Source organism: Oncorhynchus masou, chromosome 1, assembly GCF_036934945.1.
Source record: "Oncorhynchus masou masou isolate Uvic2021 chromosome 1, UVic_Omas_1.1, whole genome shotgun sequence".
In the NCBI taxonomy this organism is placed as follows: domain Eukaryota; kingdom Metazoa; phylum Chordata; class Actinopteri; order Salmoniformes; family Salmonidae; genus Oncorhynchus; species Oncorhynchus masou.
The window spans coordinates 41,522,530-41,652,734 of record NC_088212.1 but is presented as its reverse complement, the minus strand read 5'-3'; the positions used below and the strand labels follow the sequence as shown (position 1 = coordinate 41,652,734).

Genomic DNA, 130,205 nt, shown 5'->3' with positions numbered 1-130,205 from the left:
CATTTCGCTACACTTGCATTAACATCTGCTAACCATGTGTATGTGACAAATAAAATTTGATTTGATTTGATTTATATAGCTATGACTGTAAAGATAGCTGATGTGTGGTGAGCTTCGTAGCACAGAGTCCTCGTCCAGTTGGGTGTTACACATATTAGTTGAGATCCATTGCTTTAGGATCTGGAAAAGCTCAAATCATTCTTATGTGAAGTCTCTTGAATTCAGACTGTCACTCTCTACCTGCTCCTACCTTACTAAGGCAATACAATGTATAGTGCCAGACTCTCAGGCTTTGGCAACTGAAATGTATTTGACGGGTGAAGTTACAGGCAGGTTGCGTCAGTCAGCCCTAAAAGTAAACAGTGAAAGTCCACTGTGGACTTAGTTGAGCTGATACATGACTAATAGTTAGTGGTACTTGATGTGGCTCTATGATCTTCAGGTGAGTCTGGATTTTGTTTTCCTCTTCCTCCTCATCGCTGACATCAATAACTTTCGACATGAGTTGGCTCTGGTAATTAAATATGAATGCTGTTTGTCAACCTTGTATTTCCAAGTTTCAACCACAGACAGCAGTAGCAGTGAGCGGACGTTTACTTTTTATTACAATCGCCCTTCTCCTTCTACCCAGGTGAGGCTTTTGGCCCTGTGTCTCTCCTGAACTATTGCTATGTCTAATATCAGCTGGAGTTTGGGAGGCGCAGTGACTACAGCGACCACAGCTTCCAGACCCTGCTAAACTACCTATCTGGGGCCATGCTGATAGTGGGATCCCTATGGACACAGGTTGGGCATGAGCAGTAAAACACCAGCAGTAGAGCACAAACAGTAGGACACTAGCAGTAGGACCTGACCAGGTAGGACCCCAACAGGTTGGACACCATCAGTAGAACAGTAACAGTAGGACACTAGCAGGTAGGTCCCCACCAGGTAGGACACCAGCAGTAGAACACTAACAGTAGGACACTAGCAGTAGGACCTGATCAGATAGGACCCCAACAGGTTGGACACCAACAGTAGAACAGTAACAGTAGGACACTAGCAGGTAGGTCCCCACCAGTTAGGACACCAGCAGTAGAACACTAACAGTAGGACACTAACAGTAGGACACTAGCAGTAGGACCTGATGAGATAGGACCCCAACAGGTTGGACACCAACAGTAGAACAGTAACAGTAGAACAGTAACAGTAGGACCCGACCAGGTAGGACCCCAAAAGGTAGGACACCAGCAGCAGAACAGTAAAAGTAGGACACTAGCAGTAGGACCTGACCAAGTAGGACACCAGCAGTAGAACAGTAACAGTAGCACACGAGCAGGTAGGACCCCACCAGGTAGGACCCCACCAGGTTTCAGGGGCAGTTCCCACTCAGAAGAGTCTATTTCTGCCCGTAAAGTTTACTGACAGATTACACCTTTAATGAAGGTGGTGTCCCTCCTCAGTGAGACAAACAATCCCACTGAAGCTCCATGTTTTATCCCTGTAGCTGTACGAGGCATTCCCTGGCATGATGAAGCACCTCCCACGACCTCACAATGCCATCTCCAGCCATCGCAAGGCCATGGAGGCTTTCATCGGGGAGGAGGTGGAGAGACACAGGCGGGACCTGGATCCCTGCGCACCGCGAGAACACATAGACACCCCCCTCATAGAGATGGCGAAGGTAAGGCTGTTACTCTGATGCTATTTCCTTCCAATTATTACATTTGGGTCTTTTAGCAGGCCCTCTAAAACAGGAGGCTACTGAGGGGGGGCTCATAATGATGGCTGGAATAGATCGAATGGAATGGCATCAAACCCACGTGTGTGATGTATTTGACACCATTCCACTAATTCAGGCACTAAATTCACACATAAAACAAAAGATAAACAGTACATCATATAACATTATTACACCACTACATGTCTACAATACAGAATGTACAATACAAAATGTATAATGCCACCATACAACAATATTACAACGTACATGTGTGTAGAGTGCGTATGCGTGTGTCTGTAACTGTGTGTGTCTCTTCACAGTCCCCGCTGTTCCATAAGGTGTATTTGTATCTGTTTTTTAAAATCTATTTCTACTGCTTGCATCAGTTACTTGATGTGGAATAGAGTTCCATGTCGTCATGGCTCTATGTAGTACTGTGTGCCTCCCATAGTCTGTTCTCACGTCTGGTGAAATGTCTTGTGGGGTATGCATGGGTGTCCGAGTTGTGTGCAAGTAGTTTAAACAGACATTCAGCTTGTCAACTCTTCTTACAAAAACAAGTAGTGATGAAGACAATCTCTCTTCCACTTTGAGCCATGAGAGATTGACATGCATATCATTAATGTTGGCTCTACGTGTACTTTTAAGGGCCAGCCGTACTGCCCTGTTCTGAGCCAATTGTAATTTTCCTAAGTACCTCTTTGTGGCACCTGACCACACAACTGAACAGTAGTCCAGGTATGACAAAACTAGGGCCACTAGGGCCTGCCTTGTTGATAGTGTTGTTAAAATCTCTTAAGGTTCCACCCCTTTTTTCCATTTTCGCCTAAAATGACATACCCAAATGTATCTGCCTGTAGCAAGGAAATGCATATTATTGATACCATTTGAAAAGAAACACTTTGAAGTTTGTGTAAATGTTTAAGGAATGTAGGAGAATATAACACATTAGTCTGGTAAAAGATAATACATAGAAATAAACAACCTTTCTTTCTATTTTTTTGTACCATCATCTTTGAAATGCAAGAGAAAGGCCATAATGTATTATTCCAGCCCAGTTGCAATTTAAATTTTGGACACTAGATGGCAGCAGTGTATGTGCAGTGTATGAACATTTCTGTTCAAAATGTTGCATCAAGACTGCCCAAATGTGCCTAATTATTTTATTAATAACTTTTCAAGTTCAAAATTGTGCACTCTCCTCAAACAATAGCATAGTATTATTTTACTGTAATAGCTACTGTAAATTGGACAGTTGCAGTTAGAGTAACAATAATTTAAGCTTTCTGCCAATATCAGATATGTCTATGTCCTGGGAAATGTTCTTGTTACTTACCTCATGCTAATCACATTAGCCTACGTTAGCTCACCAATCCTGAATTAAGGTAGAGCAGCGCTTTATTACAGACAGACCTCTCCCCATTTTAGCTACTGTTGTATCATTTTGTTTTGAACATGACAAATTACAATCCAGAGTTAGTCCAAGCAGTTTAATCCCCTCAATTTGCTCAATTTCCAAATTATTCATTACGAGATGTTGCTTCTAGGGCACGATGTTGATGACCAACCTGAACTCAGTGCAGTTTGATCAGACTGAATGGGAGACACCTTCAACCCACAAAACTTCCTGGATGCTGAGGGACACTTTAGAAGGCAGGACTCATTCATGATCTTCTCTGCATGTAACAATCCTAAGGTATGCATGTCTCCTCCTCGGGTACGTGTGTGTGTCTGGGGGAGGGTCTGGCCAGTACAGAACTCTTCCTATTCTTCGTCAGCCTGTTCCAGACGTTTAGTTTATCTTCACTGGATGGAGTGGAGCCGAGTCTGGAAGGAGCCACAAGAACACCACACCCCTTTAAGATCCACACCAGACCAAGATAAACTTCCCACTGTCCTGTAGGAACCCCTCTCCCCAGACACTGTGCACCCACACTGTGCTAAACACAGCTGAGACCAAATATTGACAACAGTCCTCTTTTGTGGTCTTTGAGGCACATGCTCCTTTAATTATAACAAGACAGTTTGAAGAGGACATGTACAAGTATTAGTATTTGACAGAGCAAATTTGGAGCTGATCTGATTCACTTCAAACTCTCCTTTCCTAGCACTGTTGGGTAATTTGCATGGTTGTCAATCAGTAAATGTACAATCATCACAACCTTAAATAGTCTCTCTGGTGCAATTTTTCCAACTGTTAATGACGATGTCGTGCAAAGCACTTTATATCCGTGGCAAATCATTTGAAAGATTCATATATCCTCCTACTTACAGCACTAGGAGTTAGGCATTTGTTAAGTTTTTAAATGTTGCCTTTTTAAAATTTATTTTATATATTTTTTATTTTACCCCTTTTCTCCCCAATTTCGTGGTATCCAATTGTTAGTAGTTACCAACTTGTCTCATCGCTACAACTCCCGTACGGGCTCGGGAGAGATGAAGGTCGAAAGCCATGCGTCCTCCGAAACACAACCCAACCAAGCCACACTGCTTCACAGTGCGCATCCAACCCGGAAGCCAGCCGCACCAATGTGTCGGTGTTCCGTGCACCTGGCGACCTGGTTAGTGTGCACTGCGCCTGGCCCACCACAGGAGTCGCTATTGCGCGATAAGACAAGGATATCCCTACCAGCCAAACCCTCCCTAACCCGGACGACGCTAGGCCACTTGCGAGTCGCCCCACGGACCTCCCGGTTGCGGCCGAATGTTGCCTTTTTGATAATGATCGGGACCTGTTAGTGGTTGTTTTGTGATAACTGTACTGTGATTAAAATGTTGTAAAAAGAGTATGTTTTTTTCTAAACGTTAATGATCCCAAACGTCACCACTAACAGGAATATTTATATTGGTTAAATTATATATATATATATTAATTATATTATACATACTGACTTATTCCACATTTTGTTGTGTTACAGCCTGAATTCAAAATGTATTACATATATTATCTCACCCATCTACACACAATACCCTAATGAGAAAGTGAAAACATGTTGTTTTTTGCACATTTATTGAAAAAGAAATACAGAAATCTACATAATTTACATAAGTATTCACACCCCTGAGTCAATACATGTTAGAATCACATTTGGCAGCAATTACAGATGTGACTTTTTCTAGGTAAGTCTAAGAGCTTTGCACAGCTGGATTGTACAGTATTTGCCCATTAGTCTTTAAAAATTCTTCAAGCTCTGTCAAGTTGGTTGTTGATCATCTAGACAACCATTTTCATGTCTTGCCATAGACTTTCAAGCAGATTGAGGTCAAAACTGGCCGGTCAAAACTGTAAGTGCCATTCACTGTCTTCTAAGCAACTCCAATGTAAATTTAGCCTTGTGTTTTAGGTTATTGTTCTGCTGAAAGGTGAATTAATCTCAGAGTGTCTGGTGGAACCCAGACTGAACCGTTTTAGCCTGTGCTTGGGTCCAATCAAGCTAATTGATTGCACCCAAATTGGCCATTTCAATTTGTTGAATTTGTATGACATTTAATAAATATAGTATCCAACATCCAATTTGGACAATGATTAAGACATGAAGATTCAAAATAAAGGGTCAAAGCCACTCATTGATGCACGAAACCCCACACCAAGACCAACCCAAAGACCAGTATACACTGAGTGAACAAACATTTGGAACACCTACTCTTTCCATGACAGACTGATGAGGTGAATCCAGGTGAAAGCTATGATCCCTTATTTATGTCACCTGTTAAATCCATTTCATTGTAGATGAAGGGAGACAAGTTAAAGACAGACTTTTAAGCCTTGAGACAGATTATTTATGTGTGCCATTCAGAAGGTGAATGGGCAAGACAAAATATTTAAGTGCCTTTGAACAGGGTTTGGTAGTAGTTGCCAGGCACATCGGTTTGTGTCAAGAACTGCAATGCTGCTGTATTTTTATGCTCAACCGTTTCCTGGGGGTTGCAACTCAATATTAGGAAAGTGTACTCTCAGTGTACAGTATCAATTCTCCATGTTTGACAAGTAGTATGAAGCTGCAGCTTGGACTATTGTTTATTCATACTATGTAATGTGTTCCCAGTGAATTTAGTGATGGGGTTTATCTCCTGTTCGGAGAAATTAGCTTTCTAAGTTGCTAGCATTTTCCCCCACGAATGAATGTTAAACCGTCAGGTTTTGTCCTCACAATTCAAGCCAGTCCTCCATGAAAACAATCCAGTTTGTCATTCCCTTAGGCTTAATCTGTGTCCAGGAAACGGCCAATGTGTGTGTGGTTTATTCACTTCAAAAAAGGTCTGGAATAGTTGGACCATTCCTGGTGAACATTGAACATGCAAACCATTAGGCTACAGCAGGTATAATGGTTTCAATGATATGGTCTCTTACGGTCTAACTAATCCGGACATATGCAGTTGAAGTTGGAAGTTTACATACACCTTAGCCAAATAAATTCAAACTCAGTTTTTCACAATTCCTGACATTTTATCCAAGAAAAATTCCCTGTTTTAGGTCAGTTAATGTGAAATGTCAGAATAATAGTAGAGAGAATGATTTATTTCAGCTTTTATTTCTTTCATCACATTACCAGTAGGTCAGAAGTAGGCCCATTCCTCCTGACAGAGCTGGTGTAACTGAGTCAGGTTTCTAGGCCTCCTTACTCGCACACGCTTTTTCAGTTCTGACCACAAATTTTCTATAGGATTTAGGTCAGGGCTTTGTGACGGCCCCTCCAATACCTTGACTTTGTTGTCCTTAAGCCATTTTAACACAACTTTGAAAGTATTCTTGGAGTCATTGTCCATTTGGAAGACCCATTTGCGAGCAAGCTTTAACTTCCTGACTGATGTCTTGAGACGTTGCTTCAATATATATTATTGTTTTGCTCCATGTGTAACTCTGTGTCGTTGTATGTGTCAAACTGCTTTGCTTTATCTTGGCCAGGTCGCAATTGTAAATGAGAACTTGTTCTCAACTTGCCTACCTGGTTAAATAAAGGTGAAATAAATAAAATAAAATAAATATCCACATAATTTTGCTTCCTCGTGATGCCATCTATTTTGTGAAGTGCACCAGTCCCTCCTGTAGCAAAGCACCCACACAACATGATGCTGACACCCCCTTGCTCCACGTTTGGGATTGTGTTCTTCGGCTTGCAAGCCTCCCCTTTTTCCTCAAAACATAACAATGGTCATTATGGCCAAACAGTTCTATTTTTGTTTCATCAGACCAGAGGACATTTCTCCAAAAAGTACGATCTTTGTCCCAATGTGCAGTTACAAACTGTAGTCTGGCTTTTTATGGCGTTTTTGGAGCAGTGGCTTCTTCCTTGCTGAGCGGCCTTTCAGGTTATGTCGATATAGGACTCGTTTTTACTGTTGTTCTGGGATTGATTTGCACTTTTCGCACCACAGTATGTTCATCTCGAGGAGACAGAATGCGTCTCCTTCCTGAGCGGTATGACGGCTATGTGGTCTCATGGTGTTTATACTTGCGTAGAGACAGAAAGTGTGAGAGAGGCAAACTGAGCTATGGCTGACAGATCAATGCACCAATGAAACTGTTATCTTCGTCTCACATAGGCAACACAGACATGTCGTTGTCAATGCAAACAAGTGATAAGTGTGTGTCACCTGGGATGATGCCACTGCCTCTGGCCGGTGAGTCATCTGTGTTCGAGGGACGAGGAAGGGCCGTTGAACTTTGAGAATCTGAAAAAATACATACTTGAATAAGATTTAGACGCATATATGCTGTGTGCAGGGCCGGTCCTTGCTGTTCTGTCGCCCTAGGCGAGACCAAAAAATGCTGCCCCACAAAACTAAGCAAAATGACGTTGAAAAGATGTCTAAAGAGCATATTTTTCAGACGTGGAAATTCAGTTTGATTTAGGTTCTGAATGAAAGGTGAAGAGACGTATTTTCCGTAAGTTTGAAATACATATTTTCCTGGACGTTGAAAATATATATTTTGCGGGTGTTGAAAAATAAGTATTTTCCAGACGATGATATCAGGTTCATTTTCGGGTTCTGCATGAAAGTGGAACAAATACTTATTCTCCAGATGTTGAAAAATATTTATTTTCCAGATGTTGAAATCAGGCTCATTTCTGGTTCTGAATGAAAGTTGAAAATACGAAATTTATAGACGTCTATGTTTGGGACAAATCAAGGCTGGTCCAGACTGGACAAAAGCTGAATCAAACATACAGTAGATGACTATGATTGATTGAGATCCGCACTAGACCAAAAATCTATGACGTTGAAATCAAGGCCTGCCTAAAACCAATGTCCATGGATGTGGAAATCAAGGCCGGTCTGGACTGCACCAAAAAAATATGTCCAAAAGGTGCAGTCGTTCAGTGCTTACTACAGTGTTGCCTGAATTGAAATTTTATGAATGCCCATCTACAGTATGAGGTAATCCTACCATTTGTAAAACACACAAAAAAAGACGTCCGGTCTGGACAGGACCAAAAAAAGACGTTGGCTCGTACTTACTGGGGTGTAGCCTACCATGTCAGCCCTCAACGGAATTTTATGAATGCCCATCCATGTTGTAGGCCCACCATTTGTAGAACAGGCAGTTGCATTGGCTTTATTAGTCCTGATTCCTGTGACTAATGAATTTGGCTATTTAAGCTCTGAATATCAGCTACCCAACTTTATCATAAGTTATCGTGAGCCTTGCAATGTGATTACACAGTGATTGAGAAAGCATATAGGACACACAAACACAATCCCACACACACACACACACACACACACACACACACAAGTTCCTGGAAAAATCACACCAGAGGCGTTCAGTAGCATCTTCTTGTTTGTGCATTTCATAGACTTATCCTCGACCTACACCACTCTGATTCAACTCGAAAATATGCTTACTTTATCTCCACCGACCCTTACCTGCCATATGTTTTTTGTTTAGAAGGGATACAGCTATTGTCAAAATTTACTTTTCATAGCAGGTTTAAGAAAACCTACGCAGCAGGTTAGTATAATTAACATAGCTGATTATGATCATTAAGATAAGGTTTGGAGAAGGGTTAGGGTTAGCTAAAATGTTTTAAAAAAGAAGAAAGTTTTATGTCAATTTGACAAAAGCTGTACCCCATCTAGACATGACCTGCCATATTGGCAGTCAGAAGAAGCAGTCCTCCTTATGAATTAATGGAATTCTACAGTATTTAAATTAAATGTTTCAAAGATAAAATTGCATGTATATAAATATTTTTGTCGTGGGGACAGTAACACTATAATACTTTCAAAAACATTCTACTTCAAGAATTTTATTTTTACATATGATGTTGAGTTCATAATATATACTGAACAAAAACATAAACGCAACAATTTCAAAGATTTTTACCCAGTTACAGTTCATATAAGGAAATCAGTCAATTGAAATAAATTCATTAGGCCCTAATCTATGGACTTCATGACTGGGCAGGGGTGCAGCCATGAGTTGGCCTGGGAGGGCATAGGCCTACCAACTGGGGAGCCAGGCACAGCCAATCAGAATTCGTTTTCCCCCAAAAAAGGGCTTTATTACAGACATAAATACTCTGTTTTATCAGCTGTCCAGTCTTAGACGATCCCGCAGGTGAAGAAGCCGGATGTGGAGTAGTTACACATGGTCTGCAGTTGTGAGGCCGGTTGGATGTACTGTCAAATTCTCTAAAATGACGGAGGCGGCTTATGGTAAGGAAATTAACAATTAATCATCTGACAACAGCTATGGTGGACATTCCTGCAGTCAGCATGCCAATTTGGTACGCTCCCTCAAAACCTGAGACATCTGTGGCATTGTTGTGACAAAACAGCACATTTTAGTGGCCTTTTATTGTCCACAGCACAAGGTGCACCTGTGTAATGATCATGCTGTTTAATCAGCTTCTTAATCAATTACCAGACAAGTGTGGCATGTCATCTTGGCAAAGGAGAAATGCTCACAAACAGTGATGTAAACAAGTTTGTACACGACATTTAAAAGAAATTAGCTTTTTGTGCATATGGAAACTGTGTGAGATCTTTTATTTCAGCTGATGAAACATGGGACCAACACTTTACATGTTGCGGTTTTTATTTTTTGTTCAGTATAATTTTAAAGTATGCATTAAGGCAGGGATGGGCAACTCCAGTCCTCAGGGGCCTTATTGGTGTCATACTTAACACTCCTGACTCAAATAATGAACTAATCATGATCTTCAGTTTAAAACGCAACTAGCTAAATCAGCTGTGTTTTGTAAGGCTGGGGGAAAAGTGTGACATCACTCGGCCCCTGCAGACTGGAGTTGCCCATCCCTGCATTTAAGGGGACTGTAATAGAATAAAGGTGGCAAAAACAAATGTAGACATTCTATAGCTTAAAAACAATTTTTTACAATAGTGGGGGAGTGCCAAGATGGAGGCACGGTGGTGTCAAAACTGTGCTCCATCAGTCATCTAATGTAGCCTATATAAATCGTTGGTTAACACCAAAAAGCAGGTTTAACAAAAACATTTGAGGAAATTAAAGTAGGACTGTGCTGCAGGGCGCGACTGTTTCGCCAAGATAAGAACTGGGCCAGCCAAGACCGATGTTCCAAAACATCTGTGGTGTCTTCTGCAGCACGAGTGAACAAAATAGTCTACGACTGGTCTACAAACTGCCTATGATTAATCTATTAACATTTCAATCTATGCAGCGAGTAGGAGACTTGTAGAAGAATTGCCTGACATTTGTAGTTCTTTATGATAGCCACATTAGCAGCTAATTAGCATTTAATTATGAAGGGGTAAATACAGGCGATTGTATGTCACCTTGCTCAAGAGATTTACACGGTTCTCAAGATGCTATGCCAGGATAAGCCTACACTAAACACAGCCTAATGCTGCGTTTCTAAAATCCCCAATGGGGAAAAATGATTGGTGGAAAAACAATTGGAACCATTGCCTTATTTGACCACTAGGTTTTATGGGTATTATGACTCATACTGCGGTACTCTATGGCAAATGTGTTTTTTTCCACCCATAGTTTATGCATCCTTTAGGTGCAAATTGAAACTCTGAAGTTTCCAACTTGCTAACTTATACACGTGCCATGTTCAACTAGTTAGCAAATCGGACATTTTAGATTTCAGATTAGCACATGATAATTTGGAGATTAGAGAGTTTGACATCATAAGCATGTACAAGGGTCGTAGAAGTATCTTTCATTGGAAACACTGGGGTCAAATGAACTGTTTCCCTACTCAAATGAGAAACAGGTTTCAAAATACAACATTATCTGGAGAGAATATATAGTCAACCTGCGATTGCACAGAAGTTGTGACATAAAGCAAGAAGAGCAGTTAGTCTGACTAATTATGCCTTTGCACACAGTCACAAACAATTACACATACACACAACTAGGTCATACACACAAAATAAAGCAGCAAGATATACTACAGCTAAAATATCAAAGGCCTCTCTTTATCTCACATATCCGCTGGGGTCTGGAAACACAATTACAACCTGAAGCCATTTCTGCTAAACAAAAGAAAATCAAATGGGTATGTTTAATACTGATCACAACAAATGAGTGATCTGTGAGTGTGTTGTGTTGTGCACGCAAAGCTGAGGCTGTTAAATGAAACAGAATACATTGAAAGAAATATTTGTAAAACACACATGATTCAGTGTTATGCTGAAAAGGGAATCTTGTCTGTTCTATACATTACATTTCTACCTGCAACATTACAAGCATTGCTCACCATGAAATAATAACCTCAGGTAGTAATTTCCTTGTTCCAAAATGAAGTTAGAGTTGAAATCCAATCCAGATGTATGTTCACACTGCCAACAGGGGGCAGAGCTGCAGACATAAGGCTGCAGTAGAACACCTAATGGTGGAGCAAAACCCATTGGTGGGTGGGTTGTGGCTGATTCATTGTGTGCCATGTCTTAAGCCTTTGTCCAGACGAGAAACACAACAGCTTTAGAAGGATTACAAAGTCAGAGTTCCCCTCCAATAGGACACTTTCCAAACACATACTCATGCGTAGGGGGACTTCAATCTAACCCCATATTTTAATAAGGCTTTGTCTATCAATGAGAATCTGTAGACATCTACACAATGCTCTATAAGTACAGGCCACCCCATTTTAGTTCAACATAAGCTCCCCATTTTAGTTCAACATAAGTTCACCCGCTTGTGCTGCAATACCAATCAACTTTTATGAATTTGAAAAACCTGGGAATGTTTCAAAGATTTCACGTCTTCATAGAGAACAAAACATCAATGGGTTACATATTGTTGTTTTGATTAGGTTACATAATCAAAACACTAATCCAATTAATGTCCTGTAGAAATTAGCTTTGAAAACAAACTCAGAGGATTTCATCATGAAGTTCTGTTGTCTCAGGCCCTGAACCACGAATGTGAGGAAACCGTGTCATCCACGGGGCAGAGGAAATAAAATGTCACTACCAGACCTTAATGAGATCACCAGCAGATCCTGTGAGTTACTGCATTGAGTACAGAGGGAGATTATGCTTGGCGAAACCCTGACAAAGATAAACTCCCAGAAAGCTGAGTTCAAACTCAGATTAAGACTCTGATACAGTCTGAATTCAGGAAACGGTTTAAGACATTTTGAAAAACAAACACATCCTGGCTGGCTATGAACCTCCTCAAAACACCCTTTGAACCGTTACAATGAAGCCAATACGTATGATATCTTCCTGATGAAACCCCACAAGTCCTGCAGCCCCACCTCCTCTCCTCTTCCCCAGTAAGCATGTAAAGAGATTCCAGAGATCCCACCTCCTCCCCCCCTGCGCCCTCCCAGAGACTGAGTGGAGGCCATTCGGTCTCCTGGAGTGCTGGGGCACGATGGAAGTTGTAGAATGAGCAGAAAGGCCAAGAGAGATATATCCAAGAGGACAATCCGCAACATCACATGACCTCACAGCATGAGTTCTGCTTCCGTGCCTGTTGGATAGAAAACACAGACAAAGTGACTGATCAGCGATTACAATATCAATTTCACACTGGGAAGGATACATATGTAATGGAAATTTGTCTTAATAAAAAAGTTTTGATGAATTGTAGCAAATTAAATTGGGATAAAAGTAGCCCAGGTTTAATCTAAGATGCTGTGAAAATTTGAACTGGAGAGCGCAGTTCAGTCACCACTCACAGTCTTATAAAAGGCTTTAGACTGGTTCCCCAGGTGTTCAGACTTCTGCACCAGGTCATCCAGCTTCTCCCCTCTCTCCAACAGAGACTCCATGGTGTTGTGCTGCAGAGACAATCACAGCCCAGTCCACTTCATATACAGCATCCTACCAACCACAGGCACTAACAGTGTCAGACATACAGTAGTGCAAGCTTCCTACACAAGGGGAAAATGTTCTTCTCTTATCTAAAGTTTCCTCATTATGGGAGATGTTTTGGAGTTGTACGCGAGTGTCGACTAAAGTGTCTCACCAAAATGATTTTTGTCTCGTCTAGCTCAGCCTGCACTTTGGTCATCGCATCTGCCTCTCTGGGGTTCTGAGGAGAGAACACAAATTCTGTCAAACTTACACAATCATCCAAGAAGAAACATGAAGGACTCAAAGTAGGGTTGGTTATTCAAGTGTTATTTTATTAATCTATGTGCAATGTACACTACTGTTCAAAAGTTAGGGTCACTTAAATGTCCTTGTTTTTGAAAGAAAAGCATTTTTTTTTGTTCATTAAAATAACATCAAATTGATCAGTAACACAGTGTAGACATTGTTAATGTTGTAAATGACCATTGTAGCTGGAAACGGCTGATAAAAAATAAAACAAATGGAATATCTACATAGGTGTACAGAGGCCCATTATCAGTAACCATCACTCCTGTGTTCCTATGACACACTGTTAATCATTTTAAAAGGCTAATTGATCATTAGAAAACCCTTTTGCAATTGTGTTAGAACAGCTGAAAACTGTTGTTCTGATTAAAGAAGAAATAAAACTGGCCTTCTGACTAGTTGAGTATCTGGAGCAGCAGCATTTGTGGGTTCGATTACAAGCTCAAAATGGCCAGAAACACAGAACTTTCTGAGGAAACTCATGTCTATTCTTGTTCAGAGAAATAAAGGCTATTCCATGAGAGAAATTGCCAAGAAGCTGAAGATCTCGTACAACGCTGTGTAAAACTCCCTTCACAGAACAGCGCAAACTGGCCCTAACCGGAATAGAAAAAGGAATGGGAGGCCCCGGTGCACAACTGAGCAAGAGGACAAGTACATTAGAGTGTCTAGTTTGAGAAACAGACGCCTCACAAGTCCTCAACTGGCAGCTTCTTTAAATAGTGCCCGCATGACACCAATCTCAACGTCAACAGTGAAGAGGCGACTCCGGGATGCTGAGTTACAAAGAAAAAGCCATATCTGACTGGCCAATAAAAAGAAAAGATTAAGATGGGCAAAAGAACAGACACTGGACAAAAGAACTCTGCCTAGAAGGCCAGCATGCCGGAGTCGCCTCCTCACTGCTGATGTTGAGACTGGTGTTTTGCGGGTAAGATTAACAATGTCTACACGGTATTTCTGATCAATTTGATATTTTAATGAACAAAACATTTTCTTTCAAAAACAAGGACATTTCTAAGTGACCCCAAACATTTGAATGGTAGTGCATTTTATGTGTCTATTTCAGAGACAGGATGCCATGTGTACCTGGTATTTGGCCAGGTGGATGTCCAGGGCTTTGTAGTTGATAGTGTCTGGGTTTCCAGATGGCCAGTCTATACTTTCCACTTGCCTGGAGAACTCCTCTAACACCTACATGATCAAACAACAATCTAGAACAGCTGAAAACATAAAAAATAAAGCCGAAAGGGCCTGGCGAGGAGCAATAACTTTGGAAGAAACCTTGAGAGGAACAAGACCCAGAACAGAGAGTAATATTCTTCACTTGTTGCTAAGGAGGTAATGCACCTCTTGGCAGTGTACCCACTTTGTCTAGTAGTGTGAAGGCGACTCTTTGGGGGTACTCGCTGTCTGCTATCACCACCGCACTCAGACTGTCATTCCTCACATACACATGGCACAGGTACTCTGGAGGGAGGAAAGGGTAGAAATTATAGGTGTCCTCACATAACAAATAAACTCCCATATGCTATAGCCCAAAGTATCAGGGCTTAACCTTGTTCTTTGACTGAGGCTCGGCTGCCGTGTGCAGAACGCTCCACAATCAAGGCGCTGGTGAAGGTCATGAACTCTTGGACACTGCCAAAACCAAACACAAACAATGATGAAAACATTGTTGGTGTTCTTGTAAATTCTAATGAAGTCCAAACCCATGACAGGTTTAAGATGGGCTATTATTAATGGCAGGGGTGTTAACTTCTTCATCTGCCCAGATGTACAAGTTCAAATCAGTGAAGATGGAGGGAAGGAACCCCCTTAGACTATTGAGATGCACCTCAACCCATGTGCCAAGAGGAAGACCCACCTGGAGCGCTGGAAGAAACTGAAGGAGGAGAGGTCATATGCGGATTTGAGGAGATTGGATTTAGTCGCTCCTTTGTGGAGAACGCTTAGGCTGTACAGCTTCATGATGACGCAGACAGTCCCAGGGCTATGACTGGCGTGTCCCAGCGCAGCAGCCTAGAGGTCTCAATGCCTACATGTCAAGAAAGTGACACTAATTCAAATCACATGAGCCAAACCATCCGTACAGCCACACAATACATAAACTGCAAGGTAGCTTACTGTCTACTACACACACACTCTACAATCCAAACGATTGCCGAACTAACTAACGCTACCACGATAGACTAACGTTTATCGACATGTAGCTACCGTTCTCGCCATATTTTTGTGCTGCTTGCGAGCTAACGTTAGCACAATTGTTGTTGTTAGCTAAACTAAGTGCCAAGAACGATGGAGCTAGCTCAAGTTCCCTTGTCGTACTTACTTACCAGAGAAGACTGCACTAAATGGTTTGTTAACTGTTGAGAATAAAATACCAACTGAATTATTCCATAATAACTTAATGAACGATCTGTAGGAAGTTATCAGTATTATGACCAGTTCGTCTCTTTCTAGCCACACCAACCACGTCACGATCGAAGCAATGTCCCACAGGGTAATTGTTCCGGAATGCAACACGGCCTCATTACAATACTGTGTACAGTTCCTACTTCGCTTGTGCTTGAGGTGTGAAAAAGTAAGCATAGGAAAATGTTGTGTTGCGTGTAGGCTTACTATCAGCACTTTTTTACGTCTATTTGCTGAGCGGTTCTAATAAAATAAAATAAATACATGGGACACAATGTATATTTTGTTTTTATAACTGATTTATGCATAGGCCTAGTTTTCAGCCAGCAACTGGTAGACTATTCTTATTTCCCATATTATCTACAATCCCAGCCACACAACCAAATGTACAGATCTATTTGTGACTATATAATAAATAGTTTACTATAGGTACTGGCCTAAATTATGATGCCTAATGTTTTCATGTATATCTTTTCTATAGGCCTACTGTAACATGTCAACAACATAGGCTGCGGGTAGCCTCAAGGTTAGAGCATTGGACCAGTAACCGAAAGGTAGCTGATAATGGGTACCCTGGCTGTGACCCCACTCCCTGCTGGTGTCACAGGCATAGCTCTGGGAAGTAGGGATTCTGAGGGTACCCCCCATTGGTAATGAAGGTTAGCATAAAGGTTAGCATGTTTTGGATATATTATCTTTGAGCCTCTATAACTTTCTCACTCATCATTATTCACGATTTATTAATTCATGATTATCTGTAATCATGGCAGCATCCACATTAATGTACTAGTGTTCAGAAACATATTCTATTCTTATTTAGAATTAAAAGTGACTCCAAAATGCCACGTGATTTACCATTCATTTCTATTGGACACAATATAATCCGGAACACAACCAAAACAAACTGCAAATCCATCCAAGAAGTTTGGAGATGTATGTAATGATTGCGTGCTAGGAATTTGGGACCATACTCAACTTTTGTCTGCTTTAATACACTATAAGTGAATTGGTCCAAATACTTATAACACCTTCAAAAGGGAGGGACTAGATACAAAAATAACTTTAATTTCTAAACGGTAAAACAGACATATATGAAAATACCCTCAAATAAAAGGTGACATTCTGTACTGTTGCCTCATATTACACATTTGGGCTTCTATTTTGACAATCTTAATGCAATGGTAAATCTAAGCACTGGCGGTAGAGCTATAAATCAGGGGGGGTGTCTGAAATATTTTTTTGCTATTTGTACAGCCGGAATTATTAGCGCAATAGCTGCCGTTGGCTCAATGGCCAATCAAAGTGTTCCATGGCTTACAGCTGCATGTATTTGTCTCATGTTCTCTAGGTTATTGACAGTCTTTGCATTATCATCAACTCCAATTCACCTGGGGGCAAGGAATATTCTCGTCCTAGTCCATTGCGGATTAATACTACAGTTTATTAAATAGCATAGGCAACAGTAACGACTTGTAGAATGGCGCCAGAATGGATAGTTGATGTTTTATGTGCTCCCAACCAACTGTGTTATTTTGTTTATATTTTGTGTTGTTTGTAACTTATTTTTAACATATTTTTAAACTTATTTTGTACATTATGTTGCTGCTAACATCTCTTATGACCAAAAATAACTTCGGATTACAGTGATACCCACCACGAACTGGAGCAGCTTTTTCCTTTAACAAGTCTGAAGGGTCCGACGTGAAGGAAAAACTGCTTTTCCGAGAACAGGCCCAAATCCTCATCATTTGCGTGAAGAGAAGACAATGAAAAAGGGGGTGGAGGTCGGGCTGCCTTCTGAGAATTTGTAGGCGACTGAGTAAGCCCCCACTGCCATATGTTCTATTGGCAAACATGCAATCATTGGACAATAACATTGATGACCTACGAGCAAGCTTAAACTACCAACGGGACATTTAAAACAGTAATATTTTTTGTTTCACCGAGTTGTGGCTAAACAACGACATGAACAAAATACAGTTGGCAGGTTTTACACTGTATCACCATCATAGAACAGTAACCTCTGGTAAGACAAGGGGTGGCGGTTTATGTATATTTGTAAACAACAGCTGGTGCACGATATCTAAGGAAGTCACAAGGTTTTGCTCACCTGAGGTAGAGTATCTCATGATGAGCTGTAGACCACACTATCTACCTAGAGAGTTTTCATTGAAAAAAATTGGAGCTGTTTACATACCACCACAGACCGATGCTGGCACTAAGACCGCACTCAATGAGCTGTATACCGCCATAAGCAAACAGTAAAACGCTCTTCCAGAGGTGGCGCTCTTAGTGGCCGGGGACTTTAATGCAGGGAAACTTAAATCTGTCTACCAAATTACTATCAGCATGTAAATGTGCAACCAGAGAGAAAACAACTCTAGACCACATTTACTCCACACACAGAGATGCGTACAAAGCTCTCCCTTGCCCTCCATTTGGCATATCTGACCATAATTCTATCCTCCTGATTCCTGCTAACAAGCAAAAATTAAGGAGGAAGCACCAGTGACTAGATCAATAAAAAAGTGATCAGTTTAAGCAGATGTTAAGCTACAAGACTGTTTCGCTAGCACAGACAGGAATATGTTCCGGGATTCTTCTGATGGCATTGAGGAGTACACCACATCTGTCGCTGCTGCTACTCACTGTTATTATCTATGCATAGTCACTTTAATAACTCTTTATTATTACCTCGAGTAACCGGTGCCCCCGCACATTAACTCTGTACAGGTACCTGTCACGCCCTGGTCGAAGTATTTTGTGTTTGTCTTCATTTATTTGGTCAGGCCAGGGTGTGGCATGGGTTTTTTGTATGTGGTTTGTTTGTATTGGGATTGTAGCTTAGTGGGGTGTTCTAGTTAAGTCTATGGCTGTCTGAAGTGGTTCTCAATCAGAGGCAGGTGTTTATTGTTGTCTCTGATTGGGAACCATATTTAGGCAGCCATATTCTTTGAGTGTTTTGTGGGTGATTGTCCTTAGTGTCCTGATGTCCTTGTTATGTGTTTATTTACACCAGTATAGGCTGTTTTCGTTACGTTTTGTAGTGTTTGTAATTGATTCGTGTTTTATGTTTGTTTATTAAACATGGATCGCAATCTACACGCCGCATTTTGGTCCGACTCTCCTTCCCACCTAGAAAGCCTTAACAGTACCCCTGTATATAGCCTCTCTATTCTTATTTTACTGCTGCTCTTTAATTATTTGTAATTTTTTATTTATATTTTGTATTTGTTAATTTTTTTTAAACTGTGTTTTTGGTTAGGGCTTTTACTGTAAGTAAGTATTTCACTGTAAGGTCTACAGCTGTTGTATTCAGGGCATGTGACAAATGAAATTTGATTTGACTTGACTGATAGCAAAAACAATCCCTGATCTCAAATCCAAAATGCTGGAGTATATATCCAGATTAAACGTTTTAGCTTCACTGTCCAAATAAATAAGTATAAATAAGTAATGGAGTGTATAAAACCCTCACAAATTATTATTATTAGGCTTATTAGGACAGGTAGTGAGTAGACAGTGACCTTTCGATCGAGTATAGGCCTTGCCACTTCTGATTTCTCACCACTCTCATTTGTTGTTTTCCTAAGTAATTTTGCTTAATTTAACAATTTCCTCCTGGCCACTTAACTCGGTGCTAAGTGCTTTCCATACGAGAAGTGTGCAGATAAATTATTGACTCCCAGGGCAGCGAATTGAAAACGTTGGGCATGGAGACAGTGAAAGAAAGCTATTGTGAGCATATGTTGGCAGGATAAGGGGTGTTTCCCCCCCTTTAATCTGACAGTTTTGGTTGCCATAGATTTTGAGAAAAAAATAGCAGCCTAGTTAATGAGATGTAGGCTAAGAGCTTTGGAGGTGTATGTGAGATGGTTTTCTCAAACGGAAAAGCAATACAACATTTATTTTGGGGTATACATTGAGGTTACTTGGATGGAGATTATTTGAATGTTACTGCTACATTTTGGGATCTGAGGACCATGGTGAGAAGGACTTGATTTTATCTGAGGTTGAATCTGGGTTTTTTGGCCAGTGCACTTCTGTTATTGATGGCTGCAGTGGGATGCGTCATGAACTACAAAAGCGCACAAATGAATAAAATAAGGTTTATTTTAGGACTAGCCTATACAGACTCTTCCAGGCAGTTGAGTGAACACTTTGAACTAAAATAGTGTTTGTTTATTTATACAGGCCTTTAGTGTGTATTATTTGACAGAATAACTAGCCTAACATCAGACAATGTTGTCCACTGAGGAACTGGTTGGACATAAATAATTTGGACACTCCTCAAACACATGTTCAATAGGCCTGTATTCATAGATGAAGATTCAAGACCAACTGCTACTTTCCAACCTGCTCTCGTAGCCCAACTGAACAACACGCTTACTGTTCCACAGCAGACAGCACCCATGACCGGGCAGGACATGTATGATATGGATCCTCATACGATGGATGAGGTATAAAATATTGGGATAATCTTATCCATTTAATGGAAGATTCCCCGAAGGGCCGCTTTAAGTTATCCTATTTAGAAAGTCTCATTCCAGGGCAATGGAAAATCCTACTTTCTAGCAAACTGAGTTTTAGAAGCATAAAAATAAATCACTGCCAAAGTCCATGAAAGCATGAAACAGGGTATCAGATAAGGTGTATATGAAAACTGAATTATCAGGCTATTTAGATTACTTGCCTACAGAATTTAACATTCTAAATGTGGCATTGTACAAGTAGTACTATTTGTGCTTTATTTTTGAAAGATGACTTTCGCAATTTTTGGTTTTTAAGGAGGTGGATGTGTTAGCTCAATGACTGTAGACAGTTGTTATGAATAAAAAGTGGGTGGTTTTATGTGGTCTCATCTGAGGAGTGAGGCAGGTGAATGGAAGCCTTGCCCATCAGGCCATCTCAGCAAACAGCCCAGTAGGAGAGCTCTAACTGGGTTAAATTAGCCGTCAAAGTCAGCTATGGAGAACTTACTTGGCACACATTCAAGTTCCATCCATAAAAGGACCTGACACCAATCAAACATGGAGGGATTTGTCAAACAGCAGCATGTGTGTGTGCCTGTGTGCCTGTGTGTGTGTGTGTGTGTGTGTGTGTGTGTGTGTGTGTGTGTGTGTGTGTGTGTGTGTGTGTGTGTGTGTGTGTGTGTGTGTGTGTGTGTGTGTGTGTGTGTGTTACAGTAACACCTATAGCATCATTGCCCAGGGTTATACTGGAAGGTTCAATTAAGATCCTCACCTCTTTTCTGATTTATGTTGCACATGTGCATGTTGGGGGGTGGCTATTCAATCAAACTTTACACACAATAAAACATATTCTTCAGGTTTGAATTCATAATACAGTACAATGATTTATTACACATGATTATACTGATAAATAATAAAGAATATGGAATGTTTAAATTAACTCAATCTCTTATTATTGTGGAAACAGGCCGAGTCAAATATAATCTGGATTTGTGCCAGCCTCTACTGAAGATCTTTGTTCATGCAGTTTTGTACATGCATGAGCTACCAATTAATTTAGCTAATTCAGATTCTATCTTTGAGATTCTCCCTGTAAGTACTATATAAATTAAAGTGCTATTTGAATTAAATCCATGATTAATCTCCTGATAAGGCAAGTTGTAGTTGACAAAGTGTGTGTCAGCCTGTTGGTAAGAGTTACTGTTGCATTTATTCTGAAATCAGGAGATTTCGGGGCACTCGGGAAAGGGTCACCACAGCTATTTTTGGAGTTGTTTTTGACAGCACCATTGGTCATGTCTAAAATTAAACCTTTTTGGGTGATAAGCACAGGAGACCTTTGCCTACAACGCTTCATTATTGATTTTATCGGTCATTCAACTTTGCAGTGCGCTAAATTTAGATGCTTTGACATCTAATATTGAGCTAGTTAAACAATGACTAAGACTTTGAATACAGCAATATTACACTCTTTATACCAGTGTCTGATCTGCCTCACTATGTGAAGATATCTTAGTACTGTAGGTACATATATACAGACCTACTGTAAATCATGTTCCTGTGAGAGGCTTCTGTTGAACCCAATGAAATAGGTCTCACCTTTGTCACGTTTTCTAAGCAAACACAGTCATCTATAAATGTCAACTATTTCTATGTCAATGACTAAGCTCAAATGACCATGTTACCTGTTCTACTAAACAGACAAACTTCCAAGTCTGGTGATTCATGCCATCAAATGGGATACAGAGTGGAAATTAATGTAGGTTACTTGTACTAGAAAGTTGGTTAAATAGCAACAGTAATAGTTAGCTGTATGTCTTTTCAAAGGTTTTAGTTTAGATCAACCTTACCCTGTCTGATTAAATGTAATTTTTTTGCCTGCTTTTGGGTTTGTCATTACGCATATTAAAGATTTTCTCACTGCAATACTTTGCTGTTCAAATTGACCTGTGGTGATAATTCACATTCTATAGCGTAGCAAGCTACAGTGCCTTCAGGAAGTATTCACACCCCTTGACTTTTTCCACATTTTCTTGTGTTATAAAATGGGATTGAAATGGTTTGAATTTTTTATTTTTTTTGTCAACAATCTACATAAAATACTATGTAATGTCAAAGTGGACAATTAAAAAATAAAACATTTCTAAAAAATGTATGAAAAATCAAAGACTAATACATCTTGATTAGATACTGTAAGTATTCAACCCCCTGAGTCAATACATGTTAGAATCACCTTTGGCAGTGATTAGAGCTGTGAGCTTTTCTGGGTAAGTCTAAGAGCTTTCCAAACCTGTATTGTTCAACATTTGCCCATTATTCTTTAAAAATTCTTCAAGCTCTGTCATATTGGTTGTTGATAATTGCTAGACAACCATTTTCAGGTCTTGCCATAGATTTTCAAGCAGATTTAAGTCAACTCCGTAACTAGGCCACGCAGGAACATTCACTGTCTTCTTGGTAAAACCTGTCCTCTGAAAATGTGTCCTTGTGTTTTAGGTTATTGTCCTGCTGAAAGGTTAATTCATCTCCCAGTGTCTGGTGGAAAGCAGACTGAACCAGCTTTTTCTCTAGGTTTGTGCCTGTGCCTGTGCTTAGCTGATTCTGTTTCTTTTTTATCCTGAAAAACTCCCCAGTCCTTAACGATTACAAGCATACCCATAACATGATGCATCCACCACTGTACTTTAAAATATGGAAAGTGGTACTCGGTAATGTGTTCTATTGGATTTGCCCCAAACATAAAACTTTGTATTCAGGAAAAAAATTGAATTGGTTTGTTAATTTCTTTTGCAGTATTACTAGAGTCATATTGTCTCAGAAATTGTAGATATCATCTGACCACAAGTCCTTGGCTAGATTGGTTGAAGGGTTAGGGGGTGGGAATTTGTGTGGGCCTCCATCTTCCCCCAGCCAGCCCCCTTTACCAGAGCATAAAAACAGCCGAGGTCCTCATTCAACTACATTTACAGTTCACTGACTCTGCATACACACACACTCATGGCAAACACACACTCACCACACACCTAGATACACACGCGAGTGATTTAGAGAGCTTGACAAGATGCTGTGCGTCAGCTCCTTCATGGGCCAGATGGGGAAGATGCCTTGTAGCCTCAGCTCTGTGATAGAGACAGTCATCATGGTAAGACACACATTTCAGAAGAGTTTAGGTCAGAAATTCAGAATAATCTCATTTGGGTTTGGTTTACTTGAGTTGATTAAGTTTTCAAAAAATAATTTGAACATTATTGCCTTAACAATGTTATAATTTGACTTTCTACTCTGCATGAATGTTGTCTGAATTAACTCAAGTCTTCACACATATACTGCTCCATGTTGTTTGAGAGGAAGTTATGGGTGAGAAGCTTTGTCAGACGTTCAGTTTACTACTTTGTTCTCTTTGTGAAATACCTGGATGAAACTGTGTATCTTGGTGGCAAAATGTATTTCAGAGCCACCATAACACAGAGCATACGGCATGACGCAACTTTTATGTCTTTGAAATGATTCAACATTTTTTTTAATTGGTTTTCAACGCTTCTGTTTCCGCAGCTGACATTTTAGATGAATAAACATTAGAGAGAGAAAGGGCTGAAGTTAAACATGGAATAGATCTTCCTTACCCTTACTGTCATTCTTCACACTTTCCTTTACTGTACTTTAAATGCTGTACTCTACTCACAACGTGCATATATAAAGTGTCATTGGACTTGAGAAATGCCACACCTGAAGTTCCATTGGGTAAATAATGTTATTCTATTCTCAAGGTATTCTAGGAATGAATTTTATGATGGTTACTTGTGAGGTCTCTGTCCCTCCCTCCCTCCCCAGGTGGAGCAGATCCTGTCGGAGTTCAGGCTGAAGAAGGAGCAGTTGAAGGAGGTGATGAAGAGGATGATGAGGGAGATGGACCGGGGACTGCGTGTAGAGACGCACCAGGAAGCCAGTGTCAAAATGCTGCCCACCTATGTCTGTTCTACCCCTGAAGGATCAGGTAGAGGCACATACCTCGTTTATATAATGCTTTCTTGTGAAATAACAATGTAAATGCATGATACCGAGGCTATTTGTACTAAATGGGGGATGGCACGTGAAAGAACATGACATTTCTTATTAGATTTATTTGACATTCAATTTGTAGTGCTTTAAAAAAAATAAAAAAAATAAGCTAGAACAATGTTCTTATTCCAGAAACCCCTGCTGTGTGTGTTTGATCCTATATGACACCGTTCTGTGTGTTGCGCTGTGTCAGAGGTGGGTGATTTCCTGGCCCTGGACCTGGGGGGGACTAACTTCCGTGTGATGTTGGTGAAGGTGGGGGAGGATGAGGAGAGGGGATGGAAGGTGGAGACCAAACACCAGATGTACTCCATCCCTGAGGACGCCATGACAGGCACGGCTGAGATGGTGAGAGTGCAGTGTACTTAGAAGTGTTCACCCAGAACTGCACTGTGTCGACTAGTGTAATCAGTGTCCCCCATAAATCATCATGACTCACCATCCTCTCTCTCCCTTCATCCTTTTCCCTCCTTCCCCTCTCTTTTCAGCTCTTTGACTACATTGCTGAGTGTATATCAGACTTCCTGAACAGACAACACATCAAGCACAAGAAGCTTCCTCTGGGATTCACCTTCTCCTTTCCTGTACGACATGAGAACATAGACAAGGTTGGAGATGGACTAAGTACAAGATCTGCACAGACTTCAGATTAGAGATTTGATACGGAAGTGACTATCTGAGTATCTGAGTTAGTGTCTGAGCCCTGCTACCAACCCAAACCCTCTGTGTTCCTCCCAGGGCATCCTACTGAACTGGACCAAAGGGTTCAAGGCGTCTGGAGCAGAGGGTAACAACGTGGTGGGACTGCTGAGAGATGCCATCAAGAGGAGAGGGGTAGGATTTTCACTTCAGGATTAGGATTCTATGTTTATGATACATAGAATAATAGATATGTTGTGATAGACATGCTATGATACATTTGTAAAACATGGGTATTAGATTCATGCAAATGGAGCCGTACTGAAATGTTCCTTTACTCTTCAGGACTTTGAGATGGACGTCGTTGCCATGGTGAACGATACAGTTGCCACCATGATATCCTGTTACTATGAGGACCGCAGCTGCGAAGTGGGAATGATTGTGGGTAAGGATGCACACGCACGTGTGCACGGATGCATGCACACACACACACACAGGTTTATCAGCAATTTATCTCATGTTACCTACCAGCTCTCTACCTCTCCTTAAAGTCTACTATGTTGCTATTTGTCTGTAATATGACACACAAATCAAATGTAATATGAGCATTGTCCTGTCCTCAGGTACTGGGTGTAACGCTTGCTACATGGAGGAGATGCGGACAGTGGAGCTGGTGGAGGGGGAAGAGGGGAGGATGTGTGTGAACACAGAGTGGGGGGCCTTCGGAGCCAACGGAGAGCTGGAGGAGTTTAGATTGGAGTACGACAGGGTGGTGGACGAGACATCACTCAACCCTGGACAACAACTGTGAGTATTGGGCCTTACACTGTTTATCTCAGCACAATAACCTAATTTGGCCTTCCTAAGTTTAGGGGGTGTTACAATCTCCACTGGTGATAAAACTACCTTTAATTGGCATAAAGTGGCTAAAATAATTTATTACTTTCCAGGAATTTGCAGAAATTTGAAAGTAGTACCTAGTTTATCTTGTGCAGTACTGGTTGCATGTATATCCAGACATGTATAAATGTGTCCATTCTTAGAGCTCAAGTATGTGAGAGTCAAGCGTTTCTGAAAGACCTGTACTTTCCTGTGACACAATGCACATGCAGCCTGAGGATGAGTACAGGTGAAAACGTGCCTCTCTCTCTCACCTGTCTACAACACTCACCTGACACTAACCTGCAGCCTATGTGTGGTCACTAGGTAACCCTCTTGTTTTCCAAGTCGAGGCTAGTGGCAGCCCAGTCACTACACATCAGGGTCAGATTAATGAGCTCCTGTCCAGCGCTAGCTAATGTCAGCCAGGCTAATGGCTGTTTACCGTCTACTCTGACAGGCCCTTGACACGGGCAACCGCTGAGCTGAGCCTCACTCACCCTAGCACTTTATCTCTCTCTCTCGGCCCCACAGCGACCACACCGAGAGATCGCTCTCCTGCTTTTCAATCTCTCACTATCTTGTTTCTCCCCGGCCTAGCTGGGAAATGACGATGACAGGGATGTAGGTTCACGTGTTGTGTGACGCACAGCTCTTTTTCTCTCTTCCTCCATCCACTTGCTCTGCCCCGCTGCTTCCCTCAACTCTCCCTTCTGCCCCCTTTCTCTCTTCCTTCCTCGCCATCGCTCCCGTAGCTATGAGAAGCTGATCAGTGGGAAGTACATGGGAGAGCTGGTGCGGCTGGTATTGTTGAAGCTGGTGAACGAGGAGTTGCTGTTTAACGGAGAAGCCTCTGACCTGCTGAAGACTCGCGGCAGCTTTGAGACGCGCTATGTCTCCCAGATAGAGAGGTGAGGGGTCACGACACAACAATGACATTAGAATTACAACTGTCAACACTATTACAATGCCATTGACACAGTTCCAACTCTTTGTGTCAGTGACCGTCTTCTGTCCGAGCCAGTCAAAGCTTCCCTCACTAAGTCTAAGTGTGTGTTCTCTCCCTGTATGTTCCTCAGTGACTCTGGAGACAGAAAGCAGATCTACAACATCCTGTCTACGCTGGGCGTGTTGCCGTCGGAGCTGGACTGTGACATAGTGCGTCTAGCTTGTGAGAGCGTGTCCACGCGGGCAGCACACATGTGTGGGGCAGGGTTAGCCGGCGTCATCAACCGTATGAGAGAACGCCGCAGCCAGGCGGTGTTGAAGATCACTGTGGGCATCGACGGCTCCGTCTACAAACTCCACCCCTGGTGAGGAGGGAGAGGGAGTCACCAAGTATAATGTTAGTCATATCTAGCGACAATGTCATGTTTTTTATTCTAACTCTGATATTAATCTCCCTCCACAGTTTCCAGGACAGGTTCCACAAAGTTGTGCGGGAGCTGACGCCTCACTGTGACATCACCTTCATCCAATCAGAGGAAGGGAGTGGCCGGGGGGCGGCACTTATCTCGGCAGTAGCCTGTAAGATGGCAGCGTGCATGCTGACACCCTGAGAGTCGTAACAGCCTCCCACCTATAGGGGACGATGCTGGTGAACCAGGCTTAACTCTGACCTCATACAGTAAGTGATACCTCATCTAGGGTGATCCAGCTCTGGCCTCCTCTTGAAGCTTTCACAGAGTAATCTGTAACTCCTCATTGGTGAGAGAAGCAATACGGGTGTGGATAACTCACTGTACATAAAAATAACCCCACCACACAGCACACACAACATGGGAAACACAGAGACAGATTCAATCATCACTTTTCCCAGTGTACAGTGTTATGCAGATGTGTTTTTGAACTGATGAGCCTCTGAAAATTCCCTGCAGTCCCACAATGCATAAGTGGTGAGTCCCAGAAAGTAAATGAACCCTTGTTTAAACATGTTCTCAAGCTTCCACTGATTGCAGGTATTTTAAGCTTGATTAATAATGTAACATAATGTCAAAGGGAAAACGATTGGCATTGATTTATAGCATCAGTATGTTTTTTAGTTTGATGCTGTCTGTTTAATCCAGAGATGTTTATATCCCTAATCCGTATATAATTTAAAACTAAGGGATTATCCATTTGAAATGTATTGCAGTGCAGTCTTTCACTTACTGTTCGTGGGAAATTAAATATTTCTTTGATAGTGTATTTATAAAAGTTATGTATCTGTGATGAGCGTAAAGGTCTTAATTCCTATTATGTATATCTAAGAATGATAATGTGCTTTGTAATGTGACCATTTTTTATTGTTGTAAGTAAAGTTGCTGTAACATACAAATATTTTGTTGTGTGCCTATCATCATTTGAAATTGAAGGGGCCAAATAACTGAAGTGGCTTTAGTGTACATGACCACATCCTGTCATAAAGAACTGTCAAGTTTCTGTTTCTGTTTACTAAAGTGAGCAACTCACACAAAGTTTCCCAGGCAAACACCCAATGCAACTGAATAGGACTGTAAACTACAGCCATACTCAGTGGTGTAAAGTACTTAAGTAAAAATACTTGAAAGTTCTACTTAAGTCGTTTTTTTAGGGTATCGGTACTTTACTTTACTATATATATTTTTGACAACTTTTACTTTTACTTCACTACATTCCTAATAAAAATGATGTACTTTTAACTCCATACATTTTCCCTGACACCCAAAAGGACTCATTACATTTTCAATGCTTAGCAGGACAAGAAATGGTCTAATTCACAAACTTATCAAGAGAACATCCCTGGTCATGGCTGATACTTCTGAACTGGCGGACTCACTAAACACATGATTAATTTGTAAATAATGTCTGAGTGTCGGAGCATTCCCTGGCCAGTGGCGGATTTAGGCAGCCGCCCAGGGCAACATCTTGCCGGGGGAGGCACGGGGCGCCTGCACAAAAAAAATTGTGACATTTGAGCAATCGGTTTTCTATCGCTCATTTGCACGTTACTTCAATGATATCATGTCACTTTGTGGGACTGTGGGTCAATTAACCTTGTCGGAGTGGGAACCCTGATTCTAGTTTGTGAGCTAGACTGGCTACTGCCTGGGAAGGTCTCCCACTCAGAAGTACAAGATGGGGAGGGGGGCGGGGGTAGGTTGACCTCAGCTCTCCCTAATGGAAGCCCGAGGGAGAATCTATCAAATAGCGCACCTTTAACTTTGTACAGTACTAATACAATTAGTAAAATCAGTCACAATACGAAATGTCACCAAATAAACCACAATTCATTCATAATATGGTGAATATATAGTTTCACAGACATATTGTTGTGTTTTTTTCTGGTTTGTGAGAAATTGTTAAGAAAAATCGCCGAGGAAGCCATACAAGGTAGAACTGCCACTGCCCCAGGCTATCGATACATTTAAAAAACAAGAAATGTATGCCGTCTGGTTTGCTTAATATAAGTAATTTTGAAATTATTTATACTTTTACTTTGATACTTAAGTATATTCAAAACCAAACACTAAAAAACTTTTACTCAAGTAGTATTTTACTGGCTGACTATCACTTTTACATGAGTCATTTTCAATTAAGGTATCTTTACTTTTACTCAAGTATGACAATTGGGTACCTTTTCCACCATTTGCCATACTCATGGGTAACATGGTATCTTCACTTCCCCTCTTGCCATATCCCACTGGTTCCTCTCTCACACCATTTTGTCCAAATCCACCTCCCCCTCTGTCTCTTTCTCCCTTCTCGTCTCTCATCCTATCACCTCTCCTGCTCCTTCTCCCTATCTCCCTTTTCCACCCCCAGTGGAATCCTGGTCCTTGGGTCCTTATCGTGTCCACATAGAGAGAGAGAGAGCAAGAGAGAGAGAGCAAGAGAGAGAGAGCGCGCGAGAGAGAGCGTATATGGCCATGTATGGGACTGTGGTACACACTGCAGGCCTATTATAAGAGGGCAGAAGATAACATGAGCAATACATAAACTCTACCCAGCATCACACCTAGTCCTGGGCACATAGAGCCACTATACCACACACAGACATGGTGAGTACTAGAACAATGACTCAATATTATACATCATTTGCCATCTGACTTTACGCATAAGCAAAATCTTTATGTAACATTTATCTGGAATTTATTGTTTAATCTGGAGTTCATTGTTGTGATGAAACATTAGGGTCATTCCACGAAAAGAGTGCCCTTTGATATTTTAAGTAGAAATCGTGCACCGATATTGGATTTTAAAAGCCTGTTATATTAAATGAAGTGCCCTTTAATATAGACCACATACAGACTTCAATAAATCAGATTTGATGTAATATATAACAAATATTTTATATGTCCTTCTGTCAACCCTGTGTCAGTTCTAGGAATTGCATCATTGCATCATAACTTATTTTGTTGCTTTGACAAAGTAACTTCTGAGGATTGTTATTTATTTCTTGTGATTAGTGATTCATTGATGTCTATCCCTCATTTTTAAGGTCAACTCTGTTAGGTGAACTTTACTCTTATTTTAATATAGTGAAACTATTTGTTTTTAAATATATTCTTTCAAAAGAAACATTGAATAGTCAAATCATAGAGCTGGTTGTGCTATTTGCAGCAATTATTTTGTATTTTGTGATGGAAAAATGAGTGGGTGGAGCATAAGACGTCAACCCTGTTTGTTACCCATAGATAGGCTAGAAATGTTTTATCAATTACATTGTTAAAACATGCATTCAAGTGCGCATTCAATTGCCATTCCCTGTTGCACACAACAAGCTTCCATTTCCCCAGTCACAACCCAATCGCACAACCCTGTTACCTTATTTGGCACTTCTATAGTCCTTTTTAAAAATTATTATTATTTAACCTCTTGAAAAACGTTTTTTATGAAGTTGAACATGTGCTCTTTATGACAGAATGTTAAAATTAGATGAAATAAAAAAATATAAAAAATATTTGTCCAAGTTACACTTCTCAAAAGGCACTGAATTGGTGGAACGACCCTAGAATGTTTTTGACTGTAGAGAGTAAGCCAAGATTTAGGTTTCAAATTTTAACTAAAAAGTACGACTTCGACAGTCAAAAACACGTTTATAAACTCGACAAAAAAAACAAACTTTCCCAGACATTTCTGGGGGGAATGGCCCTAGCCCCCCTCCTCCAATCCAACAGGTCCCAGATGTGCTCAATGGGATTGAGATCCGGGCTCTTCGCTGGCCATGGCAGGACACTGACATTCCTGTCTTGCAGGAAATCACGCAGTGAACGAGCAGTATGCCTGGTGGCATTGTCATGCTGGAGGGTCATGTCAGGTTGAGCCTGCAGGAAGGGTACCACATGAGGGAGGAGGATGTCTTCCCTGTAACGCACAGCGTTGAGATTGCCTGCAATGACAACAAGCTCAGTCTGAGGATGCTGTGACACACCGCCCCAGACCATGATGGACCCTCCACCTCCAAATCAATCCCGCTCCAGAGTATAACACTCATTCCTTCAACGATAAACGCAAATCCGACCATCACCCCTGGTGAGACAAAACCGTGACTTTTCAGTGAAGAACACTTTTTACCAGTTCTGTCTGGTCCAGCAACGGTGGGCTTGTGCCCATAGGCAACATTGTTGCCGGTGATGTCTGGTGAGGACCTGCCTTACAACAGGCCTACAAGCCCTCAGTTCAGCCTCTCTCAGCCTATTGCAGACAGTCTGAGCACTGATGGAGGGATTGTGCGTTTCTGGTGTAACTCGGGCAGTTGTTGTTGCTATCCTGTACCTTTTCCCACAGGTGTGATGTTTGGATGTACCGATCTTGTGCAGGTGTTGTTACACGTGGTCTGGCACTGCAAGGACGATCAGCTGTTCATCGTCTCCCTGTAGCGCTGACTTAGGCGTCTCACAGTACGGACATTGCAATTTATTGCCCTGGCCACATCTGCAGTCCTCATGCCTCATTGCAGCATGCCTAAGGCACGTTCACGCAGTGTCTAAACGACCGTTCCACAGGTGCATGTTCATTAATGAATTAATTAACAATCATGGGAAACAGTGTTTAAACCCTTTACAATGAAGATCTGTGAAGTATTTTGGATTTTTTACGAATGACCTTTGAAAGACAGGGTCCTGAAAAAGGGAAGTATCTTTTTATGCGGAGTTTAGTATGTGTCCTACTATTTTAATTAGAAATTAGAAATGACTCATCCCTTAGATAGTCGTTAGTATGATTTCAATATAAATAAGTACTAACTCTGGATGACCTTGGTCAAGTAAACCTGGGTGTTTTACTGTAAAAATATGTGTTAAATGTATGTGACATGTGACCTTATTACTCATTTTTATTCTTTCACGTAGAATACATGGTTTCCATTGTTACGTGTTGACGTGGTTATTCTTTTTTGGATTCCTCTGCTCTCATTCGTTTACGACTGGTGACAGTGATATGGCCATGCGTAACCTCCTGTCTATTTTTCTGTTTTCTCAGGCCAGTAAGAAGGCTGCTAATAAGAGACAGAGGGGAGCCCAGAAGAGCTGCTCCAATGTCTTCTCCATGTTCGAACAGTGTCAGATACAGGAGTTCAAGGAGGTGCATGGCTACAGTACACTTACACTGGCTGGTCCATAGACATCAGAGGAAACGGCTCATAATATTAGACATAAATACATTTTGGATATTCGTTATTTATTTTACGATGAAGGTAAAATTCTGAGGGGGGGGAGGGGAATCTTTTAACAACGGATGTACTGTGTTTATCTCCAGGCTTTCGGCTGTATTGACCAAGACAGAGATGGTGTGATCAAAAAACAGAACCTGAGAGAAACCTATGGACAGCTAGGTATTTTAAATTGTCTCACTTTACAAAATGCGTGTATGTGCATGCGTGTGTGTGTGTATGTCGATTTATGTTTTTGTGTACCAGGGAAGCTGAACGTTAAGGATGAGGAACTGGATGAGATGTTGAATGAGGGGAAGGGTCCCATCAACTTTACTGTGTTCCTCACTCTATTTGGAGAGAAACTCAACGGTAAGACCCCATCCCTCTGCTTCTCCATCCTTCTGCTGTATGCGTCTTTGGTTTCGGTTCATGTTAACGGAACTATAACCCTCCCTTTACAGGCACAGACCCCGAGGACACCATCCTCGCTGCCTTCAAGCTCTTCGACCCAAACGGCACAGGTTTCGTCAACAAGGATGAGTCAGTATCATTTGAACCTATACACAGATTGCCAAAATATACAATGACAATGTGGGCAATGAATGATTAATTAGCTGTATTGTTTAAAGGTTTAAACGGTTACTAATGAACCAGGCGGATAAATTCACAGCAGAGGAGGTTGGTATTCTTTTTTCTCCTTTTAACCTATTTTTTTTTTAATGATACATTAACAAATCACACAGTTGACATTACTTAAGAGAGAGATAAACCATCCTATCAGCAGTCCTACATAGGAAGTAGGCCTTTGGTCAATTCACATTGTTGTCTAAATCCCGCTCTGTTTTCTGATGAAATCCTCAGGTGGAACAGGCGTTCTCTGTGGCGCCAATTGACGTGGCCGGCAACATCGATTACAAGTCATTGTGTTACATCATCACCCATGGAGACGAGAAGGAGGAGTCCTAAAGGCCCTCAGCAAAAAACCTGACCCCCGACCCATAACCACTGATAGGGCAGAACTGGAATCTCCTCTGTGGTTGTCTTTTGCCAATCCAGTAAAGAAATCAAATCAACACCTGTCTGTAAAATGTTTATGTTTATTTGTGGTTACATTTAGATACAGTACAGTTAGTATTTGTACTATCGCACAGTTGAATGAAAGTGTTGTCCTTTTTACAGTCATACAAACTCTTGTTTCTGACAGCTGTTGCCGATACTGGGACCAGAACACTCACAAACTACTCTTAACCACTACAAAACATGTTCAAGTCAACCTAATTACCCCCCCACATCCATCTGCCCCTCAAACACAGCACGATTTAGATTAAAGGTTTAATGCAGCCATTTTTATATCAATGTCAAATCATTTCTGGGACACAATTAAGTACCTTGCTGTGATTATTTTAATTGAAAACAGTCAAAACGAAAGAAAAATAGTTCCTTCGCAAGAGCAATTTCTCAAGCAAGAATTTTGCTATGACTGTCTGGGAGTGGTCCGAGTGGGGAGGGGAAAACTGAAAACTAGCTGTGATGATCTGCCTTTTGATGTCACCAGGCAGATCAAAAAACTCTATCCCACCAAAACAGCCAGAAATGTCAGGCTCTTACACTAAAAGGGAATTATCATCATTTTCACAATTTCACAGATAATTCCAACCTCAGCGTGGAAATACAGTATATCTAAAACACAGAAAAATCTCATTGTTAACTGCACTGGGCCTTTAATACCCCAAATGTGATCTGTAAGGTGCATCCAGGAGAAAGGGCACACTGCAATGAGCCTGTGTAGTTCCAGTCAGAGCTATGCATTTAGAATACAATTCTAAATATAAGGCTCTGGTTCCAGTCATTTAGGCCTCGGTTGCCGTGGATACAACAACAAACCCGTTAACTCCACTGCCAAACAGCCACCACATCTATTGGTCAAACAGAGCTAGACAGACAAGGTTCACCCAAATTTGTAAGCCAGGCTGGGGATACAAGCTACCTCAGTCCCTGCTTCTAAGTCCCTACGGTTAGGTGTTTGTAAGATTTTTGTATTTTTTTGCCGTGTGAGATGTAGTTGTTGCAGAGATGCCTATATCTTCTGGAGCTGAGGGTAGAGTAGATGTGGGGATAGATACATCCATAGCGTGGACACCAGATGGGGTGAAGAAAGAGGCAAAACCGGTCAAGAACTGTGATTCCTATTTAAGAAGGTGGGTGGATTGATCTTTACTCTGTTGAATTAAAGTGACATCTTGGTTTAAAACAAATGTTGCATCCTCATGAAACACCATACTGTATTCATGTCCATGTGTCCGCTACAATTAACATTAAGAACAATAGTAAAAACAAATATATAAAAAAATGCAATGAATTCATGCATCACATAATTTTAGGCTATTTCAATAACTTTGCTGTTAACATCTGAAGGCATTTTATTGGTGGTCAACCAAAGCTGTTTTAGTGCTGCCTCTCACCGTCCATTTGATAGTACCCTCTCTTACATGTGAACTATGCAGCAGGACGTAGGAATGTCAGGCACTAAACAGGCTCATTAATGTTTCAACTGGTCAAGCTCTTCCCTCAGACAACGATACTTGTGCACCTTGGTTGGACTGCAAGGTAGCGACAGTACACTTACTCTGAAATGCAATACATTTAGTGAGTCTGATCTGATGTTATTAACAGGCATCTGGAAAGCCAGGCATGGAAGAAAGAGCACAATAGCACCATTTTGGGGGTAAGTGTCATCATTGTTAATAACAGGCCAAATATACATTTACATGAACTGATGCAATACATCAACACGTTAGATGTTGTTCTGTGTTTTCACGTAGTTAAATAACATGTGCTTAATCTAAAAGCAGGATACCAGTCAACACCGTGCTGGTCCAGATGGAGAGAACATGGACACTTTCTCACCTGGTAAGTTAGTAAGGAAGAGGGAATTTCTTGCACCTTATATGCTAGTGTTAAACATACATGTTTACAGAAATATGAATGACTCATTTGGTTCAACTCTTCCAGGTGTGAGCAGAGATCCTAACACGCAACAGAAGAATGGAGGCAGTGACGAAGGCAAAGCCTCAGGAAAACAAACCAACGAGAAGAGCTCGAAAAAATCCCAAACATGTACCCTTCTTTAGAGACACAGCACTATGAATGGGATGCCCAACACCACGTTTTACTTAGTGCCATATAATCCCATTGTATGGAGTCTTTATGATCACCCCAAGTTCTCTTCCTTGCCTGTTACTGTGATGAATCATAGAAACAACATAGGGAGAGGGAGAATATATGTTAAGGGGAATGACTGTGTAACTGCAATCCATGCCTATCACTTTGCCTACCGAACAATCGCCTTTTGTTATTATTGTACTGTTTGGCTCCCTTTCGTAACCTATGTACGACTCGTGTCAACAGTACCGGAAGCAAAACATTTCAAAGCGTCAACTGACAAGCGTTTTTCTGATTCTGACTACCTTGTTCTGGTAGCTTAGCTTGCTAATGAACACACCACTAAAAAAGAGAGAACAGCTGTGGGCTCATGTTTATTTCCAAACGATTAGCAGTAATGATTGATCAACTGGCAGTAAGGATTGATCAACTGGCTCTGAAACGTTTCAGCAGCTCATACAATTATAAACAACAGGGGGGGGAACACGAAGACAAAATAAAATAACCTCAGATAGTCATCGCATAACACTGACATTTAGAAGTTTGTGATCAAAAAGTCTCTACGTTCACAATTGCACTATTCACAAAGTCATCCATTGATTCTCATGTCTTAACACAGGATTTTATAGTAATATTCCAGCAGAGAATTAGAACAGTGTTTTATAGCAGAACAAGAAAGAGCTATTCAAAATCCCAAACGGATGCTATTGGACCTGCCACCTCATCTCCTTTACAGTTCCACTTCACTGTGTTGTCACAGTAGACGAGAGTAATTGTAATGCAATTGGCTAATCAGTTATAACCCTCTACAGTCCGCAACGTACTTTAAAACGGTTAATTCACTCGATGGCAGTCTAGTCCGGGGTCGTCAGCAGTGCAGTATTCAGGCAGTGATGGCCAAGCTCCTTCCCAAACTCCCGGATAAGAGCTTTTGGATGGGCCTACGCCCACCTTCTGTACACTGTGAATGCTAAATGTATTCACGCCGCGTGATCATGGGAGAAACCAAAATGCGACGTGACCCCTGCCAAAGTAAAATTCCCGTCTCCAGCGGTCGCGATGTAGGTTGCTCGAGAACGAGCTGCCCTTTTCACATGTTAGAGGAGGGCGTCAGTCACTGTTACCGCTGCGGTCCTCCTCGCTACCCACCACCATGCTGCTGTACTTCTTCTGCTGCTCCTCTCTATACGTGTCCTTCACTTTAGCCCTCTTTAGGCCTCCGTCCCTACAGGGGAACAAACACGTGGTCTAGGAGATACGAACACAAAATAATCTGTGTGCAAGAGATACTGCAAATATGTCCATTCTGAGGTGTAAGAGATGCATAGCAGCGGGCCAATATGAGACAGTCAGGATGCCATTCATAGTAAGATGGGAGGATATTCTTACCAGGACAGGTCCACTAGTCCCCCCTGATGTGCGATGACAGACTTGACTCTGTTGGCAAACTGGACAGCATCCTCACCTTCCTGAAAACATGCAATAAGTTAGTGGCACTTAGTGATTAATTGGTAGGTACTGTGTAAGTGTGTGTGTGTGTGTGGTGTTGTATACACACCTGTTGGTGCATGGCTGGCAGGTACCAGACGTTACAGACTATAGCCCAACTAGTCATCATCCTGAGCAGGTAGCTCACCATGTTGTACTTGGCACTGTTCCAGAACGCATCCCCAAACTGAGGGTCATACTGAGGGAAGGAGACAGAAAACCTCTTTAAATCTATGCTGACTTTGTCACGCAACTTTTCCAATGTCATCTTTGCATGATTTTCGGGAAAAGTCAAATACTGAACAGAAGTACCTTACAGAGTACCTTACCTTGATGGCGACCGGGTATATAGTTCCTCCGATTTCAAAACTTCCCTTTTTGAACATCATGACAGATGTGTTGTTGATACAGGTCCCTGAGGAAGCCAGAAATATGGACTGCAGATAAGCCATAACCAGAATGACCAGAGATATATAAAGATCAAATCAAATTTCATTTGTCAGAAAGGATCTCTATGATAACAACAACACTCTTCTAGCAGATGCTACTCATATGTACAGGTATAGGACGACCTTACTGTACATAACCAATGCAACACCAATGCAGCTTATCCGAACCAATGCTAAACTCACTGACTTCATTCTACTCCATTGTTGCACTTACCTTCCGGAAAGAGCAATATAGGAAGCTTAGTCTTGTCATTCACGTGATCCCTCAACCTGTAAACATGAACAACAATTAGAAAACCTAACTTTATATCTGGGAGGAGCGTGAACATACATTATATGGTTTTAGTTAAAGCTATGTCCATACCAGGAAATCTTAGTATTAAATTATATCCCCAATTGTCAAATGGCAATGACATTTATGCTTGAAGGTTCTACAGTTGGGGATTTTGACAAGCACCTATATAACAATGTCATCGGACTGGCATGAGGGTTTTATCTGGATAAGGAAATAAGATAGATATTTACTTATGATTACAGATTGTATTTGATGTGTATTATTGTGCTAAACAGGGCTCATCTGGAAAAGATATCTTGGTCTCAGCATTGACATCCTGTCAAAATAAAGGTTAAATAAAAAATATATGACTGATTTATTTGCAGTGGTGTAAAGTACTTAAGTTGTTTTTTGGGGGTATCTGTACTTTACTATTTATATTAGACAACTTTTACTTCACTACATTCCTAAAGAAAATATTGTATTTACTCCATATATTTTCCTCTGACAACCTAAAGTACTCATTACATTTTGAATGCTTAGCAGGACAAGGAAATTGTGAAATTGACGCACTAAGAGAACACTTGGTCATCCCTACTGCCTATGGTTTGTAAATCATTTCTGAGTGTTGGAGTGTGCCCCTGGCTATCTGTAAATGTAAAAAAAAAAAAAATTGATTTATACCTTTAATCCTTAAGTATTGATAAAATAATGTATATGTTTAAAGATAATGATTACCCTGAAGCTTAACTATTAGGGATTATAGTTTATGTAGCAGGTATAAGAAATAATTAAAGTATTAACGTAAACATAAGTCCAACAAGTATCAGAAGAGACCTGCAAGGGAGAGAAATGTGTGCCTAAGAAAATACTGAGCACAATTAAACTGTGTTTGACCCGACCCGGCTAGAACTCTGAGAAACTTATGATAGGACAGGGAGTACTCCTCAAGGTGTCCCTAATCTCGGGGGAATGGAACTGTCGGCTGGGTAGTGATATACAGTGGTGAGAACTCTGGAGAAGAATATAACTCACCTACTGTTCGTGTGTATGTATGTGCGTAAGTAAGGAGCATGGTATAAAATGGATGTCTTTGTATAATGGACTGGAGAGTGCTCTCGTGAATAAACATTTTGACTGTTGTAAGCTGGGAACTCTGTCTATTTCATTTAAACCAGAACCTTACAAACTCTGGGTTGCAGAGAGTAGGTTAATTAAAGGTTCAAGTTTATGATCATTGATAATGAAATTCTCATATCAAGTATATTTTAGAAATTACATTTACTTTTGATTCTTAAGTATATTTAAAATCAAATACTTTTAGACTTTTACTCAAATACTACTTTACTGGGTGACTTTCACTTTTACTTGAGTAACTTTCCATTAGGGTATCAATACTTTTAATCAAGTATGACAATTATGTACTTTTTCCACCACTGTTTATTGGTCTGTAGCAATTTTCCACAGGCATATCAGTGCTTGTCTGAAGAGTGTTGGCAGTCAGAATACCAGTGTCTGGTGCCAGGAACATGTCCAATCCACTGGCTGATGAGATAGCAAACAGATAAGCTCACCTTTTGGTCACTAGGTGGCGATCTTTCATATCAGCTCTCTCAAACCAGATGTGAGGACAGGACCTCGCCATGGCCCTCTGCAACACTCCCATCAGACCCCCATGTGACTGGCCCACCTAAAACACATCAGATCAAATCACATCTAACGCCCTCATAATACATTTCACAGACAAATCATCTGAACAGGATTAAAGTTAGCAACAGATAAACTGAGACTGCACTTTCTTTATACATGCTACCCCTTGGCAATGTCATCCATAAGCACAACATGCACTTTCGTTGCCATGGTGATGATCATGACACCCAATTGTATTTATCTTTTAAACAAGACAATACTTTACAGTCAGCCCACCTTGTGACATGCCCCACTTACGTCAAACACTGGATGACAACCAACTTATTGCTTTTAAACTCTGACAAGACAGAAATTAAGCTACTTGGCTACAAGAAACTCACAAATTGTCAGACCTCACTCCAAACATTTATGGTTGCCTCATTACACCAAACACGGTTGTTAAAAACCTTGGTGTTACCTTTGAGCCTGGTCTAACTTTTGACAACGCATATCCAAAACAGCATACTTCCATCTCAGGAACATCCCAGAATTAGACTACATGCAGCTCTGGCTTTGACCTCAAAACAAGTGCATCTATTCACGACCACTCACACTGTAAACACAGTCCAGTTCAATGTGAATGGCACAGATCCATATATGGCAATGGTCTACTTGCATATAGGCCTACTGCAGCTCTGATTGGTTATGCTGCACTGGTCTGTGTAGAGTATGGGCTGAGTGGTGTGTGTCAATGCAATAGAATCCTACCCGATGCATTCTTCCTACAACAAAATCTCTTGCATCGTTAATTTTGCATACCAAGTCTTGCATAGTTTGTTTTGTTTTGGTACAATGTATTGAAAGTGGCTAATATTGCATTGATTTGATCACAATTCCCACAGTAAAGGGAAATGTTGATGGTGTTAACTAAGGCGGAAAACTCTAGAAAGTTGAGTGTGGTTCAATCTCCTGCTTCTCTGCACAGGTCGATATTTATTCTGCGCGGCAGTCCTGGGGGAGCTGCGTGCCCAAACGTGTGCAGCTTAGAAGGAACGTTGATTATATAAGTATAAAAAAATATTTAAAAGTTGAACTATTTCAAGTTAGGCTTATTTTCTGCTTTATTTCACATACCATGGCGTAACAGCCATCGTTGCAGAGAATGACAATATCAATCGGGGAGGTGTGATTGGCCACACAGATTCCTCCTTTTCTGGGTCTGTTTTCTCTGTAAAACACAAGACAGAGAACACACGCAGACACACGTTAAAGTGGCAGACGTGCGTCTTACGTCAAAACAAAGCTTTGTGCACGTATCACGAGGACCTCCCGTAGAGTCACTGGGGGACATGACGGTGTGTGTGAAAGCCTGCTGTGTTTGCATGTGTCAGAGGAGCGGAGCGTTCACCGACTTGTTGTGGTAGTGGATGGTGCAGGAGAGGCCTCGAGCACAGATCCTGTAGCACATCACATGGACCCACTCACTCAGCCAGGACTTGAGCCTAGAAAATACACACACACACACACACGGGCAAGCACGTAAGAAGCTACCATGAAGCTGATTAAATACAAAAATCACACAAGACGTCTCAGTTTTTAAAAACAATCCCGTGTGAACCTGTAGATTCAAAGCAGTGTTACTGTACCTCCAGTTAGGGAGGAATCCTACAGCAGTAGTTCCTATCACCAGCCAGGTCAGGCCTATAGACGCCAGCATGATCCTGAAAGAAAACATTCAGACTCAGAAACATACACGACAACACTGGTCATGGATTAATGCATGAACGCTACATGGTTTAAATCCTGGCTGTAAGTGCAGGATGCTTCTACACCTGCATTGCTTGCTGTTTGGGGTTTTAGGCTGGGTTTCTGTACAGCACTTTGAGATATCAGCTGATGTACGAAGGACTATATAAATACATTTGATTTGATTTGTAAGTCTATACAGCAACATAAATGTCAGTCAGTGCTTGGGTTTATGGATGTGAACCGTAAGAGAGCTAAGGCCTTATTAAAAAAGGTGAGCACAGTGATGATGACTGATTTCACACTCTCAGTAATGACCTGAGCGGAGTCAGGATGCAGTAGCGTATAAACACGCCCAGGCCCCAGACCATAGTTAGTTTGAGGCTGATGTACTGGAAGTCGATGTTGGTCCGAGTAAGCAGGTTCCACGACACCAGCTCCTCTGACGAAAACCGCTGGGTCACCTGGAGGTCAGAGAAACAACAAGAAAAACAACTTAGTAGGCCTACCTGTACAGAAAGTAAGTCTGGATTTTTAAAGTTGATGTTGTACTCTTTTGCTCAATCCTGAATCAATGCCTATTTCCTGGGCCCTAAGCACTTCCTGATACCCATTCAACGGCCACGTTTACACAGTATTCCGGATAATAGCTCATATCCTGGTTAAGGTCTTATTCAGAATAACATGTTTACATGTCCTCCCTAAGTGTGTTTTAGTCACTGCTTTAGCACACTCTGCAAACCCTGCTAACCCTGATGTCCTTGCCGTGTCTGAATCCTGGCTCAGGAATGCCACCAAAAATTCACACAAATCATCAAGGAACCCACCAGATACAACCCTAAATCTGTAAACAAGGGCACCCTCATAGACGTCATCCTGACCAACTGGCCCTCCAAATACACCTCCACCGTCTTCAAACAGGATCTCAGCGATCACTGGCTCATTGCCTGTATCCCCTACGGAGCCGCAGTCAAACGACCACCCCTCATCACTGTCAAACGCTCCCTAAAACACTTCTGTGAGCAGGCCTTTCTAATCGACCTGGCCCGGGTATCCTGGAAGGACATTGACCTCATCCCGTCAGTTGAGGATGCCTGGTCATTCTTTAAAAGTAACTTCCTCACCATTTTAGATAAGCATGCTCCGTTCAAAAAATGCAGAACTAAGAACAGATATAACCGTTGGTTCACTCCAGACCTGACTGCCCTCGACCAGCACAAAAACATCCTGTGGCGGACTGCAATAGCATCGAATAGTCCCCGCGATATGCAACTTTGCAGGGAAGTCAGGAACCAATACACGCAGTCAGTCAGGAAAGCTAAGGCCAGCTTCTTCAGGCAGAAATTTGCATCCTGTAGCTCCAACTCCAAAAAGTTCTGGGACACTGTGAAGTCCATGGAGAACAAGAGCACCTCCTCCCAGCTGCCACTGCACTGGGGCTAGGTAACACGGTCACCACCGATAAATCCATGATTATCGAAAACTTCAACAAGCATTTCTCAACGGCTGGCCATGCCTTCCGCCTGGCTACTCCAACCTCGGCCAACAGCTCCGCCCCCCCGCAGCTACTCGCCCAAGCCTCTCCAGGTTCTCCTTTACCCAAATCCAGATAGCAGATGTTCTGAAAGAGCTGCAAAACCTGGACCCGTACAAATCAGCTGGGCTTGACAATCTGGACCCTCTATTTCTGAAACTATCTGCCGCCATTGTCGCAACCCCTATTACCAGCCTGTTCAACCTCTCTTTCATATCGTCTGAGATCCCCAAGGATTGGAAAGCTGCCGCAGTCATCCCCCTCTTCAAAGGGGGAGACACCCTGTACCCAAACTGTTACAGACCTATATCCATCCTGCCCTGCCTATCTAAGGTCTTCGAAAGCCAAGTCAACAAACAGGTCACTGATCATCTCGAATCACACCGTACCTTCTCCGCTGTGCAATCTGGTTTCCGAGCCGGTCACGGGTGCACCTCAGCCACGCTCAAGGTACTAAACTATATCATAACGGCCATCGATAAAAGACAGTACTGTGCAGCCATCTTCATCGACCTTGCCAAGGCTTTCGACTCTGTCAATCACCATATTCTTATCGGCAGACTCAGTAGCATTGGTTTTTCTGATGACTGCCTTGCCTGGTTCACCAACTACTTTGCAGTTAGAGTGCAGTGTGTCAAATCGGAGGGCATGCTGTCCGGTCCTCTGGCAGTCTCTATGGGGGTGCCACAGGGTTCAATTCTCGGGCCGACTCTTTTCTCTGTATATATCAATGATGTTGCTCTTGCTGCAGGCGATTCCCTGATCCACCTCTACGCAGACGACACCATTCTATATACTTCTGGCCCGTCCTTGGACACTGTGCTATCTAAGCTCCAAACGAGCTTCAATGCCATACAACACTCCTTCCGTGGCCTCCAACTGCTCTTAAACGCTAGTAAAACCAAATGCATGCTGTTCAACCGTTCGCTGCCTGCACCCGCACGCCTGACTAGTATCACCACCCTGGATGGTTCCGACCTTGAATATGTGGACATCTATAAGTACCTAGGTGTCTGGCTAGACTGTAAACTCTCCTTCCAGACTCATATCAAACATCTCCAATCGAAAATCAAATCTAGAGTCGGCTTTCTATTCCACAACAAAGCCTCCTTCACTCACGCCACCAAACTTACCCTAGTAAAACTGACTATCCTACCGATCCTCGACTTCGGCGACGTCATCTACAAAATAGCTTACAACACTCTACTCAGCAAACTGGATGCAGTTTATCACAGTGCCATCCGTTTTGTCACTAAAGCACCTTATACCACCCACCACTGCAACTTGTATGCTCTAGTCGGCTGGCCCTCGCTACACATTCGTCGCCAGACCCACTGGTTCCAGGTCATCTACAAGTCCATGCTAGGTAAAGCTCCGCCTTATCTCAGTTCACTGGTCACGATGGCAACACCCACCCGTAGCACGCGCTCCAGCACGTGTATCTCACTGATCATACTTAAAGCCAACACCTCATTTGGCCGCCTTTCGTTCCAGTTCTCTGCTGCCTGTAACTGGAACAAATTGCAAAAATCGCTGAATTTGGAGACTTATCTCCCTCACGAACTTCAAACATCTGCTATCTTAGCAGCTAACCGATCGCTGCAGCTGTACATAGTCTTATCGGTAAATAGCCCACCCAATTTTACCTACCTCATCCCCATACTGTTTTTATTTATTTACTTTTCTGCTCTTTTGCACACCAATATCTCTACCTGTACATGACCATCTGATCATTTATCACTCCAGTGTTAATCTGCAAAATTGTAATTATTTGCCTACCTCCTCATGCCTTTTGCACACAATGTATATAGACTCTCTTTTTTTCTACTGTGTTATTGACTTGTTTATTGTTTACTCCATGTGTAACTCTGTGTTGTCTGTTCACACTGCTATGCTTGATCTTGGCCAGGTCGCAGTTGCAAATGAGAACTTGTTCTCAACTAGCCTACCTGGTTAAATAAAGGTGAGAAAAAAAATGCACCTTTGATATATCCTGCTCACAGGGATCCCTGTAAACATGAATAAACAGAAAATTCCTCATTTTCCCAGTGATGACGGAACGATTTTTTGAAGGGGGTGCTGAAAATAAAGCTAAGCCTTATTTAGATATGGTTCTGCTTATAATTTCCGGCATTAGGTCGGCTTCTGTCATTACTTGATCCTCTAGAATGCTAAATAAAGCCTTGCTCACCAGAATAATGTAATAAATCGATAGAATGAAAGCGGTAAAGTTGTCTTTCATTTCTGCTTCTCTTGTAGAGAAGACGTTTAGGGCCCCGGAAGATTTTCCACACAAAATGTCCAGATGGCATCGGTTTGTTGACCAGTTTCAGGGAAATTAAAAGATGTAATAACAATCCAACATGTTTCTGATAGTAACTCAGTCCATTTTGGAATCTTATTTTAGTTGAAAGTGAAATACTGTCAGCTTTTATGTCGCAGAAGAAAATTGCACATTCACATTTCCTCAAGATGAAATAAATCAATACTATTTCTCGATTCCTGTTACTGAGACAGAATAGACCAAATGTATATCATTTTACTGCAAGAAAACAACAGTAAACGGGATAAGATGTTTACATGCCAAAGTATCCGTCCAAGACCAGCATATCCCAGGCATCTTATTCGGGTTTCTCAAAACTGGGATGCAAGCTTATTCAGGTTATTGTAAACGGGATATGACATTTGTATGCGTCGACTCACAACAGAATACTTGAGTATCCCGAATAATAACAGGATATTGGTGTGCATGTAAACGTGATCATTGATTTGAAAGGACTGGAGGGGTGTGCAGTAGGCAATAAATTACGAAACTCATCCTAGACAACCAGAGGGTTAGGTGAAGCTACAGGTTTTACTCATTTCTTTTAGGGGCCATCATGGAATGTCTGGGGTTAGGGATACATTTGGAATTTGGCATCAATCTTATTCTAGTCTGTGGACTCACCTCATCCTCTACGATATCCTCAATGCCTCGTCTGTAGAAGTAGAAACAGTCGCTGAGGGTGAAGTCTCCCCCCACTGGTGGTTTGGGGCGACTGCGCCTTAACCCCCTCAACTCCTCCTCCATAGAACCATCATCCCTCTGGACGAGGCCTGGGGAAAACACACACGCTCAACTAATCCACCTCATCATTTTTAGATTGGATTGTATCGTACCACATATTTGTATTTGATAAGGAAGATGATTCCGTGTTATCGTTTACCATTGATAAAAGACAACATTCACAGTGTTACAAATCCTAGAGTCAATAGGCTTCGAATTTTCATACATTTTGAATGAAAGGAGGACAAATTGGTCAAACCACTGTGGACTTGTTAGGAGCTGGTGAGGAAGGAAATTAATCAGAGGATTGCAACGCACTTGTGTCACTAACTCTCACACTGTTGCCCCATATTGAGTAACCAAGATATCCTGGGCTGATATCTGAGTAATCCTTATTTAAACGTATTTAAATCAACAAAATCCAGAGTTTATCACTGTGGGCAAGGCCTCACCAATAGAATTGTCATACAGAATCCATATTAAATGACAGGCCATCAAACAGAGAAAATGTCAGTGGCCTTGCACTTTACAAACTGGGACCACTTCAGATAACAGCTATCAGAGAGCAGTGTTCACTGATAAATGAGGCTCCTTTCTTTCCTTAAAAGGGCCTCCCTTTGTGTGTCTATCATCGAGGTAATCACAGTTCTAGGATCAGATTACCCAACTCCAACCCAAAGTGTATCCCTCCCTCCAGCAGGTCTGAAGACAGTGGGATCAGCTAAGGATACACTATCTGATAACACAGGACAAAGTCCAGGAGAGAGAGACTGAGTGACTGACTGACTTTGTGTTGAATTCAATCCACCCTTTGCGATCTTTGAAAACTACGCAAACTCTTTATTTTAGGAAAACTTCAGTACAAGTGAGGGGTCTATGGTATCCATATAATACAGTAACCATCCTGCGAGTTGATATGCTAACAAATAAAAAGAGCACAATGATGTGCTGTGCTAGCTAGTGAACACCGCACTGCAAGTTTAATTGAATTGCCCCCTAACTAGCCTATATGACTGCTGATTGTGAGGGGAGGAATTGCGTCAGCCTGACAGATAGGCAGCAAGCCCAGCGCCACATAATACCGTATACCACATCGGAAATGCTCTGGGGACTGAGCTGCACCAAATACCGTCTTCTATTCAACAAACACTGCTCCAAGCCATCTCCACTGCAATCCCCTGCCCAGCCCTATAAACAGGTTTACACGGTCTCTAGGTTCTCAGAGGTATCGTTTTATATACATTTACCACTCCCTTACCGTTTAACGTGGCTTGGGCACATTGAGAAGCTGTATACTTCAAATGCAACCTATTATCAACTCGCAGTCAACCATTGACACCTGAGCGAAACTCATGTCAGGACTGATTTCCATGCACTCAACCCTTCTAACTACACTAACACACTTCATTTATTCTAGGGCACTTTACATCTGAGCTTCTGAACACAGCAGATGAACAAGAGTGGATGTGAGTGGATGTCATTATCAGAGAGCAATGAATAAATCTATCAATCCCTTCATTTCGCTATCCATCATTCAACCAATAAACCAATCAAATGAATCAAATGAGCTCTGCTCATTGACTCACTATTGAATGAGGAGGATTGGATTATCCGCTGCGCTTTGTTGACTGTTTGGATCCTCAACGTGGCCCACTGGAGGACAGGAGAAATGAGAAACACCTTTAGCCTTTGACCTCTCACTCCCTGACCCACACAAGGACAGTAGAGAAAGGACACACACATTTACCCCTGAACTCTCATGCCAGAAAACCTTTCAATCACTGTCCAGAGGCTTATTCAGAAGGACGTAAGGTTACAGGACAATTACAAAAAATATAACAAATATTACACTGTAGAACATACATGCTTTTCTGTCAAAAAACATACATACATTCCATGTCTATACGTCACATGTGAAGAGTTGTGCTAATTGATTGTTGTGTACAGTAGACTTTCCCTACAGTAAATATGTGACAGCTGATCATGACAGCGCAGTGACAATGCATTTCTTGTTCCCGCATTCCTGAAACTGATACAATCTCCAATGTAAATAAAATTAAGGACCATGGCTAGCCAAGTCATGTGTACTGTATCTTATTATATTGTGTAGTATGAAAACAGCATACATTTAGGACACCAGGCTTATATTTATGATGCCTACGAAACATTTAAGACAATTATAGACACATGCAGCTGTATACCTCATATTGGTCTGAGTGAGGCAGTTTACCAGCCTTTAAACAGTGTGTAGGTATTAGAATTCCTCTTTCCCATTTGTTGTACCATTGTGCGAGTAAATGTTTGATGGATGGCAACTTCTGGACAGACGCATTTTACCTCCAAGATTTTGACCAGGATCTTCATGTATGTCTCGGAGATGCCCAGGGAAAAGCCAAACATTGCGGGCACCATGAGAAGAGCCACAATGAGGCAGACCCACACCTTCAGCCCTGCCAGGACAATGGCCCAGAAATCCTCCATCGCTACAGATCTCTCTCTGTCACCCTGCGGAAATAGCAACAGGAGAAAGATAGTAGTAGTAGTAGTAGTAGTAGTATACACATAGGGGGCTAGAGGACATAAATACACACAACATTCAACCAAGGGTGTCAGAGTAACCTTCATTTTAGCTGATTTTCGCAATGCTAGTATTTACACACGAGCGTTGCTAGAAATTGGCATGCCAAAAAACGGAATAGTCCGCCAATTGTCCATAGGGTTGGTCCGTGTGCAGGGGGGAAATGGAGAAAAAAACATCCAATAGAGCATAAATTAAACAGACTTTCCAAATGTGGGTCTGTTGTAGAGCCACTTCCTCTCCGTTTACCTTATGTCAAAATAAAGAAGTCCTGCACGTGCACCATAAATGCAAAAAAGCAAGAACTTGTGGGGGACTTTTATTTTGGAATGAGGTAAGCAGAGAGAAACTGACCATGCTGAGGAACTGCATGGGTCTAAAACAGACCCCCCTGTAATTATACGTTCCATTAGATGTTTTTTCCTCAAATTCTCCCCTGCATAAGGACCGAGCCTACAGGCAATCGAGAGAGTAAGTTGACATTTTATTTTATTTAACTTCTGGAAAACGATTCCTTTTTTTTCAAGCTAATTCGCAGCAATGCTAGTGTGTAAATACTAGTGTTGCTAAGAGCAACTACCTCTCCGTATGTAAGTGTATGTCTGGCATGCTGACTGGTCTTTTATGACACAGGAGTTCAGGATGTTGCTGGTTCAATGTCTGACAGTACTACCTCAATTGCTACAGTTAAAGATATAGTTCACCCAAATTACATACCCTGTAAGCAGTTTATGGGCAGGGTTGGGTAGTTACTTTCTAAATGTAATCTGTTGTTACTAGTTACCTGTCCAAAATTGTAATCACTAACGTCATTTTTGGATTACCCAAACTCAGTAATGTAATCTGATTACATTGTTACTTTTAGATTACTTTCCCCTTTTAAGAGGCATCAGAAGACAAAAATGTTATCAAATAGAATGATATCTATTGCAGGATAAATCAATGTTAAAGTTTACATAGCTGGCCGTATGGATGTTACATTTTACTTTATGGGTTGATTATGTAGGCTTCTTCTAACCCATGGCTTTCAACTACATATAATAATACAATGAAATTATATCTTCACATTAAAGAAAAGTCTATCAGAATTCCAGTCATTCCAATAAATGTTAGAACCCTTGATCTTCAAGAATAGGACTTGGAAATATGGAAGAATAGATTAGCCAAATTGTTTTACCTGAGCATGACCCCAAAACTAAGGACATATTAGCCAGCCCTACTCTGTTGTTTATGATTTTATTGTCATGGAGGACTAGGCTACCTGATTCAAGGTGACAAATAAATGCTGCACTCATGGAATGACATGCTTTGAGCACTACTGAAAAGTGCTGTTTACATGTGAAAAATGAATTCCATAAGCTGCATTTGCTATAGGCCTATTGTTTACCTTTTTGTTGGTGACACTTTGATATCTTGATAATATGCAGCTGTTTAAAGGACAAATCCACAGATGAAACAATAACCAAATGTCCACCCTGCCTCTGTTTGGTAAAAAGCTGAGGGACAGGCCCGGAGAAATATTAACCACACTCAGATTAATAGACAGAGCTATGGATGCAAGGACAGACTGTCCATGATATAAAAATAATTGTTTAAATCATGTTATGAGGTTATACAGTGTCTGTTTACATTTACTATGTTTACAAACATTGGAGAAAATTACATTACGCAGCTGTTTCAAGAGCGCATTTTTCACTGACTGTCCACAGGTTTCAAAAACAATGATTGATTGGCAGCTTAAACTTCTTGAATTCAACCATTATTGGGTTCAAATACACATTTAGATTTGTGAACAGCCATCCACAACAACCACTATCCGTAAGGCGCAAATAGCTAAATGAGAGAGCTCCAACCCATTCACATCAATGTGCTATGTAGATATCAATAATAAGTGATCTAGTTATGGTAAGGGGTGAAATAAGTATAGCCAGTTATAATTGTAATGGTTTATCAGATTATTAAAAAAAGAAGATCAGTCTTTACGTGGCTAAAAGAAAAGGAATATAACATATACTGTTTACAGGAAACTCACTCTACATCCTTATATTAAGATACGCGGAAAATCGGTATGGGTAGTAAAATAATTTTCTGTTATGGACAAAGGAACTCAAAATGTGTGATGATATTAATTAACAAAAATATTCAATCTGAATGTGCAAATTGTCACGGCAGATTTCCTCTTCCTCTGAAGAGGTGAAACAAGGATCGGACCAATATGCAGCATGGTAGGTGTCCATGTTTTAATAGGGAAAACTGAAAATGAATACAAATACAAAATAAAGTGAACTGGCAACGAAACAGTCCCGTGACGCACAAACACAGACACAGGAAACAATCACCCACAAAATACCCAAAGAACATGGCTGCCTAAATATGGTTCCCAATCAGAGTCAACAATAAACACCTGCCTCTAATTGAGAACCAATCTAGACAACCATAGACTTACATAAACACCTAGACTAGAAAACACCCCATAAACATACAAAACCCCTAGACCAGCCAAAACACATAAATCCCCCATGTCACACCCTGACCTAACCAAAATAATAAAGAAAACAAAGATAACTAAGCCCAGGGCGTGACACAAATTGTCAGGAATGATTCGCAAGGAAGGTGAATCTTTTTGAATATGAAAGTGGATGAAAAAGAGATCTGGCTCATTAATCTAGATGGTCCAAATCAGGATGATCCATACTTTTTCAAAAATATTTTTACCAATTTATTGAACTTACAAATGATCAAATCGTTATGGTGGGAGACAAACACAGTGTTAAGTATCTCAATGGACCGTAAAGGAAATCACCCTAATCATCACGACCTTGCCCTTAAGGAAATTACAAATATTATGGACACATTAGAAATAGTGGATATTTGAAGACTAAAAAACCCAGACCTAGTGAGATATACATGGAGGAGACTTAGCCAAGCAAGTTGTCATGACTACTTTGTCTCTTTCACTCTTACATCAAAAGGTTAAAAAAGTTTTAATAGGAGACGGAATGCGATTGGATCATCATCTATTTGGCCTTCACATAACACTTATAGAATTTCCACGTGGACGGGGATATTGGAAATGTAATCAAAGTTTACTGGAGGACAACTTATTTTTTAACTCAGACAAAATAATTTATAACTGCATTTTTCCAGTATAATATAAGTTCAGAAAATCCCCTTATTTTTTGGGATACATTTCAAACGTAAACTTCAGGTCATTAAATTCAATATTCATCAATAATTAAAAGGCAGTTTCTGGCTAAAGAAAGGACTAACAAGGGAAATCCATGAACTAATAGTACAGGTAGATAGCAATAACAACAATACTACAGAGATACAAAATAAGTTTGAGGAAAAACAAAAAGAACTAGAGGGACTTATTCAAGAATGATCTAATGTAATCTATTACAAAAATAAAGCAAACTGGATGGAATATGGAGAAAAATGCACAAAATTCTTCCTGAATCTCCAGCACAGGAACGCTAACAAAAAATAATTTACAGAAACTCGTTACTGAAGACTGAGTCATCTATGATTCTCCGAATGATAATTTAAAAAAGGAAGCTAAATAGATGTTCTCTTTTCCGTCTCATCCTCTCCCTCTGAATGAAGATTGCAGTAAGGAATTTGTTCCAAATAATAATAAAAAAATGTCATTAACAAATGTACAGAAAGATCAATGTGAAGGCCAAATTAAAGAGGAATTGAGGCTATTAAATCCTTTCAGTCTGGAAAAACCCCAGGTCTTGATGGCATACCGGTAGAGGTATATCAAGCCTTTTTTGATATACTAAAAGCTCCATTGTTAGATTGTCTTAACTACTCCTATAGAAACGGAAGTCTGTCTGGTACTCAGCAGGAAGGTCTGATTGCACTATTTTTAAGATCCAGATGGAAAATAAAAAGATCCAGTCTATCTAAAAAAAATTGGAGGCCCCTTACACTTCAATGTTGTGATGCAAAAATACTAGCGAAGGAATTAAAAAGGTTTTACCAGGTATTGTTCATCCCGTTTTTTTACATGGACGATACATTGGATATAATATACACCAAGAAACATCTAAGATGCAAGGCCTGGTATTTATAGCGGAATTTGAAAGGGCATTTGATAAAGTAAGACTGGATTTTATTTATAAATGCCTGGATTTTTTCAATTTCGGTGATTCTCTTATAAAATAGGTAAAAGTAATGTTTAGCAACCCCAGGTGTAAAATAGTAAATAACAGCTAGTTCTCAGGGAGTTTTGAATTGTCAAGAGGAGTTAAACAAAGGTGTCCGCTGTCACCGTATCCATTCGTTATGGCCATCGAAATGCTAGCTATTAAAGTCCGATCCAATAATAACATTAGAAGATTAGAAAGCCAAGGCTTAAAAGGTGTCCATGTATGCCGATGACTCAAGTTTTATATTAAGTCCACAAGCAAGATCCCTGCAATGTCTCATTGAAGATCTAGACAACTTTTCTGGTCTCTCTGGACTAAAACCTAATTATGCTACGTGTACAATATTACATATTGGATCTTTAAAAAATACAACTTTTACATTACCCTGCAGTTTACTTATAAAATAGGCTGACGTTGAAGTAGACATACTTGATACTCATTTCACAAAATATATCAATAAGCTCTCCACAATGAATTTCAATAGAAAACTTAGAAGAGATCCTGCAACCATAGAGAGGTAAATACCTGTCTATTTATGGAAAAATTGCCCTGGTGAACTCCTTAGTCATATCTCAGTATACTCACTTATAGCGCTGCCTACTCCTGATGATTCGTTTTTCAAACCATATGAGCAAAGAATATTTTGCTTTATCTGGGATGCTAAGCCAGACAAAATAAAGTGTGCCTATCTATATAAATCAATAGGGTGGGTTGAGAGTATTAAATATAAAAGCACTGAACACCTCTCTAAACTTATTCACTTATTCAAAAGTTTTACTTGAACCCTAAATGGTTTTCTAGTAGATTACTAAGAAAAGCTCATCCATTAATTTAAATTGGCCTTTTTGCCTTTGTACAGATTGCCATGTCTCATTTTTGAAAAAAGTATCTCTCTTTTTCAAATAAGTATTGCAGAGCTGGCTACAATTTCAACTTCATTCCCCTGAAAAGATAGAACAAATATTACAACAAATATTATGGCTGAACTCAAATGTGCTGGTTGATAACATACCTGTTTTTATGGGAAAGATGTTTGAAAAGGATTTTCTATTTCTTTGTTTTTTGCAGAGTGTGGTTCCCAATCAGAGGCAGCTGTTTATTGTTGTCTCTGATTGGGGATCACATAGTAGTTGTCATTCTCCTTTTGGTGTTTGTGGGACCTTGTTTTTGTTAGCTCTGTGAAGCCTGCAGAACGTGACGTTCGTTATTCTTTTGTTGTTTTTTGTTTGGTGTTCATAGTAATTAAAGAATCATGAACACTTACCACGCTGCACCTTGGTCTCCTTCCAACGACAAACGTTACAGAAGATCCCACCACAAACGGACCAAGCAGCGTGGTCAGGAGGACTGGACATGGGCAGCCTGGATGACAAAGGATTCTGGACGTGGGAGGAGATCCTGGCCGGAAGGGATCGCCTCCCATGGGAACAGGTGGAAGCAGCGAGGGAGTCATGGCAATGAAGCAGGCACGAGAGGCAGCCCCCCCCGCAAAAAAAAAAAAATTGGTTGGGGCACACGGGGAGATTGGCGGAGTCAGGTTGTAGACCTGAGCCAACTACCCGTTCTTACCGTGGGGAGAGAATGACTGGTCAAGCACCGTGTTATCCGGTTCTGCGCACTATGCCTTCGATGTGCAGCCACAACCCGATGCGCTCTGTGCAAGCTCCCTGCAGTGGTCGTGCTGGAGTGGGCATTCAGCCAGGATGGATTGTGCCGGCTTAGCGTTCCTGACCTCCGGTGCGTCTCTTCGGCCCAGGTTATCCTGCGCCAGCTCTACGCACGGTGTCCCCGGTTCACCAGCAAAGCCCAGTGCGGCCTGTTCTGCTCCCCGCACTTGCCGGACTAAGGGGGGGGTATCCAGCCAGGACGAGTTATGCCAGATCTGCGCTCCAGAACTCCGGTGCGCCTCCACGGCCCAGGATATCCTGTGCTGGCTCTGCGCACTGTGTCTCCAGTGCATCTGCACAGCCCAGTGCGTCCTGTGCCAGCACTCCACACTCACTGAGCTAGAGTGGGTATCCAGCCAGGACATGTTGTGGCAGCTCCACTCACTAGGCTGCCAGTACGTCTCCTCAGTCCATGGGGGACCTGTTCGGCTCCACGTTCGAAGCCTCCAGTGAAGATCCATGGCACGAAGCCTCCAGTGAAGATGCATGGCACGAAGCCTCCAGTGAAGATGCATGGCACGAAGCCTCCAGTGAAGATGCATGGCACGAAGCCTCCAGTGATGATCTATGGCCCAGAGCCTCCAGTATTAATCCGCGGTCCGGAGCCCCCAACGACGGTCCCCGGTCCGGAGCCCCCAACGACGGTCCCCGGTCCGGAGCCCCAGTGAACGACGGTCCCAGTGACGGTCCGGAGCCCCCAACGACGGTCCCCGGTCCGGAGCCCCCAACGACGGTCCCCGGTCCGGAGCCCCCAACGACGGTCCCCGGTCCTGAGCCCCCAACGACGGTCCCCGGTCCGGAGCCCCCAACGACGGTCCCCGGTCCGGAGCCCCCAACGACGGTCCCCGGTCCGGAGCCCCCAACGACGGTCCCCGTTCTGGAGCCTGCAGCGACGGTCCCCGTTCTGGAGCCTGCAGCGACGGTCCCCTGTCCGGAGCCTGCAGCAATGGTCCCCAGTCCAGAGCCTGCAGCAACGGTCCCCAGTCCAGAGCCTCCGGCGATGATCGGTGGTCTGGTTCCTCCAGTGAAGGTCCATGCACCACGGCCGCCACCAAAGCGAAGGGATCTGCGGGCAGAGGGGGGTCTACGTCCCGCACCGGAGCCGCCGCCGTGAAGAGATGCCCACCCGGACCCTCCCCTTTAGAGTCAGGTTTTGCGGCCGGAGTACGCACCTTTGGGGGGGGGGGGGGTACTGTCTCGCCCTGGCCATAGAGAGGCTTTTATTCTCTATTATGGTTAGGCCAGGGTGTGACTAGGGTGGGCATTCTAGTTTCTTCATTTCTATTTCTTTGTTTTTTGCCGAGTCTGGTTCCCAATCAGAGGCAGCGGTTTATCGTTGTATCTGATTGGGGATCACATAATAGCTGTCATTCTCCTTTTGGTGTTTGTGGGATCTTGTTTTTGTTAGCTCTGTGAAGCATGCAGAACGTGATGTTTGTTATTCTTTTGTTGTTTTTGGTTTGGTGTTCTGAGTAATTAAAGAATCATGAACACTTACCACGCTGTACCTTGGTCTCCTTCCGACAACAAACGTTACAATGATATTGTAAATTGGAATGGTAGAGTTATGTCTTTCATGGAGTTATCAGAATTGTACAGGAAGGTCTACTCAATCCAAGAGTACAACCAATTGATTACAGCATTACCCCAAAAATTGAGGAGGCAGGTGGCAGCGGGATGAGGTAGGGAACTGGTCAGTCTGACCAATGTAAAGGATACAAACTGGTTGAGGAATAAAAATAGCATAAATAGGAAAGTATACCAGTTTCATTTGAGGACCAGGATGTTGACAACTGTGCCATACAGATTGCAAAATAGTTTGGAAGAGATTTATAACGTACCAATTCCATGGTACAAGGTGTATGAGTTGATATATAAAACGACATAAGATTCAAGACTGTGCTTTTCAGCTAAAATGATTATATAGAATTCTTGCCACCAACAAAATGTTAAATATTTAGGGCATAAAATCATCGAAACTCTGCAGATTTGTTTGTGAGGATAGAGAATCAATAGAACATTTATTATGGTATTGCCCTCAGGTAGCCTGTTTCTGGTCTCATGTTCAGAAATGGCTGAAAATGCACAGCATTTATCTAAAATTGACCATAGAAATAGTACTGTTAGGAGATCTGGAGAGACCTGGTCAGTCAATTACTAATACTCTTAGTTCAAGTATTTATCTTCAACTCGCAATCTGTGGATTCTATTTGATTAGATAGATACAAATTGTATGTTAAACATCACAGCATAGTTGAAAGATATATGATGCGTAGAAATCCAAAGAGGGTGGCCAGCAGAGATAGGTGGGAGGAGCTGAGGGAAGCTGAGTGTTGGGATGTGGAATTGAAGACGAGTGGGAGTGGAGTTGCTGGGTGGAAGATAGAATGATGGTCAAAGATAACAGTATAAAAAATAAAGTAAAAATATAACATAATAAAAAGTATGTTTGAATGACAGTGTTTTTACAGCTAATGCCGGTTTGCCTGAGGCTGATGCCGTGCAGAGGTTTGTACACATGCATATACACAGACACACATGTAAATAGTGACAGACATGCACTCAAACATATACAGTTGTCCTTGATGTGCTTTGTTTTTTTTTTCCTGTTTTCCATTGTCTTTTCCCTATTTAGTTCATTTTCTTGGTTGTTGGTGCATTGGGAGGGTTCTTGGGCGTGGGGAATGGAATAAGAAAAATATGTTCTTGGAGGGACTGCGGGAGGGGTCTCGGATGGTTGATGGGCTGCTATTGGGGAACAGTGGGGGGGGGGGGGGATATTGGGGGGTTCGGGTCCCCGTTTTTTGGCCTTGTGGGAGATTTGTCGACATGCCCTTGAGCAAGGCATTGACCATGGATACTTCTGTGTGTTGCTCTGAATGGGAGTATGTTGGATGACTGGTGTGGTGTGGTGTAGTTGTTGAGCAGCTTCACTGCAAGTATATTGTATGTTTTGGATTCAATAAAAAATAAGTGATATCCGTACAGCCATAGAATACAACACTGTCATCCTTACCTCGAAGTGTTTATTCAAGTTGGATAATCTTTGGATTTCGATACCAGTCGCACCATTGGAAGACATTGCTTGGACTGAAACCTACAAAAGCATATTCCTGCTCTTTTCCCGCGATCCATCAAACACATTTGGGATGTCATCATAGTGGTCTCTGATTTGTGGTCAGACTTGCAGGTGGAACAAACATAAAAACGTGAGCCTTTTTTTCAAGGTTGATTTGAATGTCAGGGAAAACCGAGAAGTGTCAAAGATTTTTTTCCGCAAACATCCTTTCTAAATTTAAAAGTAATCCTCGATGTAATCATCTAGTTTTTCAAAAGTATCTGTAATCTGATTACAATATTTTTGCTGGTAACATAACGCATTAGTTACCGTTCATGTAACGGGTTACATGCAATCGGTTACTCCCCAACCCTATCTATGGGCATGCTTTGATCAATGATGCTTTGGACTAGCTCTTGTTCAGCAAAGAGGGCTCCCTCTCAGTTGAAGCATTAACGACGGCGTGGGACTGTGTACTGTGCAACAGTCCTGACGCTCTGTCTACACGTTAATAATCCTCGCTTGCGATACGGTTTTGGAAACCTTTGGAAGTTTGCTTTCAAAAATCAAGAAAGACGTTTCATAAAACAAAAGGTTCAATTACTACACACATTTATAAGGTTTAGATTCCCACACGATCATATTTCCATGTTATAGCGCTTGTTTACAGAAGAGAGGCGAGACCACCTGTTCTAATTAGCTATCTTGTCTCCGAATACCTGTTTGGAACAAGTGTTGTGAGTACTAATCGGCTGCAACTGTATTACAACAGTGTACAATAAGTGTATATTTAGCATTTGTGAAAATGTTTTGATGTAATATTAAAGTATAAGCCTTTATGTTTCTAAAACCGTATAGTAATTAAGAATCCATTCAAGTTTAGACAAAGTAATGGCTGTCTTGGCTGCCAACGCCTGTTTACCAATGAACATAACATTTAATAAGGTCATTGGATGTTAAAAGGAGTAGGCTTGTCTACACTCCTAAACAGTACATCTTGGGCTAGCTTTTGACATGAAATGTGAAAAATACCAAGACAAATTGACTCTGCCACAAAAGCATAGATCGCTGTCTTGTCCGTAGACTGCTTACTGGGTAAAGAAACCAACCTGTCATTTTGGTGTTGGGGTGAATTATCCCTTAAACTATAGGCTAGATAAGGTAGAAAATGATACAACTAAGATTCAGGAAGAACACAGAACATGGGCTCACAGAAGGTTCGTATGTGACTACGTAAAGCTGAATGAAACAACATGAATAACATAGCAAGGTTCAATTTGACCAAACGCAATGAGCGTTCATCAACACATCCAGGGCGCATGTCTAAAACAGCAACACGTGACGATTTCAAAAGCGATAGTAAAAAAGCCCAACGTTTAATTATATCAGAAATGTTGGTAGGCTGAGTGGTCAATGACATTTAAAAGAAAGCCTACCAACTTAATTTAGCCTGAACAACATATACGCACGTCATCAAAAACCTAATTCAACAACAATAGTCAATCATATTAATTAACAGTCAAATTAATATACAACTTCACCAAATCCCTAAACAAAGAACCGTGGGCGAATCTTCCAGACCTGACCGGACAATCACAAAGTTTTTCCTTGATATTCAGCCCTGCGCGTAGTGGATCTTACCTTTCAAACTTCAGTCCATACTACCATGCCCTTCCCTGTTGTAGAACTCATACAAATAACTGTGACTGAGGGTGAGACGGCAAGCCACCGCTGTAGTGAAAGCACGCCTTCATGTAGAACAGCGCCATCCATTGGCCAAATAAAATAAACCTTTATTGGTCATATACGCATATTTGCAGACGTTATCTCAGGTGCAGCAAAATTATTGTTTTTCTAGCTCCAAAGGTGCAGTAATACCTAGCAATAAATATATATATATACATGCAATCCATAAAAATAAACAAATACGTTGTGAAGGATGAGCCATGATTAGAATACAGTAAATACATACAAAGTGGGTACAGCATGGAAACATTATTCAAGTGACCAGTGTTCAATGACTCTAGGCACATAGGGCAGTATGTAGTATGTAGCGCACATAGGGCAGTAGTCTCTGAGGTGCAGGGTAGAGTACTGGGTGGCAGCCGGCTAGAACAATGACTAAGGTTCAGGGCAGGGCACTGGGCGGAGGCCGAATAGTGGTAACTATTTAACAGTAGGATGGACTGGAGATAGAAGCTGTTTCTCAGTCTCTCGTTCCCAGCTTTGATGCACATGTACTGTCTCCACCTTCTAGATGCTAGTAGGGTGAACAGGCAGTGTCTCGGGTGGCTGAGGTTCTTGATGATCTTCTTGGCCTTCCTGTGATACCGGATGTGATACGGTAGATGGCTGGCAGGGGTGTCCTGGAGGACAGGCAGTGTGACCCCGCTGATGCGTTTGGCTTCCCGCACCACCACCCGGTGCAATTGCCATACCACGCAGTGATACAGTCTGACAGGATGCTCTCAATGGTGCATCTGTAGAAGTTTACGAGGGTCATAGGGGCCAAGCCGCATTTCTTAAGCCTCCAGAGGTTGAAGAGGCACCTTTCACCTCGCTGTCTGTGTGAAGGGACCATTTCAGGTTGTCAGTGATGTGCATGCCGAGGAACATGGATCTTTTGACCCTCTACACTGCGGCCCATCGATGTGGATAAGGGTGTGTTCTCTCCCCTGTAGTCCACGATCAGCGCCTTTGTTTTGTTGACGGATGTGAGAGGGATGTGAGATGCCTATCGGCAAGCTCCTGCGGAAGTGCCCGTTGCCAAAACCTGAGGGTGGATAGCACTTTGATGTGCACCGGAATGGCATGCGTTTGCCTTTCTAAAGTATGTCTTAATCCTCGCAAAGATCCTATAAAATTGCCTTGTCAGATATCGTTTCCCAAAACCAATCTGTACTTTCTGCAAAAAAAAGTCCCACCTGTCTCAAAAAATTTGCTCTCTGCGAAATGCAGCTTGTTCCAAATCTTCCAACAGGGCAAGATCAGGCACCTCTCATTCGATTTCCCATTATCTCAGTCTTTTATAGTATTTACACAATGGTTTCACTTTCACACCTGCCCTGTAATTTAACAAATGACTGTACATTATATGGATTATTATCGTAAAAATTCACTGATTGGGAATACAAGTAAATCGGAACATTATTAAATTATTAGGCCTACTCTCACAATTTCACACATTTTCAAAATATATTTTCCCTATTCTATAGTTGACAAGCAGTTCCTTCATTCCACCACTTGGTACTGTGTGTACACATGGTACACACAGGGGCGGCAGGGTAGCCTAGTGGTTAGAGCATTGGACTTGTAACTGAAAGGTTGTGAGTTCAAATCCCCGAGCTGACAAGGTACAAATCTGTCGTTCTCCCCCTGAACAGGCAGTTAACCCAGGCCATCATTGAAAATAAGAATTTGTTCTTAACTGACTTGCCTGGTTAAATAAAGGTAAAAAAAAAATTTAAAAGTCTGTACGTACACACTCAAGTAAACATTTATATTGATAAATCCAAAGCCTACGGATAACAACGGATGACAAGATGAATGTCTCTCTGCCCTAACAATGGGAGTCATTGTCCACAAAGCGGCACAGCAGGCTGTCTAGCTCCCGCCTATCCTTTCTTTGGATTGGTGGATACATCTCATTATTGTGATAATTGTTTGGATGAGGGTTGTTGACGCCAACCGACTGTATTCGATGGAGGGAGAGGCTAAGCTACTAGCCTCATGGCATGAATATGCATAGCCATCTTGAGACGACTCTGATATAAAGGGGTTTTTCTCAAAGTTTCTGGGATGTCATGTGTCCTACTTACAGTATGTTAGTACACTTGTAACAACTTAAGCATTACGAAACTTCTATTCGATCAAATAAACCTAAAGTAGCAAATAAGCCCAACACTTTTATGTTGACCAAATTCAACACTCTCATTGACCTCCATACAAAAACTCCTTGCTTGGTTGGTGAAACAACAAAAACGCTGGAGAGAGACAGATTTTCCCCCGAGTTGGGCCTCTCTCTTCCTCTCTGATAAATCTCACGCTTTGCATTGAAATGAGCTCATGCATGGCTTACACACAGATTTGTGCCTATGCATGTTTGATAAATGAAGCCCCAGAAGAGTTATTACTGTAAATCCTTGTAATATTGTATCAGTTAATATTTGTTTATGTGTCAATTAATCCTGAAAGGGATGGGTCACTAACTGCCGATTTGACACAAAAATAAAATGTAATTCATTCATTAATTTAACACACACACACTTCTACACTTTTTACAGTCTGTTTCACAATAAACAGCAGCTTTTTGGAGGTCTGTTTGGGAAACAGCTCTCAGTCGATAATTTAAAAAATACTGTGATCATAATCCTGATTTAAGAAATATTTTGGCATAAACCAGGGCCATATATTTAGATATATTGCTGTAGGATAAAACAGATACATATATTTAGATATATTGATATATGTCACACCCTGACCTTAGAGATCCTTATTTATTCTCTATGTTTGGTTAGGTCAGGGTGTGACTCGGGTGGGAATATCTATGTTTTCTATTTCTTTGTTGGTTTTGCCAAGTGTGGTTCCCAATCAGAGGTAGCTGTCTATTGTTGTCTCTGATTGGGGATCATACACTATATAAGTTGTGATTTTCCGTTTGGGTTTTGTTGGGGTGTTATTTTCTGTTTAGTGTCTGTCTGTGCCTGACGGAACTGTTCGTTTTCGTTTTTGGTTTTGTTATTTTTGTTTGAGTGTTTCTTGAAAATAAATATCATGAACACTTTCCACGCTGCGCTTTGGTCCACTCTTCCTTCCTTCCACCGACGACGAGTGTTACACTATAGGATAAGACAGATACATATATTTAGATATATTGCTATAGGATAAGACAGATACATATATTTAGATATATTGCTATAGGATAACAGATACATATATTTAGATATATTGCTATAGGATAACAGATACATATATTTCGATATATTGCTATAGGATAACAGATGCATATATTTAGATACATTTCTATGGGATAAGACAGAATCTGGTGCCTTGGCAGAGGATCAAGTTTCAATTGAATTCCAAGTATGGCTTCCATTTAGGTCGTTACAGTACAAGAGACTCCATGGACATAAAACAATAATGGTTTTCATTGAAAGCAGCCTAAACACATACAAGTATTTGTTTAGGCAAGCAATTGATCATAGGTTATTTAGTCTAAAGTTTAAACAACATATCAAACCAACAAATTCACCAAGTTGGCCCCTTGCCCCAACTCAATTTATAATCAGTCAAACTAGATATTGAATGTATTGAACCTGCAAGTAAGCCTTTCAGTGTGCTTTACCATGTGTATCCTGTGCCTATGAGAAAAGTCATAATCAGCAGGACATTACAAAACAGTAATGCCACACCATCTCTCTTTGATGTGTATAATAGATTATATATCTCTATTGCCCAGCTTTGAGTATGTGGGTGTGGTAGGCTACCACTCCACTACTTACCAGGACTGAAATAGCTGGAGGTTGCTATTTCTGTCATTACATAAACGTCTCAATAAAATTGCTTTATTACTACAGATGTATATTTGTTTAGTGGCTGTTGTGGACTGGAATCCCCCAGTGGTTTACTGAGAGGTGTGTGTGTGTGTGTGTGTGTGTGTGTGTGTGTGTGTGTGTGTGTGTGTGTGTGTGTGTGTGTGTGTGTGTGTGTGTGTGTGTGTGTGTGTGTGTGTGCGTGCGTGCGTGCGTGCGTGCGTGCGTGCGTGCGTGCGTGCGTGCGTGCAGTGTGTGTGTGTGTGTGTGTGTGTGTGTGTGTGTGTGTGTGTATGCATGCATGCATGCGGAGGAGACACACAAACACTCCACCCCCACCCCACACTCCTCCAGACAGACCCATAAATTTAACAATTAACAGGGCTTCTTGCTCGACAAACAGGTGAGTATGTTGGGAATGTAGCACATCCCACTGTGTAGTCTGGGCCAGGACGTATCAATTTGCATAAAACACCACTCTGACTCTTGATTGGGTGGAGGAGTAGCTCTCAAATTAAACTCTGCAGAGACTTAACAGCAAAGCATACTGAGAATGAAAAGGGAAGCAATTATACACAGTTATAATACAAATTATAGGCCTACTAAGACATCGAATTCAAATGAAATATTGAATAAACAGTTTAGAGCGTGAAGTTTGCAGCGGTTACTTTCTAAAAGATAACCCATTCATAGACTAACTACCTTTAGTGCCAATTGATGAAGGTATCTTCTGGCGGGGGAGTTTTGTTAATTAAGAGCACCGACGCTCGTTCTGAACGTTAAAATGCATCGCTTGCGGTATGGTTTTGGAAACATAAGGAACGTATCTTTAATATCAGTAAGAAATAATAATAATACAAATAAAAATAAAGGTTAAATTACTACACACCTTTATAGGGTTAAGGTTCCCACGCGGTCATTTTTCCATGTTACAGCACTTGTTTACAGAAAAACTGACGTAATACAGAGGTGTAACTTTGCTAATTAGCTATCTGCGTCTCAGAACAAATGTTGTCACTGAAAAATACTGTTGGTTGCAACTGTGTTAAAACCGAGACAGATTTTGGCATTTTGTGAAGTTATTTTAAAGTGGTATTTAAGTAGAGGGCTTTATGTTTCTAGAACCATATCGCAATTGTGAATCTATTCACGTTTAGATGGACTATTTGGCTGTTTTGGTTTCCAGGGCCATTTCGCCTCTCAACAGAACATGTAAGGTCCTAGGACTATAAGGAGGAATGTTAGGCTACTGTAGTACATTATTAGACTAGGGAGAAGATGGCATAGTCCAGTGATAGGAAACTAGATTCAGTCACAGGACGATTTTTGTCTGAGCGCATGGTCAGAGGGCTGGAACATATTTATAGAAATTTGCAGCAAATTGACCACAAGTAAACCCAAAATGAGATTGTATTTGAAAATAACATAAACATTTCATAACTTGATTACATTGAGACATGATCACGTAAGTCTCTCTTTTTATTCGTAGGAATACTTGTAACTACAGATTTACTAAATTATTGGTGAAAAACAAAATCAATATTAGGACGGTTTTGGCCCGGGGCCGCCTGTGGCCTATTCTGTTTGAATTATCTCCCACTGCGTCGCAGCTGCAAACCACACTGCTCCTGCTCCCCTCTCGCCCATGGAAAGAAATTAGACACTATCCTCACAACACTCCTCCCCTCCCTCTCAAACTTGGAGCTTTCTCCCACTTTTACCATGTTCTTCTGTAGCCTATACCCGGTCTTCTTCGATGCAGCCTATGTTTTCCTCCTTATCATGGCTGGCTGTTGATGGAACAAACAGGTCGCTGGACCACCTCTAAAGCACAATCGAAACATCAATGCCAGTGAATTGTTTTCAATCTCTTGATTTTGGTTAGATGAAATATGCGATGTCCGCGTGTGAGCCGGGTTCTTTTTCTGCTACATTCTGTTTTGTTTTTGTCTGCCAGCCATGTCGAGTTCTCGCTGCCTGGTAGCCTCTCTCCAGACGAAGAACAAGGTCAGTGTGTCTCAGTTGTTACAACTAGCCAAGGCTATAATTACTGCAACAATGTTGCGATTTTATTGTTGCAATTTCACTTACATGCATAGATTCAATGCAACAAACAGCACACATCGTAGTTAGCCATTACAAGGTTAGTGCATGCATTTGTGCATAATTTTAGCCAAGTGGCAGGTTGATCAATTAATTTATAATTTGATAAATGATTAACTGATTGATCTGGAAATTATAATTTAAGTATTGGAACAATTCAGTGTAGTGGTTATTTGTATCCAACTGGCCTAATGTTATTACTTTTCCATGTTATCCTCAGGTCGCTTTCTCCAGTCCCAGTCGGATGTGTCCATGGTTCATCCAGTCAAAGTTGACAGCGATGGACAGTTTCTCTCCCACTCTCTAGCACACCGCTTTGAGCGCGTGCGGCACAAGCGAGACTTGGGGCCGTTGGAGGGACGCGTTTATTATAAAGTGACCTACAAAGGTCGCAATTTGTTTTTTAATCTGACAGTCAACAACTATTTGGTGTCAAACAAATATGTTCTGGAGTGGCGGAACGGAAGTCTGAACCGGACTGAGCACCGTACCACAGGGGAGAATGCGTGCCACCTGATCGGCACCGTGACGGATCCTACTAATGCGCGCGGGACAGCCGCCATCAGCACCTGTGAAGGCTTGGTAAGAAACCAGGATACTGACCATGATTGGAATTTAACCCCATGTCATCTTTAATTATTTTAACTGGTTTTAAGACATATCCATACAGTATACGTCTCGCCAATGTCTGCACGATGTAACATGATACATCGCGCTGATGTAAAATAAGCGTGACATAAATACAAATAAAATGTAGTATGGAGAAAGTTTGCACATTGGCAAGATGTCACCGAGGTGTCGGCATTAGATAACATTTGCCCTTCAAGCGCGGTTTGGAGGATGCATGTCAAAGCTGTTAAATTATACTGGCAATAATGAAAAACAATAAGCTTTATATTTTAGTAATTTAGCCGACCCAACTTACTAGTGAGCGCATACATTTTTGTATATTTCATACTTATCCCCGTGGAAACGAACCCACAAGCACCATGCTCTAACAACTGAGCTACATGCGACTATACTAGACTATACCTGATTTTGTTTGGGAGGAAAACTGAAGAGAGAAGATTCAAGTTTATTAGGCTATTGCTATACCATGTTAAAACTCTTAAGGATCCGCCCCTTTTTTTCAATCTTCGCCTGAAATGACATACTCAAATCTAACTGCCTGTAGCTCAGGCCCTGAAGCAAGGATATGCATATTATTGGTACCATTTGAAAGGAAACACTTTGAAGTTTGTGGAAATGTGAAATGAATGTAGGAGAATATAACACAATAGATCTGGTAAAATATAATACAAAGAAAAAACCAACTGCTCTTTTGTGACACTTGTCCCCAGTCAGCGTGCACACTTTTGGCAGAGGTATCAAAATGTATAGGGAATATATCGTTTAGAGAGCGTTTTTGCACAGTGGCAAGACAACACCCGAGACATTCGAATAGAATGTTGATGCCTGGCCGACATATAAACATCTGCAAGACATCTTGTCAATGTGCTAATGCTCTCCATACTACAGCTTCCCGATGTATCATGTATACATCGTTACTACTTTGGGCAGACGTACAATACCAGTCAAAAATTTGGACACACCTACTCATTCAAGGGTTTTTCTTTATTTTTACTATTTTCTACATTGTAGAATAATAGTGAAGACATCAAATATATGAAATAACACATATGGAATCATGTAGTAACCAAAAAAATGTTAAACAAATCTAAATATATTTGAGATTCTTCAAAGTAGCCAACCTTTGCCTCGATGACAGCTTTGAACATTCTTAGCATTCTCTCAACAAGCTTCATGAGATAGTCACCTGGAATGCTTTTCCAACTGTCTTGAAGGAGTTCCCACATATTCTGAGCACTTTTTGGATACTTTTCCTTCACTCTGCAGTTCAACTTGTCAGGACCCGGTTTTGAACCTGGGTCTCCGGAGTGAGAAACAGTCACTTAACCAACTGAGCCACGAATAGACAGCAAAACCCAGAAGATGAGGCAGACACAGCAGTACTTAAGACGGTGTATTTAATAAAGAAAAAATCCTAAAATACAAAAAATGGCAAATCCAAAAGGTGGTAGGTAAAACACAAAAAGACCTCAAAAGAAACTCACCAAAAATAAACAAAAACAAAAAAAACAGAATACCACAAGAACGTCACCCGGAATCGACAAGAGCACACAGAACACTAGGGCAGGGTGCTAACATACAAACACAGAGCACAGAACTGAGGGAAACAAAGGGTTTAAATACAATCAGGGGAAACGAGACACAGGTGCAAATAATAATGGGGATCAAGGGAAAACATAGGGACAAAAAGCACAATGGGGGCATCTACTGACCAAAACCCGGAACAACCCTGGCCAAATCCTGACACAACTCATATCAAAACATCTCAACTGGGATGAAGTTGGGTGACTGTGGAGGCCAGGTCATCTGATGAAGCGCTCTATCACTCTCCTTCTTGGTCAAATAACCCTTACACAGCCTGGAGGTGTGTTTTAGGTCATTGTCTTGTTGAAAAATAAATGATAGTCTCACAAAGCGCAAACCAGATGAGATGGTGTATCACTGCAGAATGCTGTGGTAGCCATGCTGGTGAAGTGTGCCTTGAATTCTAAATAATCATTGACAGTGTCGCCAGCAAAGCACCATCACACATCTTCCTCCATGCTTCATGGTGGGATCCATACATGTGGAGATCATCCGTTCACCTACTCTGCGTCTCACAAAGACACAGAAGTTGGAACCAAAAATCTCAAATTTGGACTCGTTTGTCTGCTTTATTTGAACTGTTCATAATATGGACTTGGCTTTTTACCAAATAGGGCTATATTCTGTATACCAACCCTACCTTGTCACAACTAAACTGATTGGTTGAAACATATTAAGAAGGAAAGAAATTCCACAACGTAACTTTTAACAAGGCACACCTGTTAATTGAAATGCATTCCAGGTGACTACCTCATGAAGCTGGTTGAGACAATGCCAAGAGTGTGCAAAGCTTTCATCAAGACAAAGGGTGGCTACTTTGAAGAATCTCAAATATAAAATAAGATTTTGATTTGCTTAACATTTTTTTGGTTACCACATGATTCCATATGTGTTATTTCATAGTTTTGATGTCTTTACTATTATTCTACAATGTAGAAAATAGTACAAATAAAGAAAAACCATAGAATGAGTAAGTGTGTCCAAACGTTTGACTGGTACTGGTATGTGTGCTATCTGGGTCCCAATGTTGATGTCTACAAGATCTACGGCCAACTCTGTGATGCTGAGCGGCCATGTGACGGTGCAGCGCGAAATGCATTTCGACCTCCTACACTCACAGCCGCCCTCCCGCCATCCTTCTAAATGGAACGCAATCTACTAACAATATACCGCTGTCAGGCCGACATCGGCGAGGTGTATGTGCGCTGTCTGAGTAGTTGGGCCAGTGTAATCCTTCTCCAATGCATCCTTATACTTTTCTCTGTCATTCAGTGATCAATATAAGGCTTCACAAATTAACCACATTGAGAAGCAGGTAAAGATAATTGAAATAAGGAGATATGTACCCTCATTATGATTTAGCCACATTGATTTAGCTTAGATAGGACATTTTGTATGTGTAATGTCTTGCCCTGTTTACCATTCACATATTATCGAAGCGGCTGCCTCCCCAAGGTCAGACTAACTTCTTTAAAATATACAGGAGAGAGACATCAGAGAAGTAGTAAAATATGCAGTAGAGGATGTGGTCTGGCTGGTCACAGTTGAGCATTCCCTCAGACAGACAGTACTTCGTCTGTTGGTCCGGCCTTCAAAGATTTCCTGACTGTTTGCAGAAGGACTTTAGCTTCGTAGCCCCCAAACGCCTGCATCCGCCGCCTCTTCTCGGTCTACTGGGAGACTCTGGCTCTTTTGCATGCTCTTTCTCTCCTCCTTCTCTCCCTTCTCACCCGTCTTCTCCCACATTTGTCTTCTACTCTCAGCTCTCTCTCTCCCTGAATCTGCAGTGTTATGTTTCTCTTTGTTTGACCACAGAGAGTACGTTTGAGATTGTGGCTTCTATGGCTACTACTTACAAAGAGGCTGAAGTAAAACTTGGATTAGTGTCACACACAAACACACGGCGGCAGTATTTTTAGAATTATTGTATGTTTCTTATAAGAAACCTACTTTTATCTACAAAGAAAAGGAAGACTTACATTTTTTTCACACTGACAGTTGAGTTTTTCTCTCTGTCTGCTGACCAGAAAACAGCTGGACAGCAGAGAGCGACAAAGGGGAGACTTCCGTATTGTCCCTGATTTATTTACCGTAGTGGAATTACCAAGAGGATAAGGAAGTGGAGGAACTTCCCTCTGTATTTGATCAGACTTGTCAGTAAATGGCCTGTGATGGATGTCTCTCAGTGTTTACTCTTGTCACATCAGGAATGCCTCTGCTGCAAGGTCTTGTCTTAGTGTCTGTCAGTCATGTTTGGTTTGCAGTCACTCAGTAAGCCAAACCTTGTAAATACATGTCATTGAGTATATACAGCTGTTGTGATTGTGAATGCGTTTGGGTTAGAGCAAAGAGACAGGGCATGTGCAAAGACCTCCCTGCATTTGTTATCCAGTTGCTCCTAAATGTTTCCTAGGCTGTGACCCCAGTGAGATCACACCAGATCGACTTCAGTATTCAACGTTTCTCCAGGTCCCCAGGACGTTAGGAGATGCCGTCAATGCTGTCCACTAGGGGCAATGTGAGCGCGTATTGCCATCTCGTAGGCTCGCGGCTTGCTACAGTGTTGTGGATGGGGATAGAGGATGGGCTTAAACCATGTGCTTTGGCTTTGAGGATCACAGGTTCAATCCCAGTGGCGGGTAATCGTAATGTTCTTTCTTCCCATTTTAACCTTATCCCATACCTTAACCATTACTTAACCTTAACCATTACTTAACCTTAACCATTAAGTTTTTTTTATGCATAACCGTCAACTTTCTTCTGCTTTAACAACCTTAACTCTTACCTACTTTCACTTCACCCATATAATTTTTTACTCATTTCCATGTAAAGGACCCATGAGAACCAATATGTGAAGTTCATAGAAGCATATTCAATTGTGTGTCTAATGAAAGCTAAGAGTATATATTTCTGGGAAATGAAGGCATAGATACATTTTTCAACCATTTTCCTTAGAAATTAGGCTTAAGTAATGGCTTGGATTTTTGGTTAATCGGATGAAAAAGGGGTCACAGAAAACATCTACCAGAAAAAGTTTTAAAAGGTATTAGAAATACATCAAAACACAATAATGTTGAAGTAAAGACCCCTGCCAACTAATATGAACACTTTAATAATTTGAATAAATTATTTACCTTCTGTAAGTTTAAGAAACATTCGCTTGTGCCTTGTAATTCCATTAACAAAACCCACATATCTTTAAGATATTTTCTAATTTCTCTCCCTCATGAGGAGGGAGGATAATGCAAGTTCAGGTAGACCTACCAATTAGTGTTTTTACTGATATCCATTTTTGTTTATGTGTTATTAAGTGATTAAAACTTGTAATTCGGCAACTTAATTATAAGTAACGGAATTACTGCAATTAATTGGCTACAATGGGAATTCATAGTAGTCACAAACCACAGTTGAGTCACCTGCTACGGTCCTCCTTCCACTGGCATACTGTTATGATCAGCTCATAGGCTCTCCTGCTACTGTCCTCCCTTCCACTGGCATACTGTTATGTTCAGCTCATAGGGTCTCCTGTTACTGTCCTCCCTTCCACTGGCATACTGTTATGTTCAGCTCATAGGGTCTCCTGCTACTGTCCTCCCTTCTACCGACATACTGTTATGTTCAGCTCATAGGGTCTCCTGGTACTGTCCTCCCTTCCACTGGCATACTGTTATGTTCAGCTCATAGGGTCTCCTGTTACTGTCCTCCCTTCCACTGGCATACTGTTATGTTCAGCTCATAGGGTCTCCTGGTACTGTCCTCCCTTCCACTGGCATACTGTTATGTTCAGCTCATAGGGTCTCCTGTTACTGTCCGCCCTTCCACTGGCATACTGTTATGTTCAGCTCACAGGGTCTCCTGGTACTGTCCTCCCTTCCACTGGCATACTGTTATGTTCAGCTCATAGGGTCTCCTGCTATTGTCCTCCCTTCCACTGGCATACTGTTATGTTCAGCTCATAGGGTCTCCTGGTACTGTCCTCCCTTCCACTGGCATAATGTTATGTTCAGCTCATAGGGTCTCCTGCTATTGTCCTCCCTTCCACTGGCATAATGTTATGTTCAGATCATAAATGTTTTCTCTCTCTTTCTGTCATCTGGTGGTCAAAGCGAGAGTGTAAAAAAAGTCTGGACAACCCCTCCTTCCCTCCTCTCTATTTTCTCTCTCTCCAGTTAATGTTACCTGTCCCGGCTTACTGGCACCTACCCATGTGAGCCCCCTCTCTTTCCATTTACTGTAACCAGCATCCGCACCCACTAAGCACCAGACAACCATGGACGTTGAAAAGTAGTTGAAGATTTTTGTAGATTTTTGGTCCGGTGCTTACTTACGTGTCCTTTTCCAACAATGTAGAGTTAAATATGAAATAGTGGCAGGAGGAATAAGTACACAGTGAAAAACAATAACGAGTAAAAGTAACATGGCTATATACAGGGAATAAAAACCATTACCAAGTCAATGTGCAGGGGTACGAGGTCATTGAGATAGCTACAATATGTACATTTCGGTAGGGGTAAAGTGACTAGGCAACAGGACAGATAACAGACTGATAATAGACTGAGCTGTAGCAGCAGCGTATTTATGTATATATTTATGTACGTAGTGTGTGTGTGTGTGTGTGTGTGTGTGTGTGTGTGTGTGTGTGTGTGTGTGTGTGTGTGTGTGTGTGTGTGTGTGTGTGTGTGTGTGTGTGTGTGTGTGTGTGTGTGTGTGTGTGTGTCAGTGTAAGTATGTGTGAGTGTGTAGGTAGAGACCAGTGTGTGTGCGTAGAATAATAGCCTGTGTGTAGAATAATACCCATATACACTATATACAGAAAAGTATGTGGACACAGCTTCAAATGAGTGGATTTGGATATTCCAGGCACACTGTTGCTGACAGGTGTATCAAATTGAGCACAAAGCCCTGCAATCTACATAGAGAAACATTTGCATTAGAATGGCCTTACTGAAGAGCTCAGTGACTTTCAATGTGGCACCGTCAATGAATGCCACCTTTCCAACAAGTCAGTTCATCAAATTTCTGCCCTGCTAGAGCTGCCCTGGTCAACTGTAAGCTCTCTTATTGGGAAGTGGAAACGTCTAGGAGCAGCAATGGCTCAGCCATGAAGTGGTAGGCCACACAAGCTCACAGAATGGGACCGCTGAGTGCTGAAGCGCATAGCGCGTTAAAATAGTCTGTCCTCGGTTGCAACACTCACTACCGAGTTCCAAACTGCCTCTGGATGCAAGGTCAGCACAATAACTGTTCATCTGGAGCTTCATGAAATAAGTTTCCATGGACGATCAGCCGCACACAAGCCTAAGATCACCATGTGCAATGCCAAGCATAAGCTTGAGTGGTGTAAAGCTTGCTGTCATTGGACTCTGGAGCATTGGAAAAAAGTTTTCTGGAGTGATGAATCACGCTTCACCATCTGGCAGTCTGACGGACAAATCTGGTTTTGGAGGATGTCAGGAGAACGCGACCTGCCAGATTGCATAGTTCCAACTGTAAAGTTTGGTGGAGGAGGAATAATGGTCTGGTGCTGTTTTTCATTGTTCTGACTCGGCCCCTTAGTTCCAGTGAAGGGAAATCTTAACGCTACAGCATACAATGACGTTCTAGACGATTCTGCGCTTCCAACTTTGTGGCAACAGTTTTTGGAAGGCCCTTTCTTCCACAAAGCGAGGTCCATACAGAAATGGTTTGTTGAGATTGGTGTGGAAGTACTTGACTGGCCTGCACTGATCCCTAACCACAACCCCATTGAACACTTTTGGGATGAATTGGTACGCTGTCTGTGAGCCAGGCCTAATCGCCCAACATCAGTTCCCGACCTTACTAATGCTCTCGTGGCTGAATGGAAGCAAGTCCCCGCAGCGATGTTCCAACATCTAGTGGAAAGCCTTCCCAGAAGAGTGCAGGCTGTTACAGCAGCAAAGGGGGGACCAACTCCATATTAATGCCCATGGATTTGAAATGAGATGTTAAATGAGCAGGTGTCCACATATGTTTGGTCATGTAGTGTATGTAGGGCGTTCACTCACAGCTGTACAATGTAGAGATAAACGGGTTAATTCAAGAGGCTGCTATGAAATGTATTTCATAATGTAGTTTTATTTGCTCTATGTCATAAATTACATTCAATTAATCATTAGATTGTTCTCTGAAATATTATAACCTTAATATATTTGTACTTGACAGTGTTGATGAAATTAAAATGTTATTTGCTGTGATTGTTGCTAGCCTCTCTTGGTTGTATCTCTTCCATATTTGGTGTTGTGAGGTGGTACCATTTGGAGGTGTTTCCGCTGGTTGGGACCATTCAAAATCAGCTTCATACTTCTTCATTTTCACCTCCAGATCCTTGGCTTTCATTGCCTATAATCGCGATCAATTAACATTGAGAGGGGCCATTTCTATGGCGATTTAAAGGGAAAGACTCAGGCATACACAATGAAAACAGGAACAGATTGTCTTTGCAGAGGGTGGATCCTGAAATTCAGTATGTTTAGCTTTGTAAATAAATATATATTTAGTCTCCTATATAGTTTTGTATTCAGCGGATTTCATTTAGAAACAGCCCATGTTTTCACTCACAAATCTGCAGCTTGTTACTTGACATTCGAAAGTTAGTGCCGTTCTGCAGCAGAGCAGCACCACAGTTCTATTGAGCATTATAAATTGGGTGATTTGAGCCCTAAATTCTGAAAGCCATGGTATTTCAGACCATATACCACGGGTATGACAAAAACATTTAGTATTACAGCTCTAATGATGTTGGTAACCAGTTTATAATAGCAATAAGGCTCTTCAGGGGTGTGATATATGGCCAATATACCACGGCTAAGGACTGTGTCCAGGCACTCCGCGTTGCGTCGTGGATGAGAACATCCATTAGCCGTGTTATATTGGTCATATACCACACCTCCTTAGGCCTTATTCCTTAATTATACAATGTGTGGTTCTAATCCAGAATGCTGATTGGTTATAACCGCATTCCAGTCGGTGTCTATTCCACAAGTTACCACCAGCTAAATATATGATGTTAAAATGCCTATTTACTCTGTTCCATCTGGCTGTGCAATCCACTGTCTTATCAGCCCTGCCAGGCAATTTATAAACTTGCTCTCCACTATAAAAAGCAGCTAGACATTATCTCACATTTCTTTTAGACTAACATTTTGTGTTCAACAGCGGAGATTTGTATAAACCTTTCTGTGTCTCTCCGACATTTGCAACATTGTTTCAATATTCAAATTCGATCTCCAGCTGTACCATAGTAATGAAGGTGTCGAGAAGAGACAGACAGTCAGGCAGTTTGTCTCAGCCAGTCGAAATCACGAATCAGCATAATTTTTATGGATATATACAAAGAAATGTCAATTGAAAAAAGGTCAAATGAAACAAAGTGCAGCTAGTTTACTGCGCTTCATTAGCTCATTGTTTTGGATGTATCCAAAAAACAGCTTAAACAAATGCAAAGGCAGCTACAGTTGTTATTCTTGCTGCACTGTTTGACGTGACTGTTGTTGACTAGCTAGAAAGCAAGGGATAATAATGTTGCCACCCAGTATGGCAATGGAACATTTAGAACGAACGACTGGGTCCCGTCCATAGATACAGAACAAAAAGACTGAACGACTGGGTCGCATCTCTGGCAACCGAACCAATAGAACAAACGACCAGAGGGCTTGGATAGCAACCCTAGATGTGTGTCGGGACTATATCTTGTGGAAGGATGAAATAGTATGAATAAATTAATCAAAATAACGTTGTTTTTTAAAAATATGTCAACCATTATTTGAATATTTTGATAGCCCTTTGTAAAGAAGTGATAATGCCCTTGAAGCCGGGGTTTGGAGGATATATTGGCATGGTTTGCAGGCCTAACAACACCCATTGTCATGTCTTATTATGTCTGTTCCTGTCCTTTCTCTTCACTCTGTCTCTCTCTGCTGGTCTTATTAGGTTACCTTCTCTTTCTCTCCTTCTCCAGCTGTTCCTCATCTCCCCTAACTAGCTCGTTCACCCTTTCCCCACCTGTTCCCTTTTTTCCCTCTGATTAGGTCTCTATTTCTCTCTCTGTTCCTGCTACTTTTGGTGTCAGATTCTCGTTTGTGTTTCTCATGCCAGAAGCAAGCTATCGTCTCGTTTGCTTCCTCCTAGTCCTATCCTGTCGGAGTCTGCCTGGCAGGTGCATCCTGTACACTTCTAACTATCTTTTGTTTGCACTGTGTCCAGTTCATCATATGCTACGTGTGATCAGGTACCACCGTTCCTCTGTGACCCGCACCGACCGCGAGCGACCTGCAAACCAGCTATTCATCAGAGGGACTTTATGTTTCATTTGTCGCCCTCTCTGCGGGTAGTCTATTGTGCCATTGACAACGTCGGAAGAGGATCTATGCCATTCCTGTTTTTTCATTAAAAGAACTCTGTTTCTGTTAAACCGCTTTTGGGTCTTCACTCAAGTGCATAACACCCATGCCAATGTATCCTCCAAACACAGGCTTCGAGGGTATTATCACTTAAGTGACCACTTTGACCATGGCTGTGATGACATTCCATTCACTCGAAATATGCTATAGTCAAATCAAATCACATTTTATTGGTCACATACACAGGGTTAGCAGATGTTAATGAGAGTTTAGCAAAATGCTTGTGCTTTTAGTTCCAACCGTGCAGTAATATCTAACAAGTAATCTAACAATTTCACAACAGCTACCTTATTCACACAAGTGTAAAGGAATGAATAAGAATATGTACTGTACATATAAATATATGGATGAGCGATGGCCTGAACGGCATAGGCAAGATGCAGTAGATGGTATACAGTACAGTATATACATATGAGATGAGTAATGTAGGGTATGTAAACATTATATAAAGGGGCATTGTTTAAAGTGACTAGTGATACATTTATTACATCCAATTTTTAATTATTAGAGTGGCTAGAGATTTGAGTCACTATGATGGCAACAGCCACTCAATGTTAGTGATGGCTGTTTAACAGTCTGTTGGCCTTGAATTAGAAGCTGTTTTTCAGTGTCTCGGTCCAAGCTTTGATGCACCTGTACTGACCTCGCCTTCTGGATGATAGCGGGGTGAACAGGCAGTGGCTCGGTTGGTTGTTGTCCTTGATGATCTTTTTGGCCTTCCTGTGACATCGGGTGGTGTCGGTGTCCTGGAGGGCAGGTAGTTTGCCCCCGGTGATGCGTTGTGCAGACCTCACTACCCTCTGGAGAGCCTTGCGGTTGTGGGCGGAGCAGTTGCCGTACCAGGCAGTGATACAGCCCGACAGGATGCTCTCGGTTGTGCATCTGTGAACGTTTGTGAGTGTTTTTGGTGACAAGCCAAATTTCTTCAGCCTGCTGAGGTTGAAGAGGCACTGTTGCGCCTTCTTCACCACGCTGTCTGTGTGGGTGGACCATTTCAGTTTGCCTGTGATGTGTACGCCGAGGAACTTAAAACTTTCCACCTTCTCCACTACTGTCCCGTCGATGTGGATAGGGGGGTGCTCCCTCTGCTGTTTCCTGAAGTCCACAACCATCTCCTTTGTTTTGTTGACGTTGAGTGTGAGGTTATTTTCCTGACACCACACTCCGAGGGCCCTCACCACCTCCCTGTAGGCCGGCTCGTCATTGTTGGTAATCAAGTCTACAACTGTAGTGTCGTCTGCAAACTTGATGATTGAGTTGGAGGCTTGCATGGCCACGCAGTCATGGGTGAACAGGGAATACAGAAGAGGGCTGAGAAAGCACCCTTGTGGGGCCCCAGTGTTGAGGATTAGCCAGGTGGAGATGTTGTTTCCTACACTCACCCCCTGGGGGCGGCCCGTCAAGAAGTCCAGGACCCAGTTGTACAGGGCGGGGTCGAGACCCAGGGTCTCGAGCTTAATGACGAGTTTGGAGGGTACTATGGTGTTGAATGCTGAGCAGTAATCGATGCACAGCATTCTTTACATGGGTATTCCTCTTGTTCAGATGGGTTAGGGCAGTGTGATTGCGATTGCCTCTTCTGTGGACCTATTAGGGCGGTAAACAAATTGGAGTGGGTCTTTGGCGTCAGGTAGGGTTGAGGTGATATGATCCTTGACTAGTCTCTCAAAGCACTTCATGGTGACGGAAGTGAGTGCTATGGGGCGATAGTCGTTTATCTCAGTTACCTTAGCTTTCTGGGGAACAGGAAGCATGTGGGAACAGCAGACTCGGATAGGGGTTGATTGAATATGTCCATAAACACACCAGCCAGCGGATCTGCGCATGCTCTGAGGTCGTGGCTAGGGATGCCATCTGGGCAGGCAGCCTTGCGAGGGTTAACATGTTTAAATGTTTTACTCACATTGGCTGTGGTGAAGGAGAACCCAAAGGTTTCAGTATCGGGCTGTGTCAGTGGCACTGTATTGTCCTCAAAGCGAGCAAAGAAGTTTTTTAGTTTGTCTGTGAGCAAGACATCGGTGTCCGCAATGGGGCTGGTTTTCTTTTTGTAATCCATCATTGACTGAAGACCCTGCCACATACGTCTTGTGTCTGAGCCATTGAATTGTGACTCTACTTTGTCTCTATATTGACCATGAGCTTGTTTGATTGCCCTGCAGGGGGAATAGCTACACTGTTTGTATTCGGTCATGTTTCCGGTCGCCTTGCCATGATTAAAAGTTGTGGTTTGCGCTTTCAGTTTTGTGCGAATGCTGCCATCAATCCACGGTTTCTGGTTGGGGAAGGTTTTAATAGTCACAGTGGGTACAACACCTCTGATGCACTTGCTAATAAATTCGCTCACCGAATCAGCGTATACATCAATGTTGTTGTCTGAGGCTATATTGAACATATCCCAGTCCACGTGATTGAAGTAATCTTGTGCGTGGAATCAGATTGGTCGGACCAGCGTTGAACAGACCTGAGCACGGGCGTTTCCTGTTTTAATTTCTGTCTATAGGCTGGAAGCAACAAAAATGGAGTTGTGGTCAATTTGCCGAAAGGAGGACGAGGGAGGGCTTTGTATGCGTCACGGAAGTTAGAGTAGCAATAATCCAGAATTTTGTTGATATGCTGACAAAATTTAGGGATTTTCAGATTAGCCTTGTTAAAATCCCCAGCTTCAATAAAAGCAGCCTCAGGATATGTGGTTTCCAGTTTACATAGAGTCCAATGAAGTTCTTTCAGGGCTGTCGAGGTGTCTGCTTTGGGTGGGATATACATGGCTGTGATTATAATCGAAGAGAATTCTCTTGGTAGATAATGCAGTCAGCATTTGATTGTAAAGAATTCTAGGTCAGGTGAACAAAAGGACTTGAGTTCCTGTATGTCTTTATGATCACACCACGACTCGTTAATCATAAGGCATACACCCCTGCCCTTCTTCTTACCAGAGAGATGTTTGTTTCTGTCGGCGCGATGCGTGAAGAAACCGGGTGGCTGTACCGACTCGGATAACGTATCCTGAGTGAGCCGTGTTTCTGTGAAACCGAGAGTGTTACAATCTCTGATGTCTCTCTGGAAGGCAAACCCTTGCTCGAATTTCGTCTACCTTGTTCTCAAGAGACTGGACATTGGCGAGTAGCCCGTTCTGCAGCGCTGTTGTTTTGGGTCGCCTACTGGGATCCGATCCATTGTCCTGGGTGATGGTCCAAACAGAAGATCCGCTTCAGGTAAGTTGATTTTGCTCTTATATCCAATAGCTCTTCCCAGCTGTATGTATTAAGACTTAAGATTTCCTGGGGTAACAGTATAAGAAATAATACATTTAAAAAAAACTGAGTAGTTTCCTAAGAAGGCGAAGAACACGAAGCGAGGCGACCATCTCTGTCGGTGCCATCACTTGAGTAAGTCGCTAGTAAGTTTTTAACCATATATGGTAGAGACATGGGTTTTGGACTATTGTTTATCTGACTGAATTGTCTATTGAATGGACATATTTGTATAAACCTTGAATTAATCAATACTTTTACGGGTGAACACCCAAATATACCTAATGGATGATATTGCATAATTCTAACTATTCAGGATACATCACCATGAAGAGAATTACATTCATATCCATAATTATGCATTTCTGTAAGTACAGATCAGGGACCCATAATGTAACTCCTTTACCTTAATTCTGTTACCAGGTGTGAATCCACTTCACTTCAAAATATATTTTTTTAAACTCAAGGTGTCATGTCATAGCTGGCAATCTTTCTGCAGACATCTTTGAATCTTAAAGAAAATATTGCAGAATTAGGTTGCATTATCCTTCCAACTAAAAGTCCCAGACATATCACTTTACATGTTTATATTGGGGGAAATGTATATTTTATCCGAATTTGACCAGAGTCATGTCGGAAAAGCATTTGGAAAAGTGATGTTAAGAGAAGCACTACATGAGTGGGAGTGAAGCCACTGTCCACATACGAGTAAAGACCCACATCATACCGATTGTTTTAGAACAAATATTTTGGCACTCTGAATAAAGCCAAATTATCATCTGACCATATCCTGTGATTTCTTTATTCTGTATAAGCCCAAAAATATTGTACACACAGGCTTTTAGCATCGCCCCTTTTACACCCCTGCTGGCTTACCCCTACTAGATAACCACTAGCAGCCTTGAAACACATCACTTATTAGCAGTTCAGCACATCAGCATTTCTTGTACTCTTATACAAAATCAAGATAAACCTTTTCCATCATAGTAGACATTGATTGTCGATAACAAAACGGGCAAAACTCTGTTGGCCAATGGTAGATATACAGTTTAAGTCGGAAGTTTACATACACTTAGGTTGGAGTCATTAAAACTCGTTTTTCAACCACTCCACAAATGTCTTGTGAACCAACTATAGTTTTGGCAAGTCGGTTAGGACATCTATTTTGTGCATGACACAAGTCATTTTTCCAACAATTGTTTACAGACAGATTATTTCACTTATAATTCACGGTATCACAATTCCAGTGTGTCAGAAGTGTACATACACTAAGTTGACTGTGCCTTTAAACAGCTTTGAAAAATCCAGAGAATTATGTCATGGCTTTAGAAGCTTCTGATAGACTAATTGACATGATTTGAGTCAATTGGAGGTGTACCTGTAGATGTATTTCAAGGTCTATCTTCAAACACAGTGCTTCTTTGCATGACATCGTGGGAAAATCAAAAGAAATCAGCCAAGACCTCCGAAAATTAGTGTAGACCTCCACAAGTCTGGTTCATCCTTGGGAGCAATTTCCAAACGCCTGAAGGTACCATGTTAATCTGTACCAACAATAGTACACAAGTATAAACACCATGGGACCACGCAGCCATCATACCGCTCAGGAAGGAAAAGCGTTCTGTCTCCTAGAGATCGACGTACTTTGGTGCGGAAAGTGCAAATCAATCCCAGAACAACAGCAAAGGACCTTGTGAAGATGCTGGAGGAAACAGGTACAAAAATATCTATATCCACAGTAAAACAAGTCCTATATCGCTCAGCAAGGATGAAGCCACTGCTCCAAAACCGCCATAAAAAGCCAGACTACAGTTTGCAACTGCACATGGGGACAAAGATCGTACTTTTTAGGAGAAATGTCCTCTGGTCTGATGAAACAAAAATAGAACTGTTTGGCCATAATGACCATCGTTATTTTTGGAGGAAAAAGGGGGAGGCTTGCAAGCCGAAGAACACCATCCCTACTGTGAAGCACGGGGGTGGCAGCATCATGTTGTGGGGGTGCTTTGCTGCAGAAGGGACTGGTGCACTTCACAAAATAGAGGGCATCATGAGGAGACAAAATTATGTGGATATATGGAAACAACATCAGTCACGACATCAGTCAGGAAGTTAAAGCTTGGTCGCAAATGGGTCTTCCAAATGGACAATGACCCCAAGCATACTTCCAAAGTTGTGGCAAAATGGCTTAAGGACAACAAAGTCAAGGTATTGAAGTGGCCATCACAAAGAGCCGACCTCAATCCTTTAGAAAATTTGTGGACAGATCTGAAAAAAGTGTTTGCGAGCAAGGAGGCCTACAAACCTGACTCAGTTACATCAGCTCTGTCAGGAGGAATGGCCCAAAATTTACCCAACTTATTGTGGGAAGCTTGTGGAAGGCTACCCAAACGTTTGACCCAAGATAAACAATTTAAAGGCAATGCTACCAAATACTATTTGAATGTATGTACACTTCTGACCCACTGGGAATGTGATGAAAGAAATAGAAGCTGAAATAAATCATTCTCTCTATTATTACTCTGACATTTCACATAATTAAAATAAAGTGGTGATCCTAACTGACCTATGACAGGGAATGTTTACTAGGATTAAATGTCAGGAATTGTGAAAAACTGAGTTTAAATGTATTTGGCTAAGATGTATGTAAAATTCCGACTTCAACTATAGCTAGCCACATGCTAACATGAGTGCTACTACTAACTGCAGTAGTTCCAGACAATGGGTAACGCAAACATTGGCTACCATGATATCCTGTAAATTATATTAGCCAATAGGCAGTACAGCAAAATTAAAGATATACTTTGAAATAAAAATTAACACTAATCCGATTTGATATTTGACCATTCATTTCTGCAAAACGTGCAGTATTCTATTAATGGAATTGTTGTAGTTAGGTTGCTTGCTAGCGAGCATATTTCATCCCCAAACACCATGCTAGATCTTCGTTTTTGATAATGATCTACTAGGAACATAATATAACAAAACTCTTTGGGCACTTTAGTACTTACCCAGTTCACATCCATCACCGAAGCCGCCCCCGTGGTGCTGTAAGACCGATGGTGTCAGTGGACTTGGAGTCTGCTGTAGGCAAAGAACCGGTTTTAGCCTCAACTACATGGCAAAAACACTCTTGCACTTAACCATCGTAATCATTTGGGACAAAGCGCCAGGGGTACCCTTGGCGCAGTCTGTCCGAAGCGGTAAGTCTTTCTTCCCATCTTGACCAAGCATGCATGCTGGTTAACAGTGCGCTGCCTCAACCACCAGGCCGTTCCTCTCTTGACATCAAAGCCGCAATGTATTGTTCGTATAGGAGTTTTTTGATAAACGTAATTCAAATTGCGAAAATAGAACTGTATAATAAAAAATGTACTATAGCATAAAGACCGTTTCGATTGAATATCATCAATCTACGTTTTTAGGTTTGTGGTAATATATAGTGCAACCTGGCCTTTAATTCGGAGCAGATATTTAACAGTGTTTTGGGAAAATGTGTTCCCAATAAAAAACAGAGGGAGATTTTACCGTAATTCTGTTACCAAACTTTGCGTCTGCACAGTTCTTCCAGTAAATGTGGTTTTGTGAAATGGTCTGTGTAAATGGTTCAAAGTAGTGCTTGTACATATAGATGATTAGTTTGTTAAATGTTGAAATCAGTGGTTTTTGGTTGGCCAAAATTTTTAAGTGAACGAATAAACTAGTAATATAGGATGTGAAACTAATATTTTTTTTTACAGCTAGTCTTCAGCCACCATTCGGAATACACTGCACTAATCCTCAGGGCTAATCTACTATAGTGTTCCTTAGTAAGGAAGGAGGTCAGTGAATGACCAGACCACAGGGCAGGCAGCCAGCTGTGGAAGGAAACAGTGATGGGTCTAAGCTGCAGTAGAGGCCATGAGCACTCTCCAGAGACACGGAGGCACTAGAGGCACTTCTCCAAGTATGAAATGATGGGCCAGATTTAACAGCGGTTGCTCCACTGTCCAATTTTATTTTCTGTTTTTAGGAAAGAAAACAATGAAACAGTTTTATCAAGAAAGTCTCAAGGAAACCACACCGGCCACGCTGAACGGGCGAGCCTTGCAAAATAAGTGTACACATACATGTTTTTCACTTACACTGCTCGCACAACTGCATTATCCAGCACTAAAATATAACTTCTATTTGAGACGCTCCACAAGTCCCCTCAATATTGGATATCAGGAAGACACAAACCCATGTGGATGCTGGAAAAATAAACAAAGGAGAGATGTATTAAAGATGTTTCTAAAAAAACTGGCTAGGTTACCATTTTTATCTGTAGATTAATTGTCCGAGTAGACAAACGCACGATTTTGTTTGACTCCGGTTCAAAATTCTACAAAGAACCAGCCAAAAAATAGGACCATGTGCAGGTCAGGTCAAATAACAACCCGATGCTCATCTCCCAGGACAAACTAGCTAGCAACAGCTACCTAGCTAAATGTCCAAGAGTCTGTGTGTTTCCACCTGCCCCCAAATTAATATCACTGATTCACAGTTGATTTTGGTATTTAAACCTTAGTGTCATTATCACGTCTAGTGGGTATAGACAAAATCAACATGTGCATGATGGCGGAGGCACGCGCATGGCTGGTGTAGTCAGCATGTAATGTTAAGGTACTCATAGTGTGCACTTCCAACATGGTAAACCACATCACCCTGAGCTATGTTTGCATAACACAACTGCCTAGGAAATAGCTACATACCTGCCTTGACCTACAGTAAGAGAAGGCCTGCTTTTGAGGGTTAGCTGTGATTGGTGAACTGAATGGAATGCGTGTAGCTTGGCATGGACTAGGCGTCAGCCCAGGCAACAGCACAGGGACATGCATGCCTCTGGATTGATGAAAAAAAGCTACAGCGTGGTTACTAAATGAACACCCTGCAACCTCTAATTCCAGCCTGCTTCTTTTGGTAGAGCACATAATGACCAGATGAAGTCAAATCCACATGGCCTCAGGGCAATTTGTATTTTTCTGTATGTAATTCGGACACTCCATTTATTATGATATGTTACGTTAGGTTACATTATGAATAGCGGTCTTACAATAACATACAAATTGGATGATGTAAGTTATCATACATCTTGGATGAGACCAGGTTGCTTGATTACGTTGGTGGTTAGGTGAACTAATGACAAAGGTTAGGATGATTTACATAGCAGGTTAGGTGAATTGGGTTAAGTTTAGAATAAGGGTTAGGGGAAGGGTTAGCTACATACATTTGACATTTACATTTTATTACTTAACAGACGCTCTTACCAAGAGCGACTTACAGTTAGTGAATTAATCTTAAGATAGCTAGGTGGGACAACCATATATCACGGGCATAGACGTGGGTGGGGGGGGGGGGGTCAAGTGCAAGTGCTGGTTCAGTGTTTTATTTGTATTTTAGGGGGGGAGGGGTCAAGGTGAGGAGGATTATTATTTAAAATACTGTTTGAAGAGATAAGGTTTCAGATGTATTTGGAAGATGGGCAGAGACTCTGATGTTCTGTAAGCACAATGGTCTTGTAGAGGATGCAAGTATCGACTGGAAGCCAGTGGAGTGTTGCGGAGGTGCTTGATGACATGAGAGAACTTGGGAAGGTTGAAAACCAGGCAGGCTGCAGAATTCTGGATAAGTGGCAGTGCAAAATGCTACAGTTGTCCCCGACACGACTTTCAACATGCAACCTTTGGATTGCTAGAGAGTCGCAGAAAATGCCTACCCATCCTCCCTGTCAACCGCCCTACTTTAGTTTCTGTCTAAAGTAACTGGACCATTAGTAGGGATCATACTTCTTGGCGGTGCTCAGAAATACGTAAAATATGTTCTGTATGGCTCTGAGGCCAGGCTGGTCAAATGGGCACAACCAACTTGAACTAGCAGTTGAAGGGGTTTTAGTATAACATGATTCATATCTAAGGAAATTCATTTCCATGTGTCCTATCTGTGCTTAGAGTTGAAAAAAGTTTTAAACTAGCAGTGTTATTAAGTCATATTGAAGTTATTATTTATTTATTTTTTAACTATGATATCCGTTTTGAGAGCGTTAATAACACTTCTCAGGAAAGCTATGAAGGAACCAGTTAAATGTTCTCAGAACCTCCCTGCAACCTAAAAAATAAACGTACCCTGGCAACCAACTCCTTAATGAATCTTTTCCAATAAATGGGCAAAAAGATCAGAATACTTTTTTAATTAAGGAGTTGGTTGCCAGGGTACGTTTATTTTTTATCGGATTAGTTTTGATTAGTCAAAAGACCAATAGTTGGGCAGAAGACCAGAATTGGACTGTCTGTGTAAAGGCAGGCAATGTCATATAGAGAAATTCACAAGACATAGCCGTTGAAAAAAAATTGTATTCCAGCTAAGTAGTCAAACCAAACCTAATGCTTTTTCAATGGAGGTGTTGGTTGCCCCAAGGCACTACAAGGAACAAGTATTTGCATGTTCAGTGCCATTATTTCGGCACATTATCTTTTGTGAAATGCCTATCTCCTCATGCTGTCTAAAGCCACATATTCATTCCCCAGCTAGCACATTTGGTTCCTTGGAAATTATGGGAACGTATGTTTTTGGTTTGACATTGGTTGTTGGAATGAAGCCATACGTTTCCTGACCGGTAAAATTTTACATTTTTTTAAATGTTCTGAGAACAGAAAAGAAAATTACACCTGTTCTGGGAATGTTTATTTTTAGGTTGCCGGGAGGTTTTATTAAAGCTCCCTGCAAATTATAGGTCATTTGGAGGTTTTTGAATAACTTCCCTTAATACTTTAACTGAATCTTTCAATGAGACTTAATTACACTGCTAGATTATTTTGGGAAACTTTTTTGAACTCTAAGCACAGATAGTACACATGGAAATTAATTTCCTTAGATATGAATCATGCAAAAACATTTATATTTTTTATTGTGGCACAGCGTCAGTGAGATTTGAACGTATGATCTTGTGTTCTCTATCCATGGAATTATTCTACTGCTCCACCAGGATGGAGCTACAGATGTCGGATCTTAATTTGAACACTCTTTTGTCATAGAAAAATATCCTGCACATCAGAAAATTCAAATGAGCCTTTTGATTTAGATATGTTCATTGAAAAGTTCTCTTTTTCTCCATGCAGGGGCAGTCGAGTCATTCAGACCAGTACCAACTATCAAAATCATCCTCACTTTCTCACGGTTGTCACTAGTGACCACAGTCACAAAGTCAAAATTGGCTATTGTAAAATTTAATGAAAACAAAAATGTGCTTAATTTAGGGTTAGGCATAAGGTTAGCAGTGTGGTTAAGGTTAGGGTTAGCCTATGACTTTAAACCTAAATATAAATGAATGATCTGATGGTGGCACTGCAAGGGCAAACCTGCAATGTATTCAAGGTTAAAAGTCCTCTGAAGTTTAGAATTTTCACCTCAAAATCACCAACCTGAATCTCAACATATAGTTTTATTTTCAATGTATTTTCTTTGTTTTTGGTTTCAATGGTGGAATCAGTTCACATAGCATCTGTTGTTGTTTTCTAGGTCTGTGTTTATTCACGTTCTGAGAATGGAATATGTATGCTTTTTAATGACATTCTTAGAACGTTCTCTGAATGTTAAAGTTATCTTGTGGTTTTAATGTAAGGTTTTCTTCATGTTCTGAGAACGTAATTAAGTTCTTATTGACGCTCGTGGGAATTGGCGAATTGGACTATATGGATAGGGTTAAATTGAAATATTTCTTACAGAAGACATATGGAAAGCGTATGCATAACCATGGTAGAAATTACACAGAACAAAAATGTAATCTCAACATGTAAAGTGTTGGTCCCATGTGTCGTGAGCTGAAAACCCCCCCAGAAATGTTCCATATAGACAAAAAGTTTGTTTCTCTCAAATGTTTTGCATACATTTGTTTATATCCCTGTTAGTGAGCATTTATCCTTTGCCAATATAATCCATCCACCTGACAGGTGTGGCATATCAAGAAGCTGATTCAACAACATGATCATTACACAGGTGCACCTTGTACTGGGAAAAGAAAATGCCACTTTAAAATATGCAGTTTTGTAACACAACACAATGACACAGATGTCTCATGTTTTAAGGGAGCGTGCAATTGGCACGCTGACTGCAGGAATGTCCACCAGAGCTGTTGCCAGAGAATTTAATGTTAATATCTCTACCATAAGCTGCCTCCAATGTCGTTTTAGAGAATGACCGGCCTCACAACTGCAGACCACGTGAAACTTTGCCAGGCCAGAACCTCCACATCCCTAAGAGTCTTCAACTATAAGGTGCTTTTATGAGCTCCCCTAGTTGTGCTATTGCGGAACTAGAGAAAGCACACTTGAAGTTGTTTTAAGGCTTTTACACAATTACTGTTGTTTATGCGGTCCAAAGAACAGTCCATTATAAACTGCAATCTGGGTCGGGTGGGCATAATTTGAAAGCTTGTTCTATGGCCAACATGACTAGCGACATTTCTAAAATATGATCTTATGGTGTTAGGCTTTCACAAGGCAATTCAGAGAAGCAGGTCATTTTGGTGCGCATAAAATGGACTCATGAGTTCATTCAGATGGGTGGTCTGTGCCGCATTTTCTATACAATACAACAAACAGGCTCATTCTGTTCAGGACAACCCATGCCATCTTGTAACTGTACATCAAACATAGTTATCATAAACATTAACACTCTTTATTACTTGAGTTTTATGATATGGAAATGTGAAGTGCACATTTGGACTCATGGGTGTTTGGCTTGCCTTTATGACATCAAAGTGGTATTTATTATAATCCTTGTAATTTACAGCATTTCCCTCACTCGGACAACAAAACATTTGCAAAAGCCCAATTTAGCGGAAGGATGAGGGCAACTTCTTGTCACGCGCAGTGCTCAAGTTCAGAATGGCTGTCAGTCAAAACCCATATAGAGCGTGGAGACACTAAGCTCTGATGTCATGTATAGCAGTGGTTCCCAACCAGAGTACCCAAAGTACCAGTAAGTCTATGGGCTCATGAGTCTTCTCAAGTACACACTCTGTTACAGCATTCAAATGTAGGTGCTTATCAGTGTCAAAATATGCTATTTATACCCTCTATGAGTATAAAGGGCTACTGTGGACATTTACATTTTTTGGAACATTACCATAATATTGGCAAGAACGGACATGAAAGAGAACCATACATTCCCTGAACCTTCTGAGAATATCGCTTGAGAACTTTCCCAAAATGTAATAAAAATTACATTCAACAGAACCACATGTGAACTTGTGTGGAATGTTCTGTGGAAGTACTAAAATTCCCACAGAAGAACGTTGTTTCTTAACGTTCTAGGAACATTTTTAGAACATGACTTGAAATAGAACTGTGCGGAAACCTGGAAGTACTGAAATTCCCACAGAATAAAGTTTCTTAAAGTTTTCAGAACTATCACAGCTAAGGAAAAGACCCAGATGCAAACAGTTCAAATAAAGGACATTTATTATATAAACAGGGGGCAGGCAAAGGACAGGTCAAGGGTAGTAATCCAGGGCAGTGGCAAAAAGTACAGAACGACAGACAGGCTCAGGGCAGTCAGAATGATCAAAAACAAAACGGGCTCAAGGAAACAGGAGTAAGAAAAACACGCTGGTAGGATTGACTCAAGAAGGACTGGCAACAGACAAACAGAGAACACAGGTGCACAAGGGATAATGGAGAAGATGGGTGACACCTGGGGAGGGGTGTAGACAAGCACAAAGACAGGTGAAACCAATCATGGTGTGACAGACAACATTCCCAATGTCAAACTAGTTGGAGAACGTTCCTAGAACATTACCAAAATTAAATGTTTGAACTTTTAGGAAACGTTCTGTTAAAGTAAGGACAATAGGAAATACCAAAAGTTTTTTTGTCAAGCAACTATCCTGCACCATTCCCAGAAAGTTGTGGGAAGGTTGTATGCAAAATAACCATAGGACAACCACACTCTTGCCAAGCTCTAAGAAACATATAGTTCTCATAACTTCATGTGCTAGCTGGGTATGGTGAGCTGGAAAGAAAAGTTGTGTGTTTAATCATCGCCCACACCATCCCTCCCCAGTCCCCACCTCACCCTCCCCATGTGTCCCAGTAAGGAGTGGAAGGCCACAGACACACACAGCAGTCAAGCAGCCAGCCAGGCAGGAGGCAGCTTACCCCTGGCCGCCCGTCCCTCTTGGCCTGCACTCCAAAGCCCAGCAGAAGCAGGAAGCAGAGCTAAAACAGTTCCACATGGCTACTGTATTACAGCTTCCCTGGCTCTGGCACCTCACACTAACACACACACACTTCCTCTCAGATACTCAAAGGGGAGGAGGAGGATTAGGGGGAAGAGGAAGAGGAGGAGGAAATGGTGAGGCTTAGAGAAGGCAGGCTGGGTCAGTTGGCAGAACTTACGATGAGCAATTTAGGACTCCCAATCTGTACTAATGAGTTTAGGACTTTCTGAGTTGATCTCTTTGTTTGTTTGTTCTCAATATCCATGTTTGTTTCCTGAAATTCTCTTAAAGTACACTGAAGGCACTTTGAATGAGGAACATCGCTATTATTTCTTCCTTTCATGTTCTGTGTTGTTGAATGTTAGTAGAGTAATAGATGCCTTGACAGCTTGTGGATGGTAGTTTAAGGATTACAGGTAGTGGCATGCATTGATCCCTATGCAGATCACTTCTGAGTCAGGGTGAATGTTTGGATGGGCCTCTCTTGATTCCTTACCAGCTGATCTGCAACCCTCCATCTAGTTTTTTCTTTTGGGACTGAAATAATAACTGATTGAGGAAAACATCTAGAGGAAACCGCCTCCAATCCATAACCTAGATTGATATGGAGTGCTGGAGGTAAAAAAAACAAGTATGTATTAGTCTATAAAGTGTTTATTTTGGTATCTATAGAAATAAATACAACACAGAGAAACAGTCAAAACACCAGCATTCATCTGGGCTTCGTAACTGACCATATAACTATGACCGACTGAGTCACTGCATGCTTTCTCAATGAGTCCACTGAGCTGTGAGAGCCCTGGCTTGCTTCCACTCTCTTTGGCTCAGTGTTGCAGAGCTCTTGGTAGAACTGAATCACTCCCATGATCTAACCATTGTGGTGTTTCCCAAACTCGTCCCTGGGGACTCCAAGAAGTGGGGTTAGTTGACTAGTTCATTTTTTTAAATCGACTGTGATGCTCGGGCAAAAACCTATGTGCGGCTCTTTGGGATCCCCAGGACCAAGTTTGGGAAATGCTGATCTAACCACTAATCAGAGAGAACAGTCAGAGCCAAATATACATGGAGAGTTTGGCTCAGAGAAATTAATAAAGATAAAGGTTGTTATGTACTTGAGTGAAGACCCAAAAGCGGTTTTAACAGAAAACAGAGTTCTTTAATAAAAAAACAGGAATGGCATAAATCCTCTTCCGACGTAGTCAATGGAACAAAAGAACGTAGTATAATGCAGGATGCACCTGCCAGGCAGACTCCGACAGGATAGGACAAGGTGGAAGCAAACGGGACGACAGCTTGCTTCTGGTATCAAAAACACAAACAAGAATCAGACACTGAAAGTAGCAGGAACAGAGAGAGAAATAGAGACCTAATCAGAGGGGGAAGAGAGAACAGGTGGGGAAAGAGTGAATGAGCTAGTTAGGGGAAATGTAGAACAGCTGAAGAATGAGAGACAGAGAAGGTAACCTAAAAAGACCAGCAGAGAGAGACAGAGTGAAGAGAAAGGACAGGAACAGACATAACAAGACATGACAGTACCCCCCCCCACTCACCGAGCGCCTCCTGGCGCACTCGAGGAGGAAACCTGGCGGCAACGGAGGAAATCATCGATCAGCGAACGGTCCAGCACGTCCCGAGAGGGAACCCAACTCCTCTCCTCAGGACCGTACCCCTCCCAATCCACTAGGTACTGATGACCACGGCCCCGAGGGCGCATGTCCAAAATCTTACGAACCCTGTAGATGGGTGCGCCCTCGACAAGGATGGGGGGGGAGGGACGAGCGGGGGCGCGAAGAACGGGCTTAACACAGGAGACATGGAAGACCGGGTGAACGCGACGAAGATAGCGGGAGAAGAAGTCGCACTGCGACAGGATTAATGACCTGAGAAATACGGAACGGACCAATGAACCGCGGGGCCAACTTGCGAGAAGCTGTCTTAAGGGGAAGGTTCTGAGTGGAGAGCCATACTCTCTGACCGCAACAATATCTAGGACTCTTGGTCCTACGCTTATTAGCGGCCCTCACAGTCTGCGCCCTATTACGGCAAAGTGCCGACCTGACCCCTTCCAGGTGCGCTCGCAACGCTGGACAAAAGCCTGAGCGGAGGGGACGCAGGACTCGGCGAGCTGAGAAGAGAACAGCGGAGGCTGGTACCCGAGGCTACTCTGAAAAGGGGATAGACCGGTAGCAGACGAGGGAAGCGAGTTGTGGGCGTACTCTGCCCAGGGGAGCTGTTCTGACCAAGACGCAGGGTTACGAAAAGAAAGACTGCGTAAAATGCGACCAACAGTCTGATTGGCCCGTTCGGCTTGACCGTTAGACTGGGGATGAAAGCCGGACGAGAGACTGACGGAAGCCCCAATCAAACGGCAAAACTCCCTCCAAAATTGGGACGTGAACTGCGGGCCTCTGTCGGAAACGACGTCAGAAGGAAGGCCATGAATACGGAAAACATTCTCGATAATGATCTGAGCCGTCTCCTTAGCAGAAGGGAGCTTATCGAGAGGAATGAAATGAGCCGCCTTAGAGAATCTATCGACAACCGTAAGAATAACTGTCTTCCCCGCTGATGAAGGCAGTCCGGTGATAAAATCTAAAGCGATGTGAGACCACGGTCGAGAGGGAATGGGAAGCGGTCTGAGACGGCCGGCAGGAGGAGAGTTCCCAGATTTAGTCTGCGCGCAGACCGAACAAGCGGCGACAAATCGACGCGCTCACGTTCCCGAGTGGGCCACCAGAAACGCTGGCGAATGGAAGCGAAGCGTACCCCGAACGCCGGGGTGGCCGGCTAACTTGGCAGAGTGGGCCCACTGAAGAACGGCCGGACGAGTAGGAACGGGAACGAACAGAAGGTTCCTAGGACAAGCTCGCGGCGACGGAGTGTGAGCGAGTGCTTGCTTTACCTGCCTCTCAATTCCCCAGACAGTCAACCCGACAACACGCCCGTCAGGAGAATCCCCTCGGGGTCGGTGGAGACCTCAGAAGAACTGAAGAGACGAGATAAAGCATCAGGCTTGGTGTTTTTGAGCCCGGACGATAAGAAATAACAAACTCGAAACGAGCGAAAAACAGAGCCCAACGAGCCTGACGCGCATTAAGTCGTTTGGCTGAACGGATGTACTCAAGGTTCCTATGGTCAGTCCAAACGACAAAAGGAACGGTCGCCCTCCAACCACTGTCGCCATTCGCCTAGGGCTAAGCGGATGGCGAGCAGTTCGCGATTACCAACATCATAGTTACGTTCTGACGGCGATAAGCGATGAGAGAAAACGCGCAAGGATGGACCTTGCCGTCAGAGAGAGAGTGCTGAGAAAGAATGGCTCCCACGCCCACCTCTGACGCGTCAACCTCAACAACAAACTGTCTAGAGATGTCAGGTGTAACAAGAATAGGAGCGGATGTAAAACGATTCTTAAGAAGATCAAAAGCTCCCTGGGCGGAAACGGACCACTTAAAGCACGTCTTAACAGAAGTAAGGGCTGTGAGGGGAGCTGCCACCTGACCGAAATTACGGATGAAACGACGATAGAAATTAGCGAAGCCCAGAAAGCGCTGCAGCTCGACGCGTGACTTAGGAACGGGCCAATCAATGACAGCCTGGACCTTAGCGGGATCCATCTTAATGCCCTCAGCGGAAATAACGGAACCGAGAAAAGGGACAGAGGCGGCATGAAAAATGCACTTCTCAGCCTTCACATAAAGACAGTTCTCCAAAAGGCGCTGGAGGATCGCACGTGCTGAACATGAATCGAGAGAGACGGAGAAAAAATCAGGATATCGTCCATGTAAACGAAAACAAAAATGTTCAGCATGTCTCTCAGGACGTCGTTAACTAGTGCCTGAAAGACAGCTGGAGCGTTAACGAGGCCGAAAGGAAGAACCCGGTATTCAAAGTGCCCTAACGGAGTGTTAAACGCCGTCTTCCACTCGTCCCCCTCCCTGATGCGCACGAGATGGTAGGCGTTACGAAGGTCCAATTTGGTGAAAAACCTGGCTCCCTGCAGGATCTCGAAGGCTGAAGACATAAGAGGAAGCGGATAACGATTCTTAACTGTTATGTCATTCAGCCCTCGATAATCCACGCATGGGCGCAGGGACCCGTCCTTCTTCTGAACAAAAAAACCCCGCTCCGGCGGGAGAGGAGGAGGAGACTATGGTACCGGCGTTGAGCGAAACCGACAAATAATCCTCGAGAGCCTTACGTTCGGGAGCCGACAGAGAGTATAATCTACCCCGGGGGAGTAGTTCCCGGAAGGAGATCAATACTACAGTCATACGACCGGTGTGGAGGGAGAGAAGTGGCCTTGGAACGACTGAACACCGTGCGCAGATCGTGATACTCCTCCGGCACCCCTGTCAAATCGCCAGGCTCCTCCTGTGAAGAAGAGACAGAGGAAACAGGAGGGATAGCAGACATTAAACAGGTCACATGACAAGAAACATTCCAGGATAGGATAGTATTACTAGACCAATTAATAGAAGGGTTATGGCGCACTAGCCAGGGATGACCCAAAACAACAGGTGTAAAAGGTGAACGAAAAATTAAAAAAGAAATGGTTTCGCTATGATTACCAGAGACGGTGAGGGTTAAAGGCAGCGTCTCACGCTGAATCTTGGGGAGAGAACTACCATCTAAAGCGAACAAGGCCGTGGGCTCCCCTAACTGTCTGAGAGGAATGTCATGTTCCCGAGCCCAGGTCTCGTCCATAAAACAGCCCTCCGCCCCAGAGTCTATCAAGGCACTGCAGGAAGCAGATGAACCGGGCCAGCGGAGATGGACCGGAAATGTAGTGCGTGATCCAGAAGGAGAGGCCTGAGTAGTTGCGCTCACCAGTAGCCCTCCCTTTACTGATGAGCTCTGGCTTTTACTGGACATGAGGTGACAAAATGACCAGCGGAGCCGCAGTAGAGACAGAGGCGATTGGTGATTCTCCGTTCCTTCTCCTTGGCCGAGATGCGGATACCCCCAGCTGCATAGGCTCAGCATCCGAGCCGGCGGAGGAGGGTGGCAGTGATGCGGCAGGTGGCAGTGATGTGGAGAGGGGAGCAACGGAGAACGCGAGCTCCTTTCCACGAGCTCGGCGACGAAGATCAAACCGTCGCTCTATGCGAATAGCGAGAGCTATTAAGGAGTCCAGACAGGAAGGAACCTCCCGGGAGAGGATCTCATCCTTAACCCGACGAGGAGACCCTCCAGAAAACGAGCGAGCAAAGCCGGCTCGTTCCAGTCACTAGAGGCAGCGAGAGTGCGAAACTCAATAGAATAATCCGTTATGGATCTATTCCCCTGACATAGGGAAGACAGGGCCCTGGAAGCCTCCTCGCCAAAAACAGAACGGTCAAAAACCCGTATCATCTCCTCCTTAAAGTCCTGATACTGGTTAATACACTCAGCCCTCGCTCCCAGATTGCCGTGCCCCACTCACGCGCCCGTCCGGTAAGGAGAGAAATGACGTAGGCGATGCGGGCTGCGCTCCTGGAGTAAGTGTTGGGCTGGAGAGAGAACACCACATCACACTGAGTGAGGAATGAGCGGCACTCAGTGGGCTCCCAGAGTAACACGGCGGGTTGTTGATCCTGGGCTCCGGAGACTCGGAAACCCTGGAAGTGGGCGGTGGATCGAGGCGGAGTTGGTGAACCTGTCTTGTGAGGTCGGAGACTTGGACGGCCAGGGTCTCAACGGCATGTCGAGCAGCAGACAATTCCTCCTCGTGTCTGCCTAGCATCGCTCCCTGGATCTCGACGGCGGAGTGAAAAGGGTCCGGAGCCGCTGGGTCCATTCTTGGTCTGATTCTTCTGTTATGTACTTGAGTGAAGACCCAAAAGCGGTTTTAACAGAAAACAGAGTTCTTTAATAAAAAAACAGGAATGGCATAAATCCTCTTCCGACGTAGTCAATGGAACAAAAGAACGTAGTATAATGCAGGATGCACCTGCCAGGCAGACTCCGACAGGATAGGACAAGGTGGAAGCAAACGGGACGACAGCTTGCTTCTGGTATCAAAAACACAAACAAGAATCAGACACTGAAAGTAGCAGGAACAGAGAGAGAAATAGAGACCTAATCAGAGGGGGAAGAGAGAACAGGTGGGGAAAGAGTGAATGAGCTAGTTAGGGGAAATGTAGAACAGCTGAAGAATGAGAGACAGAGAAGGTAACCTAAAAAGACCAGCAGAGAGAGACAGAGTGAAGAGAAAGGACAGGAACAGACATAACAAGACATGACAAAGGTATCTATGGTTTGGCCATTGTGATTCCAATCAAAAAGTGTTATGGTGCCAGATGACATCAAACAAGTCTGTGAGAGCCATGTTCGTGCCTCAAAAAGCTCTCACAGACTCACGTCAGAAGTAGACAATCATCCATGTTTCACAAATGTAAAAATTCAAAGGGTCAAATTTCAAAGTTAAGTTTCGGCATTAACTCTGAAATATTTTATTTATATCCCCAATTGGTAGTTACAGTCTTGTCTCATCTGTGCAACTCCCGTACGGACTCGGGAGAGGTGAAGGTCGAGAGCCGTGTGTCCTCTGAAAAACACAACCCAACTACACTGCTTCTTAACACAATGCCCACTTAACCCAGAAGCACCAATGTGTCAGAGGAAACACTGTACACCTGGCAACCGTGTACTGCGCCCGGCCCACCACAGGAGTCACGATGGGACAAGGACATCCCTGTTGGCCAAACCCTCCCATAACCCAGACGACACTGGGCCAATTGTGCGCCGCCCCATGGGTCTCCCGGTCACGGCCAGCTGGGACAAAGCCTGGACTCGAACCCAGAATCTCTAGTGACACAGCTAGCACTTAGACCATTGCACCACTCGGGAGGCCTAACTCTGAAATCTTAAGGTTAGGCATTAACTCTGGATGGTTAAGGTAGGGGTTAAGGTCTGGGATAGGCTTAAAACAAACATGCAACCTTATGCACCAGAGACAGATGCTTACTCCCATCCGCCATACCACTGCTGGCTTGCTTCTGAAGCTAAGTCAGTCCCTGGATGGGAGACCAGATGCTGCTGGAAGTGGTGTCGGAGGGCCAGTAGGAGGCACTCTTTCCTCTGGTCTAACAAATATCCCAATGCCCCAGGGCAGTGATTGGGCGTACTGCCCTGTGTAGGGTGCCATCTTTTGGATGGGTCGTTAAACGGGAGTCCTGACTCTCTGCGGTCATTAAAGATCCCATGGCACTTATCGTAAGAGTAGGGATGTTAACCCTGGTGTCCTGGCTAAATTCCCAATATGGCCCTCAAACCATCATGGTCACCCAATAATCCCCAGTTTACAATTGGCTCCTTCATCCTTTAACTATTCCCCAGGTCGTTGCTGTAAATGAGAACGTGTTCTCAGTCAACTTACCTGGTAAAATAATGGATCTTTATTTTTATTTTTTTAAATCCCTGTCCACAACACCCTAGCCAAACAGAAACCTATTTGAAGGTAACAACGCTTGCCCCTAGTGGCCGGTTTCCACGTCATCTCCCGACGTCCTCGGACATGGATGGACGTCTAATACGGACTTGTATCACAGGTGACCAGGCTGCATCCTCTCTGGTTAACTTTGACCAATAGCAGTTCACAGAATTGGCAACCAAACTGGACACCTGAACCGCTAGAATCAGAAATACATTTGAAGCAATCATTGTGAATGGGTGAATGGATTGCTATTGCTTTATAGGATTCTCTGACCATGGTTCACCTGTGATACCTGTGATTGTGTTTGTTGTGTCCCTGACTGGGGGATCCACCATAAGCACAGAGCCAGGTGCTCTGACTTAGTGGTTGCTGAGGGACTATTGCCTAAAGTATTTTGCACTCGCTGAACCCTCAGCGCACAGGAACTAGAAAACTCAAACCTTGCCTCCTGAGACATAAACTTGGCTGGAGAGAGTAGCAGATTTTCTAGATAGAGACGTGCAGTATACTGCAGGAGGCGTAAGAGCAGAACAGCACAGCACTTGGATGAGTGGACTTGAGTGGATGGCAACGCTTGCCCTCCATTGGTCATAAGTGGATGCCCCCCCCCATCTCTCGCTCCCTCTTTTTCTTTTTTGCATGTTGAATTGGAGATGCAGAGAAGGGCACACCCATGTTCAGTTTGGGCTTGTTAGTACATACATTTGACACACACACACTTTGCACTCTCTGCATGAGGGAATGTGCCCCAGGGCAGTGGTGGATGCCTCCCTCAAGTGAATAACTCTGCCCTGACCTTAGCTGTAGGTGTTTAACGAGGGACCGTGAAGAATACAGATAAAGATACAGAACTGCAGCAGGAGCTTCTTTACTGACTTTCATGGCTCAGAGATTATATATCAGAGTTGTAGGAATGTCGTACCTCACATTTTCCTTTTTAGTCATAGCAAGTTACAATGTGTTGGGTTGGTACTCTGTCTCTACACACACACACACACGTCAAATCAAATGTTATTGGTCACATACACGTGTTTAGCAGATATTATTGTGGGTGTAGCGAAATGCTTGTGTTTCTAGCTCCGACAGTGCAGTAATATCTAACAAGTAACATCTAACAATTTCACAACATATACCCAATACACACAAATCTAAGTAAAGGAATGTAATTAAGAACGTATAAATATACGGACAAAAAATGACAGAGCGGCATAGACTAAGATACAGTAGATCGTATAGAATACAGTACAGTGCCTTGCGAAAGTATTCGGCCCCCTTGAACTTTGCGACCTTTTGCCACATTTCAGGCTTCAAACATAAAGATATAAAACTGTATTTTTTTGTGAAGAATCAACAACAAGTAGGACACAATCATGAAGTGGAACGACATTTATTGGATATTTCAAACTTTTTTAACAAATCAAAAACTGAAAAATTGGGCGTGCAAAATTATTCAGCCCCCTTAAGTTAATACTTTGTAGCGCCACCTTTTGCTGCGATTACAGCTGTAAGTCGCTTGGGGTATGTCTCTATCACTTTTGCACATCGAGAGACTGACATTTTTTCCCATTCCTCCTTGCAAAACAGCTCGAGCTCAGTGAGGTTGGATGGAGAGCATTTGTGAACAGCAGTTTTCAGTTCTTTCCACAGATTCTCGATTGGATTCAGGCCTGGACTTTGACTTGGCCATTCTAACACCTGGATATGTTTATTTTTGAACCATTCGATTATAGATATTGCTTTATGTTTTGGATCATTGTCTTTTTGGAAGACAAATCTCTGTCCCAGTCTCAGGTCTTTTGCAGACTCCATCAGGTTTTCTTCCAGAATGGTCCTGTATTTGGCTCCATCCATCTTCCCATCAATTTTAACCATCTTCCCTGTCCCTGCTGAAGAAAAGCATGCCCAAACCATGATGCTGCCACCACCATGTTTGACAGTGGGGATGGTATGGTCAGGGTGATGAGCTGTGTTGCTTTTACGCCAAACATAACATTTTGCATTGTTGCCAAAAAGTTCAATTTTGGTTTCATCTGACCAGAGCACCTTCTTCCACGTTTGGTGTGTCCCAGGTGGCTTGTGGCAAACTTTAAACGACACTTTTTATGGATATCTTTAAGAAATGGCTTTCTTCTTGCCACTCTTCCATAAAGGCCAGATTTGTGCAATATACGACTGATTGTTGTCCTATGGACAGATTTTCCCACCTCAGCTGTAGATCTATGCAGTTCATCCAGAGTGATCATGGGCCTCTTGGCTGCATCTCTGATCAGTCTTCTCCTTTATATGAGCTGAAGGTTTAGAGGGACGGCCAGGTCTTGGTAGATTTGCAGTGGTCTGATACTCCTTCCATTTCAATATTATCGCTTGCACAGTGCTCCTTGGGATGTTTAAAGCTTGGGAAATCTTTTTGTATCCAAATCCGGCTTTAAACTTCTTCACAACAGTATCTCGGACCTGCCTGGTGTGTTCCTTGTTCTTCATGATGCTTTCTGCGCTTTTAACGGACCTCTGAGAATATCACAGTGCAGGTGCATTTATACGGAGACTTGATTACACACAGGTGGATTGTATTTATCATCATTAGTCATTTAGGGCAACATTGGATCATTCAGAGATCCTCACTGAACTTCTGGAGAGAGTTTGCTGCACTGAAAGTAAAGGGGCTGAATAATTTTGCACGCCCAATTTTTCAGTTTTTGATTTGTTAAAAAAGTTTGAAATATCCAATAAATGTCGTTCCACTTCATAATTGTGTCCCACTTGTTGTTGATTCTTCACAAAAAAATACAGTTTTATATCTTTATGTTTGAAGCCTGAAATGTGGCAGAGGGTCGCAAAGTTCAAGGGGGCCGAATACTTTCGCAAGGCACTGTATATACATATGAGATGGGTAATGCAAAATATGTAGAGGCGAAAGGAACGCACACTTATTTAGGCGAGGTGCTGGCAAGCGGAGTTTGTTGTATGCTATTTTAATACATGACAATTAACCAATGATCACAGACACCTGTGTGTGTCTTTTATACAGTGGGGCAAAAAAGTATTTAGTCAGCCACCAATTGTGCAAGTTCTCCCACTTAAAAAGATGAGAGAGGCCTGTAATTTTCATCATAGGTACACTTCAACTATGACAGACAAAATGAGAAGAAATCAAATCCAGAAAATCACATTGTAGGATTTTTTATGAATTTATTGGCAAATTATGGTGGAAAATAAGTATTTGGTCAATAACAAAAGTTTATCTCAATACTTTGTTATATACCCTTTGTTGGCAATGACAGAGGTCAAAAGTTTTCTGTAAGTCTTCACAAGGTTTTCACACACTGTTGCTAGAGCAGTGATGTTTTGGGGCTGTTGCTGGGCAACACAGACTTTCAACTCCCTTCAAAGATTTTCTATGGGGTTGAGATCTGGAAACTGGCTAGGCCACTCCAGGACCTTGAAAGGCTTCTTATGAAGCCACTCCTTCGTTGCCCAGGCAGTGTGTTTGGGATCATTGTCATGCTGAAAGACCCAGCCACGTTTCAGCTTCAATGCCCTTGCTGATGGAAGGAGGTTTTCACTCAAAATCTCACGATACATGGCCCCATTCATTCTTTCCTTTAGTCGCCCTGGTCCCTTTGCAGAAAAGCAGCCCCAAAGCATGATGTTTCCACCCCCATGCTTCACAGTAGGTATGGTGTTCTTTGGATGCAACTCAGCATTCTTTGTCCTCCAAACACAACGAGTTGAGTTTTTACCAAAAATTTATATTTTGGTTTCATCTGACCATATGACATTCTCCCAATCTTCTTCTGGATCATCCAAATGCTCTCTAGTAAACTTCAGACGGGCTTGGACATGTACTGGCTTAAGCTGGGGGACATGTCTGGCACTGCAGGATTTGAGTCCCTGGCGGCGTAGTGTGTTTTGTTTCTGGTGTCCTTTGACAGCTCTTTGGTCTTGGCCATAGTGGAGTTTGGAGTGTGACTGTTTGAGGTTGTGGACAGGTGTCTTTTATACTGATAACAAGTTCGAACAGGTGCCATTAATACAGGTAACGAGTGGAGGACAGAGGAGCCTCTTAAAGAATAAGTTACAGGTCTGTGAGAGCGAGAAATCTTGCTTGTTTGTAGGTGACCAAATACTTATTTTCCACCATAATTTGCAAATACATTCATTTAAAATCCTACATGTGATTTTCTGGATTTTTTTCTTCTCATTTTGTCTGTCATAGTTGAAGTGTACCTATGATGAAAATTACAGGCCTCTCTCATCTTTTTAAGTGGGAGAGCTTGCACAATTGGTGGCTGACTAAATACTTTTTTGCCCCACTGTAAATGAGTCATCCTCTAGTGTTTGCCATACCCTGATGAAGACAGCTTATCTGTCAAAACGTTGGACATAAATATTTTTGCATCTGAGCTCCTAGAGTGTGCGGCTCTCCTTTATTTACATTTTTAAATGCAAAATATGTAAACATTATTAAAGTGGCTAGTGTTCCATTTATTAAAGTGGCCAGTGATTTCAAGATTATGTATATAAGGCAGCAACCTCTAAGGGGATAGTGAGGGCTATTTAACAGGCTTATGGCCTTGAGATAGGAGCTATTTTTCAGTCTCTCGGTCCCAGCTTTGATGCACTGTACTGACCTCGCCTTCTGGATGATAGCAGGTTGAATAGGCAGTGGCTTTGGTAGTTGTTGTCCTTGATGAACTTTTTGGCCTTCCTGTGACATCGGGTGCTGTAGGTGTCCTGGAGGACAGGTAATTTGCCCACGGTGATGCTTTGGGCAGACCGCACCACCCTCTGGGGAGACCTGCAGTTGCGGGCAGTGCAGTTGCCATTCCAGACGGTGATACAACCTGACAGGATGCTCTCAGTTGTGCATCTGTAAAAGTTTGTGAGGGTTTTAGGTGCCAAGACAAATTTCTTCCGCCTCCTGATGCTGCAAAGGCGCCTTCTTCACCACACTGTCTATGTGGGTAGACCATTTCAGTATGTCCGTGATGTGTACGCCAAGGAACTTGAAGCTTTCCACCTTCTCCACTGTGTTCCCATCGATGTGGATAGGGGGGTGCTCCCTCTGCTGTTTCCTGAAGTCTACGATCAGCTCCTTTGTTTTGTTGACGTTGAGTGAGAGGTTATTTTCCTGGCAGCACACTCCCAGAGCCCTCACCTCCTCCCTATAGGCTGTCTTGTCATTGTTGGTAATCAAGCCTACTGTTGTGTCGTCTGCTAACTTGATGATTGAGTTGGAGGCGTGCATGGCCACGCAGTCATGGGTGAACAGGGAGAACAGGAGGGAGATGAGCATGCACTCCTGTGGGGCCCCAGTGTTGAGGATCAGCAAAGTGTAGGTATTGTTTCCCCCCTTCACCACTTGGGGGGGGGGGGCGTCAGGAAGTCCAGGACCCAGTTGCACAGGGCGGTGATCAGACCCAAGGCCTTGAACTTAACGATGAGCTTGGAGGGTACTATGGTGTTGAATGCTGAGCTATAGTCCATGAACAGCATTCTTACATGGTATAGGTATTCCTCTTGCCCAGATGGTATGGGGTAGTGTGCAGTGCAATGGCGATGGCGATTTCATCTTCTGTGGATATATTGGGACGGTATGCAAATTGAAGTGGGTCTAGGGTGACAGGTAAGGAAGTAGAGGTGATACGATCCTTGACTTGTCTCTCAAAGCACTTCATGATGACAGAAGTGAGTGCTACGGGTCGATAGTCATTTAGTTCAGTTTCCTTTGCCTTCTTGGCTACAGCAACAATGGTGACCATCTTGAAGCATTTGGGGACAGCAGACTGGGATAGTGAGAGATTGAATATGTCCGTAAACACTCCAGCCAGCTGGTCTGCGCATGCTCTGAGTACGCGGCTAGGGATACCATCTGGGCCGGCAGCCTTGCAAGGATTACCACGCTTAAATGTCTTACTCACGTCGGCAACAGAGAAGGAGAGCCCACAGTCCTTGGTAACGGACGGCGTCGGTGGCACTGTGGGCGAAGGTGTTTAGCTTGTCCACACACACACACGCAGTGTACATATACTGTATACCGTTTGTTTGTGTTTCCCCCACCACAGAAAGGACTCTTTACCTTGCCTGAAGGACCCCACTTCATTCAACCAGTCCAGGGGTTCACTGATGGGGCTGTCGAAATGGAGGGACCAGGGCTCCATGTGGTCTATCCCAGCGTATCCACGGCACCACACAGATACCGACGCAGCTCTGAGGCCCGGGACACACACAGCCCCTGTGGGGTCAGAGGTGAGTGGAATATATTAGAACATAACTCAATTAAATAGACTTGAACACAATGAAATATAATATAATTGAATAGAGTTTGTTTTGTTAGATAGGTTGTGCATGAGGAGTGCTCAAGGTCCTGTATTTCCTCTTGTCTAATACAGTCGATTGTTTTACCTCATATCTCTGTGCTGCTGTCCATCCTGCAGACGCACCAGGTGATTCCCTAGTGGTGGAGAGGGAAAGAGAGGACTGGGAGAGGGAACAGCAGGAAGAAGAGAGGGAGAGAGAGGAGGAGACGGCTCAACATCGCTCCCAACGCTCCATCAGCAGAGATAGGTGCTCAGCATTGTTTCTCCTACCATTGTACATGCGGGTCGGGTGGCAGAAAAGAGTTTGGCTTCTATTGACACATTTTATGCCAGCAGGAATCAAACTAGGTGACTGGTTCATCTTTTTTTCCCCTGGAATTCTTTGGAAATGAGGCATTTTTTGGAATGTGTTGATTTTCCGACATTCTGGACTTCCTGACGGCCCCCCCCTCAGGTGGTACGGGTAGGTAACAACACATCCGCCACGCTGATCCTCAACACGGTGGTCCCTCAGGGGTGCGTGGTCAGTCCCCTCCTGTACTCCCTGTTCACTCCTGACTGCATGTCCAGGCACGACTCCAACACCATCATTAAGTTTGCCGATGACACAACAGTGGTAGTTCTGATCACCAACAACGACGAGACAGCCTATAGGGAGGAGGTCAGAGACCTCACCGTGTGGTGCCAGGACAACAACTTCTCATGCAACGTGATCAAGACTAAGGAGATGATTGTGGACAGGTAAAGGAGGACTGAGCACGCCTCCATTCTCATCGACAGGGCTGTAGTGGAGCAGGTTGAGAGCTTCGAGGTCCTTGGGGTCCACTTCACCAACAAACTAACATGGTCCAAGCACACCGAGACAGTCGTGAAGAGGGCACAACAAAACCTATTCTCCCTCAGGAGACTGAAAAGATTTGTCATGGGTCCTCAAACCCTAAAAAGGTTCTACAGCTGCACCATCGAGGGCATCCTGACTGGTTGCATAACTGCCTGGTATGGCAACTGCACGGCCTCCGACCGCAAGGCACTACAGAGGGTAGTGTGTACGGCCAAGTACATCACTGGGGCCAACCTTCCTGCCATCCAGGACCTCTATACCAGGCGGTGTCAGAGGAAGGCCCTAAAAATTGTCAAAGACTCCAGCCATAGTCATAGACTGTTCTCTCTGCTACCGCACGGCAAGCAGTACCGGAGTGCCAAGTCTAGGTCCAAGAGGCTTCTTAACAGCTTCTATCCCAAAGCCATAAGACTGCTGAACAGCTAATCAAATAGCTAACCAGACTATTTGCATTGCCCCCCCCCCCCCTTACCCCTTTTATGCTTCATCTACTCTCTGTTATTATCTATGCATAGTCACTTTAATAACCCTACCCATGTGTATATATCACCTCAATTACCTCGACTAACCGGTGCCTCCGCACATTGACTCTGTACCGGTACCCCACTGTATATAGCCTCGCTATTGTTATTTTACTGCTACTCTTTAATTATTTGTTACTTTTCATTTATTATATTTTTAGGTATTTTTCTTAAAACTGCATTGTTGGTTAATGGCTGGTAAGTAGGTATTTTACCGTAAGGTCTACCTGTTGTTAGATCTTATTTGATAATCGTCTGTAACTGAAAGTGACCTCTCTTCCTTTGTGTTTCCCTGTCCTGTCTGAAGGTGGGTAGAGACCATGGTGGTGGCAGACACTAAACTGATCAACTACCACGGCAGTGACAACGTTGAGTCTTACATCTTCACCATCATGAACATGGTGAGTAGGGAGGGTCAACCCTTCACCTGACACTCCGTCCGCACAAGACATATACACAGCAACAGTGTCATGTCATGACAGCAGTGTGTGTGTGTCTGTCTGTGTCAGGTGGCAGGGATATTCCATGATGCCAGTATAGGAAATGCCATCCACATCACCTTGGTCCGCCTGATCCTTCTGCAGGGCGAGGAGGTAAAATCAACACTTCACATTAACCCGGACATACGATGAAGACTCTTAATCAACTTTTTCATTGGCAACAAAAAAAAGTTAGGAGCACCAAACAGTAGCCTATAGGAGGGCGGCAGGTAGCCTTGCGGTTAAGAGCTTTGGGCCAGTAACCCAAAAGTTCACTGGTTCAAATCCATGAACTGACTAGAAAAAAATCATGTTTTTATGTGCCCTTAACTTAACCCTAATTGCTCTTGTAAGACGCTCTGGACAACAGTGTCTGCTGAATGACTCAAATGGAAATGCACACTATCAAAAACAACTCCAAGTCTTCAGCTGATGTGTTGTGTTGCCTTTTATCTGTGCCGCTATGATGATGGTGCTGTTCATGTTGTCTACTTTAGAAAGGGCTGAAAATCATCCACCATGCAGACACCTCTCTGGCCAGTTTCTGTGCCTGGCAGAAGAAACTCAACCCACTAAGTGACACACACCCTGCTCACCACGACGTGGCAGTGCTGGTCACCAGGCAAGACTGCCGCCGTACGCACATGAACACCTATACACTACACTGTACAACTGTGGATTGTGTATGACGATGCTAAGGTGTGTGTGTGTGTGTGTGTGTGTGTGTGTGTGTGTGTGTGTGTGTGTGTGTGTGTGTGTGTGTGTGTGTGTGTGTGTGTGTGTGTGTGTGTGTGTGTGTGTGTGTGTGTGTGTGTGTGTGTGTGTGTGTGAATTTCGACCACCAGGAAGGACATCTGTGCAGGGCTCAATGAGCCGTGTGAGACCCTTGGTCTGTCCCATCTGTCAGGGATGTGCCAGCCTCACCGTAGCTGCAACATCAACGAAGACTCAGGACTACCTGTAGCCTTCACCGTTGCACACGAGCTGGGACACAGGTTTGTGGTTGTGTGTGTGTTTATTACCCATTTCTACTTCGATCTAAGTCAAGACTGTCTAAGAATTCTTATCTAAGCCTATTGCTTCGATAGGTCAAATTCAAAAGGACCATCTCGTCTTTGTTTTCCTCAGCTTTGGGATCCACCATGATGGTCAGGGGAATGACTGTGAGCTGGACGGCAGACACCCCTTCATCATGTCCAGACAGCTAATGTACGACACCTCCCCACTTACCTGGTCCTCCTGCTCCAAAGACTACATCACACGCTTCCTAGAGTGAGTCTCTTTCTCGCCCTGTCTGCTGTCTGTCTGTCTGTCTGTCTGTCTCTTTCTCTCCCTGTCTGCTGTCTGTCTGTCTGTCTGTCTGTCTGTCTCTCTCCCTGTCTGCTGTCTGTCTCTCTCTCTCCCTGTCTGCTGTGTCTGTCTGTCTGTCTGTCTGTCTGTCTGTCTGTCTGTCTCTTTCTCTCCCTGTCTGCTGTCTGTCTCTCTCTCTCCCTGTCTGCTGTCTGTCTGTCTGTCTGTCTGTCTGTCTCTCTCTCTCTCTCCCTGTCTGCTGTCTGTCTATCTGTCTCTCTCCCTGTCTGCTGTCTGTCTGTCTCACTCCCTGTCTGCTGTCTGTCTGTCGCTGTATCTTTCTCTCTTCCTCTCTCTCTCTCCTTCTCTTTGTCTCACCCTCTCACCTCTGTGTAGTTTGTTGATGCTAACATGGATGAGGTGATTCTCTCTGATTCCCTAGTCGTGGTTGGGGCTTCTGTCTGGACGACCGTCCCTCAAAGAAGGATCTGACCACCCCACTGGCCCGTCTGGGGGTCCGCTACACCACACAGCACCAGTGTCAACTACAGTACGGCCCCAATGCCACCTACTGCCACGAAATCGACGTGAGTTACACACACACACATACACACCACCACTTCCTAGTCTGGACGGGAACTTACTTAGCCTGGGTTTGTCTTCCTTATAGAATGTGTGCCAGATCCTGTGGTGTTCAGTGAATGGGTCCTGCCGTTCTAAACTGGACTCCCCCATAGATGGCACTAGCTGTGGCCCTGAGAAGGTAGGTTGAGACTGTGTATCTGTGTGTTTGTACGTGTGTGTGTTGTGGGGCACTGTTTCACTGGCAAGTTTGCGATGGTGTTTAGAATGTCCTCTCTTATGTGTGTATGTGTTCTCTCTGTCAGTGGTGTATCTCAGGGGATTGTGTTATCATAGGGAAGCTCCCGGAGACAGTGAATGGGAACTGGGGACAGTGGAGTAGCTGGTCTCACTGTTCCAGGACCTGTGGGGCCGGGGTGCAGTCTGCTCACAGGGAGTGTAACCACCCCAAGTAAGAACTGATCACACATCTGTCTCTCCTTTCCTATCCTCGCTTATTCTCTCCTCCATCTCCTCTTCCCTCTTCTCCTTTTTCCACCTCCCCTCTTTCCATATTTGATTCAAATGTGTGGTCCTTTGTTTCCCTCAGACCAGAGTTTGGTGGGAAGTACTGTACAGGCGAGAGGAGGCGTTACCATATCTGTAACACCAAACCATGCCAAAAGGCCAAACCCACCTTCAGAGAAATGCTGTGTAGTGAATTTGACACAGTGCCCTACCAGAACGAACTCTACGAGTGGGTCCCTGTGGCCAGCCTATGTAAGAGCTAAAATCATCACACACACATACCACAGTAAACACACAAGAGACACACACACACATATATATATATATATATATATATATATATATATATACAGGCCTCATCATTCCAAGAGTTGTGGTTATATGTATCTAGCAGCAGGGGGCAGCATATACGTGCATTTCCAATACTATTCCAAAACTGAAAAGGGAATTAAACTTTTCAATACTTCGACTGATCCACCCCCCCCCCCCTCCCTGGTTCCATCGCTTATCTCTTCCGTGCCTTGCCCAGCGAGCCCATGTGAGCTGCATTGTCGTCCTGTGGATGAGCATTTCTCTGAGAAGATGCTGGATGCTGTGACAGATGGAACTCCCTGCTTCATGAACAACAACTCCAGAAGCCTCTGTGTTAACGGAGTGTGCAAGGTAGTGTGGCTGGGTAAGAGAGAGAGACAGAGGGAAGGGGGGAAAGGGGAGGGTGGAAGAAAGTAGGTATTATGCTGCGTTCATAACCATGTGGGAATGTGGGAATGTGGTAATTACCAGTTGTGAAGTCGTAAATCCAAGTTGGATGCATTCACGTTCTTTGAACTCGTTGAGAAATGCCGATTGGCTAATGGCAAACACGCCTCTTCAACCATAAACTAGAAGTACAGCTATCATGCTTGTAAACAAATGATAGTGTTTAAAACCATATTAATACTATGCTTTTTATAAAGAATGTTTTGTTGTTGCATTTAACTGCTGAGGTCATTTCCTTAGTAGGTGACGTCAGAGGTCAGCGTGTGGGAGAAGTCAGCGCTCAGGGATGATGAGTTTTCCACTAGTATTTACGATTTGGAGGGATTTTTTTTCCCAGTCGTATGCTCATATTTACCAATTTACGAGATGTTATGACCGCAGCATAAGTCCTGTCTCTGCAAGTAGAGAGCATTTGGGCCTGAGATAGATTTAAGATAGGGTCTATGCCTGTTGGAGTTGAGAGGAAATCTGTTCGTTTTTTTCCTTCCGTCTGTGTATCTCTGTGTGTACCTGATCTGATGACCTTGAATCTTTACCTTATCCGTGTGTGTGTGTGTGTGTCTGTGTGTGTGTGCGCACGCATGCATCATTCTTGACCTGTGTGTGTAGGAGGTGGGCTGTGACTATGGTATAGACTCTAACGCTGTAGAGGATCGTTGTGGAGTGTGTCTGGGCGATGGTTCCTCCTGTGAGACTGTCCAGATGACCTTTGATGGGGGGGATAGCTTCGGTGAGTCTCCTATCTCCTTCCTAAATATCTCCCTCAGGTCTCATCTCTCCTCTCATACCCCCAAAACATCTCCCACAACGTCTTCACGCACTGTTCACAGGATTGTCATTGTGTTGTTGCCATGTGGTTGTCATGGCAGCGCTCTGTATGGGAGTATACAGCTGTTCTGCTGTTTTTGGCAGCTACCCTCCGCGTGTGTGTGTGTGTGTGTGTGTGTGTGTGTGTGTGTGTGTGTGTGTGTGTGTGTGTGTGTGTGTGTGTGTGTGTGTGTGTGTGTGTGTGTGTGTGTGTGTGTGTGTGTGTGTGTGTGTGTGTGTGTACAGTTAGTTGTCTTGCTGTCTTTGGCATATTTGACTGTCTGACTCCAGTACAACTGCATTTTTGAGAGAATGACTCACTAGTGACCTCCGTGACCTCACATCCAGAGAGAAAGATAGATTGATAGGTGTTCTCTTCAGAGTAGGACATTATTGTAGCTTACTATACTGTCCTTACCAAGCAAAAAGGCAGTAACTGCTCATATGGTCGAAAAATGAGTTGTTGTCATTTCCGCTACATAAAATACATGCTTAATCATGTGGACTAGTATCCTGCCTCTATTGTATTGTGTTTTGGAGAAAATGGGGGTCATATTAGCAGTAACTGCAAGAAGTTACTGTGAAACCAAGGTAAATGGAGCATTTACTGCCTTTTACCTTGGTATCATATCATTCTATTTTGAAAGTGATACAATTGAACCTATATGACACTAACTAGCTAGCGAACATAGACTACCTGCTAGCGAACAATGCTACCTGCTCCCATAAGAGGAGATCCGCAATTGATACCAATTTCAATCTATTAGCCCTATAATGAATTATATTTCGAGATTTAATCTGATGGTTTCTTTGAATCAGTACCACACACACACCATTTCTAGCCAGCGACTGCCACCTAGCTAGAACTGGCACGGCCCGACAAAAATGTCAAAACCTACCTAGCTAGCATTAGCCCATATGAGGCTATTAGCAGTTTATACTATCTTCAATCTATTATCCTTATAATTAATATAATCCCTATCATTTTATTATGACATTCCATGGGTTATTTGAATGAGTAACGTTGCATCACAGTGCCATCATTACATGAATGCAGGAAAAAAACTGTTTTGCCAAAATGACTTCCACCAATCTCTGTGGCTTTGATGATTATAGTATCTATGCGGATCAAAGTTGCCATGTGAGGGTCCATTAGAATTGTACAACCGTGTCAATATTAGGTTTTATTCCATCCATGCAATTTGTTTTGATTTGTAAATAAAGATGCAAATTTAATAGCCTTTTTGGGAGCAGGTATGAAATGAATAGATTAACTGATTTATGACAGTGAAGATTATGATCATAATGTTTGCAAAAGATAAAATCAACATTGATTCTATCCCATATTATAGAATAACTGAAAAGGATTATGATCATATGTTTGCACACCACCAAATGTCAGTATTAATTATTATCATCCATGACAGAATAGAATCATTCCCTGATTATTTGCTCTATTTATTTTAGTTGATTGTGAGGGCCACATTCCAACAAAGATTCCTGATCTGTCCCCTTCACCTGAAGTCACCGTTTTTATTTCTAATAAATCTCCAAGCAGCTGTTCCTCATATGTCACATTCAGATGTTATTCAAGCCTTGAATATATGGCGACAACTCCACTCAGCACTTTGGAGGGCCCAGTCCCCAATTGACCCCTTAGACCTGGGTTGGGTTGTGGGCCCCCCAGATAGCATATAGAATTGTGTATAATTGCATGAAATTAGCTTTAAAACCACAAAATGTTCTCTCAGCCTCATGGCAAAATGTGAATAATAGTGTTAGATGAGCTATAAAATAGCACATTTTTCTCTCTGCCCATGGCAAAAAAGTGTAGATTTGCAGGACATAAGCTTTCAAACTGCAGGTAGTAGGCAGATCCATTCCAGTGCTGGCCGCATGATTCCTTCATATCTGGTAGGACAAGTCATTCAGGGCTGGGAGAAGGGAGTGATCTTTATTTTTGGAATGCAGACCCAGATCTCAACCTTACCTCCCAGACATCCAGTGTGTGTGTGTGTGTGTGTGTGTGTGTGTCTCCAGTGCCCTTTTACGGACACCCTCCGGCTCAGATGTATGAAACTTCAAAGGGCAGAGCTGAGATCCAAAGTAATGCTTACCCCCCCCCCCTCCTTTACCCTCACAAACAGACACACACCAACACCTCCCCCACACATCCACACACTATTAAAAACCAGAGACCCTAACAGAGCAGTGCCCTCCCACACACACTGTTACAGACGAGAGACAGGGTTACCCCGCCACCCAAGGCACACACACACACACACATGCCACTCTCCCACCCTCAATTAAAGATCACAAAGAGTCTGGATGTCTGGATGTTGGTGTAACCATATAGCTGGCTGCCATGGTGGCCTCTGTAAGCTCTGGCCTCTCCCACGTTGCGACCTGCAACCATGATTCATTCTGTGTTTTAACAGTGTATTTGTCATGCCTCTGCTTGCATTTCATTTCTTTAGCTTTGATACCATTGTAGGTTTAGGGTCCCACAGGGTTTTCAGGCTTTTGTTCCAGCCCAGCACTAACACAACTGATTCGCCTTCTTCTCCTTCCTCCTGTCACAGGCTACGTGGACGTGGGAGTGATCCCAGAGGGGGCACGTGACATTGTGGTCCAGGAAATGGAGGAGGCGGGGAACTTTCTGGCTCTGCGGGGTCAGGGGTCAGAGGAGTATTTCCTGAATGGCGAGTACATCATCCAATGGAATGGAGAGTACAAGGCAGGCGGAACCACCTTCTACTACGAGCGCAGCGGAAACCTGGAGAACCTTACCTCCCCTGGACCCACCAAACAACCAGTCATGATCCAGGTATACCCACCATACACACTATACACATGAAAGGATCCAGTTAGATATTGACCAGCTAGATCAGGATTCAGATATGATACACACAGCCTAACCGTTTAGTGTGTGTTTCATGTTGTCCAGTTGCTGTACCAGGAAAAGAATCCAGGTATAAAGTATGAGTACACCATCAAGAGGAACCGCCAGACAGGAAATGAGGTCATCAAGTCGGAGTACAGGTGGAGGCATGGAGCCTGGACAGACTGCAGCACCACCTGTGGGCTAGGTGAGGGGTTGTCTTTTAAACAACTTATGATATGCTTTTTATTTCTAGTCCCTGTGTTAACTTGTCATATGTTGAGATTTGTGGATGTTGGAATCTGATGGTATGGACTTATTACATTCTAATCAGACAGTTGAGCAGTATTGAGTGTCAGAGCATACAGTGTGATTATTCAGACAGAAACCTTTTGCTATATGCTAAGTGGGATGCTTGGGACGCACCAACCCCATTAAAGTTTACATTTAACAGGTTAGGGTTAGGTAAGGGTAGGGATTAAGGTCAGGGTTTAAGGTAGGGTCATCCCACGGATCCCACAGCATCTACCGAAACCTTTCCCTGCCTGTGTTCTGTGACGTCCAGGTGAGCAGCAGCAGCCTGTCAGGTGTTTTGAGTTGGAGGTGGGCGTGGTCGATGAGGCTTTTTGTGACCAAGAGAGCCGCCCGGAGGACCGACACCGCAAGTGCAAGAACATGGACTGCCCCGCCAGGTTCCTTAGTTTCCCGATTACTATGACGAATACTCTATAACACCTGTCTTATTTCTACTATAGTACTATGTTATTAACACTGTAACTCAGTTACATTGTTAATAACTATGGATAATCTCTCATGGGCAAAAGTAATGTACAACAATCCTTTATGTAGAATATTAAATAACGGTTACTTCTCTGAGAACTTTGAATTAACATGAGGCATTAAACAAGGTCGCCCTCTGTCACCATACCTATTTATTATGAACTGTTAGCTTTAAAAATCAAATGATAACATTAAGGAGCTAAAAATGTATGGATTAGAGACAAAAGTATCAATGTACGCCGATGATTCAAGTGATTCTCTTGAGTCCTCAGTCTTCAACCTTGAAGGGCCTCATTGAGGACCTGGATAATTTCTTCAGTTTCTCTGGACTCAAACCCAACTATGATAAGTGCACTATATTATGGGTTGTAAAATATATAAACTTTTAAATTGCCATGTGGCCTCCCGATGAATTGGGTGGATAGTAAAGTCTATGTACTCGGTGTACATATCCAGGAAAAATTGAACGATCTAGCAACTAGCAAACTTAGCAAAATAGATAGAATTTTGAAACCGTGGAGAGGGAAACACCTATCCACATCCGGGAAGATTCCACTAATTCATTCTCTAGAGATATCGCAGTTTATATATTTATTCATGGCTCTACCAACTCCAGAATAATCTTTTTTCAAATCAGGAAAAAATATTTCACTTTTTTTGGAATGGCAAATCAGACAAAGTTAAACGGACATATTTATGTAACGAACATAAGGGTTTGGAGAGTTAAAACTATTAAATATTAAGGCATTAAACCTCTCTCTTAAAGTCTCCATTGTATCTAAATCCAAACTGGGTTTCAAGCAAGCTACTAATAGAGGCCCATCCTATGTTTAAAAGTATTACAGCAAATAATATGGCAAAATATATATATTAGACAAAAATGTACAAGAAGGGTATAATATTTATGAAGAACATTTTAAACAAGGACAGTAAAATTATGTCATACAAGCAACTAACAACAGTGTATAGATGTGTACGCTCAATACATTATAATCAACTCGTCTGCATAGCTTGCTCTTTGGGGTTTTGGGCTGAGTTTCTGTATAAACACTGTGACATCTGCTGATGTAAAAAGGGCTTTATAAATACATTTGATTGATTGGAAACTGCTCTGCCACAAAATTGGAAGAGACCATTACATAAAGAAGGAATTAAATAATTTGTCTCTCTGACACACATTAAAAATCATAAATGGCTAAAAATGATTAGCTTAAATCACTTAAAGTTAAAAGGTTTAACAGCAATGCTGTATAACATTCAAGTCAGTTGGGAACAGGTCTTTGATGTTCTCATACCTTGGCAACAGGTCTATGAACTGACATATAAATCAACAATTGACACAATTCCATTTGTTTTAATTTACGCTATTATATAAAATACTTGCTACAAAAATAATGTTCAATATATGGGGCATTGAACAGTCAGCCTTGTGCAGACTCTGCAGAGTCAGGTCCAGGCATGGTTGTTATGTCATAATATCAGGGTTCAGATCAACATGCAGACTGTATTGTTACGGGATCCAAAAAACCACGATCCGTCAATGGGAAATATTATTATACTCTTGGGTAAAGTATTAATTTTTAGGGCAATATCGGTAATGTTACAAATAAGGAGGTTCAGTACCCTAATAAGACATCATAGTAAAATGGAGGAATGTATTAAAAATGAAATAACAAAATGACATTATACTGGGAAAGATGGGTTCGTCTGTGAACATTAGAGGGTTGGAGTTAAGATCATAATGGTGGATTGGCCGCTGTGTGTAACGGCGTTCTTCGTTTGTTGAAAGAGAGTCGGACCGAAATGCAGCGTGGTGGTTACTCATGTCTTTAATGAAGAAGATAGCGATACATGAAATAACTTAAATAAATACAAAACAACAAACGGAACGTGAAAACTAATTACAGCCTATCTGGTGAACACTACACAGAGACAGGAACAATCACCCACGAAATACAAAGTGAAACCCAGGCTACCAAAATACGGTTCCCAATCAGAGACAACGAGAATCACCTGACTCTGATTGAGAACCGCCTCAGGCAGCCAAGCCTAAACAACACCCCTACTCAGCCGCAATCCCAATAACTACCAAACCCCAATACGAAATACAACAACATAAACCCATGTCACACCCTGGCCTGACCAACTAATTAACGAAAACACAAAATACTAAGACCAAGGCGTGACACTGTGGGTGAAAATCCAGCACTTGAAGAAATAAGGAATTAGGAATATATGTATAATTATTTAACTACAGGTATCGTAGTTGTGAGCGAAAATAGCTGTAAGTAGCAGTAGAAGTATTGTTGTCCCTTAGTTTACTGCAATCAGGGTAGGGATGGTAGGGTTGGAGGGGAGGATAAATAAAACATTTAAATAAATGTGATTAGAAATTACGCAAACAATTAAACTGATGGAACCCACAATCCATCTGCAATATTAATGCTGATCTCAAATAAATACAGTTAAAAAGCGCTGTAACTCAACAGGTGTTATTAGTGTCTGTTATGACTGTTGGCCCTGTTGTCTTTTTGACAGCTATTCATTTCCGAAGCAAATCAGACCAACGCAAATTTGTTCAGGGCCCTTATCTCACACTCTCTCCCCTCTCCCCCTGTGTAGGTGGTGGGTGGGGGGCTGGCAGCTGTGCTCTGCCACCTGTGGTTCGGGAGGGGTGAGGAATCGCACAGTGCTGTGTGTGCGCACGGTGGCCGGGGAGGAGAGAGTGCTCCACCCTGGGGACTGTAAACAGCTGCTCAAACCCAAACCTGTAGTTCCCTGCAACAGAGACCAGCTCTGTGGACCCGACTGGGCCGCGGGCAACTGGAGCATGGTACTATTCTCTTCTTCTCCTTTCTCTACCATTCTCTGCCACTCTCTCTATCTCTCCTTGTTCAGTTAATAACCTATTTAATCTCTCTCTCCTTGTTCTGTTAATAACCTATTTAGTCTCTCTCTCTCTCTCCTTGTTCTGTTAACCTATTTAATCTCTCTCTCTCTCTCCTTGTTCTGTTAATAACCTATTTAATCTCTCTCTCTCCTTGTTCTGTTAATAACCTATTTAATTTCTCTCTCTCCTTGTTCTGTTAATAACCTATTTAATCTCTCTGTCTCTCCATGTTCTGTTAATAACCTATTTAATCTCTCTCTCTCCCCGTTCTGTTAATAGCCTATTTAATCTTTCTCTCCTTGTTCTGTTAATAACCTATTTAATCTCTCTCTCCTTGTTCTGTTAATAACCTATTTAATCTCTCTCTCTCTCCTTGTTCTGTTAATAACCTATTTAATCTCTCTCTCTCCTTGTTCTGTTAATAACCTATTTAATCTCTCTCTCCCCTTGTTGTTTTAAAAATAACCTATTTAATCTCTCTCTCCTTGTTGTGTTAATAACCTATTTAATCTCTCTCCTTGTTGTGTTAATAACCTATTTAATCTCTCTCTCCTTGTTGTGTTAATAACCTATTTAATCTCTCATTGTTGTGTTAATAACCTATTTAATCTCTCTCTCCTTGTTGTATTAATAACCTATTTATACTCTCTCTCTCCTTGTTCTGTTAATAACCTATTTAATCTCTCTTTCCTTGTTGTGTTAATAACCTATTTAATCTCTCTCTCTCATTGTTGTGTTAATAACCTATTTAATCTCTCTCTCCTTGTTGTGTTAATAACCTATTTAATCTCTCTCTCCTTGTTGTGTTAATAACCTATTTAATCTCTCTCTCTCAGTGTTGTGTTAATAACCTATTTAATCTCTCTCTCCTTGTTGTGTTAATAACCTATTTAATTTCTCTCTCATTGTTGTGTTAATGACCTATTTAATCTCTCTCTCCTTGTTGTGTTAATAACCTATTTAATCTCTCTCTCCTTGTTGTGTTAATAACCTATTTAATCTCTCTCTCATTGTTGTGTTAATAACCTATTTAATTTCTCTCATTGTTGTGTTAATAACCTATTTAATCTCTCTCTCCTTGTTGTGTTAATAACCTATTTAATCTCTCTCTCTCATTGTTGTGTTAATAACCTATTTAATCTCTCTCTCCTTGTTGTGTTAATAACCTATTTAATCTCTCTCTCTCTCCTTGTTGTGTTAATAAACTATTTAATCCCGCTCTTTCTCCTTGTTGTGTTAATAACCTATTTAATCCCTCTCTCTCTCTCCTTATTGTGTTAATAACCTATTTAATCTCTCTCTCTCTCTCAGTGCCCAGTGACATGTGGTGGTAGTGTGCGCACCCGGAAGGTCACCTGCTTGACCGTACCCCCAAAAAAGTGTGACATCAAAACCATGCCTCGCTCCAAGTCGCTGTGTGCCCTGCAGAGCTGCCCAGGCGCAGGCCTCCAATGGCGCCCGGGACCACCCCCTAAATACCGCCGTTTCTACCTGCCCAAGAGACACCCAACCAGGCAGCCAGTTACACACACCTGGGGCCCCAAAAGCACCAGCAACGCTACACCCGGGACCAGCACTGTTACAGTGACTGAGAGAACTGCAACCCCCATCACCACCTCTACCACCAAGCCCCTCCCACGGTCCTCCACAGCCACTGATATCATTGACGTCGATGACCATGTGGTGAAGAATGGGCGTGTGGAGGACAAGGACGGGGCATTTATTACGACCAGTCCTACTGACACGGAGAACAGGGAGAGGGACATGAGAGAGAAAGAAGAGGAGGATGAGAAAAAGGAGGAGGGGAGTGCAGCTGATTTTGTGTTTCCAGATGTAGGGGTTACGTACACCCCGGGGTATGACTATGTAGTGAAGGATGTGACTGCAGAAGAGGAGGGGCTTACAGATCTGGACATTTTTACCACAGAATTCTCTCTCAGGACCCCCATCCAATCACCGCCCACCGTGACCACCGCCAGGTTACACCCTACATCCACACCACACATACCACACACAAGAGTCCCAACAACATCACGTACAACCCAACACACCACCACTACCTCCCCCTCAACCCCACAAACCAGTACTGCGCACTGGGCTATGAACACGAGCCACTACACCCTCACTCCCCCCAACACCAACCCTTTCACCAAACGGACAACCAGGGTGCCCCACACCACCCCTATACCCCGGGCACACACAGCGGAGATGAGGAGTACACTTATAGCACCTTACCACACTACACAAGGACTGTATCCCAATACAGAAGGCATCCCATACTTTAGCAGTCCAACCCCAGAGGCCCCCAGCCCCACTGTGAGGATCATTAAACGGAAGAAGCCCATTGAGACCCTCAAGAGTGGCAGCGCTGCTCCCCGTTCTAAAAAGCCAGGTCCACGTTCAAAGGGCAAAGGTCAGGAGCAGAGACCAGGAAGTCCCGTAGTGACCTTCGCCAGTGATTATGGCTACCTAAACGGCCAAGAGCCAATCAGCATGGAGGTGTTCTGGTTGGTGGGTAATTGGAGCGAGGTGAGTACAGACGAAAATAACTCTCTGTGTTTATGAGCTTGTTGATGACCCTATAGGCCAGGGTTGGGCAACTTTGATGGGGATGGGGGTCACAAAAAAATCTGAACTCATCATGAGGGGCCGCAGTTGCTGGTGGATCTGCGTACCCGTGACCATACCATAGTTAATTTCGTGCAAATTTACACATTTTGCCATGGGCTGTAGAGAAAATGTTTGCAGTTTTAAAGCAAGTTTGCTGCAATTCTACACATTTTTACATGCGGCGGAAAGAAGATTTTGCAATTGTATAACAAATTTCATGCAATTCTAAACATTTTGCTATAGGTTGCCATTTTAAATATGATATCTGAGTGAAACTCGCTAATAAAATCAATGGGGGACCCCCGGACAGTAATTCGACCATGATAACAAGTTTAGATAGCTGGCCACTAAACTAACTTAGCAATCTATAAACTATTTAGTTGACATGGGCTAATTGACTGACTGTCAGTGACTGGCAATAATAAGAGAAAAACTGCTGACATGTTTCTAAATGGCACCTTACGTATTCTACTATTCTAACTCACAACAGTAAGTTGAGACACCGACTGAGTTGCTACATTTGTTTTATTTGTATAATTGATTTATTTCTGGGGGTGTGGGAATTGACACGAAGGCCTTCAAAAGGTGGGGTGGACCGCCAGTTGCCCATCCCTGCTATAATCATACAATGCATTTTGGTTATTAGAATCACTGATGTAACAATCAACACCCTTGTAGTGAACAATCCCAAGGCAGAAATATTTCTATGCTGTACTACATACTTTCCGTCTTCCTCTCTCACCTGTTGTCTGGGCCAGTGCTCAACGTCGTGTGGCCTGGGGGCAGTGTGGAGGCCAGTGCTGTGTAGCTCCCAGCAGGAATCGGACTGTGCCAACCTGAAGAGACCAGAACCAGCTCGCACCTGCCACCTGCGCCCCTGTGCCACCTGGCTGAGTGGCGACTGGAGCAAGGTCAGTAGCCTGGATACACTGTACCTGGCTGTCTCTGCTTTCTATAGCTCATCTAATAATAATATGCCATTCAGCAGATGCTTTTATCCAAAGCGGCTTAGTCATGTGTGCATACATTTTACATATGGCTGGTCCCGGGGTGTTTTACCCACAATCCTGTGGGTAACTTTTCTACAAGTTTCTACAACTTGCCTGTGTTAAACTATGCAAGACAGCAACACGTCAGCTAAAGCAGAAGCAAGTGTATTAGTGACATTATTGAATAGCCCTATGAAATGTGTATTAGTGACATTATTGAATAGCCATATGAAATGTGTATTAGTGACATTATTGAATAGCCATATGAAATGTGTATTAGTGACATTATTGAATAGCCCTATGAAATGTGTATTAGTGACATTATTGAATAGCCATATGAAATGTGTATTAGTGACATTATTGAATAGCCATATGAAATGTGTATTAGTGACATTATTGAATAGCCATATGAAATGTGTATTAGTGACATTATTGAATAGCCGTATGAAATGCGATGTCCTTTACATGCCGAGGCGAGGACCACTCTAAAATAAAAACCTACAAATCACATAATAAGAAGAACAGATAAGGTATTATACTGACTCTCTCCCTCTCTCTCTCTCTCTCTCTCTCTCTCTCCCTCTCCCTCTCTCTCTCTCTCTCTGTAGTGTCCGAAGGGGTGTGAGGTGGCGGGGAGGAGGCAGCGTGAGGTGCAGTGTGTGGACGAGCAGAAGGGGCGTCCACTGAGACCGTTCCACTGCCAAGTCCTGTCCTCCAGGCCGCCCAGCACCCTGTCCTGTCGTCTCCAACCCTGCCAGCCCTGGAGAACCTCCCCCTGGGGACAGGTACATATACACACACAGACACACATATATTGACACATGCTGACTGGCTTTGGTCCATATGCTATTTTCTAGTATTAATAAGAATAAATGAGTTTGAATATGATTGTAGATATGAACTCCTTTCATCGCCAGTGCTCACGTAGCTGTAGTGGTGGATTGAGGGAGCGGCTGGTATACTGCCCTGAGCCGCAGCGCTGTAGCGCCACCCAGAGGCCAAACGACACAGAGACCTGCAACCTGCAGCCCTGCAGCTACTGGGACCCACAGGACTGGGAGGAGGTAAAGGTTCCCGGGGAACATATTTACTTACAGTTCATGACTTGCAGCATATTTATTTCCCTACAGTATGTGCAGACTCTGTGACTGTTGCATGTTCAGAGTGTGCATTGCATGGTGCAATTTGTCAGTGGGGACTAGTGTGTCTGTGTGTGTTAGTAATGTTGGTGGTCTTCTGTGTGTGTGTCAGTGCTCTGTGAGTTGTGGTGAGGGGTTGCAGCATCGTGTGGTGCGGTGTGTTGTTGAGGACTCCGACTCTGTGGAGAACAGTCTGTGTGAGCCGAGCAGCAGCCCTGACACACTCAGGAAATGTCACATGCAGGAGTGTCAGACTAACACCGGTAAGACAAACACCCATCCCTCCCTGTTGGCTATTTAGCAAGGACATTTCACCATAAGATAAAGAAATACCCGTAATTTCCGGACTATAAGCCACTACTTTATTCCCAAGCTTTGAACCTCGCGGTTTATACAATGACGCGGCTAATTTATGGATTTTCCCCGCTTTCACAAGATTCATATCGCCAAAAAACTGAGCACAAACTTCCCATCATTCTGATTACGGTAGTAATTTTGTCACCCTCATCATGGCAAAGACACGGAGAAATGCATATGATGCAGCTTTCAAGTTGAAGGCGATCGATCTGGCTGTTGGAAAAGGAAATAGAGCTGCTGCATGGCAGCTTGGCCTTAATGAGTCGATGATAAGACGTTGGAAACAGCAGCGTGAGGAACTGACTCAGTGCAAAAAGACAACAGAAGCTTTCAGAGGGAAGAAAAGCAGATGGCCCAAAGTATTTGTAGCCACTCGACATCAGTGTAAATCGTGCATTTAAGGTGGCGCTCCTTGTTCAGTGGGAGGCTTGGATGACAAGTGGGGAGAAATCCTTCACTAAAACGGGCCGCAGGCGAAGAGCATCTTATGGTCAAGTCTGCCAGTGGGTCCTGACAGCATGGAGCATTGTAAAAAAATCCACTATCATCAACGGGTTTCGAAAGGCTGGACTGCTGCGTGTTGAAGGGGCAGCATAAGCTCAGCGGGGTATTTGCCTCCGGATGAACGTGACGAGAACGACAATGAAAACGATCCAACATCGGATGAAGCAATTCTGAGCCTATTCAACTCCGACACCGAAGGAGATGACTTCAGTGGTTTCAGTGCACAGGAGGAGGAAGATAGTGACCAATGACTTTCTTGGTAGGCTACTGTTTTAATTTTTGTTACAAGCCGTGTTTTGTTAAAGCCTATTCATTTTTGTTACAAGCAGTGTTTCGTTTAAAGGCTGTGTAAAGTTCATTTGTTTCAATGTACCGGTAGGCACCTGCGGCTTATAGACATGTGTGGCTTATTTATGTACAAAATACATATTTTTTAATAATTCAGTGGGTGCGGTTTATATTCAGGTGCGCTTAATAGTCCAGCAATTACGGTAGTTCCTACTGAAGCTATATTTGTTTGAGATGTATGCTGTTGATCGACGTACCGTATATTGCAGTTGAACTAAGCCAGTGGTCTGTCCTGTCCTCTCCTGCGATGTGATTGTGTAGGTCCGCTGTGTAGGAAGAACAGCATGTCGTCTCGGTTCTGTGACAAGCTGAAGCTGCTGGGCCGATGCTCCCTCAGGTCCATCCAGAAACAGTGCTGTATCACCTGTAGAGGGTAACTCTGATACGCATTACCTGCCTTATGGACCTCAAACGCATACATGCAGGGCATCCACACTGCGATCCTATTGGTGGATCTCATCTCTAGTGCAATCAGCTGGCAACAGCCTTTTCTTCTTCCTCATCATCGTCATAACATCCGCAGACCGTTACCTATATGGGGTGGGAATTTGAGAAGCAAAAGTACTGTATATTGCTGCTGTATGCAGTTGGTCTGAGCCTTGCACCTTCCAAGCTCATACTGTGTAACCCAGGGTATCGGGCCTCCAACAGCCTCGAAAGACTTAGTTATGTGAACTTCTCACCCATGTCCCACCTGCTTTCCAATACGGTCGAATGTCAGTCAGAATGTCAAGCTGTGTAAAAGCCTGTTTGGCGTGCATTTTGTTTTCTATTCCATGTTCCCCCACTAATACAGAAATGATGGTGACAGCCAGTAACACCCCCTTTCAGCTGGTATTTGCCTGGTATTTACACATAAATTATGTGGTGACAATGGGTATTTTCTGGCGCTTACTTTAATGGTGCTGGATTTAATGAATCCCCCAAAACATGAATTATTAATGATACGGTAACTATTATGTAATGAACATTTTACTATGACACTTCTAAGAAAATACTTGGTAAATAGTAGACTGTACAATAAAGATTAATGTTTTTAATTGTAGTGTTTTTTGTTGTTGTGTTATTGTGTCTTTATTGCTCTTGTTCTCAGAGCTCTCGGGGGTACTGTGGCTCTGGACAGTTGTTTCCCCTAAGCACAGATCTGGGAGCCAGCTTTCGCACCTCAAATCCTAACTTTAGCATGAAGGGGAAATTATACACCTGACCAGGGTTAACTTCCTCCTACTCTGGTGCTGTGTGTCTATTCTGTGGTGCTCCTCCCCTTTATTAGGCTGCCCAATGAGAACGAGGCGTTGCAGGTCATCCCTCTCAGGCCTCAGTTAAGATGGCCACCGTGTTGATATGATAGTGTACAGATGCTATCGTCTTCCTAAAAAGCCTTCAGCAATAAATGCAATGATGAAAGAAGCATGTGGCGTGACTCATTTTTGCTTTGAATGTCCGATTGTGTCATCGCTTTCCACTGTTATTCCCCTGCAGTACATCCTCAGTAGGTGTTAGTTCAGATGACAACGCAGCCTTTAACGTGAGTGTAGTGGGAAATGTTTGTTTTTTTGTAGGAGGAAATGAAGAGAAGCAAGACATGGTGGTAATATCCTCAAACGGTCGGGAATTAACACTCTTACCAGCTACTCTTCTCAACCAAAACTGGCCTCATACTTGGTAACGTAAGCAGATACTTTATATGACATGGCTCCTCCCCTCTTCTGTTTCACTGAGGTGTTTTGTGGCGCGGCACATTGTCTAGTATAATTTACTGCAATGACTTTGCATGCTAAAAAGGAGTGGTTAAAGAGGCAAATCAGAAGTTGCCACGTCAGTCTTTGAACTTCCACATTCACGATATGTACCCCTTGATTCTTGAAGAATATAACTTGTAAATGCCCCGGGAGCTCAGTTCAACTGTCGCACCCCATCAGAACCCAAAATATGTTTGTTTTTTTACTCCAATGTTTGTCAACAAAAGTAAATGTAAACAAGCACTGTATATGTCAGGATTTGGCCAGGGTTGTTCCGGGTTTTGGTCACTAGATGCCCCCATTGTGCTTTTTGACCTTGTGTTTTTTCCCTTGTTCCCCATTATTATTTGCACCTGTGCCTCGTTTTCCCCTGATTGTATTTAAACCCTTAGTTTCCCTCAGTTCTGTGCTCTGTGTTTGTATGTTAGCACCCAGCCCTAGTGTTCTGTGTATTCTTGTCGATTCCGGTGGATGCTCTTGTGGAATTCTGTTTTTGTTTTTGAGTATCTCTTGAGGCTTTTTTGTGCTATTCCTACCACCTTTTGGATTTGCCATTTTTGTATTGAAGGACTTCTCCTTTTTACTTTATTAAATACACCGTCTTAAGTACTGCTGTGTCTGCCTCATCTTCTGGGTTCTGCTGACTATTCGTGGCTCAGTTGGTTAAGTGACTGTTTCTCACTCCGGAGACCCAGGTTCGTAACCGGGTCCTGACAGTATAGCCTCAAAACATGCTATGTCTACGAATCTGAGAGTGGTCACATTTCTCAAGACCCATCCCTTTTTACTGGCACAGGGACGGAGAGGACGCGTTGTTATAGCTTCTACTGCGGATTGCTGCTTTTGGGACCGAAGCTGTCATTCATCTGAAAAAGTGCAATTGGGACTCAGCTGTATATAGTATGTGCACTTGACTATGTAAATACCTCCCGGTTGGTCGACATGCTGTAGCATGACATTGGATAGGACCGATTTACCACACGTCTTTAGAGAAAAAAGTAACACACCCACCACTGATGTGGAGCCCGTACTCAGCTCAGCCACACCACACATGGCCTATGACAGTGGAGAGGTGAGGGGTGAATATTCGCAGCGGGTGATTAGCTACTAGCTGTATAACACTCAGCACTGTAGTGCCAGCTTATGTTTCAGGGATCATGTTGAACTGGCCCAGATAACCTGGGAAACTGCTCTCTGCTGCTGACACACACACACGCGCACACAAATTAGTCAGCAGTAATGGAACACCGGCCCAATGTGGAGCATAGTGTTGTGTGTGTGTGTGGTGGGTGAGTGAGAGGTGTTTTATTCCAAAATGCTATATATCCATTTTCAGAAAAATTGGTGAAAGAGATTGCTGTGTTTTTTCATTATCTAATCATGGCATGAGGTTGTTCAACGACATATTTGTATTTGTTCCTAAAGTTATGACTTGATTCAATACATTAAGATGAGATCTGTAAAACATGTACATTTGATATTTGAGTCATTTGGCAGATGCTCTTGTCCAGAGCAACTGAATATGCATTCATCTTAAGAAAGCTAGGTGAGAGAACCACATATCACAGTCAAACATACAGGATGCGAACATTACATTCCAGCTCATCAATGAATGTATAGCGTTTTGCGAAAGTAAATCCAAATCTGAGAACAGTAACAATGTACACTACACGCATGAAGGTACCCAGCAATCATTCCTGATGAAAAAAAAAATGTGTGGCTATAGCATTTATAGCACTTTAGAAGTAAACTCTTCATGGGTGATTAGGCCTACTACCTAACCACGTCTCTCTTACTGACATCATGCCATAGTTCATTGACTAATTGATGTTGAGTCAGTAGGCTTGTAATTGCAAAATGGAAATAAACTCTGTCTGTTTTCCTTTGAACCTTAATTACACTTTAGCACTCCAAGCGAATACGAGAACCATCTTAAAAGCCTAGTCCTGACCTGCAAAATGTATTTGTGCCATTTAGTCCTGGACTAGGCTTAATCTGGCTCTGGGAACCAGCCCGTTATGGTTAGATATTGTCTTTAGTTTGTAGACGTTATCATCTTTTGTGCATTACTACTGCACATCATACCTAATTTTCAGTAAATAATAATTATCCTATCTTGGCCTGTCCATTTTAGTTCTGATGATGCCATTCATGTTTGGGGTCTGTGTTAATGTTACTGCGTCATTACCTCTTGTTACCCGAGGTAATGACCACTACCGCTCGTTACAGGTGAGCGGATCCAGTTTTTGACCTGTAAATAAACTCCTTTGGCCTCCTGCAACCGACCCGTGGGCGGCGGCCATGCTGATAATGTAAGTGTCCCATCCTGGATGTGAGATAACATGGCAAGCATCTATCGCTCAGCATAAGACCGGGACCTCATTGGGGTTACCAGACACCCAACCGCCGCACACCGGCCTGGGACACATCAAATATTTACATCTGATGACTGGCTAAAAGGGGCCTCAGGTCACCTACAAACATAGGAGAACAGTTGAAGTGTCTTCTGTTCAAAATGAATGGAAACCAATTAGGGGCCAATTTCGCAGGCCGTTCCATCGCCTATCAAGGTGAGGTGAGTATAGGAATGGATGCGTTGGACACCGAGGTGTAGCCCAGTCCCTCCCATCTGGGCCAATCAGACTGTATCTACACAGTAACACAGGCATCCCTGTCTGTACTGTACTGTACCAGCCCTGTTCCTTTAGCGAAGAGAACATATTGCCCACCTGTCAAATCGCTGACATTGTCCTTTTGAACAGTCCATCGGAATCATTCCATAAATGCTCCGCTCTGATTTCAAATCCACTTTTGGTATGAGGAACGTGTCAACTCAAATCCTATTTGATGCACGTGTATCTATGGTGGTTTTCCATTTCGGTGTTTTTTTGTAATGGTGTTTTTGTTTCTGCAGGGTACAGGGCCTGCTGCTGCAGCCTTCAGCTGGAGATCAGAAACACATTGGCCTGTTGCATTGTCTTTGCTTTTTGAACTTCAAAAGCAATACTCTGAGATGGATCAATAAAGATAGGGTAAACACTACATCCAGGGAGAGAGATGAGACCTTGGCCGCTCTCCAGTAACTCCAAAGCCTACTTATATTGAGAGAAAAAAACACGGGCTTGGTGGCATTTACAAGGAATTTGCTCTTCGAATTTGCTCTTCCGCTTCTCAGCTCGGATGCACCTGCAAAGGACAGTGTCCTCTGTCTGAAGGGAAAGAAAAACCACTAGAAAGGAGTACCACGAAAGGAGAAAGGAGTACCACGATACTTTAAAAAAAACTGTCACCTTTACCTAGAAAAAGAGATATGCCCACCAGAGACCAGGGTACAGTGCCTTCGGAAAGTATTCAGTCCTCTTGACCTTTTCCACATTTTGTTAGGTTGCAGCCTGATTCTAAAATTGAGTAAATTGTTTTTCTCCCCCCCTCATCAATCTGCACACATTACCTCATAATGACAAAGCAAAAACAGGATTTTAGATTTTTTTTTTGCCAAAATATTTTTAAAAATAAACTGAAATATCACATTTACATAAGTATTCAGACCCTTTACCAAGTACTTTGTTAAAGCACCTTTGGCAGCGATTACAGCCTAGAGTCTTCTTTTTGAAACTTTTTTTACGGGGTGGATCAGCTTAATATTGCAGAAAGATTGTTGCTTCCATCAATGTAATTGTCTGCATCATTTCCAATCCCCCATATATATACATCCATATACATACACGTATGCATACATATACACATATATACATACACATACCTATATAGATACACATACTTTTTTAAGAATGTACCTTTATTATTCCCGCAAACCCCCCCCCCCCCCCCAATTGGAGTAAACTACTAAACACTTAGACTTCTACCTTCAGTTTATACATCTTATACACATTTTACAGACACAATCTTTGTTTGTTTTTAGTCCTTCCTCTATTTCTGATGTCCATCCAGTTTGATTTCTATTTGCAACTGTGCTATTTCACAAAATTTGTGAACCTATATACATTTTACACACCCTGTATAACATTTAACATTTAAGTCATTTAGCAGACGCTCTTATCCAGAGCGACTTACAAATTGGTGAATTCACCTTCTGACATCCAGTGGAACAGCCACTTTACAATAGTGCATCTAAATCATTAAGGGGGGGTGGTGAGAAGGATTACTTATCCTATCCTAGGTATTCCTTGAAGAGGTGGGGTTTCAGGTGTCTCCGGAAGGTGGTGATTGACTCCGCTGTCCTGGCGTCGTGAGGGAGTTTGTTCCACCATTGGAGGGCCAGAGCAGCGAACAGTTTTGACTGGGCTGAGCGGGAACTGTACTTCCTCAATGGTAGGGAGGCGAGCAGGCCAGAGGTGGATGAACGCAGTGCCCTTGCTTGGGTGTAGGGCCTGATCAGAGCCTGGAGGTACTGCGGTGCCGTTCCCCTCACAGCTCCGTAGGCAAGCACCATGGTCTTGTAGCGGATGCGAGCTTCAACTGGAAGCCAGTGGGAGAGAGCGGAGGAGCGGGGTGACGTGAGAGAACTTGGGAAGGTTGAACACCAGACGGGCTGCGGCGTTCTGGATGAGTTGTAGGGGTTTAATGGCACAGGCAGGGAGCCCAGCCAACAGCGAGTTGCAGTAATCCAGACGGGAGATGACAAGTGCCTGGATTAGGACCTGCGCCGCTTCCTGTGTGAGGCAGGGTCGTACTCTGCGGATGTTGTAGAGCATGAACCTACAGGAACGGGCCACCGCCATGATGTTGGTTGAGAACGACAGGGTGTTGTCCAGGATCACGCCAAGGTTCTTAGCGCTCTGGGAGGAGGACACAATGGAGTTGTCAACCGTGATGGCGAGATCATGGAACGGGCAGTCCTTCCCCGGGAGGAAGAGCAGCTCCGTCTTGCCGAGGTTCAGCTTGAGGTGGTAATCCGTCATCCACACTGATATGTCTGCCAGACATGCAGAGATGCGATTCGCCACCTGGTCATCAGAAGGGGAAAGGAGAAGATTAATTGTGTGTCGTCTGCATAGCAATGATAGGAGAGACCATGTGAGGTTATGACAGAGCCAAGTGACTTGGTGTATAGCGAGAATAGGAGAGGGCCTAGAACAGAGCCCTGGGGGACACCAGTGGTGAGAGCGCGTGGCGAGGAGACAGATTCTCGCCACGCCACCTGGTAGGAGCGACCTGTCAGGTAGGACGCAATCCAAGCGTGGGCCGCGCCGGAGATGCCCAACTCGGAGAGGGTGGAGAGGAGGATCTGATGGTTCACAGTATCGAAGGCAGCCGATAGGTCTATAAGGATGAGAGCAGAGGAGAGAGAGTTAGCTTTAGCAGTGCGGAGCGCCTCCGTGATGCAGAGAAGAGCAGTCTCAGTTGAATGACTAGTCTTGAAACCTGACTGATTTGGATCAAGAAGGTCATTCTGAGAGAGATAGCGGGAGAGCTGGCCAAGGACGGCACGTCCAAGAGTTTTGGAGAGAAAAGAAAGAAGGGATACTGGTCTGTAGTTGTTGACATCGGAGGGATCGAGTGTAGGTTTTTTCAGAAGGGGTGCAACTCTCGCTCTCTTGAAGACGGAAGGGACGTAGCCAGCGGTCAGGGATGAGTTGATGAGCGAGGTGAGGTAAGGGAGAAGGTCCCCGGAAATGGCCTGGAGAAGAGAGGAGGGGATAGGGTCGAGCGGGCAGGTTGTTGGGCGGCCGGCCGTCACAAGAAGCGAGATTTCATCTGGAGAGAGAGGGGAGAAAGAGGTCAGAGCACAGGGTAGGACAGTGTGAGCAGAACCAGCGGTGTCGTTTGACTTAGCAAACGAGGATCGGATGTCGTCGACCTTCTTTTCAAAATGGATGACGAAGTCATCTGCAGAGAGGGAGGAGGGGGGGGGAGGGGGAGGAGGATTCAGGAGGGAGGAGAAGGTGGCAAAGAGCTTCCTAGGGTTAGAGGCAGATGCTTGGAATTTAGAGTGGTAGAAAGTGGCTTTAGCAGCAGAGACAGAGGAGGAAAATGTAGAGAGGAGGGAGTGAAAGGATGCCAGGTCCGCAGGGAGGCGAGTTTTCCTCCATTTCCGCTCGGCCGCCCGGAGCTCTGTTCTGTGAGCTCGCAATGAGTCATCGAGCCACGGAGCGGGAGGGGAGGACCGAGCCGGCCTGGAGGATAGGGGACATAGAGAGTCAAAGGATGCAGAAAGGGAAGAGAGGAGGGTTGAGGAGGCAGAATCAGGAGAAAGGTTGGAGAAGGTATGAGCAGAGGGAAGAGATGATAGGATGGAAGAGGAAAGAGTAGCGGGGGAGAGAGAGCGAAGGTTGGGACGGCGCGATACCATCCGAGTAGGGGCAGTGTGGGAAGTGTTGGATGAGAGCGAGAGGGAAAAGGATACAAGGTAGTGGTCGGAGACTTGGAGGGGAGTTGCAGTGAGGTTAGTATGTATGTTTCACATTGGTTATCTTGTTATTCGTCCCACCCTTCAGCTCCATTCAACCCCTCCCATCTATCTCTCAACATCATCCATTTTGGATTTCTATTTGCCATATATTTTTCAACTGTGCTATGATGCGTCACAAAAGTTATGAACCTTTCAATTCTCATAACTTCTACAGATGGTAAATTTAAAATATATTTTTTTGCTAAAATAATTATTATATTATTGATTTACTATTTCTTTTCAAATCACCCAGTATTGCTATCTGCAGCGTTAGTTCAGGCAAAATGTTGCAATTCTTCAGCCATACCTGGACCTGTGACCAAAAACAAGCTACATATGGACAATACCAAAATAAATTATCTAATGAATCTGCCTCCTTGCAGCAAAATCTGCAGAGCTGGGAAGATTGTATCCCACATATATGTAACATTCTATTGTTTGCAAGAATTTTGTGTAGTAATTTAAATTGAAAAATTTGAAGTTTTGAATCCGCCGTTGTTTTACATGTCAATTCATAAACCATGTGCCATGGAAAGGGTACATCGAAAATCTCTTCATAACTATTTTACAATTTATATGGCACAGCTGTCAGTTTTTTGGTCCTTAAATGAAATTGGTATATGTTTTTATTTATCACACTTTTCTTTAACCATTTATTTTCTTTAATACAGGGCCGACATACAAGTTCCTTACTTTTTACCCCTTCTACTTGCCTCTTCCATTTTTGTGGTAATGCTGCAATTAATTGGTTGTAATTTTGGGTAGAACAGACATTTCCATATGTCTGTGTTAGCTGCATGTGTGACATAACTCCACCACTCCTATTTATGATATCATTCACTAAAATTATACATTTTTTAAAAAATTTCTACGAAAAATAAGTTTAAAAAAAATGAATTAGTATATTTGAGTTTAACCACAATATTTGTTGTATTGTTTGTTCTGTCTTTTCAGGTGGAATAAACTGAAATTGCAACCAACTTTCTAAGGCTTGTTTAAAAAATAATGATGGAGATTGGAGATTATTTCCTTTTCAAACAACCAAAAGTGAGCAGATGTAATCTGAATAGGGAAAAAGGCCATTTTTGAACATAGGATGAGACATTCCTACCAATTTACTAGAGAACCAGTTTGGATTTAACTATAACTTTTGTATGACT

General features: G+C 42.8%; 5 protein-coding genes and 1 long non-coding RNA gene across 7 annotated transcripts; 4 read left to right on the top strand and 2 right to left on the bottom strand.

Annotated features, from left to right (window-relative positions):
* Positions 1 to 9,680: 9,680 nt before the first annotated feature.
* Positions 9,681 to 15,743, bottom strand: LOC135544463 (synaptobrevin homolog YKT6-like). Its single transcript, XM_064972098.1, has 8 exons — positions 15,586 to 15,743; positions 15,117 to 15,287; positions 14,808 to 14,890; positions 14,619 to 14,719; positions 14,339 to 14,443; positions 13,116 to 13,181; positions 12,826 to 12,927; positions 9,681 to 12,617 (listed from the first exon to the last, which is right to left on the bottom strand). The coding sequence occupies exons 2-8, from the start codon at positions 15,218 to 15,220 to the stop codon at positions 12,582 to 12,584; spliced, it is 597 nt and encodes a 198-aa protein (XP_064828170.1). The 5' UTR covers positions 15,221 to 15,287; positions 15,586 to 15,743; the 3' UTR covers positions 9,681 to 12,581.
* A 7,439-nt stretch (positions 15,744 to 23,182) lies between these two features.
* On the top strand, positions 23,183 to 28,020 carry LOC135544458 (hexokinase-4-like). The gene is made up of 10 exons (XM_064972085.1): positions 23,183 to 23,278; positions 23,968 to 24,130; positions 24,389 to 24,543; positions 24,684 to 24,803; positions 24,934 to 25,029; positions 25,180 to 25,279; positions 25,458 to 25,641; positions 26,469 to 26,624; positions 26,793 to 27,026; positions 27,125 to 28,020. Exons 1-10 carry the CDS (start codon positions 23,198 to 23,200, stop codon positions 27,270 to 27,272), a joined length of 1,437 nt encoding a protein of 478 aa, XP_064828157.1. The 5' UTR covers positions 23,183 to 23,197; the 3' UTR covers positions 27,273 to 28,020.
* A 1,650-nt stretch (positions 28,021 to 29,670) lies between these two features.
* On the top strand, positions 29,671 to 33,419 carry LOC135544444 (myosin regulatory light chain 2, atrial isoform-like). Of its 2 annotated transcripts, XM_064972064.1 has the most exons (7): positions 29,671 to 29,732; positions 32,155 to 32,256; positions 32,431 to 32,506; positions 32,591 to 32,695; positions 32,788 to 32,866; positions 32,956 to 33,004; positions 33,188 to 33,413. In XM_064972064.1, the coding sequence occupies exons 1-7, from the start codon at positions 29,730 to 29,732 to the stop codon at positions 33,290 to 33,292; spliced, it is 519 nt and encodes a 172-aa protein (XP_064828136.1). In that variant the 5' UTR covers positions 29,671 to 29,729; the 3' UTR covers positions 33,293 to 33,413. The 2 variants fall into 2 exon arrangements, with proteins under 2 accessions (XP_064828136.1, XP_064828127.1); XM_064972055.1 differs by having other exon boundaries at positions 32,431 to 32,695; positions 33,188 to 33,419.
* Positions 33,420 to 34,183: 764 nt separating this feature from the next.
* Positions 34,184 to 35,964, top strand: LOC135544457 (uncharacterized). The gene is made up of 4 exons (XR_010456340.1): positions 34,184 to 34,524; positions 35,000 to 35,051; positions 35,176 to 35,236; positions 35,339 to 35,964. It is a non-coding gene; the product is annotated as an uncharacterized LOC135544457 (long non-coding RNA).
* Positions 35,965 to 36,096: 132 nt separating this feature from the next.
* On the bottom strand, positions 36,097 to 58,839 carry LOC135544439 (glycerol-3-phosphate acyltransferase 3-like). Its single transcript, XM_064972041.1, has 14 exons — positions 58,756 to 58,839; positions 47,992 to 48,159; positions 47,241 to 47,307; positions 45,556 to 45,704; positions 41,393 to 41,538; positions 40,975 to 41,049; positions 40,741 to 40,830; positions 40,463 to 40,556; positions 39,274 to 39,389; positions 37,640 to 37,695; positions 37,306 to 37,391; positions 37,047 to 37,175; positions 36,878 to 36,957; positions 36,097 to 36,713 (listed from the first exon to the last, which is right to left on the bottom strand). Exons 2-14 carry the CDS (start codon positions 48,133 to 48,135, stop codon positions 36,599 to 36,601), a joined length of 1,347 nt encoding a protein of 448 aa, XP_064828113.1. The 5' UTR covers positions 48,136 to 48,159; positions 58,756 to 58,839; the 3' UTR covers positions 36,097 to 36,598.
* Positions 58,840 to 64,351: 5,512 nt separating this feature from the next.
* On the top strand, positions 64,352 to 122,283 carry LOC135544429 (A disintegrin and metalloproteinase with thrombospondin motifs 12-like). The gene is made up of 25 exons (XM_064972031.1): positions 64,352 to 64,652; positions 64,969 to 65,330; positions 102,353 to 102,536; positions 102,725 to 102,854; positions 104,277 to 104,370; positions 104,479 to 104,562; positions 104,946 to 105,070; positions 105,294 to 105,443; positions 105,577 to 105,720; positions 106,181 to 106,325; positions 106,409 to 106,501; positions 106,626 to 106,771; positions 106,910 to 107,079; positions 107,357 to 107,490; positions 108,196 to 108,316; positions 110,976 to 111,220; positions 111,341 to 111,482; positions 111,840 to 111,966; positions 114,677 to 114,887; positions 116,256 to 117,473; positions 118,313 to 118,465; positions 119,152 to 119,328; positions 119,461 to 119,607; positions 119,795 to 119,945; positions 121,153 to 122,283. Exons 1-25 carry the CDS (start codon positions 64,538 to 64,540, stop codon positions 121,266 to 121,268), a joined length of 4,884 nt encoding a protein of 1,627 aa, XP_064828103.1. The 5' UTR covers positions 64,352 to 64,537; the 3' UTR covers positions 121,269 to 122,283.
* The last annotated feature ends 7,922 nt before the right edge of the window (positions 122,284 to 130,205 follow it).

What these genes read in the sequence shown, in the direction of transcription:
- LOC135544439 (XM_064972041.1), bottom strand. Translation starts at nt 48,135, where the DNA reads ATGGAGGATTTCTGGGCCATTGTCCTGGCAGGGCTGAAGGTGTGGGTC. An exon ending in AGGATATCGTAGAGGATGAG is followed by an intron (nt 41,539 to 45,555) that starts GTGAGTCCACAG and finishes TCTGACCTCCAG; the next exon opens with GTGACCCAGCGGTTTTCGTC. An exon ending in ACGATGGCTGTTACGCCATG is followed by an intron (nt 39,390 to 40,462) that starts GTATGTGAAATA and finishes GATGTGTTTTAG; the next exon opens with GTGGGCCAGTCACATGGGGG.
- LOC135544458 (XM_064972085.1), top strand. Translation starts at nt 23,198, where the DNA reads ATGCTGTGCGTCAGCTCCTTCATGGGCCAGATGGGGAAGATGCCTTGT. An exon ending in TGATAGAGACAGTCATCATG is followed by an intron (nt 23,279 to 23,967) that starts GTAAGACACACA and finishes CTCCCTCCCCAG; the next exon opens with GTGGAGCAGATCCTGTCGGA. An exon ending in ATGCCATCAAGAGGAGAGGG is followed by an intron (nt 25,030 to 25,179) that starts GTAGGATTTTCA and finishes TTTACTCTTCAG; the next exon opens with GACTTTGAGATGGACGTCGT.
- LOC135544463 (XM_064972098.1), bottom strand. Translation starts at nt 15,220, where the DNA reads ATGAAGCTGTACAGCCTAAGCGTTCTCCACAAAGGAGCGACTAAATCC. An exon ending in AGTTTCTTCCAGCGCTCCAG is followed by an intron (nt 14,891 to 15,116) that starts GTGGGTCTTCCT and finishes TGGTTTTGGCAG; the next exon opens with TGTCCAAGAGTTCATGACCT. An exon ending in ACGAGACAAAAATCATTTTG is followed by an intron (nt 12,928 to 13,115) that starts GTGAGACACTTT and finishes TTGTCTCTGCAG; the next exon opens with CACAACACCATGGAGTCTCT.
- LOC135544429 (XM_064972031.1), top strand. Translation starts at nt 64,538, where the DNA reads ATGCGATGTCCGCGTGTGAGCCGGGTTCTTTTTCTGCTACATTCTGTT. An exon ending in CTCTCCAGACGAAGAACAAG is followed by an intron (nt 64,653 to 64,968) that starts GTCAGTGTGTCT and finishes TGTTATCCTCAG; the next exon opens with GTCGCTTTCTCCAGTCCCAG. An exon ending in CGCTCCATCAGCAGAGATAG is followed by an intron (nt 102,855 to 104,276) that starts GTGCTCAGCATT and finishes TCCTGTCTGAAG; the next exon opens with GTGGGTAGAGACCATGGTGG.
- LOC135544444 (XM_064972055.1), top strand. An exon ending in AGATACAGGAGTTCAAGGAG is followed by an intron (nt 32,257 to 32,430) that starts GTGCATGGCTAC and finishes GTTTATCTCCAG; the next exon opens with GCTTTCGGCTGTATTGACCA. An exon ending in ATTTGGAGAGAAACTCAACG is followed by an intron (nt 32,696 to 32,787) that starts GTAAGACCCCAT and finishes CTCCCTTTACAG; the next exon opens with GCACAGACCCCGAGGACACC.